Source organism: Prionailurus bengalensis, chromosome D2 (assembly GCF_016509475.1).
Source record: "Prionailurus bengalensis isolate Pbe53 chromosome D2, Fcat_Pben_1.1_paternal_pri, whole genome shotgun sequence".
NCBI classification, from domain to species: domain Eukaryota; kingdom Metazoa; phylum Chordata; class Mammalia; order Carnivora; family Felidae; genus Prionailurus; species Prionailurus bengalensis.
The window spans coordinates 17,485,605-17,596,094 of NC_057351.1; the positions used below are offsets into that span (position 1 = coordinate 17,485,605).

The window sequence follows — 110,490 nt, forward strand, 5'->3', positions numbered from 1 at the left end:
CTGGTCATGTGAACTTCACTGCTTGCAATTTCTTTTTTAGTGTATTTATTTTAAGAGAGAGAGAGAGAGAGAGCATTCAGGAGGGGCAGGGAGAGAGAGAATCCCAGGCAGGCTCCCCATCGTCAGCGTGGAGCCCTCTGCAGGGCTTGAACTCACAACTCACGAGATCATGACCTGGCCTGGTATCGGGAATCAGACGCTGAACCAACTGAGCCTCCCAGGCACCCCAACTGTTTGGGATTTTTATGGCATAGACAGAATAACACGTCTTCTAATCGTGTCCTCTCCTGAGCTCCATGGGCCAGGCAGGAAGGGTGCGTTCCTAGAGCATCATCTCTTCCAGCGTTGACCTGCCTTCTGCACCCAACACCCGCGGGGAGGATGGGCGATGAGCCGTGGTGATGGGTGATGGGCCGGGGTGGATGGGCGATGAGCCGATGAGCTGGAGACCACCCTGGAGGGCACAACGTCACTGCACTGATTTGAGGTTCATCGGTCAGACGGATCAGTTAGCAAGCCTGACTGGTCCAGAGCCTGTGGAGCGTGTAGGGTGTGCATTCTGAGGGCCAGAGGCAGGGGGTCCACAAGAAGAAGGGTGCCCGCAGTCACCCTCAGAAGGATACATGGGACAGAGATGGATGAGAGCAGATACATGGACCGACACATAGCTCAAGCCCAGGGTTTGGCAGTGGCTCTTGGTAGCTCAGAGCCCTGAAGTCCCATGTGTGATTTGAGAGTTCTCCAAAGAGGAGCATGTCAGTACCATTCTGGCAGCCCAATCTTACGGGGACCCTGCTCTTTAATGTCAGTGAAGGAAACTCGTGCCCGTCGGCAAGAGTGAGCTGATTAGCAGACTGCCCTCCGAGACCTGGGATGTTCCATAGGCAGGAGTCTGAGAGCTACTCAGACATCTGGTCACCTCCTGATGCAACGTGGGGGATGAGTAGAAGGGGGGGGTTGCATTAAAGGGGAGAGCCAGGACAGAGACCACACAGGCTGTGGTCCTGTCTCCCTACCAGTCCAGGCACCAGAGGACTTAAGAAGGTTAAAAGAAGGTGCTCTAGGGCATAGTTGGCAGAATCTAGGGGTGGTAGTCTTGGGAGGCCCCTTCCGGTTCTATGGTCCCGTGATTCAGCTCTTCATGCCTTAATTTACCCACTGTTTGGGGCCATTTTGAAATAATACAGTAAAACCTATTTTATACATATTTTGGGTTCAGGGACCCTTCCCCAGACTTCACTAGTTTAATAAAAATGTGTGCACTATGGTCTGTCTAGACAGCAGATGTCCTCCTGCCCCTGAATACTGTGAAATATTTGCTGTCCTTTGGAGAGCTGGGCTAAGACTCATGATCAGAAATTGAACTTCAGGGGCGCCTGGGTGGCTCAGTCGGTTAACTGCCCAACTCTTGATTTAGGTTCAGGTCATGATCTCAGGGTCATGAAATCAAGCATGGAGCCTGCTTGGGATTCTCTCTCTCTCTCTCTCTCTCTCGCTCTCACTCTCGCTCTCTGCCCCTCCCCCCCCCCAATAAAAAGAAAATAAATTGAACACAAGAATGACTGTGGTAGGGAAAGAGTAGGCATTGATGTCAGACAGACCTGGATTCACCACCTTCTTTCTGGGTGACATTTCGCAAATGGCTGAACCTCTTGGGGCCTCCGTGTTCTCTCCTTGGATGGTGGGCATGCTAACATTTGTATTGCAGACCTCTAAGAAGATTTATGCACCTGGCATGTAGCAGCATGTTAAAAAGAAAACCACGGGCCCCAAATGGTATCACTTAGGCTAACTCGGCAAACCAAGACTCAATAGCTAACCTAACTGCAGTTTCAGCCTCCCAAGGACATAACCTTTCGTTGGTCAACGTGGAGTTTTCTGGTCGACCCTAGGAAATTTACTCATAGACCCTTCCGCTCCCCTTCGGAGGGCAATGTTGTCTAAACAGTGAACTCCTTGCTAATAAATTCCTTTATTAGTTGTCTGTATGCCCTCTCTCTGCCTTCAAGATCTTTTGTTTGGCTCAGTGGGGCCCCCCTCTCTTTGCTGGATGGGATGCTGCCCGGCTCACGAATCATTGGGTCTTCACATTTGCTTGGTAGAATTTTGATTTTTAACCAGCTGCTCAATCTAACCTTGTCCTCGTCTTCGTTATTGGTTTCATCATTCTCTCCGGGGCCTGAGCTTGGAAATTTGACTGATACCTGGCACATGGATGCTTGTCGCAGTGAGAGGACATTTATAAAAGCGGAAGTCTGGGGGCACGTGGGTGATTCAATCGGTTGAGCATGAGACTTGGGCTCAGGTCATGGTCTTGTGGTTGGTGAGTTCAAGCCCCCCTCAGGCTTTCTGCTGTCAGCACAGAGCCTGCTTCAGATCTTCTGTCCCCCTCTCTGTGCCCCTCCCCTGCTTGTGCTCTCTCAAAAATAAACAAACATTAAAAAAAGAAGAAGGAAATGAAGTCCATGGGTGCCTGAGTGCCTCAGTCGGTTAAGCGTCCAACTTCAGCTCAGGTTATGACCTCGTAGTTCGTGAGTTCGAGCCCTGCATCGGGCTCTGTGCTGACAGCCCAGAGCCTGGAGCCTGTTTTGGATTCTGTGTCTCCCTCTCCCTCTGCCCCTTCCCCACGCGCACTCTGTATCTCTCTGTCTCTCAAAAATAAACAAGCACTCCTCTGCTTAGACATCTTCAGTCCCTCCCTCTTGTGGCATCGACTTTGACCTCTGAGCTGGTGTGCAGGCTCCAACCAGTGTCCCTTCTTTCCACATCACTCGGTCACACGCCCCAGACCTGGGGGTGCATGTGTGTTTCGTCTTGGGCGGTTGGCTCCGATCCTGGAGAGTTTGGCCTGAAGCCCTGCATCCGGGGACACCCACGAGAGACTCGGCACCCTCGTGGTCCCTGGGGACAAGCACAGGAAGCAGCGGCAATTTTCTGTCACCCCTGCCCTCCCCTGTAGCACCTTAGGGGTGCAGGCGTCCCCCAAACAGGCTCCACGCTTCCCCACCTCTGTTCCCATCGTATAAACCTCTAAAATCCCTTCCTCAGCTTCTGAGTCCAGCTTATTTACCCTTCAAGGCATGACTGAAATCACATTTCTGCTTGAAACTTTCCCCAGTTTTAACGGATTGTTCCCTCCCGTGATCTGAAAGCTCTTTGTTGGTGCCTTTCCATCTGGCTGTATCATTGCTGGTGTCTAACCATCTCCCCAGCTAAATCACGAGTCTCTAGAAGGTGCTTCTGCTTGCTCGTGTGTTCCTCCCCCTGCCCGTCAGAGGGCCTCTCATGGAGCAGGTGCTAAAGGCTGCCTGAGCTGCTCAAGGCCATGGGGTCAGATGTCACCCCCAGGCTGCCCCTCCTTCCCCTGCCCACGGGGCCTCCAAGAGCACTCTTGGGGCCTCTTTGAAGCACACCCCAAACAGGGCTCCGTCAGAAGGCTTGGGTTAGGGGCGCCTGGGTGGCTCAGTCGGTTGGGTGTCCGACTCTTGGTTTTGGCTCAGGTCACGAGCTCATGGTTTCGTGGGTTCGGTCCCCACTTGGGACTCTGTGGACAATGCGTAGCCTGCTTGGGATTCTTTGTCTCTCCCTCTCTCTCTGCCCTCTCCCACTCACGCCGTCTCTGTCTCCCTCAAAATAAATAAATAAACTTAAAAAAAAAAAAGAGAGAGAGAGAGAGAGAGAGAGAGAGAAGGCTTGGGTGGCTGGCCTGGGGTTGCCAAGCCTCAGGGCAGAGACACATCACACCCCTACGTGGGACGCTCCTGTGTTCCGGACCTGCGGCCCCAGTGCAGGAAAACTTCAGTAAATGTGTAACTCGACGGCATTCCAGCTCATCCTGTTCAGCAGTGAAAGTGTGTTATCGATCACCCTGACTTCCTGGAAGGAGCCCCTGCATGAGAGTCGCTCTGGCGCCTGTCCCCCAGCCCTGCCTGGCTGCCTGAGGCCCCCCACCCCCACCGCTGGGCCAAGTGATGTCACTCCCCCTCCTCCCCAGCCTGGGCACAGAACGCTCTGGGAACGGCGCCCTCCCCACCCCTCCCATATAAATAGGGCCTCCGCAGCCCTGCCCGGGGAAGAGGCTGCCTCTGTTTGGGGGAACTAAAGGCGGAAGGTAAGCTGGGAGGCCCTCTCCTTACACACCCCTCCCTGTCTCTCTCGGGGCAGCTGAGTCATATGCAGGGAGGAGAAGCCGGTGGGGGGCCTCTGTGGGGAGGTGAAAAGAGCTGCTGAGGGCCAGAAGCCAGGGGTCCCTGCAGCACGGGGACATCACCATGGAAGACTCACACACAGGCTGCCTTTCCCCTCCTGTCACAGCAGACATCCAGACGTGGGGGCTGTCCTCTCCCTCAGCACACCCCAGCTCCCATCAGAGGAGCCGTGCCTTCCCCGGCAGAAGGGAAGAGAGTGGCCGGGTCCTCCTGCCGCCCATGAGCGGGGCTGGGGCCTCAGGGGCTGGCACAGGAGCAGAGTCATGGTGGCCTAGAGTCCCCTGGGTCCCCTGCCAGCAGAAGGAAGAGCAAACTTGCGGTGCAGGTGGCGGAGCTGGGGGAGGTGACTCCCCCAGCTGGGGGAGGCTGACTCAGTTGGCCCCCGGGGCCGCGTCCCCACGGGGCTCGGATGAGGAGCGGCCGGCGTCTGACTCCCCGCCCCTCCCTCGAGGCAGCGCCGTCTCTGCGTTCAAGGCTGTGTTCTGTGCACTCATCACGCGGTACCCCCGAGCCTCGGGTGGCTCGGCCATAAAATGGGACAAATAGCAATGCCGGGCCTTCCTTGCTCCTGAACCAGGGCGCATGAAAATCATTAGAGCTCATCTAACGTGAGAGTGCTTTCTAAACTTTAGGATAAACTAGAAAGACAAGGTCTTATTGTTTTTTTCAAGAGGCACTACAGATCGGTGCTGAAGCGTGTGGACTATGGCGTCCGGGAGTTGGGGGGGGGGGGGGAGGGCCTGGGTTTGAATGCTAGTTCTGTCTCTCCGACAGAACTGCGTGACCTGTGTGGCCTAGAGCAAATCACCGGACCTCCTCTGCAAACCAGCGGTAAGTGTTCTCCATTTGCCAATGATGTACCGAGCACCTACGAGGTCCCAGGCGCATTTCTGGGACCGCGGTGTCTATGCATCAGCGAACAAAACCGAGCGAGGACCCCGCGCTCATGGGGTTTGCTTTCATGTGCAAAGGGACAGAACTGAAAACGGAAAAATAAACAGATACGTGCTGCAGAGGGTTACAGGGTGATCGGCGCTAAGGGAAAAGGAAGTAAAGCAGGGTCAGCGAGCCCAGAGTGTCAGGCGTGGCGGGGGGACAGTTGCGGTGTGAAACGCGGGGTCAAGGAAGCCTCAGCAGGATGAGACGGGTCTATGGAAAGCCCTAGAACACCGCCCGGCAATGATAAGCATTGTATTAGTGTCGGTTGCCGATCTCACCATTTCATCAGGCCACGGAACCACGAGGAGGAGTCGGGATACCTGGAGGAGGGGAGGGGAGAGGGAGGCTGAGGGGGAGGGTGGTGGCGGAGGGGAGAATCACAGGCTCCTGCTGCGGTGCTTAGGACCAGCCGGGGCAGCAGCAACTGATCCCAGCTGAGAGCAACGACAGTGATCCATGAAATTGCTCCCCCCCCCCCCCCCCGCCAGACGGTGCCCAGACGAGACGGTGCAGGAGGGGTGGAGCAGGGAGGGGGCTGTGCTTACCTGCCTGGCCCCAACCCTGGACGGGGTGCCTGTTACTCCAAGATTTCTCCAGCACTCTGCTTCCACGAGCTTTCCTGATAACTCAGTGTGGTCCAGCTTTTTTTTTTTTTTTTTTAATTTTTTTTTTTTTTTTTTGAAGGGGTGGGGAGGAGCAGAGAGAGAGAATCCCAAGCAGATTCCATGTTGTCAGCGTGGAGCCCGACTCGGGGCTCGATCCTACGAGCCGTGAGATGGTGACCTGAGCCGAGACCGAGAGTCGGACGCTTGACTGACTGAGCCGCTGGCAGGCTGACAGCAGAGAGCCCGACGCGGGGCTCGAACTCACAAACCTCGAGATCCTGCCCTGAGCCGATGTGGGACGCTCAACCAACTGAGCCACCCAGGTGCCCCTGAATCTCCCCTTCTTAGAAGGACACCAGTCAGATTGGAGTAGGTCCCACCCCGATGACCTCATTTCACCTAAATTACCTCTTTATGTCTCCAAGTATAGTACATTTTGAGGGACTGGGATTTCAACAAATAGCTTAAAACATTTTTTGCCTTAATATCATGATACGTTATTGCCAAAAGTGGTCCCTTAAACATCAGCTTGGGTGTTTCCGTATTACTCTCTATTAAACATATAATTATTGATGGAAGCAGAAGATCACTGATTAACATAACGTAAAATTAATATCAGCCACTCATATATCCTTGGAGAGAAGTGCTTCCAGTATTTTGTGAAAACGCCTGTGAACATTTTTCCTTGATTTCACGGACGATTTCCTATTTCTGTTTAAACTCTCCAGAGGTCTTAATCCCAAGACATCCCCACCGCTATAAAAATTAGACAAAACAACCGGGGCGCCTGGGTGGCTCAGTCCGTCGGGCGTCCGACTTCGGCTCGGGTCACGATCTCGCGGTCGTGAGTTCGAGCCCCGCGTCGGGCTCTGTGCTGACAGCTCGGAGCCTGGGGCCTGCTTCAGATTCTGTGTCTCCCTCTCTCTCTCTCTCTGCCCCTCCCCCGTTCATGCTCTGTCTCTCTCTGTCTCAAAAATAAATAGACGTTAAAAGAAAAATTTAAACATTAGACACAACAAAACACAAAGCCCACCCCAAAATAAGCCCCGTGAGAGCGCAGCCCAACCCACAGCGGCGTTTTGCACCTGCGCGGTGTCTTCCCCAGAGCTTTGAAATTTACCACTTCTCTGCGACGTGTGTAGACTTCGGTAGATTTCTCCTGGACTGAACGATCGCAGGGAATATTGGAACGGCTAAAAGTCTGGCTAGAGGGCACCTCCACACCGAGTAGAACTGTCACCCTTGACAAGAGGACATTTTTGCAGGGTCCGCGGAAGTGAGCGCCCCCGTCAGCGATGGCTCCTGCTGGTGCGAGCCTGAGGGCCGCCGTCCTCTGCCTCCTGGCCTGGGCCGGCCTCGCCGCTGCCGACCGGGTGTACATACACCCCTTTCACCTCCTCGTCTACAGCGAGAGCAGCTGTGAGCAGCTGGAGAAGTCCAACGCGGAGGCGCCCAAAGAGCCGACCTTCACACCGGTCCCCATTCAGGCCAAGACAACCCCTGTGGACGAGGAGGCCCTCCGAGAGCAGCTCGTGCTGGCCACCGAGGGGCTGGAGGAGGAAGACAGGCTGAGGGCGGCGAAGGTGGGGATGATGCTCAACTTCTTGGGCTTCCACATGTACAGGATGCTGAGTGAGTCGTGGAGCACGGCCAGCGGGGCGGCCATCCTGTCCCCAACGGCTCTCTTTGGCACCCTGGCCTCTTTCTATTTGGGTGCCCTGGACCCCACGGCCAGCAGACTACAGGCGTTCCTGGGCGTCCCCGGGGAGGATCAGGGCTGCACGTCCCGGCTGGATGGCCACAAGGTCCTCTCTGCCCTGCACACCATCCAGGGCCTTCTGGTCGCCCAGGGTGGGGCCAGCGGCCAGCCCAGACTGCTCCTCTCCACGGTGGTGGGCCTGTTCACAGCCCCCGGCCTGCGCCTGAAGGAGCCATTTGTGCGGGGCCTGGCTCCCTTTGCCCCCATCACCCTCGAGCGCTCTCTGGACTTGTCCACGGACCCAGATCTTGCTGCCGAGAAGATCAACGCGTTCATGCAGGCAGTGACGGGGTGGAAAATGAACAGCCCCCCGTCAGGAGTCGGCCCAGGCAGCACCCTACTTTTCAACACCTACGTCCGCTTCCAAGGTAAGGCAAACCCTGCGGGTGGGGTGGGCTCTACCCCCGGGCCGGTTCCAAAGGGTGACAGTTCCCTGTGTCTGTGGCTGTAATGCCCAACATTTCAGCTCAGCAAGGGCCAGGCCTTGGAGAAGGGCAGGGTGGCGCATGTGAGGGAGTACCCAGGAGTCACTCTCGAGGAGGCGGAACTATCAGCCCACCTACCTGCTGCCCTACTCTGTGCAGCTACTAAAGTACATCCACTTTTCTCATTCAATCCCCTGGCGGTGTGGTGGAGAGGTGTTACTGCCCCTAGAGGAAAACACAGCAACGCGGTGGCCTCCTCAAGAAGGCACAGGCACGAGCCGGTGTCCCAGGACCCAAGCCCCCACCTCCCGGCCCTGGGGCCCAGCTCTACGCTCAGGAGGGAGGGGTTCCTGTCTCTTGAGAAGGTCAATGTCCATGCAAACATAGCCCGTTTGTTTGCTTACATCCCCTTCATGTTGGGAGGGGCCATTACTCTCTCCTCCCCCACAAAAAAATCCCTACGAAGACAGTTCACTCATTCAATATATAATCACGAAAGAGGTTCACGTGCAAACTCCCCGAGTGGGGCGTCTCCGAGGGGCCAGGCAGGAAGAACGCACACGTCCCGACCCCAGGTTGCCTATTCGAGCCTCAACAGGGCAGCTAGGTCCCACGGGCGAATGCCCAGGCTACAGAGCTGCAGATAAAAGTGCCCGAGGAAGGTATCTGGGGCGCTGAGCACCCAGAGGAGGGAGGGTCACTGGGGAAGAGGACAGAGGCCTGGGGGCGGCTCGGGGAGCGGGGCTGCAGTGGAGAAGAACAAACATGTGAGCAAAGGCTAGCGAGTTCGGGGCCAGGAACCAGGGCAAGGGCGGCTCTGTTTGGCCAGAGCTGAGAATGAGCGAGTGTGGCTGGTGCAAGGCGGGGCCGGAAAGACGGGCCGGGTTCCGACTTGGAATCTGACGTTGGGAAGGCTGGCGGGTGTTGGAGCGGGCAAAGCGTTCTGTTCAGAGGTCGCCCAGGCGGCCTGTGCCATGTGCACTGAATGCAGGGGGGGGGGGGGGGGGAGTCCCGGGAAGGCTGCTCAACGGGGCAGGCAAACCCTCCCGGGAGCACATGCTAAGGTAGTGACTCCGCAAACTGAGGGGCCGGGGAGGGTGCGTTTGCGAGCCAAGCGAGCAAGCAGCCAAACCGGAGCCAGAGAGAGAGAGAGAGAGAGAGAGAGAGGTTTAACAGAGCATGGCTACTTTGTTACTCTGAAAACATTCTGGAAGCCTGTAAACCGCAAGGGGGAAGGACCTCCAGCCTGTTCTGGGTGCAGGAGGAAGACAGCAGACCCGGGAATGCTCAGGTCCCAGTGCTCACAGATCGTGGGAACAGAGTCCAGCTCTGGGGCCATCCAGCTGAGCGGGGGGCGGGGGGGGGGGCGCCACACCCCACGGAGGACAGAGGGGACTCGTGGGCTCAGCTCGCCATTCCTAAGAGGAGCCCCAGGAGGAGAGCTCACTGAGGAAGTCGTGCCCCCAAAAGGCGAAGCTAGGGAGCCACAGGTGCCAGGAACGGGGACTCATTCTGGAAAAGCCCCCGTGCACGCGTTCACATGATGGGGCTGGACAAGAGGGGAGCGAGGAAAGCCACGAAGAGAAAAGCAGAACCGCGCTCAGGACTCCGACGCCCTGGATGGTCACCCAGCCCCACCACATCCCCGCTTCTCATCTCCCTCCCTGACCTTTCTGTGCCTCAGTTTCCATCCAACAGAGACGCACCTGGCCGCCGCGGCGCGTCCACTTACGTCTTGGGAGCTCTGTGTTCCCCTTTGGCAATGACGTTCTATTACCGTGACCTGAGCGGAGGTCAGGTGCACGTTCCCAACTGGCGAGCACTTGGGGGCTGAGAGCCCGCGAGCTCCAGGGCACCCTTTGCCCAGGCCCTGCTGTCATCCCAAGCTGGGTGCTGGCCCTGACAGGTTCCACGACGCCAGCTGACTTAACCTTGAGGGATTTACTTAACCTCTGGACGAGGACGGTGTGCTGTGCTTTTCAGATGAGCAGACGGGACCGGGCAGCCGCCTCCGGTGCAGAGTCTCACGCCTTTCTGTCTTGGTGGGAAAAGAGTCAGTCCTTTCTTCCCCTGAACTAACGAGTCCCCTGCCAGGCCTGGGGGAGCCTGGGAGGAAGGACACCACGGCTTGTCGCTCCTGTCTCCCCAAGGCCCGACTACAAAGGGGGAGGGAGAGGCTGGGTCTGGCGGTCCCTTCTTGCCAGACCCAGGCCCTGGGAAGGCACCCTTGTCCTTCCAGCCCCCGCCCCTCCACTTCGGAGACCTCTGTTCCCAGAAGAGGGAGCCGTGGCTTTTGAAGCTGCCTTTACGCAGACCCCCAGCTGCTCTGTGACAGACTCACCCTTACCCTCCCCTCATTCCCCCAGAAACAACCCCGACGTGGGCCACCCACGGTGACCGAGGAGACTGCAGGGGGGAGGGGCTGTGCCAGGGGCTCCGGTCACAGGGAGGCCCCCAGGGACAGGGCCTTCGGCAGGCGTCCGTCCTGTCTCCCAGGACAGCTGAGCCGAGTGGCAGCTCGGTTCCACCACCACGTGCACAGCCCTGTGGGAGCGAGGGCACCAGAGAGGGTTCACCTCCCGCCGGCGAGTCCCGGTGCCAGCTTGCACGGAGCGCCTCTGCTCAGAGCCACTGGTCACGCCGGGTCGTAGGGGTGTCCCTGGCAGCACAGGGGCCCGAGACGTGGAGCCTTCGTGACAGGAGGTGTGTGCTCAACTCCGCGTCCTAGGACTTGAGAAAGGGAGTCTCTGTCACGGGCGGCCCTGCTCGCGGGCTGGAGAGCGAGCGTGCACCGGGGGCGTGTCGGGCCGTGACCCTATTCTGGACAACGCGGTGATGGTGGATACAGGTCACTGCACGTCTGTCCAGACCCGGAGAATGTACGGCCCTGCTGTCAACCACGGGTTCTGGGTCATGACGATGTGTCCGTGTCGCTTCATCAGCGTCAACGGACGTCCCGCCCTGGCGGGGGTGCCGGTGGGGCGGGAGGCTGTGCGTGTCGGGGGAGTGGGGGGGGGGACACACGGGAAATCTCTATACCTTTCTCTAGCTTTTGCTGTGAACCCAACAATTGAATTTGTCTAAAAAAAAAAAGAGAAAGAAAAAGAAAGTGAGCACGGCAGCCCACAGGCTTTGGGCCAGGGCAGATCTGGGGTGAGTTAGTCACTCAGTCGTGGTGGAAGGTACCTCCATTCTCCGCCTTCCTTTGTGGGCCTTAAGGCGACAGGTCTAAAGCCCCAGGGTGGCACCTGGCGGGTGCAACGTCTTCACCGCTGGCGGCTGGCGTCACCGTGGTGATCTTGCAGGAGGAGGACTTGAACGGGCCCCTGGGGCCGTGGGGCTGGTGATGCGCTGGGCGGGGAGAATGCCCCCCTGCCCGGGCTGCGCCTCGCCTCTGGGATCTGACCTCCAGGCCTCGCCACCCCCCCACCCCTGCTCAGCGGCACCCCGCCCCGAGCCCACCCGCCTGCCCCTGCCCCAGCTGACCCTTCCCCTCTTGTCTCCCATCCGGGTCCGCAGGCAAGCTGAAGGGGTTCTCCCTGCTGGAGGGGCTCCAGGAGTTCTGGGTGGACAACACCACAGCAGTGCCAGTCCCCATGCTCTCGGGCACGGGCACCTTCCAGCACTGGAGCGACGCCCAGAACAACATCTCCATGACCCGCGTGCCCCTGGGCAGGAGCGCCTGCCTGCTGTTGGTGCAGCCGCAATGCATGTCGGGCCTGCAGCAGGTGGAAACCCTCAGCTTCCAGCACAACTTCTTGACGTGGCTGAAGAATCTCTCTCCCCGGTACGGCTCCCGGGAAACCGCCGGCACCTCTGGGGCTGCTCCCCCTGGAAGCTGGGGTGGGGGGGAAGGCGAGGCAGGAGGGGGTGTGGGGTGAGCAGGGGCGGGCCGGGCGGTCCCTGCTGTTCTGAGCTGGAGGGCCTGGGCATCCCCCCATCACCCCTCCAGCCATCCACTGACGTGGCTCTCGGTTTACCGGCTTCTTCCGGGAGCACGAGTGGGGAGCACGCCTTCCTCGGGCTTGTGCTAACCCACTGGTTTTGGGCCCGCGTTTCAATCTGCCCCTTTTGACGCCACCCCCCCCCAGCCCCGTCCCCCCCGCAACACACACAATCTGCTGCAAACCAAGAGCTTTTGGGGGGCCGACTTCCCAGAAGGGTTCGTACACTTCCGAGAGACCCGGGGGAGGGGCTTTCTCGCGAAGCTGACCTTGACCCCACAGGCCCCCTGGTTTGTTCCACTCCTGCGGTGGGGAAGAAAGCAATTCTCCGCTGGGGGCACTACACTTGACCTACCACCCAGGCGCAGGGCAGTGGGGTCCGGAAATCTGCCCCGAGACAGGCACTTGGGGAGGGGGGGGCCCAGTGGCCTCCTGAGGTCAGCTCTCCTTTCTAGATCATTTTTGGTTGTGGTGGTTGGTAAACGCCTAACATTTACCACATGACCCATCTTTTAGGTACACGGCTCAGGGGCACGGAGCACATCCACACTGTTGCGTGGCCCTTACCGCCACCCATCCCCAGGATCTTTCCTTCTTCCCAGACTGGAACACTGATCCCATTAAATACTAACTCTCCATTCCCCCTCCCCCCGCCCCTGGCCGCCATCTTTCTACTTCCGGGCTCTGAATGTGTCTATTCTAGGACCTCAGAGGAGTGAAGGCATACGGTATTCGTCCTTTTGTGACTGGCTTATTTCCCTTAGCATCTTGTCCCCAGGGTTCACCCACGTTGCGGCCTGCGTCAGAATTTCCTTCCTCCTTGAGGCTAACATTCCATTATATGGATGGACCGTGCTTTGTGTATCTTTTCATCCATCAGTGGACACTTGGGCCGCTTCCACCTTTTGGCTATCGTGAATAATGCTACTAGGGACATGGGTCCACTGTCACCTCTTGTGAGGGTTTGGTACGTCACTGGAAACATCCATGGGCTCTCAGGGATGCCAAAGGAAGGTCAACTGAGCTGATGTAAGGAACGTGCCCACCACTGAGAGTGACAGGACATCCCTCCTATCTCTCTCTCCCCACCCCCCCACGGTGGGGGGTTTCTATGTCAAGAACACCACTGAAAGGTAGCTAGTAAGACAGGATACATTATTTCAGAGAATAGCATTTTAAAGTTCTCCAGGTGATACACCTTCAGTGCAGCCAACCTAAACCCAGAATGGAAGCATAGACTGTCCACAAACACCCAGAGAGCACCGCTGTTAAATGTATGCCCTTCTCACCGTATTCCCAAGGACACGGAAGTTTCTTGTTATGTTTGCTGCTGACAAACTTTCCCCAAGATGGCCTAGCCAGGTGAGGGGGGCCCAGGGCCTCACGGTGGGGGCCACCGGGACCTCCCTAAGTGTGTGTCACCCTCCCAGGGCCATCCGCCTGACCATGCCCCAGCTGACACTGCAAGCCTCCTATGATCTTCAGGACCTGCTGGCCCAGGCCAGGCTGCCCACCCTGCTGGGCGCGGAGGCAAACCTGGGCAAAATCAGTGACGACCAGCTCAGAGTCGGAAAGGTACTGTGCGGGAGGTGTCTGTCTGTGTCGGAGCGGATTCCATGGGTTCGCAGGGTGGGAGGCGTGGACAGGAGGGACACAGGGGGAGCTCCCGGGAGGCGGGTGGGGTAGGAGAGGAGAGCATGGCCAGGTAGGTGTGCACCCAGGTTGAGAGAGAAGTGACCAGAGCCTTCTAGGGCTTTCTGGGGACAGGTGGAGAGCCCATGTGTTCTATGGCTCTGCCCAGCCTGGCCTAGCCTCAGGGTCCCTCCCAGATCCTACAGCAGGGCCAGGACTTGGGCCACGACAGTGAGTGCCCCTAGGCCCAGTGCCAGCCCTGCCAGAGGGCCACCTGCTTCAGGGAAACGCTCAGTGGTAGGCAGACTGTGGCTCTGCTGCCTGGAATGACGCACCTCTGCAGCGGGGCCGCCTGGACGCTCTGCTGGGGAGAAGGGCTGCAGTTCTGGCCTTGGAGACCACTGTTTGGGGGGCACGAGCCCCTGTGCGACGTGACTGGGATGAACCGCGCACAGGGGCCCGCAGCCGAGGGTCCGGGGTTTTGCCCTGGATGGCAACAGCAAGGTGGGAAGTGGAGGGACTCTGGGGAGGAGCTGTCAGGTGGGTTGGGCCGAGTGGGGGTCATCTACACCGAGGGGCGGGGCGTGCACGGTCTGGAGAAACGCCCTCCAGCGACAGCACTACACAGCTGGGCCCCGAGGGCCTTTGGGAGCCGTCCCAACAGCTGCTGCCTTGCAGGTGCTGAACAGCGTTCTTTTCGAACTAAAAGCAGACGAGGGAGAAGAGCCCACGGAGTCCGCCCAGCAGCCTGACGGGCCCGAGGCCTTGGAGGTGACCCTCAACAGCCCGTTCCTGTTCGCCATTTATGAGCAAGACTCCACCGCCCTCCACTTCCTGGGCCGCGTGGCCAACCCGCTGAGCGCGGCGTGAGGCCTGGGCCGCCACCGAGCCGCGGCTGTCACCGTGAGCGACAGGCACACAGTAACGCCGATTTGTCACCCGTCTTCCACTTTTCCTTCCAGTGAGTCAGTGCGGAACGGGAAGGAAGCTGTTTCTCCCTGGTAAACGTGGCACTGTGTATCATGAGCAGCGGAACCTTTGGGAAGAAGGCCTCCCGGGTTCTTAGGTTTATCTTGGGCCACGTGAAGGGGGGGGCGGTGCCAAGAACCAGAGTTTATTAGCACAGGACGACTGTTCAGGAAAAAGTGTGAACAGACTTAAAACTGGTTCGTGAAACCAAAAACTGCTTTCCTTTTTATCAGAGAACAGAAATCGGGCTTTAAAATTATACAGTTTTCACGGCCCTGGGTTTATACTCGGTTACAGAATACGAACGCACGACCTGCATACGGTCTCCACAATGCCTTAGTTTTTTGTTGGTTTCTTGGTTGTCTTCCCCAGGATGCTGTGATCTTGGAAAAACACAAGCGTCTGAATTTGTGTTAGAATGTTAATACCACGACTGGTCATCCCTTGTGTTCTTAATAAACGTCTCACAACAATACGCAAAAGAGGAAAATTCTTTTCACTCTGCAGCAAAACAAATACATGTCATTTAGCTTAACAGGCCGTACAAATGCTAAGTGCGTTCAAGGGCTTTGAGCCATATTTTGGATGGAACTTCCCTGGAAGGTGCGGGCCGGTACTTGGCCGTCATTTGGAGAGGTTTTAGATGATGCTTTATTCTGGACGCTTCCATCCCTAAATGGCAGATGGGCATGGGGGTGGGGAGGGGGGAGGCACCATGCCCCGACATGCAGCTGCAAAGGAACGGGGCAGGTGGGCACCTCTTCCCTTCTGGGGACACAGGGTCGGATCGCTGCTCCCATCACCCAGGGACTGGAAGACAGAGAAACGAATCCTTCCATCTGCTGAGTGTCTCTGAGCGGGTTAGACGCCCGCGTTCCTAAGCTCGGGCGGGGACTGGGGAGGAGGTGGGCAGCCGGAGGCCCACGCTGTTGCTGGTAACAGTGAAGATGCTTCCTGATGTGCACAAAGCCTCGTCTCCTCCTCCCTCCCACAGCTGCTGAAGTAACCAGGCAGGCTCTATAATACGGTAACCACCGACGACGGCTGCTGGACAGTCACCGGGGGGTAAGAGTGGGGATGACGATTTCAAAGGCGACCCTGTTCTTGCCGGTATGCGCGTTCAGAGGCGTAAGCAGAAGCATCCCGTGTTCTGCTTGAGCGGTGACTGCGCTGCCCACTGGTGCCCAGGCCCTACCCACCCCCCTTCCTGGGCTTCGTAGCCACAGCCCAGGGCACCGTAGCCACAGTCCAGGGCGCTGGGGCCAACTGAGCACGTGCTGTGAGAGGCAGGCCTGCTCCTCTGATTGAGGCTCGGACCAAACAGGAACACAGAACAGGAACGACGCCCTCCACGCCCCAGTGTCCCCCTCACGTTCCCAAGCGCCCTGCCAGACTGGAACGCAGCTCCCTGCTCTGATGTCAAGGTCAAGGGGACAGCTGGTCCCCCCCCCCACCCCCCCGCCCTTCTGTGGTGGTGGCAGGCACATGAGAGGCAGCATTGGTGGGTGCTCGGGAACGTGGGTGCCAGAGATGGGCGGGCTGAGCAGGAAGCCCAGATCCAACACGTGCTGGGACCCGGAGCAGGGGACATCGCCCCTCTGGGCCGCGCTGCCCTTCTGTGCAAAGTGGGAAATACCCGAATGAATAAAAGAGTAACAGCAACCATGTCAACGGCAGTCAGTCCACAGTGAAGTCAGGACTCTACCCTGTCTGAAGTCCTGTTCCATAAACGTACAGCAGGCAAAGCATCCTCCCCTAGAGCCTCCGGAGGGAGCACTGCCTGGCCAACACCTTGATTTGGGCCAGTGACAACCATCGTTGACTTCTGGCCTTAGAGCGGTCAGGGAATTGTGACAATGTGCTATGGCGGCCAAAGGCAACACTCAGGCACGTCTCCTATCCGGCACCGCTGGGGGACCCTCAAGGCTCTCCCCCCACATTCCAACCTCTTCAAGAGCTGATGGTCCCCCCCATCCATTAAAGAGGATCACTGGCCATACAGGGACCAGCTGGCACCTGGGGGGCGGAGGAGGTGAAATGTCCCAGGGGAAGCTTCTGGCGGGGGGGGCCTCGAGTTCGCAAACCCCTCCCTGCCTTTGAAGCTGCGGGTGAAGATCTTAGTGCCTGGAGACCTGCCTCCCCTTCCCCAGATCAGCCTCTGCTCCCTGACCGCACAGGGGCCCCCGCCGCATGGCACACAGCTATGGACGGCTGCTTTGAGGCTCTAATGCGCAGCGAATGAGCCCGGGCAAGAGTTTCCCCGCAAACATCAGTACCTCACCCGGTGTCAGGCTGAGCGACAAGGGCCCCGGCGGGACAGACACAGCAACAGCACCCGTGCTTTGTTTGGTCGCTTTGAATAGGCAGCAGTCCAGGAGCCCTGTCGAACTGTGGGTGTCGATGGGGGTCCCCCTGTTCACTGCTGGCAGGGACTCTGTCCCCCCAGACCCCCGGCCCAGCCCTGCTTTCACCTGGGTTTACCTCCCATCACGCTCTGCCCTCCCTGGGTCTCTCTTCTCAGAGGCCCAGTGGGGGGACAACAGCTGGCATCCGATTCCTCGCTGGTTTGGGCTTTTGGAAACGGCCACTGGATGCCAGGTCTCTGGGGGGGAACTAGAAGTTGAGGAAGCAGGAGCGCGTTAGAGAGTCACGACCCAGGGTGCCGGGATGGCTCAGTGGGTTGAGCGTGCCACTCTTGATTTTGCCTTGGGCCATGATCCCAGGGTCGTAGGATCGAGCTCCACATTGAGCATGGAGCCTGCTTGGGATTCTCTCCCTCTGCTCCTCTTGCCCACACACTTTCTCTCTCTCTCTCTAAAGAAGTAATAAGCACAATCAGAGTCTCATGACTCCGTGTGGCCCTTGGTGCAGAATCTACAGCCCCACCCAGAGCCATCCTCAGCATCTGCATTGTCACCGGGAGCCCAGGAACGCACACTAGACTTTCGGGTCAGGGTTGAGGCTGGCCCGGAATCTGCGCTCCCAGCCACAGGCTTCGAGAAGAGCCGGGGCCACAACCGGCAGCGCCCCCTCTTGGATTCCCACTCTCAGGGGGATGCCACGTCTTCGATCGGAACCGGAGCCGTGGCAGTTCCCCCTGTAAGTCCTAACACGACCGCAAACGAGAAATGGTCCATCTGTGTGCGCGCCATGGGTTCAGAGCCGTTCCTCCGACCCCGTCCCAGCACCTCCCTCTCCGCGCGGACACACACTTGTGAGGTGCCCAGGGCCAGCACGGAGCCCCAGGCGCCACCACCGACGTCCTCATGATTCGTGCACCATGGTTTTGAAGTCGTCCCCAGTGACCTGAGACAGCACCCGTCCCGCTGCGGCTGGGGGAACAGAACACGGTGCGATCCTAACTTCGTTTCAGAAAGCGACTGGCGGGGGTGAGCACATTTCTCCCATTTCTCCCACCTAGCAGGCTGCTGGGGCTGGAGCAGTTGCTAGGGGTACCCAGTACCCGGTTGCCAACGACCCCCTGCTGTTCTCTGTCCTCGGCTCTTTTATAAACTGGGAAGTGGGTCAGGATGTTACCAGGATACAAAACGCCACCCACCGTTTGGCAGATTACTTAACACCACTGTGTTAATTCTGGGGGGCGGGGGGGGGGGGTCTGTTTCTCCGAAATCTTTCCTCACTAAGTTCCAAGTCGTCCTGGGCTTGCAAAGCGCTTCCCTGGAGGGCCAGGGAATGATTCGGCAGCTCCCGTCCCCTCCGGCCTCAGGTTTCTGCTCGGGACCTAGAGCTTCCCACGGCCCACCCACCCAGGACGCTCACCAGATCCCGAGCCTGTACGGAGTTCAGGACCTGAACACGGCTTTTGCCAGATCCGCGCGGCAACTCCCAACCCGAACAGACACGAGGCTGCCGAAGACAATCCCGCTTCAGAAGCTTCGAGTGTGAAGCGTCCTCTCCTTGCTGCAGAGACACCGACGTGGGTGACCCCCAGGTGCTGTTCCGGAGCCCGCTGGGTCGCCACATGGCACGCAGGATGCAAACCACTTTGCCTTTCTAAAATCTGAAAAATTCTAGGCACCGAAACACGTACTGAAGGTTTGGGACAGGTTTTGGACTTGAGGACCATCCCGTGTGGGTTGGTTTGTCTGTTTGGTTCCTGATAGAATTCGCTTTTTTTAGCGCAGTTTTAGGCTCCCGGCAAAACCGAGCACACAGTTCCCATATGCAAATGATAGGTTAGACGTCCGGTGTCCTAAAAATCCTGTGTGCCCCACCTGTTCACCCCCCACAACTCCTGCCACCACTCGTCTTTCTCGGTCTCCGTAACTTTGCCTCTTCCAGAAGGCCGTAGAGCTAGGATCTACGCGCAGCCTTTTCGGATTGGCCTCTCTCTCTCGCTTAGCAATATGCGTTTAAGATTCCCCCCGATGTTTTCATTTCTTTTCAGGACGGAACGACATCCCATTGTCCGGATGGACCGTTTATTTATCCGTCCATGAAAGACAACTTGGTTGTTTCCAATTTGGGGCGGGGGGGGGGGTGGCGGGGGGTGGGCAGTGATCCGTGTGCAGGTTTTTGTGTGGACACAGGCTCGCCATGTGGTTTTTAAAGCTGCAGGACGAGCAGACGTTCTGGGTGCCTCTGAGAGGCTCTCACAAACACCGCGGGTGGTGAATGTCAGTGACTCGCAACACTTGGCGGGGGGGGGGGGGTCCCACAGCCCACCTCCCTACATTCCATGTTACTCTATGCTTCCGTGGAGTTACCTGCAAAGTTACCCTCTGAGGCTCGCTGTGAAGCTTTGTTAAGCGGGTCCAGACCAGCCTTTGGTTTAGGCCAATCTGGTGCCGCTCCTGAGGCCGATCCTTCTGAGGGCGCCATTTGCGGCCACTGTCAGAGCCTTTCCATCCTGCCAGCGGGAAGACGCCGGGGTCCCCTGAGCCTGGAGGATGATTCTAGCCGCTCCTTTCTAGGACTGCTTTCCTCGCCTTGATGGCCTCCTGCCCCACCAGCGGCTAACCAGCACCCGGCTATACAAAGTGAGCCACCTTCCTCTCCATACTCTGCCCCCAAGGTCTAGACTCCTTGCCCCCCCTCCCCCCCCCTCCCCCCCCCCCCCCGCCGCTGCCTCCCCACTCCAGACTCTCTCACATCAGAGTCACCGGCTCCGGGTCCCCCTGTGCCCGGGCCTGGACACTGTCCACACACAGCCCACCTTGTTTCCCTTCTCTCTGGGATCCTACACTGCTCTTGTCCAGCCTCCGCACGGTGCCGTTTCAGACGCTTGCCTTGGTGTTCAGTTGTTTAAGGTGGGACAGAGATTCAGGTCCTCGTCACTGAGTTACTTCACAATCAAAACGCCACCCCAAAGATCAAGAACACATTTCAGTCCAACATTGACGAGAGCGAGGGAGAGAGGAGAGGAGAATCCGGATTGTTCTGGGACTCCGTGTGACAGGGGCGACGGGGCGAGTGGCGCGTGGAGGCATTTCTCAAAGTCACAGGAAGGTGTGACTTCCCTTGGTCCAGACCGGCCTTTGCCGCCATCCGACAGGACGCCCGGCGGCTCTTCAAGAGGGGTGGGCAGTGTCGGGGAAGGCTCGCCCGGGGCAAAGACAGCGTCTCCTTCACAGCTGCCTAACCTGAGGTGGTGGGAGGAGGACCAGGAGAGGCCGGCGTCCTCTCAGATGGTGGAGGCTCCATCTGGGATGTCTGGTGGCTGACGAGGAGAGGTCTCTCTCACGGGTGAGGATGCCACGCGCTGACAACGTGAACGGTGCCTTCAGGTAAGAACCCCCAACAGGCCTTGCTTCAGAATCCACCGTTAGCTCGGGGCGCCTGGGTGGCTCCGTCGGTTGAGCGTCCGACTTCCGCTCAGGGCACGATCTCACGGTTTGCGGGCTCGAGCCCCGCGTCGGGCTCTGTGCTGACAGCTCGGAGCCCGGGGCCCGCTTCGGATCCCGTGTCTCCCTCTCTCTCTGTGCCTCCCCTGTTCCTGCTCTGTCTCTCAAAATAAATAAAAACATTAAATTAAAAAAAAAAAAAAAAAAAAAAAGACTCTACCGTTAGCTCGACATCTGAAGTTCGGCACCATTCTCCGGTTCTGAAACATGAACTTGAGCGGGAAGGTCAACGGGAGGGTCACGTGGACGCCCATTATCGCACCACCAGGGCGGCTGCTGTCCTTAAAGCTCGACGCTGGCCTCCTCCATGCCGGAGGTCCGTGGCTGCCCTGCTTTAGCCCGTGAGGCATGCAGACCCAGGGGCCCCCTTTTCCACAGGCAGGTTCGTGGCTGAGTGGCTCTCACAGGGCAACTCCACAGAGTAGTTCCCAGGGAGCTGCAAAGAAATACTGGCAAAGACCCCCAACAGGACACCGGGGTGTGTAACTGAAGCAGCTCTAAAATCTGCTTTTTTTCTCTTCTTCCTGGACACACAGCTAGACCCATTTCCAGCCCCTGGAGCGTGCGGAGCTCTCCCCGGCGGGGCCGCGGCCCCCGCCCCCACCGCCCCCGGGTGGCCCTCATGTGCTTTTCCTTTCCTGGTTGGCTGCAGCAGAGGCCAAAATGGTGGGCCCCCAAAAAGGTCCGCACACATGCCGGCCCCTGGAATCTGTGCATGTGACCTTACTGGGCAAAAGGACCTTTGCAAATGCGATTAAGTTGGGGATCTCACGACGAGAGCCTCCCGGATTGCGCAGGTGGGTCCTAAATCCAACGGCAGTGCTCCTGTAGGAGACAGAGGAGGAGACACGGAGAAGAGCAGGAGGCCGCGCGAAGGCCGAGGCCGAGGCCGAGGCCGAGTTGTGCCATCATGAACCGAGGGACACCTCGAGCCACGAGAAGTGGGACGGGCAAGGGGGAGAGGAAGTGTGGCCCAGCCGACACCTGATTTGGACTCTGCCTCCAGAACCAGGAGGGAAGAGAATTCTGTCGTTTTCAGCCATCCCGTTTGCGGTAATTTGTTACAACAGCCACAGGGAACTAACAGGAAGTGACCCCGGGGGGGGGGGGGGCACGGAAGCCACAGGATGGAGGTGGCGCCTTGCAGGCAGCCTGGGAGCACCCCCACCCACTCATCCCCTGCCTCCCTGGCACCACATGACCAGTTGGCCAGAAAGACTCCTCTGCTTGAGACTTTTAGATTCTGTAGGCTATAAAGTAAAACACTATTACAGTTTTACTGTAAAAATGTATTATTCGTCTTCATAAACTTTGTTCCATTATGACTCTTCAAGGCAAAGCTCAGAAAACACACGTTAAATGAAGGAGACGTTCTGGGGAGCCAGGGATAAGTGTTCTGGAACGTTCTGCTTTTTACTAAAGGTTCTTGTTTCTTCAGCCTAGAAACAGGAGTGGAACACCACGGGCGTTGCCCAGAACAAGCCCAGAAACGTGGTATTACTGAACCCAGGCCGAGCGTGGGGCTTGACAGGTGTCTGGGAAATGGATGCCTTCGGCCCCAACCCTGCCCAATCAGCCCTTCTGTTCCGATGCTCATATCAAAGAGGGAGAATACCTGATGCTGAGCAACCTGGACTCTGGAACCATCTTCCCTGGATTTAAATTCCATTTAACTATTTTAACTCCTTAATTTCCGTTTCCTCGTCTCCATAATGGGGATAAGCCGGCTGGAGTTGGAGGAGCTAATACACTGTATCCTGGTCAACCATGTTTTGAAACAAACGAGAAAGAGCAGTCAAGGAGAAAGGAAACACTGGGGCTACTGTTGACCAGCGGCGGGCTGGAGGGAGGCGCTCAGCCATGTGGCTAACCCGGGGGACCACCGGCAGGTAGGCAGGTCTCGTCACCCTGGCAGGGCTGGGTCTCCGCTCCCAGAGCTCCCAGAGCTCCCCGCTGGGCAAGGAGGGAGGTCTGCCTTGCCCACAAGGGCATGTCTGCACTCAGAAGCTCCCGCAGGCCCAGCCACCGGGTGGCTCCCACGGCTCCCGGCACGACGCGCGGGCCCTGTTGGACCTCCCTCAAATCCTGGGCCAGGCGCGTGAGCTCAACTTCTGCAGGCCCATCGCTGAACTTGGGGGACGCGGGTGGGGGCGGCAAGAGACAAACGTGGGTGCCAATCTATCCCCACTGGCTCCAGGTCGGCCTTGCCCTCTCTCACTTCACGTCCGGCTTCCTTCCTGACTGCCCCCTGCCCCTTGCCGCCTACGAGCCCAGCACCGCGAGGTCCAAGCCTGAGGCCAAATCCCTTCTGCTCTCGCACCCACGGGCTCCCAGTACCGACCCGTCAGTCCCGCTCCAGCCGGGGCAGGGCTCAGTGCTGAGGCCGGGGCACCGGCTCTCCAGGGGAGCACAGGCAGGCCCAGCGTGCAAGCCCCGAACACTCGCGGGGCCGCACGGCCGCAGGGGCGGGGAGGACACGCGCCCGAAGCCGCTGCTCTCACCGCTTTTACGGGGGTTCCTCTCACGCTCCCTATTTCCCCGCGCTGCCTCATCACTGCGCTCACACACATACAGACAAAATCTCTGCTAGCGCCCGGATCTGCTTTCTTGATTGCCGATCGCTTACTCTTTTCCTTGCTCTCCCTGGAGCTGACCTCCGGGCCAGGAGACGGAGATGCAATGAAACGCAGGCTAGAGGGAGAAGCGCCCCTGCCTCGGCGGCCCGTGTCGGGCGCCTACCTCTTCCCAACATCCCCGCAGCCTCTCCCGACACGAGGGCCGCGGCCTTGTCGCCTCCCACACCTGCAGGAGGAGGACCCGCTGAGGAGAGCGAGAGGCAGGTGCCCTCGAGGAAATGTGCCCGACACGCCACCCCCCGGCCAGAGCACTCAACCCGCACCGGATTCACAAACACGAGCCCACGTGCTTCTGGCAGACACTTTTTTTATTCAGGAAATGCATCTTCCTATAGGTTCCAGCTCCTGCCGGGACAGCGTGACCAGGAGCACTCTCGCTGAGCACCCAGGGGGAGAACGGAGGGGGCGCCCCTTGCCGCCTCTCTCAGGGCGTCACGAGGCGTCACCGCGCACACCGGCTTTCCCGGCGGAGGAGGGGGAGCCATCCGACACCGTCGCCCCCCACCCCCGGCGGGCGGGCGCTTCCGACAGCAGGGTCGGGGCCCGGGCCCAGATTTCCAGGGTCCTACGTATATATTCACTTTAGTCGTATTTTAGAAATCAGCTCTTCCGCGCTAAGATTTACAATAAAAATAAAATAATTTGCTCTGTAAACTAGAGTAGAAAGTTTCAAGTGTCTTAAAAACTATCTTCCATACAACGGAAAAAGGCTTCTGTGTTCTGTCCTGGGCGAAAGGAGACCCCAGTGTGCGGAGAGAAGCTGCCCTGGCGTGTTGCTCGAGACGTCGGGCGCCGTGGAAGCACTTCTTGGCCGAGGAGACTGGGCCCGAGGACAGAGCCACTTTCTTCCCCTCGGGCTCCACGTCCAGCTTTCCCCACCCCGCGGGCTCTTCCAAGATGCTCACGGCTGCTCTGCCGTTGCCTGGTCCTTGGTGGCGGCAACCAGCTCGGCGAGGGCCGGGAAGCTCTTTATGTCCTTTGTCGCCAGGCCCATCTTTTGTATCTGCAAAGGCCACGAGAGCGGATAAAGGCACCGCGGTGTGAGCTGAGCGCGAACAAAAGAGCCTCATAAAGAACACACGGGATGTCGCCCCCATCCTCTCTGGAATCTGAAAAGGGCAGCTCCCCAAAGGCTGGCAGAGCCTTCTCCCTTCACAGGAAGGATCTGCTTATTGCAGAGCTTCGCTTTTGGGGGTTAAACCCTGCGCATTCAAAGACGCCAGTATGTTCATTTATCTCAGTCCATCAGATCAGGCTCTTGCCAGGGGCAGAGCCCCTTTTGTGGACTGCAAAGGAGGCGCACGAAAAGAAATCACCAAGCGAACTATTTTTTAAGTGGACAGTTTTCACAAAAGCGCTGGCCTGAGCACTTAATGTCTTCACGGGTCATCGACAGGTTTTCTTAGAATCTGATGGACTGTGGTTGCTGTGGCAGAGCAACTACCGTGGATTGCCGTGGTAACTGAGTCGTGACAAACCACGTGCCCGCTTTTGTTAACGGCAACACACACGCGCACACACGCACAGGAAAACCTGGAAAAACCCACACCAAGCATTTGGCATCTGTCGGCGTGCTGCCGTTCATTCTGGGGGCTGGCGGCCAAGGAGTGCCGTCTCTTTTCCTGCACCCCCACCCCCCCCTCTTTCTCTGGCTTCTTTGTTCTTCATATTTCTTTACCAGATTGTCTGGTTTGTAAAAGGACTGCAGGTTTCTCTTATGAGAGAGAGAAATAGGGCAACGGACTTCCGCCGGGACAGATCTCTAAAGTCACATCAAAGCAGCAGAATTTAGATCTCCAGGGAGGACCCTGACGTGCAAGAGTCCTCAGTCAGCTAGAAAAGCAAGCACTTCCGGATGGAAATTCTCCTCCAGCTGCAAGATCTTCCTGGAGGGTGTGTGCTATAAGGGGACCCTAAACAGTTTAGAAAGCCAGCTTCTCAAGAACGAGAGAAGTTTCCTGATCCTTGAATGAGTCACCTGTGTGAAGAGAGGCCTGGCACGCAACCCACGTCTGCCTCCTAAGTGACACCATGTCCAGCAATGCTCCTGCACCTGCTGGGACTCCAAAACCTGTGTTTTATGGGAACAGAGGAGACTCGGCCAGGGAAGCAAAGAGGTCAGGCTCAGACGACCTCTCAGGGGCCACACTGAGAGATCCACGGGCTAATGCTTCTCTACTTATTCTAACCGCCTGACTACGTGTCAGGCACTTCCCCGGCGGTGGACAGAAAGGACGCCGCCTCCGTCTGGGAGCTGCCCCTCCAGTGGGCTCCGTGAGCCAAGTGGATGCCAACTGCACCAAAGACCAGTTGGTCAATTTCCGGTATTCGTTACGCACATCCTTTCCCCTCAAGTATTCTGGGGCCCTGACCCCTCCCTTCAGCCCCGGGAGGACACGCCCGCCCTCGGCAGCACGCCCGGGCTCAGGTGAGGCACCTGACGACGGCTCGGCGGTTACCTGCTCTCCCAAGTACTCAACGTCCAAGGCCAGCTGCAGCCTGATTTTGTCGTCGTCACTCATGCCGCCACCGGGACCGATGGGGTTGGCGGGAGTGGTTTTCCTGGCTTGTTTCAGCCGCTTCAGGCTCTCCTCCATTTTCTTCACCGAGTTCAGAACGTCGGACACGGTTTCATAGTACCTTGGGCACAAGACACGCTTACTGGTGAGACCGAGGGGCTAGCGTGCATCCCCAGACCGACTGGCTTGGTGGGCCAACACAAGAGATCCGTGAGACCCACACTCATTTCCAATAAAAGAAATCGGCCATGGTGAACTTACCAATGTTTCTTAAGACTGAAAAAAAGGAGCCTTGACACCCTAGCATCACAATCCCTCAGAACTCATGAAATACACATGTGGACTCTGTTTACAATTTTCGTCCCGGACACCAACAAGAGAACATCGAAGGCCAAATGATCTTTCCTACTCGAAGGGGGCAACAGCTGGAGCTCATTCCCCAAGTGCAAGTAACAGATTCATTTACGGTCAGTTCTAGGAACAGTTCATCTTAAGAATAGAAAGCTTTCAAATTTTTAAATAACACTAATCACCTTCACTGTGCTCTCAATATAATTTGCAAATTATAAAGGAGTTGTATTTCAAAACTTTGTTTACAAGCTGGCTACTTGGCACTTGGTATATATTTGCCCACAAAAACAAGACTCTAATTCACTGTTATGTTCTAAATTAACCCACAAATGTTCCTGAACTCAGAAGTAATTGAAATAAATCAAGTACGATCAGAAAATAAACAAAATCCAATAGCAAAATTGAGTAAGATGCTTTTGACATAACTCAATCCCGGCATTTGGGGAAAAGTCTATTGAATGAGAAACGAAGAGACATTCGACCAAAGGGATTCCGAAGACCTCCTGAGATTTTCACGGGTGGCAGGGTTTTAGATACTGAGCGCTTATCAGTTACAATCAGGCTTCAGAACATGTATTTTCTCTTCCTTGGCCGCAGTGGTCTCGCCAGTCTGCGCTTTCGATTATCTGGCGTGAGCAGAGCCACTGTGGACACAGGAGAGAGCGGATCTTACGGGAAAACGTGTGCCTGGCCTTGCAGAAAAAGGGCCGCGTGAAACGCACCCTACGCACCAAAAGCTGGGCGTGCCGGGGGAGTGGGATGTGCTTGCACCCCCAAGAAGTCCTTGACCCAGGAAGTGCGGGGCCAGGGGAACCCCGGGCGGCTGGGGGGCAGGTGGCCCATCGCACTCTTGGGGGGGGGGGGGGCAGAGCAGCTCAGCCACCAACTCAGGTGTGAGCGCCTGCACCCGACCCGTCCAGCGACGCGGCCATCTGACGTCGTCAACAAGCCACGTGCCACCCTCCGATGGCCTCCGCGGTCTCTGACTCGGGGCTTCCCTAAGCAAGTCCGGGATGGCCTACTTCTAAGGTACTTACTTATGAGTGCTCTCAGAGAGGGCGCCTTCTAACCATTGTCGGATTACTGCCTGTCTCAGCTTATCCTTGTGCCCACTCTGAAGCTGGCGAAATGGCTTCAGGGCACTGTCCACGTAAGAGGAGGCTGTGGTTGGCACTTCCTGGAGTAATGATGGTAGGGGTTGAAAAAAAATGTATAGAAAAAAAAAAAAAGAGTTATTCCAACTTCGGAAGGATGTTACTAATGTGCCAGTTTGGAGACATGAACGAACCCCATCCCTCCCCAATAGTGACAGTAAGGTTGTCTCCCGGAAGATATCTGAGAACAGGAGGGGTCAGGAAGAGTACAGCAAGGGAAAATAATGTTTAGAGCCAGAGACAGAGAGGGAGAGAGAGAGAAAAGGACAGAGAGAACAAGTACTGCAGTGCGCAGTTACGGGGGCCGGGAGAGCTGTGTTTGAGGCCGTGCATTTCTAACGGGCTCCCACCAGGTCATGCTAATGCTGCTGGTCGACAGAGTGAGACGCAAGGATCTACGGCGAGTAATTTGTTCTGTTTTTGCTTCTTCGTCTGCACACAAGGACACTGGTGCCTACTCTGGAGAAGAGCAAACGACAGCATATGACCGCCAGCGCACCGGATCTGACCCGCAAGCACTTGGTCAATACCCCAGACGGGAAAGCCAGTAGCTTCCGCAAAGAAAATGAATGTATCTAGGAACACAGAGGAGGTCTCTCTCTCCCGCTCTGAAGTGGGAGCTTCAAGGCAGACCAGAAAGGGAAAATCAGGTGGCAAAGTCCTCTTGCTGGAAGCGGTAATCCTACTGCACGCCCCAGATTTTGGGAAAAGGAAAAGAAGAGCCACAAGGGAGACTCTGTCCACCTCTGATGAGCACTCACTGCCTCCAGAGCACCGAGTCACGCAGGCGGGGGTGGGGGGTGGGGGCAAGACGCCCATGCTCGGCACACAGAGACCGCCCCAAAACGACAGGTCCTGAAAATCACTTTGGTGCTAAACTGCCTGACACCCAATTCTACAACTGGAGAAAAAAGAAAATTCGATGGAAAATTAAGCGAGATGTAGCAAGAAGGAAAGGTGCGTATAAACGCACAGAAAGAAGGGCTCAGGAACGGAAACGACAGCTCTGGTCGAAACGAATTCCCCAAGTCGCCTTTCTGCCAAATGAGACAACGGGGGAATTCGATTTTAAACCCCAGTGTGCCCGCAGCCTTTTCATCTCAGAGATGCTTTTCATGTTCCTGATGCAGCTTTTGGAATCTTTTCGAGTTACAGAACAGCAGAAAGCAGGTACTTGCTAGGACGATATGAAGGGAGCAAGGTCGATTCAATTTTTTCCAAATACAAGAATCAACGTATAGGAGTTAAAAATATTTTGTTAAGGGGTGTCTGGGTGACTCAGTCGGTTGAGCGTCCGAGTTCAGCTCAGGTCGTGATCTCTTGGTTTGTGAGTTTGAGCCCCGCGTCGGGCTCTGTGCTGACAGCTCGGAGCCTGGGGCCTGCTTCGGATTCTGTGTCTCCCTCTCTCTCTCTGCCCCTCCCCTGCTCACGCTCTCTCTCTCTGTCTCAGAAATAAATAAAAAACATTAAAAATATATATCTGTTAAAACACGTTCTTTTCAAATTACTACCATCTTTCCTTAAGGCCAAGGGAATCCGGGAAGAGGCCGTGCTGTCTGAGTCCAATTACCAAAGCAGCTGACCATCCACCTGCAGAGTCCCCTTCTCACAAATAACGCTTCTCGGGAGGAGGCTGGGCAGGCCCGCCTTGGGCTACCCCTGTGGACTCATTTCTGGGTCTCGCTCAACAACCCCCTGCCTCTGTGGCTTTCCTGTCATGTATTTCCCCACCTCAAAAGGCTTTCCAGGGAACAGTGCTGACCTTATTGGTTCTTCGGTAGAGCCTGGGGACCTCTAGGGCACTCTTCAGGTAGCCGAAGCAAGACTCACTTAAGTCTTGGATGATCCTGTCACTCAAGGCAGGAGCACAGGCGGACAGAGACGTCTGGGAGTCCTCCAGGGCTGCTGTCCAGACACAGAGACTGAGTTTAGCCACTTACTGAAGCCCGGGTGCGAATTTTATTTTAGACACTGTCACAGTATTTACAGAGTGTACAACAATAAGCCAAATCAAATCAACTTATTAGAATTAAACAAAATATCTCATCTAGAGAAATTATCATCACAGAACAGAATATAGAAACAACCAAGGATTGACAACTAGAAAAGAAAATGGTAGTTTAAATATATGCTACAGGCTCTAAAGTTTTATTTTAAATTATTTCTTATTCAGAGATGTGCTGAGTCTAAAGATTCATTTTTACCTGAGATAGAAGAAAAATTCTTAAAGCCAATCATTTCAAGTTTTGGCTTGATTGTTTCCAAGAGTTCTGGAAGCTGAAATAAATATATGCACTTTATATATTCAGGTACTTTTTATAACTCAAAGGAAGAGGCAATTGAACTTGCACCTATAAACTCTAAAATACTATTAATGAAAAATGAAACTAAACTCAAGACTTCCTACAGTTTTCATCAGAAGAAAGCAAAATTCTTAACGCTTTCACTAAAACAGAATCCAGCAACACGGGAAACAGCAGTCCCCGGCTATTAACAGGCCCAGGGAAGAAGCAAAACCATTTTCTATTCTGTGGCTTTCCCCGATACCAAACAAAGACAAGCGGAAAACAGACTCACGTATCAGAGCACTCAAACACAAATTCGGCCCACAAAGCCCTGTTAATGATAAAGGCCCCAAACATGGACATCCCCAGAGAAAACAGGGGGAGACGTTTTCACAGTTTACTTTCTAAGTACACGCGAAGGTTAACTGTTGCCAGGAAATACGTGGTCAAGTGGGGGTACAACCCATTAAAATCCAACCTGCCAGCGATCGTGCCAAAACGCGGAGCTAGTGAACAGTGGGGCATGGCTCACTTGTCACTTGTGACGGGAACACTGAAAAGGCAGGAGAGACCCCCCTCCCCAGGTTCACAAAATAGGAGACTAGACTGACAAGCAAGGAGGCAGAGAGCCCCCCCGCGGGGGAAAGCTGGAGAGACTGCTCGGAGCGCGGGCGAACCTGTGCTCTCCGGGAGGCCCTGGGCCCCACGATTCCAAGCCCCATGCGGCCATATGGGGTCAGACCCTCGCACATGTCACTTTCTACGAAAACACAGAACCGAGCCCCTGGACTTCTCCTGGGACACAGGCCTACCTGCTCCTGAAGCTTGTCCAGGTCGGCGACCACATATATAAGCTGCGTACTGGAAATGGAAGCCACGGGCTTTGTTTCCGCGGGGCCACTTGCTTGGTCTTCACTGTTTCCGTGGGTAACTGAAGGGTCTTTGCCACCAGTTACCAAAGGCTTTTTCATATCCTTGGCACTTTCATTAGAGATGGGCCTGAGTAAAAGCTGAAAAACCGTTTCAACGATTCACTACTTTTCCACCTGCCACATACCTGAGCATTAAGTTTTGTGGCCCACCATCTGCAAAGTATTCAGTAAAAGTTTACCAACGAAAGAACAACAAGGAGAAACAAAGCCAAACTACAACCCCACGGACATTTGTCCTCCTTAAGCTCGTGTCTGCTTTCTGGTGATTAAAAGTAACAGGCAGAAAACAAAACAGGTCCCTAAACGAAACGAAAATTAATTTCTGGAATATCACAGTTACAAAAAAATTCATTAGCTCAACTAGGTAAATCATCTACCAGGTTTGCTCGGTAAATTTACCTAATGTTAATTATAATTAATTAATAAGGCTAAAAAAAGCGCGATCCAAACTTTACCATGTTTCAAATAGTATCAGCAAAAGTGTTACTTGCATAATGATTTGTTACAAGGGAAAAATCAAAGAGAAGTACCCCCGGCATAAGGAAAAAACGGAATAATGAACATGTGAGGCAACATAATTTATTAGAGACCTGAGAATTACTGGCTGGTAAGAATGTAGGACCCAGCCTACTCAGGCCTAACTGAAGAATCACATCAACCCCGCTGCCTCCCCGGAATCAACTGCACAGGGGTCTTCAGAAACCGCTTGGTGGACAGGGTGGTCTGTTAAGAACCCTTCTGCTCTCAAAGTAAATAAACTTAAAAAATTAAAAAAAAAGGGGGGGGGGCGCCTGGGTGGCTCAGTCGGTTGAGCGTCTGACTCTCAGTTTCAGCTCAGGTCATGACCTCACATTTCGTTGAGTTTCAGCCCCACATTGGGCTCTAAACTGACACCACGGAGCCCGCTTGGGTTTCTCTCTCGCTCTGTCTCTGCCCCGCCTCCTCCCCCACTTGTGCTGTCTCTGTCTCTCTCAAAATAAGTAAATAAACTTAAAAAAATTAAAAAAAAAAAAAAAAAAGAACCCTTCTGAGCAGAGGAAGGCAGAAGGGAAAAAGAGAACTAGCTTCCACCGAGCTCCCAGAATCCACCAGCACTTCCGTCAACAATCTGCTGGTCAACAGATCCCTTTTTACTGCTCACCTATGGAAACCGTTTTGCCATTTCAGAGGTGAAGCATCTGGGACCCCTAGAGCTAAGTCTCCCAAGGCCACAAAATTTCAAAGTGGCAGAACCTGGGGGCGCCTGGGTGGCTCAGGAGGTTAGGCGGCCACCTCGATTTCGGCTCAGGTCCTGATCTCACGGTTCATGAGTTCGAGCCCCGTGTCGGTGCAGAGCCTGCTTGGGATTCTCTCTCTCTCTCTGCCCCTCCCCTACTTGCGTTCTTTCTCAGAATAAACTTAAAAAAAAAAAAAAAAAGTGGCAGAACCTCAGTCTGTCTGCCGTGAAAGCCTGTGCTCCTTCCGTTAGAAGACCCTGCAAGACAAACCGGGCTCTCCTCTCCAACTCAAGATTGCATTCCTTCTGATAGCTGAGGCTTCGTCACACAGTCCTTCCTGACACCTTACGCACGCCTAGGCCCATTTTCATACTCATCACGCACAGCGAACAGGCTGCATGTCTGTCTGTCCCCTGCGACTGTCCAGGAGGGGGCAGGGCCTCTCCGAGCACGAGACGCTGGCGCGGGGCCTGCCTGGGTGCTCAGGGCTGACCCGTACGATCACCGCTACGGCTGTGTGCGCAACACCTAATCCATCTTCACAGGCATGCGGATACTTAAGAGAGTCAACTACTCGACAAGGAGAAAGGGAGGGCATTCTGAAATGAAGGGAAGGTTAATTAATTTTATTACCTTGTAGTCCAGACGATCATACGATTTTTTAAAACTTCCAAATACGATGAAAACGCGTATGTTTTTATTTCTACTCATTTTCATTAAAATGAGCATCTCTGTCTTAATTTCGATGCATCTCGAAGATTCTGGCTTTGAGACGGGAAAATGAGCTTGTCGGGACAGTGCTTTTCCACAAGAGGAAGCACGGACAGTGGGATAATAGACACCCACACAGGCAACGGCGGCAAGAAAAGGGGAACAAATACTGGATACAGACTTGAGAAATGAGTCGACTGTTGTCCTCCAAATGACCTCTCATGACAGCCTGGCCTTTAAGAGTCTTAGCGTATTTAGCTTAAGGTATCTTTAATTTTTTTTTTTTTTTAATATTTATTTTTGAGAGAAAGTGTGCACACGAGCGAGGGCGGGCAGAGAGAGAGAGGGAGAGAGAATCTCAAGCAGGCTCTGTGCCATCAGAGCAGAGCCTGACTGACGGGGCTTGAACCCACCAACTGTGAGATCATGACCTGAGCCGAAATCAAGGGTCAGATGCTTACCTAACTGTGCCACCCACGTGTCCCTCTTTAATTCTTTTTTAATATTTTTTAACAATGTTTACTTATTTTTAAAAGGGAGACAGAGTGCAAGGGGGGGAGGGGCAGAGAGAGAGGGAGACACAGAATCCGAAGCAGGTTCCAGGCTCTGAGTTGTCAGCACGGAGCCCGACGCGGGGCTCGGACCCACAAAGCGCGAGATGCTGACCTGAGCCGGAGTCGGACGCTCCACCAAATGAGTCACCGAGATGCGCCCCCCCCTTAATTCCCAACGGTCGTGATTCTGGACGAGCTACGCGGCCAGCCCTCACCTCGCTGACAAACACGGAGTACCGAGCCAAAATCTGCAGTGTGAGCCTCCACAGACGATGCGCCAGCACCGGCAAGAACATCTCGTCTGACCAGCACCTCTGAAGGCTGCTCCATGTTCTGTGAGAAGCCAAAAGGCAAAACGAACTGCCAGCTAGAGAAATAGACAGACACGTAAAGAATCTCAGGCAATTCCCAGCTAAATTCTAATAGTTCCGATGCGTAATTCAAGAGTGAAGAACGCGGCCACAATCCATGCTGTTTCATCTTTTGAGGCAGTGCGTTTTTATAATTTTACACGATTCCCCCTCCCGGATGTTTGAGATTGAACATCTATGGCATTCGGCAATCACTTGTCAACAGGTATTTTGTACCAAGTCCACAAACCCAAGCTGGAGTGGTCCCCTGCAAGCGTCTCAACTACAATTCCGAGTTTGTCCGGTTTCGTTTGTCTGCTCTTCCGTTCCTCTACCGGAACTCGCTACATACAGGAAGTCGATCACATAGGACCATGTTTTGCAAAGACAGACGGAAAACCACCTCGGAGCCTAAAACGGTGCAGTCAGGCTGACTTAGCTACACAGAAGGGAGCAGAAACTTAAGTGGGAGTGGCCTAGAGACCCGTGTGGCCATCGAAACAGCCGTGCGTTACGTGGGTGGCCACCGGGAGTGACTACATGACACAAGATCAATGAGGCTGTGAAGGAAACCAAACCTGTCTGCAACCCACGACCCACCGTCACCTGCCCAGTGTCCCAGGACTGGGGCCGAGGGCTCAGGAGGCCTGAGGCAGGAGCCCCAGTTGTAAATCATCCCCCAGGAGGGAAGGGCCATCCTGACGCTTTACCTTAGCCTGGGAGGGAAACGGACGGAATCCAGTTTTCTATAAAAAGCGCTGATCACCAGGGGCTAATCCCCCGTGACAGGTTATATTCAGAGACAAAACTGAGGTCTGCTTCTTACGTTCTTAAAGCATTTATTTTCAATCTTATTTTAATTCCAGTGGAGTCAACATACAGTGTTGTCCTAGTCTCAGGAGTACAACATAGTGATTCAACACTTCCATACATCGCTCGGTGCTCGAGATACGTGTGCTCTTTGCCTCCATCCCCTACTTCACCCCTGCTCCGCCCCACCCCCCTCCCCTCCGGTGACCACCAGTTTGTTCTATCTGAGAGTCTTGTGTTTTTTGGTTTGTTTCGTTTTTTTCTTTGTCCATCTGTCTCGTTTCTAAAATTCCACCCTATGAGTGAAATTACATTGTATTTCTCTTTGTCCAAGTGCCTTATTTCACTTAGGATTACGCTCTCTAGCTCCCTCCGTGTCGTTGCAAACGGCAAGATTTTGTTCTTTTTTTATGGCTGCGTAATAGTCCGTTCTTTTGATCCTCTCTATAAGGAAAGAAGCTCTATGGACCAAAAAATATACTTTTAGCCTTTTAGAAAAAAAAAAAAAAGAGGTTGAGCCGTGTTTTTAAGCTACGTTTTCACCTACTGTGCGACAGAAGAAGGTGAAAGTACCCTCAGAAAACGAAGGCTTAGGTAAGCGCTGAGCTTAACTAAGCCCTTGCGTGACATCCGCCATTGATCGCTTTATGGAAATTACCTGGAGCGTCCTCCAACCCAGCTGTAAGTGCTGCTTCTAAGGATCCTGCGATCTCTCTAAATCTGAGAGAAAAACAAGAGCACAGATTAGGGTTTATGCTGCTGCTGCATGCCTTTACCTCCCCGTTCTCCCTTCCTTCTGAGCCGCAGGAACTTCCTCCGCTGGCTTGTCCCGAAGAGCGTCCCAAAGACACCCTTACAGATGCCCGGCCGGCCCCAGGAGGCCCATTCTCCCACTGTTTTCAACTGAGCAAGGAATAAATTTCTCCCGATTAAGCCACCGTCACGTAGGGCTTCTCCGTTATCTGCGGCTGATTGGAATCACAACCAACCCCGTGTTTTTTGAACTAAACAAACCACCCGGTTAGACCGCCATCAAGGAGCCTGTGTCAGGCCAGTCCCACGTGGCTGTACTCGGTGTCGTCGCCTCACGGCCACAGGACCGCGGGATCTCCGATCCACCTCAACTCACGCTGCCGTAGGGAAAAAAGGAAACGTCCCTAAAGCAAGGAATGGGAAGGCTGGACTCCGGATCTGTTTGCAGTTTGAGAAAAGTCACCGCAAGCAGCCGGTGAACAGTACAAAAGCCCGCTGCGTGTGCTGTTCACACTGCTGCCCGGCCTCCCGTGCTGTCCGGCCCCCGCCTCCCGGGTCAGTCCTCCTGGGTTGTCAGCTGGCCCACCAGGCAGCGCCTTCTCCCGTCACAGAATTCCGTTTTAGTAACTGCGTGGGCACGTTTTCAGGGCTGTGTGACATGAAAACACTGTGTTTTGGAAACAAGCTGCGTACGTGGCATCGGGTCCCAACTACGGAACCTCCACCGTCGGACCTTCCCCAGCACACCCGTCACCTGCTAGTTCCCCTGCTGGCAATACATGCTGACACCCGCTCAAGATTAATTTCCCTGAGCCTTTTGGGTTTTTTAGAGTACACATTTTTTTCAAAGCAGTTCAGAGCCTGAGCTTAAGGAATCTGTCTGGAGGGTGAAAGGAACAGCACGTCAGACCAAGAGCAGCGGCCGTGCCCTCCATGAACGTGCAACACGGCCCAGAGCCCCAGACCCCGGGCCGCCCCGAACCTCGAGAGCTGGCTGCTTTCCCGTGGGAAAGGAAGCCCCCTCCTACTGCCCAGGGGAATCTGCCAGTGAGAGGCACAGGTGCTATGTCGCGGGCTCGACACAGCCATCTGACCGTGCAACCACGCCGAAAGACCCATGAAAGTAAAACTGCCCAGGTCACTTGGCAGAGCTGTGCCTCCCCAGCCGGGAGCCCAGCAGCAGCCCCTCGCGCAGCTCTGCTGGGCAGTTAACTTCCAGGACTGAGGTGAGGTGCTGTCGTTCTCGGAAAATGGCAAAAAGGGAGAGGCCACCTTGGGGACCCTTGAGAAGCCGCGCTGGAGTTCGTCCACGCGCGTGTGATGCCCACGGCGCTTGCTAGGGTATCTGTAACAGAGGCGACCCCAGACAGGATGTTTCTACGTTCTGAAATCTGGGTTTGGGGGAGGCCTCTAGACCTATCCCTCCACGCATGCCACAGGTACGCAATCACCGCAAAGCGCTTCCGTAAAAATAAAAGCGGTGAAGGTAACACTGCCGGGCGTTGCAATCTCTGCCCTGTAGTATCCGAAGCGTCGCGGGGCACACGTCTACTCCACACACACGCGTACTCGGGGCAAAGGGAAAGCACGTCGATGCTGCAGAAAGCCCACATCGCTAGGAGGAGATATATTATGTTCAGCATGTACTGAATGCAATACATCTACAGTGAATGTTCCGGGAGTATACAATATTCTAGAAAGACTTCAATTAAAGATGGCGGAGAACTTAGCCTACGGCATTTCAGGGACTGAGCCCAGTCTCTGCGGAGCCACCGGCTCACTGCACTGGAGACCCCTGGGTCATATTTGCATTTACTTTCTTCCTGTGAGAAACTGAATCGTAAACCTTTTTTCTTGTTTTTGGAGTTTGTTCATTCATTCTGAGAGCGAGCGTGAGCAGAGGAGGGGCAGAGAGAGAGGAAGAGAGAGAATCCCAAGCAGGCTCCATGCTGTCATCTCATGAACGGCGAGATCATGACTTGAGCTTAAATCAATAGTGGGACGCTTAACCGACGGAGCCCCCCACCAAGCGCCCCTAAACCTGCTTTCTACTACGCCTATGGGAACAAGTGACATGAAGGCCAGGCAGGGCATCGGGAACAGTGAGGGGTTCCAGTGCACCCCCGGATGGCGCTGGCTGGAAGGGCCACCTCGGTTCCTAGGATGGCGGGATGCAGGTTTACCGTCAGACCAGTGGCGTAAGCCTGTTCCCAAGAGAGCAATGTTCATGTTCCTCCCTACGAACATGTCAAAGTATGCCACCCCACGGGTTTTGGGCCTCCTTTAAATGGCCCTGAAGTGAATCCCCTCACAATGTAACTCTGACCCTAGTCATGTTTGTGGAACTTCTGGTCGTCACTCAGAGTAAACAATGTGACGCCTGGTAAAAATCAATAGGGCAGTCCCACAAAGTATTACTTGAACTTACTTTTTTTTTAACGGAAAAAACAAACATAAGTGAATACAAGTTCCACACTTCGCAACTCAGATGTGATGTTTTACAAATTTCACAAATTTTAAGTAAAATGGTTTACAGAGAAAGGCTCACCGATCCTTTTGATTGCTTACTGTTAAAATCTGGAGGACGTACAAAATCATGCAGGGAACTGGCTGACTTTAAACCCAGCTCGGCTGCCGGCCCCGTGAGAGGCGGCTGAGGGGAGGCTGTGCTGTCGCTGTGGCGTCCGGCCTGGCGAGCCCAGAGCACGCCCCGAAACAGCCACCAGAGCTCCAGGGAGGCAAGTCCGGGGGGGGAGGGGCAGGGAGGGGAGGGGGACGACAGTGCAGGATCCCCAAGGGTGGGGTCACGGGATCTGGGGAAATGACTAGGAAGAGGAGTTTGGAGGCAGCGGGCGGAACTACGTGATGTGACAGTATTGGACATCTAAAGCAATCTAACTCCAAACCCGGACCACAGAAGAAATGCTAGACATTTCTTCTCCACTGCGGCCATATATATACACACACGTACATACATACATATATACATACACGTTAGTCCCCAATTTTATTTTATTTTTATTTTTAGAGAGAGAGAAAGGGCACAAGCAGGAGAGAAGGGCAGAGAGGCAGAGAGCGAGAGAGCGAGAGAGAGCGAGAGAGAGCAAGAGAGAGAGAGCGAGCGAGCGAGAGAATCATAAGCAGGCTCCATGCTCACCGCTGAGCCTGATGCGGGGCTCTATCCCATGACCCTGGAATCACGACCTAAGCTGGTATTAAAAGTTAGGCCTGGGTGGCTCAGTCGGTTGGGCGTCCGACTTCGGCTCAGGTCATGATCTCACGGTCCATGAGTTCGAGCCCCGCGTCGGGCTCTGTGCTGACAGCTCAGAGCCTGGAGCCTGCTTCAGATTCTGTGTCTCCCTCTCTCTCTGACCCTCCCCCGTTCATGCTCTGTCTCTCTCTGTCTCAAAAATAAATAAACATTAAAAAAAAAAAAAAGTTGGGCCTAAACCGACTAAGCCACGCAGGCGCCCCTCTATTGCAGTCTTATACTATGAAAGAATACTTCACTGTTTTAAATTCCGCTCCTGCATCAAAAGGGCTTCCTGCCCTGGGTTGATCTTCATTACCCTGCAACAACCACTCCCAGTGCAGTCCATGAACACCTTAGAAGAACAAATCCTTCATTTCCTACTGAGAGACAAGCTCCGTGGTGATGTCACGCTGGCAAAATTAAGCATAACATACAGTGTGGTACCAGCAAGGGCGCCTCAATGACATTCTGGTGGCTGTGATTTCATTATCAGAAGATGATTACATACATTCTCAATCACGGCAAGCAATTACAATCAAGGGACCTGATCCTTAACGTATTTCCCCCTCTGTAATTTCCCCCCAGAACTCTAGGGAAAAGGACTGCATCGTAATGAATGAAAGCACTCAGCGATTTCAACAAAAAGCCTGCAACTCTTTCCAGACCTTCCTAACTAAAACGCTCTAGTTAATGTCATTCGATGAAGGAACTCACCACGACCTCGTTCAAGACACTCTGCAAAAATGGCTGTTTTCGTCTGTTTTTCTAACAGAACATATGTTGCTAAGAGTTTATCCTAAATGTCCCCAGTTTATGAAAGCACTTATTTACGTACGTGGTATCGTCACGACATCTGTTAGAAGTGTCACCATTTTCCAGAACAGAGAGAACAAATGTCACAGATGTCAAAGACATCCAAAAGATGTCAGAGACGGCCAAAATAAGAACTAGGATTCTCATAAACCGACTGACGGAACCAGCGGCGAAGAATACGCTTCTCCCCACCCTCAGGGAAAAACCAGCCCAGAGGAGCCAACAACAGACCCACGTAGGCCGGGCCTGCTGCCTGACGAAGGCAGGTGGGGAGAAGGGCAAAACGGACAGGCTGCCGCGGACGGAGCGCAGGAGGACGGAGCTGGGCGCGGGGCCCACCTCAGTCCGAGGCCGGGGTCCTCAGCCCTTTAATTACCAAATGGTTTTTCTGTCATGCCAACCGGAACGCCGGCAATGACGACACCTCTTGCACGTTCCCGCTTTCGATCCTGTTTCCCAAGGAACGGCACGATCATCTCCGAGGACTGTTTCCTGGAGGCAACACCCTGACCTGGTATTCTAGTCCCATTTCAGAAGGCTGGAGGGGTGGGGGGGGGGGGGGGATAAATCACTGACCTTATTTGAAAATAAACAGGCAAGTTCCACTTATTACTGAAGCTGTGATAGGCGGGATGTGCTCTTAATCTCCTCACGCTGGCCTGTGTTCCACACTGCTGTTCAAATGCTCTTACAAAATCCATGCTTACGGTGTATTTCTAAAATAAGAACAGGCGGAATTTTCACTGTGAGCAAACTAACCAGGAACGAGCACATACAGGGAAAACTGTAATCAAGATAAAGAAGGAGAACACTCTGAGTCGTAGCTTCCGGAACTGACAGTGACCTGAAAGGGGTCGCCCGTCCGAGGTCCTGACTTGAACATTCGGTACTGCCCAAAGCGGGTCGGTGACACGCTCGAGGTTTTACGCGGCAAGCCTCCCTGGAAACCCGGTGCTCTGCAAACGACAGCTCTCGTATTCTCGGCACCCCTAACCTCGTCCACTGGAACTGGAAGAGCCAGTAAATTAAGTGGTATAATTGTCACTGCCACTCCAGAGGAAGGAGTAGAACATTTTTAAAAGGCAGGTGAGCCATCACATGATCTCCATAGACCAGACAGCACAAAAACGGACGGGGAGCTACCGACACCATGAAGAGCCGTGGCTGAAACTTACTTAACATTCATCACCCGCGCGCTGTGCCTAAAACTGTATTCTTTAACGTGACCCACAAAAGTACCCTCCCAGGTTAACTACTGTTATTATCACTTGGAGGATGACGCTTCCTCTTCTATTCAGGCTCACAGAGAATTTACCCAAAGACAAAGCTGAGAAATAGAGCAAACAGCACCCTGGTTGGTGAGCAGAGCAGAACCGCAGCTGTCAGAAATGCGCATTCCTCCGTGGGTCCTCTGGTGTCCCCCCCCCCCCCCCCCCCCCCCCCCAGGGCCCAGGCTCTACAGGGAACATGTGTGGACACTCCATATCCTTCTGGGTCACCCAACCATTCACCGAAACTTCCTCACGTCTGCGCTTGGGCAGGAATTTTAGTTCACTCAACACTACAGGCTTTTCATTTCTTTCAACTGGTTGGGCGAGGTGTTGAGGAGTTGAGACCAAGGTATTACTCATCCTCTGGGGATAGAAGTAGACAGACCTCTGCACACGACGAGACGCTAAAGGAACACGAGATATTTCTCTCCTCACGAGAAGCACGTCACAGCCAGACTGAAAGCTGAAAGCATTTTGTGAAAGGAACTGACCGACGCTGTGCTCACTGGAAACAGACCCAGCCACGTTAAGGACTGGCTTAGAATTCTCAAGTCAAAGTTCTGCGAGAAAGTTTCCTTTCTGAGCTGAAACATCTCCTGAGCATAACGTGACCAGCACAACTCCAGAGGACAGCAAAACGTAAAGGGTCTTAAATGGTGAATGCTTAAGACCACTGTATCATTCTGCTTCTGGGGTCTATTTTTAAAAGCCCTACTGTTTGCAAATAATAAAAATCACTGTCACACGATTCACTGAAAACGATACCACGTGATCACATGATTCAGCATACTGTCACGTCGCACAATTAGTCGGAACAGGGAAGTGGTATTTCTGTGACACTATGGCTCCAAATGTGTCTTCTCGTCCGTGTTGAAGGCCGGCAGGCCCCAGGCTCACCACACCTTACCGTCTGCCTCTATACACTACAAATTAATGAGGATTTTAAAATCCAATCGATACCCTGTTTTCCTTTAAAATTATACCGTACACATTTGCAAACCTGATTTTCCATAGAAAACCACTGCAAAGGGACTGGCTTTTAATGGTCTCGAGGATCTTTTTGAAAAAGTGAGAAAATGACGTGCAAACACATCTTGTCACATTGGTACCTAGGCTGAATCTTACCCTGCATTTTAGAATTGTAGCATATAGTCCCAACAGGATCGGGGACTACTACTTGGATGAAACATTTTGTGTATTTTAAGGAAATGCTCGCTCACAAACTCAGATTTTTATTTTTAACAAAGCACAGAACGAAGTCTGTGCAGAAAGCATGATTTTTCTCAAGCCTCTGGTTAATATCTTCGAGAATCAGGATGATGGAAGAAAAGTACCTCGTGAAATGCATCGGGATTTCCAGGATTAAAAAGCGAAGGCAGTTTTTCTTCTAATCCTCGTACTATTTCCGGCCAGACAGAATTCACCAAAAAATCATATCCAGGAACACTGTTGCCTTTTTCACTGTAAGAAACAGCAACACTTCAGTCAGATACATGGCACCCTCCTATTTACAAAGGGCAAAATTCTACAGTGGTATTTTAACTCAAAGTTCCTCAGCCTAAAACTTACTTCCACCTTTTTAAAAAACTGTACGTCAGTTAGCTTGTTTATAGCCTTCAACTTCTATTTCACTCCTTGATCCCAGTCTCACCTTGAACCTGAACGCCCTCTGTATTCTGACTCCTGTATTTATCACATAGGAGAGCAAGCTAGTGTCAAGGATAAGGCAAAACTACTACATCGAATTGCCTTGGCAGGATTTCTCCCTGGAAGCGGGCTATCGTATTTACACTCTATCTTGGAAAAGAAGTAGTCTAATAACACAAGAAAAGCGATCTTCGCGTGCAGTCTTTTTTTAATGTTTCTTCATCTTTTTTTTTTTTTTGAGAGAAACAGAGACAGAACATGAGTGGGGGGGGGGGGGGGCGCAGAGAGAGAGAGAGAGAGGGAGACACGGAATCCAAAGCAGGCTCCAGGCTCTGAGCTGTCAGCACAGAGCCTGACATGGGCTTGGACCCTCAAAGTACGAGATCATGACCTGTGCTGAAGTCAGACACTTAACTGAGCCACCCAGGCGCCCCTCTTTGCATTGAATCTTAATACCACTAAGCTCTAAAGCCCTGTAAATCATGCTAATTTGCCAGTTACTAACAGCTTCGTGAAGATTAAGCTATCTCTAAGATTACCTTCAGTTCTCAAATTCTATGACTATTCCATGTAAAATCTTGATTCCAAATCCTGATGCAAAAAAACTTGTCACAGTCGTGTTTTTTTGTGTATCCATGCTTTATTTCGCCTTTTTTTTTTTTTTTAAGCAAAAGTCTAGACTCTGGATTTCTAATTCACAGACTCAGATGAGAGGCAACACTGAGATGAAAGCATTCACTCAGGAGCCAGAGTACCTGGGTTCAAATGGTGGGCCTTTTACCCTCTGTTTTGTTTTCTTCATCTTTAAATTGAGATGACAGGATGGAGATCAGAGCATCTTCAAATGGGTTAATATTTGTAAAGCATTTAGGCTTGTGCCTAGCATACAGGAAGTGCTGTGATAGTAGGGCTTAAATATAGAAGTAAATAAATAAGGCAGATTGCTCAAGTTTTCTCTTGCACTTAAAGACACAGAAATAACTTCTAGGTAAATACCATCTCACTGAATGCTCAGTTTTAAGATAACTTTCTTTAACAATGGCCAGCAATTCAATATATGGTCTTTTTTTAAGTCTTTATTTAGGTAATCTTCACAACCAATGAGGGGCTCAAACTCATGACCCCGAGACCAAGAGTCACACGCTCCTCCGAGTGAGCCAGCCAGGTGCCCCAATATACGATCTTATTTCGGCAAAACTGGGAGTTTTGTAGCTACATTGCGATATGAAATTGGGTATTGAAAATAAAGAAAAAAGGGGCGCCCGGGCGGCTCCATCGCTTAAGCGTCCGATTTCGGCTCAGGTCATGATCTTGCGGTTTGTGAGTTCGAGCCCTGCGTCGGGCGCTGTGCTGACAGCTCAGAGCCTGGAGCCTGCTTCGGATTCTGTGCCTCCCACTCTCTCAAAAATAAACAAACACTTAAAATATTAAAAAAAAAAAAATGAAAACAGAGATAAAAGCTTTCCTAATTTTCCTCCTTAGCAAAAATTGCCAGGAAAGATAGATTATCCAGGAAGCCAGTTTGGTACTGGCTACCAAACAATCTTACTATAGTTAAGTACTGGTAAGAAATCACTGGCCGGTTGGAGGAGGGCTGGGGAGGGCCGACAACATGTCTATTTCCCACATACCCAATTCCACACCTCGCAGTCTATACTTTCAGCCACGCTAAGAACGAGCTCTATTAAGGTACCTGGAGAAGAGAAGAATAAAACTGGGAATTTGAAAACTACAGATGCACAGAATATAAGCAATATCAAATGACAAGATCCCCTCGTCCCCAAAGCAAATATCTACTTAAAGCCCCAAAGAGAAAACTTACATCTACAAGATTAACAGCTGAAACAGATGGCTAATGAGAAGAGCGAATCCACATTCTCTGGAAGACAGATCCTGCATGCTGCTGGCAGCACTACAGATATAAAAGGCATATACAGAGGGCGACACGAGGGAAAAAGAACAGAACGTGCGAGGGAAGCACCGAGCGTGGGGAATCCTGGAGGCCGGAGCCGAGCGAGGGCAGGTCAGGGCCAGCAGGACAAAGGTGCCTGAAGCAAATGACGACCTACCAACGCACGGATTAGATTCCCCAACCCTCCGAGGCTTCGACGTGAATTCTGCCACGCTGAAAACTATGGAAAGGCCTTCGCAAAGCTTTGAAACTCGGCATTTTCAGGACCAAGACTGGCCTTGTCGAATCTGATGACTGTTTTGTTTCGGAATTGCGGCTTCCTTAGTTTTACATCACGACTTCTACTGAATTCTTACCCCAAATCCAAATTCAACTAAGTCTTCATGATGACTAAACACAAGCGGCAAAACCAGGCCGAAATCATGCGGTGGGAATAGAGAGGGTACTTCAAAGGTCAGGTGGCATATAGTTTTTCTTTTTCTTGTCTTTCCAAAGAACAAAAATTCCTTTTCTTTCCAAAGAACAAAAATTCAAGACCAAATGCACTGATTGCCTACTTCATAAAGATCTGAGACCTCCTCTGCCTTTCTGACGATGAAAATGGACCAAGTCTTTCATTCTGCAAACATGGGGAAGTCGCTATCTTCAAGACACAGTGACAGGTGAGGAAGGTGTGGGCAGCACGGAAGGAGAGCACACCCTCAGCCTCCGGGAATGACCCCTCCACAGAGGTTAAGAGCCAGCATGTACTGGAACCGAGGACACGGTGAATGCTGAACACCAGGGGAAAGCGGTCTCTTGAAGGAAGTGGTATCTGAGCGGGAGCTCAGAGGGAGTTGACAGGTTAACCAAAGGCCGCAGGCAACGGGAAGCGCAGGAGGCAACGAGGAAAACCACAGAAGCCCCCAGTACAGATCTTCCTTGACTTATGACGGAGTTACATCCCAATAAACCCCTCGTAAGTATATCAGGAGCTGAAAATGAAAATATACCCAACCTACTGAACATCAGAGCTCGGCACACCCTACCTAAAATGTGCTCAGAACTGCTCACAGCAGCCTGCAGGCGGGCAACATCACCTAACACAAAGCCTATTTTACAACACGGTGTTGGCCACCTCACGCAACTTGCTGAAGCCTATACTCAAAGTGAGAATCCGGAGGGTTTCAGTGTGTCGGTTGCGGACCCTCGTGATGGCGTGGGTGCCTGGGAGCTGCGCTCGCTGCCACTGCGCGGCATCACAAGAGGGGATCCTACTGCGTATTGCTAGCCCGGGAAAAGATCCAGATTCGAAGTCTGCGATATGGTTTCCGCTGAATGCGTATCGCTTTTGCACCATCGTAAAGCCAAAAAGTCCTAAGTCGAACCGCTGTGAAGTCAGAGATCTTCCGTACAAGTTGTGTTAGGGAAGGTCAAGTGCTACAGTTTGGCCAGGGACCATAGTGGTACGAGGTGGGGTTGCGGGGGCGGGGGTGGGGTGGAGTTCCACAGTAGAAAGGTCTACAGTGGAGAACCACCAGGACCAGAGCATCAAGGACCTCACGGGCTGTGCCAAGAAGACTGGATGTTCCTCTAGAAGCAACGAGAAGCCATTAAAGACTTACGAAGGTGGCAGAGCTCTGGGCAGATATGACAGCCAAGGGCTGCAATGAAGAGGGACAGGTGGAGCCAGGGAGGCCAGGAGGGGAGAGCCTGTTATTCCAGAGAAAACATGACAAAGGCCTGGACCAGGGCGATGGTGAAGTGGAATGGGATATTTATGAAGCAGAACTGGAAAGTCATGGAAATTAAGTAAAAGAAGGTGGGGAAACTGAAGATAACCTTAATCACTATTAGCATAAAACTTATTGAATCAAGCTGAGGGGCGCCTGGGTGGCTCAGTCAGTTAAGCGTCAGACTCTCGGTTTCAGCTCAGGTCATGATCTCGCAATTCCTGAGTTCAAGCCCCGCATGGGGCTTGCTCTGACAGAGCACAGAGCGGAGCCTGCTTGGGATTCTCTCTCTCTCTGCCTCTGCTCATGCTCGCTCGCTCGCTCGTTCTCCCCCTCTCTCCCTCCCTTAAAATAAACTTAAAAAAAAAAAAAAACCCAACTTGTTGATTTAAAGCTGAATTGATATTTATAGACATCAGAATAATGGAAGGAAACCAATTTTGATTTGTAGCTACATTGCGATATGAAATTGGGTATTGAAAATAAAGAGTAGATTAGCTCCTACCATTAGTTCCATTAGCTAGAAACCTGGGCTAACAACACCCGCCTCACGGCATTGGTAACAATTAAATAGGAAAGCACACTCGTTCCCAGTTCAGACAAGACAGCCAGTAAGCAGTACGCACTGGGAGCCACCAAGTGCAATCGCCGAGCTGAGCTGACCGGGAAGCTCAGCGGTTTCAGTTACCTGGAGATGGCCCCTCCTGTGACTTCTCGAAGAAGGCGGCAATGGTGAGGAACAAACTCCAGGAGCTTATCATACATGATCTGAAGGCCGTTCGGATCAGACTCAACAATCTGCTCTACAATCACCTATCAAAAGGAGCATCATTTGTTTTAAAGCACCTAAAAGAGAAGTATGAACTATATACTACAGAGGAAAGAACAGAGAAAACCTTAAAAACACAATTCCTCTCTGCCCACCCTCCTCCCCAGCTGACATGCCTTCGAAACAGAAGGTAAAGCACACCTTCACTCAACATCGGCTCCTAGGATAAGGGGACACAGCTCTGACCCGGGGGAGACACAGGCTGGGTGACAGAGACTGGCCTAGAGCCGAAACACCACACACACTCATCTGCTTCCCGTCTTGAGCTTGAAAGCAAAATATGTGTGTCCTGACAACAGCTCGTACTGCCTTGACCTTGGCCTAGCCGGCCACCACCAGATCAGGGAAAGGGTTGGGACAGAGAACGATGGAAGAAAACACATTTTATTTTACTTTATTATTTTATTTTTTGTGGGAAGGTTGAGAGTCAAGAGGTAAAGAAAGGACAAGCACACAAACTTAAAATACAAACGTGGCCATCGTCCCTTTAATATGCCACTGAAACTTAAAATATTTTCTTAATTTGGCACATTAGATGCGGCTCAATGAAAAAGGCATACATTAGGAACTACCCTACTTTCACTTACGGATAAAGCATAACGTAGTTAATCGGTCTTTTTCATCCCCACAGAAATAGCCATGAAGTAGAACAGGATACACACAGGGAACTGGCAGATCATTTATTTTTAGTGATCCTAATGAAGTTGAGAGGCTTACTGAAATTAAGCCTTAAATTTCACTTTTACCAACAGGATTCACTGTCCCATTTTAAAAATGGAAGGCTTTCACCCTGAAGTCACAGGGCTTGGAAGCTTTGTACTTACTGGGACAGGAAGAACATTCACACTGACAGGTGACTGCAAGAGGGTCTTCAAACACTGAGGACTGGCTTTATGGCTTCTATCGGTTTGAACCAGACGGAACTGCCATTTTCTAAGCCGGAAATTGTTGAGTGTTGGCAATCTTGTATGATACGACCTATATTCTGGCTCCTCAAAGGCAGGATATACTCCCCGCCTGTAACTTAACTGTACCCCGATAGGTGAAGGGTCCTGGACAACCACGTTCGGGTTTAAGGTACTAATCTGCCCAGAAAAGCCCTTCATCTTTGAACATTCCCTCCTTCCCACTTCCTGGCCTGGCAGACTCCCCCATGGTTTTCAACACTTAGGTCCAATCTATTCTGGGAAGACACCTCCCGCTCGGACTTTCCAAGCTCACGGGGCCGTCCACACACTCCGCCACCAGGCACGTGCTGCGGAGCGGTCATCGGCCTAACTGTTCTACTCCTCTACCCTGGCAGTGCAAAAATGCTTTTTCACAACCTCACTGACGTAGAATTGACACAACTTAAAACTGACCTGCAAATGTTCGGATCCGGACCTTCTCCCTAGGCAAGACCCTCACCCCTATGGTATTAGGATGATCCCTGGGTTATGACATCACTAGAGAATACTGGAGAGCATGCTCGGTTCCTGGCACTCTGACTGTAACCAACGGGGGGACCGAGCTTTACCTACAACTGAGAGTGTGGTAACTATGAGACTGTACAGAAAGATCTCTGATCTATCCCCCCACAGCCAGTGAAGAATCCAAGTCCGAGTAGATGCTCTAGGAGCATCTGAACGAAGACACGAGTGCACACACCTCATCCACGTAGGGTTTCACTAGAACTTGACCGACTAAGGCCTCGGCATCCCGTGTCTTGTCAATTGTGGCGTAGGTCCGTAGGCAGTGCCGTATTATATCAACGTTGGAAGTCTGGAGACCTTCTAAGAGCAGGCCTTCCAGTGACTGCTGTAACATGGCTGTAATGCCGGCTATCCGCTGCAAGCAAAAACAGCTGTAAGGAAAGTTCCAGGTAGACCAATTGCTAAAAATTCAAATATGTATATAACAGACCTCCTATTCTACTAGAATATACGTTAAGATTAAAAGATTAACATTTTCTGGAGAGTTAACAGTGAAATCTCTTCTCCCCACGATTTCTTTACAAGTAAATCTTTGCTTCATCTAAGAAATGACAAAGAAAGTTATTTTCTTCTTAAGCTACAGAGTAAATCCGACAAATGTGTTTAAACCCAGCCAAGGGCTTTGGGTAAATTAATTCTGACTACTCGTACAATGTGTCGAGTGACATGAAATTCAGAATTCATTTTACTCGCGTAATTTGGAGAATATGCTTGTGACTTTACGCAAAATCTCTCTAACATGACATGAGAGAAGCAGGGTCCCCAGAAACAAAAACTGAAAGAAAAAACTCAACGTTGGTTTCAAAGTCCTCTACGGCAACAATTATCAGGGGCAATACGAGATTTAACTAAAATCATTCAGCAAATTCCCAAACAGCAAACTGTGAAAATCTAAACCAACACTCACCGGTCTTACTTTGTCCAAAAGAGGCATGCCTTTGCTTTGAACAGCGTGAAACTGTAACTGGTTAAATTCTGTGGCAATTCTCTCCAAAATCTGTCCAGTCAAAAGTGGGCTAGTAGAGACAGTTACAGAAATTTAGTTCCCAGAGTTATTTAACTTCCAAGAGACGATATCACCCAATTAGCAACAGGGAGGCTTTAGCACCCACGGTGTCGTAACTTTTCTTCAGGGTGTTTTCTCCCACAGACCCCTTGTCACAAGGTGAAAGCTAACGTACCTTCCGTGCCGTGGATTTTCACTACAAGCCGTAAGCATAGCATGTTCTAGGTGTGGTGGGGAGGTCGTCACGTATAAGCAAGCCATTGACACTGCCTGGCCCCAGCCACAGGGCCCACACGAGCAGCAGGAGCTGGACCGGGGGAGTGTGGGTGCAGGCTCTCCCATTCATGAGGTCTTCATCTCTAACCCCCTTCTCTCTCTTGCCCTTTCCCATCATTCATAGCTGAATCCTCCTCTTCTCTACCTGCCTCATTCTCCCTCCTTCCAAAAGACCTCTAATACGTCTCAGGCACCAAATACTGTTGTCCATTCAATAAAATAAAACTGGCCCTCCAGCAGCAATAAATGAAACACCTCAAAGTAGCTTACTTTAAATTTGCGTGTACCAAAGAGCAGAAAGAGCAATCTACATGCTCCGGGTCCTACCGAGAAAACATGCATTTGTATCGGCTACCACGTGTAATAAATGTACTCCCCCTCCCTCCAAACACATTATAAAGCATCAACATCACTTAAGAGGAAGCTGAATAGTGAAAGATGAAAACCATAAAGGCACTGAAAGTACCTGCTGGGCTTTTCTAAGGCATCCCACATCCGATGAGGCACAAGCAGGCAGTGAGGGGAAAACCCACACCATCAGGAAATACAAAACGCTATATGCAGACCAGCAGTGATCCACCCGGCCCTGTTTCCGCAGCATCCGAACGAGCGTGGAGGGAAAGTGCCCAGCGTGACCAACCCCGAAGCTTAACCTCTGACTTGAATAACCTAGCGTGGACGTGTTGTTTACCAATTATCTCAACGTCTCCTGGCCTAGGAAGCACGATCTATTTACTATTCGCCAACATGGCTCTGGCTTTCCTTTGTCTACAGCTCAAAGCTGCTGTTCAAAAGGAAAGAAAAAAGCCTCAAAGGTGATTCTGAGCAAGAAAGAGCATAATATCTATTACATTAAAGGCAGAGTTGCCAAAGGAACAGTATTACAGAAACAGAAACCACTGAGGGACTTCTATCAAAGGAACACAGCAGGAACGGGCAAAAACAAAGAAAACTGGAAGGCGAGCATCGGAGCAACAGAGAGGCCGAATGAGGATGCGGCCAGAGGGGCCGTCAGCAGAGCAGAGCAGCTGAAGACGAGCCGGTTCCACTAGACGGATGGGAACGGACGTTCCCGGGGTCTCTGATAAGTGACGAAGGGGTCAGGGGCACAAGGGCAGTGGGCCGAAGAAACACACCCGGCAGGCGGCGAGTCCCCATTTCCACGTCTGGATCACGAAAGGAGGCAGAGACGGAGGACCCGAGAACCCCCTTCCTTTGGGATGTCTCCTTTCTTTACTCCATAACGAGAGATGTGGAGCGTGGGGTCTCTGGGGACCCTTCCGAATCTAAAACATTAGTTCCTAAAGCTAAGAAATCCCCCATGCCTTTTTGGTGGGACCAAGCCTTTGAACTCTAGGTATATTCAGTTTGGCTGTGGGTGGTGCTGCCTCAATGATCCAGTATTCCTCATGGAAAAATGCTATAGCTATCAGGGTGATTTCAAAAAGACAGCTCACGTTAAACCCAGATTGCCTAAGGGGGAGGGCCTGTGTATGCCAGGTATGGCTGACAGTCCCTCACTGGCTGAGACAACCTTGCACGTGGGGTTGCTGTCAGCCTTACACTCCAGGGGACACAGGGCACCGAAGGACCTGGACTCGGGCTCCCCAAGCCTGCCTTCTTCCCACTGTTCCACAGCGCGTCCCGCTGGTGCCGCCGTGCTCTGACAACTCATTTTCCGAGTCCCTCATCTACCCGGCTGATTGAAAATTCACACTAAGCAGGCGGTAAGTCGCAGCGTAACACAGAGAGCGGTCATCTTTTTCTGATTTCAGAAGCTTTTTCTTCCTCGTTTGTGCATTTCACCTAGACGTGCCCTATACTGTTTCCGTTAACGATATAATGCTGGTGCAAAACACATCAATGGTTAATACTCTGGGCAGGTCTAGAGAAAATCTGAGAAAGATGAAGGCTATACCTTGAAGATCAACAAGGATTTTGCTAGCTCTTTAGGGAAGGGGATTCCAAATGTAAAAACTTTCCACGGGAGGCACACTGCCTCTGACCCCCAGTGTTGGAACTAGATGGCCTAGGGCCACAAAGGGTTTAAAATGACGTATAATAAACTTTACCATTTCATGCACTCTACTCTCCCGGAGCTTTGTTCGAAAACGCTAAGCTACAGACGTGGATTTTCTCCTTATTCAGAAATGAATTCTAACTAAAACGAAACAAAACAATATTTAAACTGGAGGTGAAGTATTAATTTACGTGCTATTTAGTAAAAAAAAAATACTTACCTGCTTGCTTCTAGTACAGATGTTTCTTTAGAGCTTTGAGAATTTAAGATTTTTTCAATTTTTTCAACTGATCGAATAACTTGTATAAGCCTCAACACGCACATCTATAAAGATAAAAATTAAGCAAACAAAAAAGTTATTATAATGTTTAACCTTAATCATCTTGTTTTCCATGCTAAGTGCCAGAGAATATAAAACCGAAAGTCAAGTTTGAATATATAGAGCATCCTACATTTTGAATATTTCTATAAAACACTGAATTGCCAAGAATGGAAATCTTAATTTTGGCTTTCTGGAACAAGCATATTTCAATATTCTACTGCAAATTAGTAGTAAAAAAAAAAAAAAACACACACACACAAACGAAAAACCCCTAGACTTTTGCTTTCTCACGCTCTGTACTCTTTATTTCTTCTTTTTCCCATCCTGAATCTCTCTATGGGCAGTCCATTTATTTTCTTATGGCCCTTTCTTCACCTTTTCAGTTTCTGATCGTACTTATCCTCTCGGTTTACATGTGCACGATACACCTATATGTCCTAGTGTCAATTCATTGAAGGCATTTTATGCTACAAATATTGCCAAGAGGTTGAGGGACGTTATAAGGACTCTTATCCTTAAAAGAATGAAAAATACAAAGTCACCCGTTAAACAAAGAGTACCTGAGAACCCTTCCTGGGAGCTAGACATTCTTCCAGACAGTGGGGACAGCAGTGAATAAAACTAGAAAAATGCCTGCTTTCATGAAGCTTACAGTCTTCTCTAGAAACACACCACATGAATTCTTCGGACAAAAGCTGGGAGAAGATGTAAAGGAGAAATAGACAGTCTCTAAAATAAGCTTCTTTCTCCCCCGTGAGATTTAAGAAAATATGCTAATAAGGGGGCACCTGGGTGGCTCAGTCAGTTAAGCATCTCACGGTTCGTGAGTTTGAGCCCCACATCGGGTGAGCACGAGCCCTACTTTGGGTAAGCTCGAGACCCACTTCGGGTAAGCCCCACTTCTCTCTCTCTCCCTCACTTGCTCCCTCTCTCTCAAAAAATACTAAAAATAATAATAATAAAATATGCTAATAAATACATGTACAAAACACTGGATAGAGTCAGAAGTCTGGAATCCCAATTCCAACTCTGCCCTGACATCCTTACGATCACGAATAAAACCAGGGCTGTGTGGAACAGGTGTCGAGGATGAAGGTGTGCCCTTGCTGTGATGAGCACCGGCTGACGTACGGAGGTGCTGAATGACTACATTGTACACTTGAAACTAATATAACCCTGTATGTTGACTAACTGGGATTCAAAAACCAATAATAAGAGCGAAAACCAGAGCATAAAGAAAAAATTCAGAAAATAAAATTAAAATCCAGGGCCACTAAACAGTAAAGGCAGTGCACGCAGACGTGATTTAAAGAAGGGAAACGAAAAAAGAAACAAACATGGCCGAGCATGAGACAGCAACACTCCGCCTTTTCTAGAACAACTAACCTGCAGTAGAATACAGGGGTGGAGAACACTTACGTGGCTGTTAAACCACCAAGTGCTCCACTGACATCAGTTATTATTTCTTGTTCTGGAAAAAGTGAGGGACCTTGAGACCATGTGGGTACCTCTAAAATTCCGTCTTACTATTTCAAGTAGATAACGTGACATTATAATGTGAAATATGCACATGCAAAAGAGCTTTGAAAACAAAGCTGCAGAGTACTGACAAGCATGAAGGGACACGAGGAGGGGACATGTAACCGGCACGTAACGTGGGAAATCTACTGAGGGATACCTTTTTCTTCCTGATGTCCTCTTGCTTACACATCCGTTCATCCACTGCCCGAATGCCTTCACTGACAGATGACCTGAGGCTCTTTAAAAGCATAAACAAAGTATACTGCAGAAACTGTTCTGTAACATGATCAGGTTTATACATTTAATTCAACCTCACAGAACTTAATACCTGCAGACCAGTATTATGCAGACACTGACAATAACACGAAATATCAGACACAAATGTTGTTGAGGGTACTCATGATTAAGGGGCAAAATGACATAAAGCCAGGGTCGCACTGTATTAACGGCCAGAAGAATAATAATACATATACAGTGAATGTCATGGGTGGTCAGAGTGGAGAACAGGTAGTCTGAAGCAAAGTCCAGAAGAGTCTGGAAAAGGGGTGGGACTCAAACCCGGCTCTGAAGCCGTGCATGGGCGGAGAGAGGATCTTCAGAAGACAAGAGGTAAGAAGGTGTAGACGCGTCCACACTCAGGGTCGCAGCCATGCACCCGGGTGCGCTGTTGGCTTCGTTCTGGAGAGAAGTAGAAATAAGGGAGGGGTCAACTCAGGAGGACTTCACTCAGATGAGGGCTTTAGACGGGATTCCACACACTCTGGAGAACTAGAGACTGCTGAAGCACTGACCTATCGTAGGAAATGTTTTGGAAATATTAGGAATCAAGGAGTAAGAACAGAATGGCCAGGAAAAGGGAGAGCTCACAGGTGGAGAAAGAGGGCCGGAAGCTGAGGATGAAACCAAGTAGAAGACAGGAATTAGAGCCAAAACAAAGGCTCATGGAAACAGCTGGGATAAACTGGACACATCACAAAAATTCTACAGAAAGGTGAATTATTTCACTCAGAAAACATCACGAAATACCTACTAGATGTCAGCTGTCGTGACAGCACATGAGGAGACAACAACGAAGACAGAAACAGTCTTATCCGTTAAAGATCTTAGAATCTCTTAGAATCTTAGATCTGGTCTCTGAGTCGGGACCAGAAAGGAAGGTCAGGTCTGTGGCTCATTAGGACAAAAGCAGCTATAAAGACGGCTGTGGAAAAGGAAGGGGACACGGTGCTCGCGGCGACAAGGCAGGACGGGAACCTGTGTGCGAGGCGAGAGCAGTAGTCGGCAGAGCAAATCTACCTTTGGGGAGAGGGGTTTCAGAGAGGAGCGGAAGGCCAAACGAAGGCTGGGCTCGGGGGACACCACGGCTATGGGGCTGGGGAAGAAGGGGCACACCAAGGAGGAGGCAGGAGAGACACACGGCAGCAGGCGTGGAATCCAATAGTGGACCACAAAAATCGCTCTTCCCTTCCGGGGGAAAGCATCTCAATAAGATTTTGTAACATTCAAACGAGACATAAACAAGGAAGAGTATTAGCTAGCTCGAGGCACGGCTCCAAATTTCCCTCTTCTATGAATTCTTTCCTGCCTACCCCTCCTCTGGGCTTCTCGGCACTGACATTGGCTGGGACTCCACGTTTTTTCCAGATCATCTTCCACTTCCAGTATCTCCTCAGGTTCCAGGTGCTGTCTTATGGGTTGATGCACGAGGCCACTCAAGCTAGGGGTGACATACCCAGGACAGGACGGTGCAGAGCACCAAGTTCACAACAGTGCATCCAAACAGAGGGGTCGGGGGGGTGGGGGGCGAGTCAGGGCATCGACACAGACTGGGGGGTGGGGGAGGACAGGACGGCACAGTTTTCTGTTGGAAGTGATGCCCTAAGTTCCCCTCCGCTGTTCACCAGGCGGAGTTCCCATTCCCAACGTCTGGGAGTGGGGAGTTCTATTCCCACAGCAGGGATTTTCTCAGAGAAACATTATTAGATATTACATCTATATCATCCTTCGGTTACATGAAGGATTTCATAGCTTTTGTGGACCAGTCTGGGAGCCTGAGCACATGTACATTACTGTCTGGGCGGGGAGGGGATACTTACAAATTAGGAACTGTTCAAATGAGCCATTCAGAAGCTGGAAACCACTTACATGGGAGTAAGGTGGCATTAATAAGTTGAATTTGGAAATATTCTTCCTCTCCCCTGATGTTTTAAGGCTGTCTACTCTGAGAATCTGTCTTCTTCAGATCGAACATGTTTTTTAGGTCATAATACCACATGCAAAAATAGAAAATCATTTACAACTTTTCTGAAGGCAAATACAATAATCATGAAACCATGAGAAAACAACCACCGCACCACGAGCTGACAGATGAAAGGAATTCTTCTTGGAGAAGGCAAACGAGGACCACATGCTTTCCAGCAGCTTGTTTTATACTATGTAGGGACTTACCAGAACTTCTTCTCGTAACTGTCCCAAAGGCACAGAAAGCTGATTGAGGGCCTTGTCCATGCCAACCTAAAGGCAAAATCACGTTGGCACACACACATCACAATCAGGAATAACAGTGAAGTATCTTTTAATGATCAAAGCAGTACTACACTTAAGTTATTTTTTTGGTATGACTGTATTTTGCTGAGTAACTAGTTAAATAACGGAAATGTTACTGTGCCATCAATGTTGTTCATAGAATACGAAAAAAATTTGTTGGTATACATGAAACTATACAAACAAGGGAAGTCCTAATAAATGAAACCTTCAAACAATTTGCCTTTAGATGCCATTTTATTTTTTTATTTATTTTTATTTTATTTTTTTAATTTTTTTTCAATGTTTTTATTTATTTTTGGGACAGAGAGAGATAGAGCATGAACGGGGGAGGAGCAGAGAGAGAGGGAGACACAGAATCGGAAACAGGCTCCAGGCTCCGAGCCATCAGCCCAGAGCCTGATGCGGGGCTTGAACTCACGGACCGCGAGATCGTGACCTGGCTGAAGTCGGACGCTTAACCGACTGCGCCACCCAGGCGCCCCTAGATGCCATTTTAAATGAATGTGAAAAATTGTAACGGAAGGGGCACAGCTATCTGTCCGTAATTTATGATACCCAGCCAGTTGATGTGAAAGGCCAATGGGCTATGTCTCTCCTAAACATCATTATAACCCTTGAGAAAAATCCAAATTAAACAGAACAGAAATCAAATTTTCTGGGTTTCTAATCCCACTGGAACATTTATGTTAGGGGTATATTTCCCAAAAGCAAATATGCCTCATTATTTTAATGCTTCTTGAAATCCCCACGGAGCCGCCGACTTTCAGCAGATTTTAAACAAAATGAAGTAAGAACAAGGAGACTTTTCTGAAAATATTATAACCCAAGCATTTCTAAACAGCTTTCACAAACACTTGACATGCTCACTACAAATCATTCTTATGTTTTTATAAAACCATGCCTTCTAAATATCAATACTGGCCCACGTCCCCTCAACCTAGCTCTGGCTAACGCATCCACCTGAAAGTAAATTCAACACTTCCTTCAGAATAGTTGGTATCTGCTCTTGCAAATGAGCCTCAACCAAGTAAGACTTCAGGGTAATCACTTAGCAACTACCAAAAACAACGACTCCGATATTCTTATCCTCTGCTGTTGACTTCTTTACTAACGATTTCAAAAAAAATAATCAAGCTAGAGCGGCCTGAAATGAATTTAAACACTAAAACCAAACAAATGCACACCAAACAGTTTAGTTATTTTACTCGTGAGCTTAGTAATCTCTTTAGGTTTTTTTTTTTTGGTGGGGGGGTGGTGGCGCAGGGGGAATCGACTTTCTGAAAGCTTTCTTTTATTTTTAAAAAAAATTTTTTTTTCAACATTTATTTATTTTTCGGACAGAGAGATGAAAGCTTTCTTTTAGAAATTTACACTCCACTCTGAAGAATAAATATGGATGAGAGGGCCTGGCGGATTTCAGGCTTACCAAGTTTGTGGACAGGTTGACAAAATCCGCGTAATCTTTGTTGATGAGCTCCACCATGGCTGTTTTGAGGAGTCGGTAATAGAGTTCCAGGTCACCTCTCAGTTCCTCCAGCTGCACGCGCTTCCGGCAGTCGGACACAAAGTGATCCACATCGAAATCTTCCTGAAAAATCAAACCACAAAGAAAAAATGATCGCCAATGATATCACATTTTACGTATAAAAATCAAATCGGAGACAGAGAGAGAAACGCCATTCTACTCATTTAGAAGGGGCTCTGCGGCTGCGCGGGGCGGGGGGCGGGGGGGTAGTGTCTAGGGACACACGGTGACACCAGGGCGCCTGCTCATGTCACAGAGGTGCGGGAAAGGGGGCCCCACCAAGAGCATTCTCTCCTGCTGCCTAAGTTCCACAAGGGATTTTTTTTTTTTATTATACATTTCAGAGGTTCGTCTCAAAACAGAAACAGCCTTTGCTTCTTTATTTTAAATGTAACAAATGCTCAATGGCAAACTTTCAACCAATAAGGAAATAATAAATAAAGAGTGTAAAAAATCATCTGCTCTCTGAAGCTCTACGGATAAGCACTGTTCACGGCACACACCCCCCCCCCCCCCCCGCCCACCTACTATTTAACATTGTGATTCACATCCTCCCAGACTTGTTGTATTTTGGTCTTTTCTCTTTAAAATGTTAAGTTACTTTTTCAAAAGTTGAGATACAACGGACACATAATCTTTCAGGTGTACAAGATAATGATTTCATGGTTTCGTCTATTGTGAAATGATCACCCCAAGACTAGTTAACATCCATCACCACACACACATTTTTTCTTGTGATAAGAACATTTCGGAGTTACTCTTAGCAACCTTCAAATGTACCATATGGTATTTCCTAGAAGTACATGCTGTATATCACATCCCCCAAACTTATCTTACTAACTGGAAGTTTGTACCATTTGACCCCTTCATCCATTCCCTCCCCACACGCCTCCCCACCACGTCTGGCAACCACCAATCGGTTCTCTAGGACTTCATTTTTTGTTTTTGTTTATAGATTCCACACATAAGGGAGATGATACGACATGTGTCTTTCCCTGACTTATTTCACTTAGCATAATATCCTCAAGGTCCATCCATGTTGTTGCAAATGGCAAGACTTCCTTCTTTTTATGGCTGAATACTATTCCACTGTATATACACACATTTTCTTCATCCATTCACTCGCTGATGGACACTTAAGTTGTTTCCAAGTCTTGGCTGTTGTAAATACTGCAATAAACATGAGGGGCCTGTGAGCGTAAGCCTTGCTGGTCACTGGAGCCACATGACCTAGAGGAATCCCTTAGTGGCGACTCCAAACATGGACACCAGATGAGCATCCAAGCCCCTTTTCCGGAGATACCAGTGGGCAGGGGTGAGGCAGAGAGACGGCACAAAGGTAACACCTGCCAGTTCCGTCTTTGCAGACTACAGAGTGGGCCCCAGATGAGTGTTAAATTAGATGCCGGCCCCTCAGTGCTCTATGATAAGCAAATGGGCCTCTTTTACAGAAAATCTGAACCTTTTTCAATCGGCTACTTCTGTGCTGAGTCCTGGAGTTGGGGGACTCCACTCACGTGACTGCTTTAAGAACTGTTTCTCTGTTCCCCACAGCCTTGTGGGTCTCACGGATGCAAGCCTTGTTGGCTTTCAAAGCTAGATGTTCTGGGGGCTTGTGTCTGAAGTGCAGGTCTTAAAAGTTGGGGTGCCGGATGTGGGGTTCAAACCATTGCTCCTAGGGGCGAAGTCTGGATTGTGAGCTCCCTCCCAATTGTGGGTCACTGTGCCAGGGGTGGGATTTATGGCAAGACTGCATCTCACTTCAGTGTAGGTTGTTTCTTTATTCACCTAATGTGTAGGAGTCACTCAGCTAGTTTTGGGTACTTTTCGGAGGAAACTGTTCCATATGTAGCTGTAGGCTCAGGGTATCCGTGGGAGGAGAGGAGTTCAAGATCCTCCTACACCGCCATCTTGAACTGAAACCCAGACCTTCTTTATGCGTCTGTGCGCGCGCGCGCGCACACACACACACACACACACACACACACACACACACGGCAGCTTAATATTCATGTTCTTCTCAACTGTTATTTCCCATTTAAAAATGTAACTTCAATGTCTTTTCATAAAACGTATACATTTGTATTAATATTTTACATGGATGTTAAGTGTTCCATTGAACAGATGTTCAGAATCTTTCATAATCAGTTTCCAAGTACTGGTCTCACAGATTAGTTACACTCTTGTTTCCCCTTTATTACATTTCGGTGCCCCTGGCATAAATGTTAACATAAATGCTAAGAACCATATGCACCATTCCTTAAGAGTTACTTGTTTCAACTGACTTTCTTAATCAGCCAAACACCTACCCTGATAGTGTCAGAGAAGAGGAATTCATACCAAACCATAATTTCACAGCCATCTACTGAAAAACCACCTGCTTCTTAAACTGGGGCCAGAATCAGCCTGGACTTTTGCCTCTTGAGACCTCAGACAACACCTTACGTTCATGGCTATGAAGCACATCAGTGAAGGAATGCAGAGGCAGAACTCAGCTCAGAATCCTGGCCGTGCTACTAACCAGCTGTATGCCTTTAGGTAGATCATTTTTCCTGCCTCATTACGTATTCTCTGAAGTTCTGAACTTGACGATGGCATTCTAAATCATGTAACTCAGACCCTTGAACAAATGCTACTAGGTAGCATCCGTTCTCAACCTGCCATTTATGTATTTGTTCTCAGATAAACAAATGTTGCTCAACACAAGACTAAATCACTTCCCAGTAATCTGTGAATACTGAATTAGGCAGCTTTTGCTGTGACAACAAGCCCAAACTCACAGCGGCATCGAGCAACAGACACATTTCACTTACCAGGAATGGTTTTACTCTATAGTGTAAATCTGCTAAACATTTAAAAGGAAGACTTTGCAACCCATAGACTTATGGTCAGTTGATTTTTCAAAGGATGCCAAGACCAATGGCTGGGGGAAGAAACAGTCTTTTCAAGTGCCCACTGCAGGGACAATATCTACACACAAAAGAATGAATTTGGAACACCAACCTCACACATGCACAAAAAAGTAACTCAAAGTGGATCAAAAGCTTAAATAAAAGAGCAAAGACTGTAACACTCTTAGAGAAAACAGAGGTGAAAATCTGTGCGACTCTGAATTACATAATGCTTTCTTAGACATGACACAAAAAGCATAAAAAATAATCGGTAAACTGAACTTGATCAAAATAAAAACTTTTGTGTGTCAAAGGATACTACTGAGAGAGTGAAAAAGACAATCCACAGAATGGGAGAAAATATCTGCAAATCGTATATCTGACAAGGATCTAATGACCTGAATATGCAAAAGCCCTTATAGCTCAACAATAAAAAGAGAAATAACCTAATTTAAAAACAAGCAACAGACTTCAAACTGATATTTTCCCAAAGAAGACGCACAGATGGCCAATAGCACATGTAAAGATGTTCAACATCATTAGTCTTTAGGGAAAATGCAAATCAAAACCACACTGACCTACCACTTCCCACCCACCAGGATCCAATAAAATAAGAAAAACAAAAAAAACCCAAAAAAACCCAGAAGACAAGTGTTGGCAAGAAGGCAAAGGAACTGGAACCTCCTGTATTGAGGGCGAGAATGTAAAATGGTGCAGCTAATGTGGAAAACAGCTCAGCAATTCCTCAAAAAGTGAAACATACAACTACCCAGTGATTCTACATCTAGGCATATACCTGATAGAACTGACAGATGCTCACACACAAAAAACACTCACAGCATCATTCATAACAGCCAAAAAGTATCAACAACCCAATGTCCATCCATTGATGAGGATACTTTAAAGGTGGCGAAGCCTATCATGCAGCCAAAAAAAAAAGGGGGGGGGGTGAATAAAGTACTGTTACGTGCTGCAACATCGATGAACCCTGAAAACGTTCTACTCTAAGGTTAAAGGAAGCCAGATACAAACGGTTGCATATCATATGATTCCATTTATAGGAGATGTTCTAGAACAGGCAAATCCATAAAAACAGAAAGTAGATTAGTGGTTGCCAAGGAACGGGGGGAGGGGAGAATCAGAGCTGATAGGTTTCTTTTTTGGGGGAAGGACATGTTCTAGGATTAGACAGTGGTGACGGATGCACCGTGGAGTAATGTACTAAAAACCAGTGAAGAATACAGTTTAAAACGGTAAATTTTATATCACGTGAATTACATCTCAAGGAAAAATGAAACAACTTAAGCATCAACAAGTCAAATGTGCAGATACTTTAAAAAATCTAAAGTAACACTAATTTAGGGGTGCCTGGGTGGCTCAGTCGGTTGAGCGTCTGACTTGGACTCAGGTCATGATCTCATGATTCATGAGTTCTAGCCCCACGTCGGGCTCTGTGCTGACAGCTCAGAGCCTGGAGCCTGCTTCCGATTCTGTGTCTCGCTCTCTTTGTCCCTCCCCAGCTTATGCTCGCGCTCGCCACTCTCTCTCTCTCAAAAGTAAATAAACATTAAAACCTCCCATGTCTGAAAAGCTGGAAGGAGTCAAGACTTGTGGTCTGTAAGCCCTGAAATAAGAAGAAAAATAATTTCTCTTTATACTCAGCGGTATTTCCTACTTGAACCCAGGTAAAGTACAAATGCCCCAAAAGGCCGGAAGTTGTGAAATCACAAGAGGTGCTAGAACACAGGATATTAAGTCAGCAAAACAGACCAATTGCAGACAATTTAAAAACCATTAGCCACTAGAGTAGCGGTGACATCACTCAAATTTAAAACCAAACAGAGTTTAAAAGTTGAGCTACTTTAATGCCTTTGCATTCCGGGACGGCAAACAAAGACGAATACAAAATAACCAGGGAATTAAGCATTTAAAACTTACCAAAGACCCAAATATCAGTATCCTTAACGCGGTGATAACTGTGCAAGACTGTGGAAAGATCAAAATGCTCTAAGCTGCCAAGCAGTAGAACATTCCCCCAAATACATGGAAATGTAAAGTCACTACCTACCACATCCACAACAGAACCAGAGACCCCGCCCCCGCCCCCCACCCCGCCCCAGGCACTACCATTCCGCATCTACAAATCATGGGAGGTACGAAGAAGGCACACAAAATGTACGATCTCTGCCCTGAAACAGATTCCATTTCATCGAGACACAAATACAAAATAAATGCTAACCCACACATTACATAAAATACAGCTCAAAAGACCTAAGAAATTAGTGTGAGCCCAAGTGTGTGTTTCCAACCTTCTCGAAGCCCAGAGGACAACAGAGACGAATACAAGTCCTTGTATATCCCCCAAACATTACTTAAATATTGACCACGCAACTCGAGCTCTGCTCTAAAACCTGGGGACACAGCCATGAGAAGGTCTCCGCTCTTAAGGAACATATATTCTAATGCAGAAATGAGAAAACAAACATGTAAACAAATAAATGTGATACTAATGAATAGTGATCAAAGTTACAAAGAAAATGGGACACTGTGAAGGTGAGTGATGAGACAGGGAGGTACCTGAACTTGCATGACCAGGAAAGACACAGAACAAAAACATCTGAGTTGAGATCCAAATGACACGACGGAGCTGGCCTGGGGAAAGTGTGGGAACAGTGTTCTTGCCCGAGGGAACAGCATGTATGCAAGAAGGTCCCTGGAGCTCTTCCCTCGCATCCCTGTCCTCTAATCTCTCACTGTGGCAGGGTGACGGGCACATGACATAGCCTAGGACTTGTGTCTCCAAAACACAACTTTATTTGGTTACTAAGCTATTCAAGCTTGAGAAGTTTAAAAACATACGCTAATGAGTTCTTTCCACCATCTATAGACAGATCATCTTAAAAGTATCATGAAATAGTAACACTTAAATTCTAAGCAACATCTGTTCTAACATTTTGTTGCTGCTGTTCCAACATTATTTTAATCAATTTTATATCTAACTCCTTCGTTCCATATATATATATATGTGTGTGTATATATATATATATATACACATATATATATACACACACATATATATATACACACTCGTTTGACATACTTATGAGAAAGCAAAGGAAATCTATATTCTGTAAATTTATTCACCCATCTAACAAGTATTTGAGCACCTAATTATGCTCTGTTCCAGCTGATTTCCTCTCTTTCTCTCTCCTTTTCCCCTCAATTTAACACTAATCATAATCTATGTTGGGTTTTAGTTTACTTTTTCAACTTAATTTCTTGAGCTACTGAGTGGAATTACCTAGTTCCAACGTTCTCAACATCGGTCGTATGTTAGAATCGCTTGAGGAACTTAAAAAAAAAAAAAAAAAAAGCCCAAGCCCAAGGAGCACCTGGCTGGCTCAGTCGGTGCAGCGTATGACTCTTGGTCTCAGGGGCGTGAGTTCGAGTCCCACGTTGGGTGTAGAGACTACTTAAAAACAAAATCTTAAAAAAAAAAAAAAAGAAAAAAAAAGAGCCCACATCCCAGTTTGTGATTAATCTGTTTAAATGTTTTAAGAAATTTGATGCTAAATGCTATCAAACTAGTTAAATAACAAAAAGATCTTCTTGCTCTCAAATTTTGAATAGTACTAATAATCAATAACTCGGTAGGCTAGAAGTGCAACATTTTATTCAAATGAGAAACTTTATAACAGGATTACAAAGAGTGGATTCGAAAATCAAAAGCAAGGAAAATAAGACTGCAGCGTGAACACGGGGAAGCAAAAGCAAGAAAGTACGTGACCATGAAGCGAATGCTCAGTCTCTGAGATCAGAGGCTTGAAGAGAAGGATTAAAACCTAAAAAGAAAGAAAAGAAAGATCTCAGTGCACTCAAGGAGAAGTCCCCCAACACCCTTCCTGCTTATTCTTGTGATGCAACCACATCCTGGCTGATGCCAACTGTACCAACTCTTCCACGAAAGCCAAACTTGGCTTAGTACAATCAGTGATGGACTGCGTGTATGCCAAGTGTATCCCCTGAAGAACGCACTGTGTAATGGCTGAAACTGAGGAATTCGGGCAGAACGAGCGGCTCTAAGGACTGCCAAGGATCCAAGATGTGAACGACGACCACGCACACACAAAGGGACCCATGCAGAGGACTGCTTCGTCCAGGGAGTAATTAATTCAGTGCAAGTTTGACACTGTGGCCTCAGTGGACCCAGACCTTAGAGGAAGGATCTGGAAGATCCCTGGAGTTCCCATCACGTACATTTCTAACCACAGGCACCGTGTTGAGCGGATGCCCGATGATTACGGAGCCCCTCAGTTCTATTTCTTAAAAGAGAGGGTTCCTGAGCCTTCCTTTACCAACTTTTTGTTTCCATTTTGTACAGCAATATGCCACAGCATGAACTCTCCTACTTACCCACTTGCTCTGTTACGAGCGGCGTACGGTTAAATACTCGCTTTCTGATGTTGTTTTGAAACTGACGTTTTGTATCATTTTAAATTTTGTTGGATCTTTTTATAAATCAGAGGACTGCTCACATAAAAAAAAAAAAAAAGATGACAATCAAAAGCAAGGACAACCAAAAAACCACTTCTTTTTGCAAGAACCTCGTCTTGCAAAAGTGCCAATCAAATAAACTTTGTCCAATGTCACTTACCTATCGTCCAAAGTAGTTCACATCAGTAAACTTTTCTATGAAAATGAAATGTAACCTAAGTTCTAGATGTGGCTAATCCCAATTTTTTTGTGGCAGTCAGTCTCAAAAATATTATGATGTCTCAAACTGATGCGGAAGAGAAAGGAATCTTTTCATCGAGACGTGGCATCAAACCAAGAACCTACAAGGTAGAGCGCTCAGCTCCTGTGAGATGAAGGCCCTCCCCGGGGTGGAGGTCACTGGGCATCGGCCGCGGACCCGCTTTCAGACTGTCTGCGTTTCGCCACTTTCCTCTTTTCCTTCTCTGTCAGTCGCTCTGTCAGTTTCTAGGTGCCGTCACGAAGTCCACCTCGAACAGGCCACCTTTTTCCCTCTCGTCTCATCTACTGTACCTAAGCTACAGGCCAAGAGTCCAGATCACCAGCCTTGTCAGAATTTCTTCTAAAATAGGAGGCAGCCCTCGATCTCTTCCGTACTGGTGGAATGCAGGCATTCAGACTCTGTGCCATCTTCTGGGCTGTTCTCAATATTCCGATTATCCCACTTCCCAAAGTTCCCACCTGTGGCCTCTGGAAAGGAACATGTTATACAGTATTATTTCCCAAGACTGAAGCATGGGGGTCAGGAGATAAGGCCCGTGATGTGCCCCCAAATAACTGTGTGACTTTAGGGGAAGTCATGACACCCCAGGCCTCAGTTTCCTTGTCTTCGAACCAGAAGAAGTGATTACCGTCCTTCTTTCACAGAAGCATAAATGTCAAGGGCTGGAAGAGGCTGCAGAGATTATGCAGATACTGCGGAAACCGAAGCCCAGAGGCAAGTGATCGGTCCCAAGTCACAGGCCAATGGACAGCAGGGCTGAAAGTGGGACCCACGTCTCCAGGTCACAGCCACTCAACCAGCAAAATACAAGATCTGAGCAGCTGGTCATTCTTCCCTTTTCTATTTCCCCATTAGAATACACGCTCCTTGAGAACAGGACCGCCCTTGACACACTTCCTGCTTCAATATCCCCAATTCACCCAATTACAATCAGGGAGGAGCCTCAGTGACTCACCCCCTAGATCCGTATTCTCTTGTAGATGCTTACAGTCACCATAAAGAGGGTTCCTGATGGCGCTTCTCATTAAAAAGGTACTGTGTGCCTACCCAGGGTGCCAACAAAGCCACGATGCGCTGGGGGTGCAGGAAAGGAACTGATACAGTTCAGAAGAAGCAGACTGGCTCAGCATAGAAACGCACTACACTGCCTGCCAATCAAAACTATCCCGCGGGGGAATGAGCCTCTTTGAAATAGGTTCAAATGTTTCGGAAATGTTTCCTCATGAGCCTGTGGACTAACCAGCCACCTGTTACACGAGACCAGATACGTGTTTCGAAAAGAGCGCTCTGCCTGTAGTGTAGACGAGGGACTAGAAACAGGCGAGGACGGGTGCAAGGAGACCAGGTAAGAGGCCTTGATGGTGTGATGGCCAGACAGCACCGTGAAGGTACGCGAAAAGATGGAGAGTAGACAGATTCAAGAGGTATTCAGGAAGCGAAATCCACGGGACTTGGTAACAGACTGGATTTTGGAAAGGCGACAGAGGGAGGAGGGGACTTCCGGTTTGCTGACTTACAACTCGATGCATGGTGGAGCATGTTCTAAGACGGGCAATAGGACAAGAAAGCTGGCTTTCAGGGGAGGAGGTGCTCACCAATTCAGTTTCGAACATGGTAAGTTTGAGGGACCACAGAGACATCCAAGAAGAGACAACAAATGCAGTACATAGGTTTGGAGCTCAGGGGACATCTGGGCCAGAAAGAGGCATCTGCCTCCCCTGCCTACAGCTGGTCACTAAAGCTGCATGAAGGGCCACCTGGGGCAAGGAGAGGACACGTGACTGAGCCCATAACCAGCCATTCATCAGCTACAGGAGACAGGAGACGGACCAGAGAGAGAGGAAGAAAGCCAGAAAGCAATGCAGAGCATTTGGTCTGCCGGGAGGGCAAGTAAGCAGACAGGAAAAAGGCCAGCGGGATTGACTTACATCCGGTTAACTTCGTAAGAACTCTTCAGTGGGATGAGGGTGCCTGAAGAGCGACAAGTGAGAAAGTAAAGATGACCCCTGAGCGCCGGCTGTGATGTGCTCCAGTGTCAGGGCGACCCCTCGAGGCGGGAGGGCCAAGTGGAAGAGGCTAAAAGAGGGGCAGGGGTGCAAACCAACAGGAAGGAGTGCAGGAGAGGATGCGAACAGGGTGCTGAGGAAGCAAGAGGGCACGGGCTCCAGGCGTGGGTGAAAAGCTACCTGGAGGAGGGAGGAGAGCCCCTCCACAGACCAGGGAAGGAGGGGAAGGGAACAAACACAAGGATGGGCTTGTTATCAGCAAGACGGAGGAGTTCCCATTTGATGGCCGCTACTTTTTCTGTCCAACTGGAGATGAAGTCATACATCGGGATGGAAGGGGAGGGCCATGACGTCAACAGCACACCCACGCAAACGGGTCTAACTTACCTTGGTCGGCATTGCCACTTTCTCTCCCTACTGCCAACACCTTACGTCCTATTCGTCTATGAGTTGGCTGTCAGGCCTAAGGATCTTGGTATTTTTAAGGTCACAAAGAATGATGTTGCCACCCCGTCGGCCCCAAGTGGCCCTTCCGGATCTGCCGCTCCTGTGTGTTGATCACCTACGTCTTTCACAAACCTTTCCCCTCCTCTGTGCTTCTCGTTAGGTCTCATAAAAACCACTGAAATAACTTTGTAAGTAGTCTCCTGCCGCCACTCAGCTCCAACGCAACAGACGGGACCACGTAACTTCCCGCTTTAAACCTGACGATGAGTACTGTCTCCACTTAGACCCCTGGCTGCAGCCTTCAAGGTACAACTTGCAGCCCCACCCCATGCACCTGGCCTCCTTGCTGGTCTCATTCCTGGCCACTCTTCCAGGCCCCGGCCTCTCTGGACTAAGGGTGGATTCTGGGCACACACGTTCGTCCTACCACCACGCTCAAGAGCCAATGCCAATGTGTGTTCCCTGGCTTTGTACCACCACGTCCAAATTGCTGGCTGGCACCCAGCAGGTGATCAGTGAGTGTCTGCTGACCGGTGAGCAACTGCTACCACTGCCCAAGGAGGTCCACCTCGCGTGTGACCGACTGAGGGCCCATTTCTAGTCAACCGACCGGATTGCAAGTTACCTCCGCTCTCCCAGTGAAAATACGATTTTCTCTCCCTCTCCCTCGGGCACAAAACCTCTCCAGTTACAAAACGTGTAGAAACAGAACCCCGACGGCACGCTCTCCACCCATCCTTTCTGCCACGGAACTGTAACTTCTAAAACGTCCCTCTGAAGGAAATCCACGCTGCAGGTAACCTTTATCTCCAGGTCCCACCCAGAAAATCAATAGCAAAACACACAGAACAGCTGTTCCGTGTATTTTCCTTCTACCAACGAAGTGGTCACGTTAATTAGCCCTACAGATTGTGTGGCATGTTCGGAAATTTTAGAGCCGTGAGAGAACACGGAGCCGCTGGGATTCCAGCCACTTGGCCAGTGTGCTCTCTCCCTACCTCGAAGCGCTACTTTAGGACTTCTATTCTGAGAGTTCTATTTTCTGAACCTGCTTTGACCAAAAGCATTTTGTCAGCTCACAGTGAGAAACATGGCGGGGCTAGGGAAGTCTCAGAAAATGCTCCTGTGATGTCTCATCATCATGTATCCTTAGTTAGCAAAGGGCTTCCGGATCAGTGAGTTCACTTTGTACTCTCTTTTAGACGTTCCATACGAGGGGCACCTGGGTGGCTCAGTCGGTTAAGCGTCCGACTTTGGCTCAGGTCATGATCTCACGGTTCGTGGGTTCAAGCCCCGCATCAGGCTCTGTGCTGACAGTTCAGGGTCTGGAGCCTGCTTCAGATTCTGTGTCTCCCTCGCTCTCTGTCCCTCCTCTGTTCGTGCTCTATCTCCTTCTCTCTCTCTTAAAAATAAATAAACATTAAAGTTTAGACATTTCATTCGAGTTACACCTTTTATTACAGTGGTTTAGAAACACCACTGTACAAGAACAAGAGTAGCTTCTTCCTCAGTCTAGACACCCCTACATATTAAAAACAACAATGGCCACAATACAGAGGATTCAGATAGAAACGCTTTTTAAGGCAGAGTTTGGGAGATATGATCTGAATGCAAATATCAAAAGCTGGTTTTTTTTCCCTTGAGAAGGAAAAAAAAAAAAACATATTGGGACTTGAAGCCACCAAAAAATAAGACACTTAAACTCACTCTTTCAAAATTTTAGGTGCCTACAGAACCAAAACTTTTAACTTTTTCACACCGAAGCCAGCTACTGAGTGGTGTCAAAAATCCCAATCCTTAAAAAGTACACATATTTTTTTTTTGATAGTTTAAGTACAGACCCCGAGGGATACACAAGCTGGGTATGCAAAGCTCCTCCTGGCTCTGATTCAAATCTTGGACATTTTCAAGGCTGTGCTTTGATGAACCTTTATCGTCAGTAAAACGTTCTCAGTTTAGATCTCTAATCAGTACGTTTAGGTCCTACAATTATCCGCAGACAAGTTTCAAGTTCACCTTAGGAAGAGAAATGGGGCAACTTTAGAAAAGGACAATGGTCCGCTCTGTAGCCCTGAAACAGAAGTAAGGACAGTACAGTCTTTATATCTCTCATTCCAGGAGCTGTAGACGAATGTCAGGCAAAAACTTTAGATTAAGGGCCTTTTTTACCCGACCCGATCCCTGGGTGAGCACGTACGTTTAGAGACGTTTTCAAGACACGCTCACCGAGCTTCTAGGGGCAAGGCACTGGCAACAAGCTGCTGTCAGGCAAGGGGGCCGGCAATCTGACCGCACCCCGCGCGGTAACAGAGTCGGGTCCTAACAGGGGCGTTTACATTTAGCTCAAAACTTTCAGGCCTTTTCACTCCGTAAGCGCGATTTCACAGAAGTGCTGTCTCCAGGCTGCACCTACCAAACCCGAGGCCAAGAGACTCACTGCGAAGCGCAGCGAGGTCCCCGCCGAGGGCCGTCCGCTGCGGGCGCGGCCCGGGAAGCGCGCAGGAGAGGCCCGAGGAGAGGCCCCGGAGGGCAAAGGAGGGCAGACCACCCACGGCCCGGCTCCAGGGAGCGGAGCCCCCGGCGCGCACCTTCATGAACTCGTCCTTGTCGAAGCAGAGCGTGTCCGGCCCCTTGGGCAGGTTCATCCTACTTTTCTCCATCCCGCCGGCCGCCGCCTCTCGGCGCCGAGACTCGAGCGAGGAGAAGTAGGAGCCTGCGCGCTCGGACGCTGCGGCCGCAGCCACGGCCAGTTTCCACGGCACAGAGGCACCGCTTCCGCCAACATGGCAGCGCCCGCGCCGTGGCCAATGAGCGAGGACGCCGCGGGTCCGCCTCCGCCTGCGGCCGCCAAGAGCGGCGCGCGGACCGCCGCCGCTGCTTCGGCGGGTCGTGCTGCCCCCTTGCGTCGGAGGGCGGCACTGCGGCCCCGCGCACGCTTCCTCCCGGTAGCCCAGCTCCGGGCCAGGCGGGGTGAGCCCGGGAGGGGACGGGCGGGAAGGGTCAGGGGCGCTCCCTCCCCACCCCACCCTTTCCACTGGAAAATCGGCTCGCAGCCCGTGTCTTCTCCCTGAGATTGTTCCGCGGAGAGCATAGCCGTGGCCGGATGCTGGCCCCTTGGTTCTGAGGCCGGTCTCCCAGAGTTGGACACATCGCCATGTCACTCCTCCGGTCCCCGTGCGCCGCCGCCGCTGCCGCCTGGGCGCTGAGGCCTCGGTGGGAGACTGGGCCACCGCCCTTAGCCCCGGCACCCGCAGGCGAGCGTAGCTTCTCCTCCCGTGGGCTCCGATCCTGGGAACTGCCGGGAGGAAGGTGGGCAGCTGGGCACACAGCCTTAGGTCCTCTGGGCAGCAACCTGCTCCACTTCGGGCTCAGGTCCAGGGTGGGCAGCTTCGGAGAACAACTTTGGGTCCTCAGGGTTCTTAAAACCTCGAGATTTTGTCGCTACCTGCTGACAAAACACAGCCGACAAGTAGTGCATGCGTATTTTTTTCTAATCTAAGCCAGGAATTGGCAAATGTGTGTGTTTGTGGCCAGTATTGGTGCAATCGCCGCACCTCCCCGCAGTTTCTGAGACTTTCTTTCTCCTCCTCCCCGCCACCCATCCCCAACATTTATTTGAGGTTTTCTTTCTTCTTCCTTTGTTCTTTGTCCCACTGCTGCCCCCGCCCTTTCGTGTGAATGCCATGGTCAAATGATGATTCATTTTTCTTTTTTTTCCTCCTTGAATCTGTGACAACTCAAACCACAAATCAGGCTTCACACTCTTCACCCTGCAAGTCTTTGCTTCCTGCAGCCTTGCTTTAAGAAACCAGGCCTCGGCTGCTGTTGGAGATGCCATTAACCCTTAATAGTCCTAAAAAGGGGGTGGAACAGCGGAAGACAATGCCTTACAAAGACAGTCTTGTGTTCAAGTCACTCCAGACAGGAAACCGGCCGCGTTTTAAACATGTGGGTATAGAATCTGCAACAACCTATTCCCTACCATCGGGCCTGGCAAGGCTTCCTTCGCGAAGGAAATATTTCCTGCCAATACTCAGAGAATGTGACAGTGGATGAGAGCTGGAGTCAGTCCAGAAAATCAGAATAAAGTGCCACAGGAGCAATTATGAGGAGCGCGCTCTGTGGCCCTATTATGTTTCTGTGGCTATAGGGAATGAAAACCTCATCATCTGGTTTTCGTTTGTTTACTCTTATTATGAAATTTTGCAAACATGCAAAAAAAAAGGGTGGAGAGCACAAGCCTTCCCGAGCCTGTCCACGAGCAAGGGGAGGGAGGGGGGAGTGTCTAAAATACATATCTTAAGTTTATTTACTTATTTTGAGAGAGAGAGCGAGCAGGGGAGGGGCAGAGAGAGAGGGAGACAGAATCTCAAGTAGATTCGGCACTGTCAGTGCAAAGCCCCATGTGGGGCTTGAACTCACGAACCGCGAGATCGTGAGGTGAGCTGAGATCAAGAGTCAGACGCTTAACCGACTGAGCCACCCAGGCGCTCCTGGAATATATTTTAAAGCAAATCCCAGGCACCACATCATTCCTGGCTCCCAAATACCTTGGTTTATAGTTCAGAGAAAGCTGAGGAACTCTAGCTGAGCCAGGAGTTGAACCGCTCCTTATCTCCATTATAATTCCCTTCCGCAAGTATTGCCAGGCCTTTGGTAAAGAAATGAACCTGAACATGTGCCGCCTGGGGTGCTAATGTCGAGGATGCTGAAGGGGTTAGGTGGCAAAGAAGGATAAAGACCCCGCTACCTGCTCTCCGCCCAAGAGTCAATGGGGAACAGCCAAGACCCCACAGAGTGGGCTTGGAATCATAGGCTGTGGTAATGATACATCCTGTCAAAGCCAGGAGCTGCAGGAATGACCCCAGATGCTGATGGAGAGCGTCTCACTTCGGCTCAGGTCATGATCTCACAGCTCGTGAGTTCGAGCCCTGTATTGGGCTCTGTGCTGACAGCTCAGAGCCCGGGGCCTGCTTCCGATTCTGTGTCTCCCTCTCTCTCTGCCCCTTCCCCCACTTACAATCTGTCTCTCTCTCTCAAAAATAAATAAACATTTTTTAAAAAGTAGGTACGTAGCCTAATCGGTAAAGACATGATCGGCAGTCAGTCTATCCTAGTTTCTCCTCTTCTCCGATCTGTACTTTCCTCACGAGAGAGGCTTGAAATTGACATTTTTTTTTTTTATCTATTCCCTAATTTGTCTTCCTTGCCTTAATCTCATTCTAAAGCTTGTGCCTGCGAGTTCATTTCTAAGTAAATGTTAACCCCCTGTGACTTTGCATCTCTGGAAAATTCTCAGTTCCCTATTTTCTCTGCCAATGTGACAGGTCCCCATTTCTCCTTCCCACTCTTCTCTATTTATACTTTTCATATTTTTGGCAGCTTTGCTGCGGAACACTCAAAAATCGCAAAGAGAAATATTGTGCTCCGGGAACTCACACGAGCGTTTTCTCCAATATCATCCATCTGCCCCTTCTGATCCTTTCCTGAACTGTTGGACTGAAGCAGCCAAATCCTCCAACGGCAACCAGAGTTGTCTTTGTTCACTACTGCAGGAGAGGAGGGTTTCCATTTTTTTTTAAAAATGTTAATGTTTTTTTTTTTTTTATTTTTGACAGAGAGAGAGAGAGAGAAAAAGGGTTGGAGCAGAGAGAGGGAGACACAGAATCCGAAGCAGGCTCCGGGCTCCGAGCCGTCAGCCCAGAGCCTGACGCCGGACTCGAACTCACCAACCGTGAGATTGTGACCTGAGCTGAAGTCGGATGCTTAACCGGCTGAGCCACCCAGGCGCCCCGAGGAGGGTTTCCATTTCGAACTGGAACTGATTGTATAGTCTGGCAGCCCCAAATTCCCAGGAAAGCAAGTGTGAGGCAGGGTGTGGAGGACAGACATCGTGGCAGAGGGCTCCATTCAACTTGAAAATCTCACAATGAGCCAAGAAGACCATTTCAACATCTTCTGTATTTGAATTGTACCCTCTTTAGTTCCAGAGTGGATTTGAGGTCATTTGGTTTGATTCTTAAATATTTCCCATTCCAACTAGAAAACAGATTAATCCTAAGGGATCCCAAATTCTGCCTCTTCCCCCCAATCAGTGAGTACCCAAATGGGGTATGACAGTACCGGAATATTCTCCCATGTGTATTTTATAACAGACTAACATTTTATCGGTCTTATTCAAAGAATAGAAATGATAGCGATAACTTTTTAAAAAGCATTATGGGGAAAATCATGAAAGACTATGAAATGAACCTGAAAGATTGTAGTGTTTTCAGAGGGACGTTAGGTGTTGTCTCACGTATCCTTCTGGGCTATCTGATTCTGTGGGATATTCTGTGCCTTTCTTGTGTTTGAGCTATTTTGCAACTCTGTAAATCGTACGTAATTGTGGTGGTAACATCTTAGTGGTTCCCTTGTTAATTAATGAATTAAGTAAAATCCTTACAAGGGTTCATCTTATGTTTGCATAAAGGTCATTATTTTATCTTTTTGAGAAAATTATTGGGGCGTCTGGGTGGCTCAGTCGGTTAAGTGTCTGACTTTGGCTCACGTCATGATCTCACGGTTCATGGGTTCAAGCCCTACGTCGGGCTCTGTGTTGACAGCTGGAGCGTGGAGCCTGCTTCGGATTCTGTGTCTCCCTCTCTCTCTGCCCCTCCCCTGCTCGTGTTCTGTCTCTCAAAAATAAGTAAACATTAAAAAAATTTAAAAAAAAAGAAATATGTATTTAAAAAAAGGAAATTATATACAAGCAGCATTTCAATTAATAAACTATGGTAGGATTCTAGTAAATGAGAGTGCAGAGAAATCAAATCAGAGTGAATTTTAGAATCACCTTCTGTGCCCCAGTCCTATGCCTGAGGGAAAGAATGGATGAAGTTCAAGACCAGGCAGTGGCCCTGAGGCGTTCGAAGAATCTGTGTAGACACTGGCATGCATGACAAATGTACAGGACTCTTTCCCATCAGTGTTCCTCAGGGTTCGGTTAACCTTTCTCTTCCCAGCTCCCCTCTCCTGTAGTGAGATCAACTGTGCCCTTGGTTTCAGCTCCCGTTCACGAGCTAATACCTCTCTAATTGCTTAACCACCATCGGCTTCTTTCCTCCCATGAAACTGATCACCTCCTTATACTGTTTCACTTTCATATCCCACCGGTGCCTCAAAACTCGGCATGTTGCAAAGATCGTCCAAACGATGATACATCATCTTTTCGGAAAGGCTTGCTTCTCCTTCATTTTGTTTCTTTACAAATGGCCTCCGCCAATGCCAACTGCATGTACCAGAAAGCCAGGAATCAATCATACAACCGAGCCAACCTGTTGTACTTTGAAACACTTGACCACAAACCTGCGATGGGTATTCAACACTGACTACAAACTCCCTTGTCTCTCCAGTGGGTTTGCTACCCCTCTAATGGACGACCATCTTCAAGACTTGCCTCAACAACCCCCCCCCTCCACCTCTTCTGAACAATGTCTCCTCCCTCTAAGCTCATGCCTACTGTCACACTTCAAGGAAATAAAAACGAATTATGGAGGAATTCCTCTTGTCACCATCAAATCAAACCTATACCTGCATTTGTATCCATTTTGTTCATTTCTAAGCATTTATTCCACAAATATTTAGTAAGTACCTGCTATGCGCTCCACACTGCCCTGAGTGTTTGCACATCTGTAGGGAACACTACAGAAAAGTCCCTGTCACTATGGAATTTACATTGCAATTGGAGAAATGTACAAGAAACAAAGACAATGTTAGCTGAAGATAGCTCAGGTTTATCGAGAAGAGCAGTGAGAGACTATTAAAGGGGAGGACGTGCCCCCAGCTCTAACCTACCCAGCTGGGTGCCCTTTCTTGTGCTTGGGATTCTTCCCTCCGGCATTGCCAGGGACATAAGGTCTCCTTTCCAATGGATTGTTGCCATCAGCATAGAATTGACCTTCTGTCTTCAAAACAAAACAAAACAAAACAAAACAAAACAAAACAAAATGGACTTCCTTTGACCATACTTCTTCCTACAGCAACCTCTTTATTTCTTTCCCCACTTCATTCACAGTATAACTTGTAAAATATTTGTCTATACCTGTGGGTGCCTAATTAGGGTACCGTGTCCCCAAAGATACTTGAAAACTCTCTAAAGAATCCTTGAAAAGGGGCACCTGGGTGGCTCAGTCAGTTAAGCGCCCAACTCTTGGTTTCAGCTCAGGTTGTGATCTCATGGTTAATGAATTCAAGCCCCGTGTCGGAGCTAATAGCGTGGAACCTGCTTGGGACTCTCTCTCTCTCTCTCTCTCTCTCTCTCTCTCTGCCCCTCCCCTGCGCACGCGTGCGTGCGCTCTCTCTTTCAAAATAAATAAACTTAAAAAAAATGCCTTGTGCCCAGATCATTTTAAGGGAGTCCATTTCCAGATCCATACTCCATATGGCCTCTGTAATATAATTCTATGTCCAAGAATGGGTCTGATATCATGATACTCCCCTCACACCCTGGGACAGCAACATACACCTCCCAAATCTTATTAGAGTATATGACTTGGGCTGATACCAAAGTTGAAACACCGCCTTTGTTTTAAGAAATGCCCTTCAGTGAGTAATCTTGGGGCTCCGCATTAAGTGCTTCCTCTCCTTATTAAGGTTGAAGGTTAGCATTGGAGAGAAGGTATTTGGGCTGATGTTGACATGCTGCAAAATCAGAAGGACAATCAGTTCGGGTTCGTGACACGGATGCCTTTATATTTAAATTAAACTATATATATATCCTTTAGGGACACGATAGGAAAAAAAAAACACAAGTAAGCATTGTAATGATTTCTTTCCATTCCAGTGTGGTTCGGTAAATAAAATAATAGAAAACTAGCTTGTTCTTCTTTTCAAAAAATGACATGGTATCAGGAACATGTTATTCCAGTGAAGTCAATCCTTTCCTATGTTATTTTTTTAAATATTGTCGATGTCTAGTTAATAAAACTATACACGAGCTTGTGATGCAAAGTCTCTAATTACAAATTTCAGACACCAGCTTAAAAATGTTCGAGGCGTGGGGCGCCTGGGTGTTTCAGCTGGTTAAGCATCTGACTCTGGCTCAGGTCATGATCTCACGACTCGTGAGTTCGAGCCCCGTTGCATCAGGCTCTGGGCTGACAGCTCAGAGCCTGGAGCCTGCTTCAGATTCTGTGCCTCCCTTGCTTTCTGCCCCTTCCCGCACCTGTGCTCTCTCTCTCTCTCTCTCTCTCTCTCTCTCTCTCATAAATAAATAGATAGATAAATAAATAAATAAATAAATAAATAAATAAATAAATAAAACATTAAAAACAATGTTCAAAACACCAAAAGTGTCCCCAGCTATTGTTCAATCTGCCCTGGGAGCAAAACTCCCGGCCTCCCAACCCCCGTTTGAGAATCACTGCTCTAGATAATTCCATCTGGCATTATTGATTTCAGTACTTCGTACAGACTGAGGCTCTGAAGTTAGTGTCTCCAATCCTGACCTGCCCTTGGAGCCCAGACTCACATGTCCAACTGCCTACAGCATTTTTCTCCATATGAATATGTAACAGAAGTCATATTGTTTTAAGTTTATTTATTTATTTTGAGAGACAGAAGGAAAGAGAGCAAGCACGTACGGGGGAGGGGCAGAGGGACAGAGGGAGAGAGAGAATCCCAAGCAGGCTCCATGCTAACAGCACAAAGCCTGACTCAGTGTTCGATCCGCAATCCACAGGATCATGACCTGAGCCAAATTGAGGAGTCAGATACTCAACCTACTGAGCCACCTAGGTGCCCCACGAGAGTCATATTTTCAACACGATTTCTTTTTTTTTTTAATTTTTTAACACTTTTATTTATTTTTGAGAGACAGAGACAGAGAGAGCGTGAGCGGGGATGGGTCAGAGAGAGGGAGGGAGACACAGAATCCGAAGCAGGCTCCAGGCTCCGAGCTGTCAGCACAGAGCCCAATGCGGGGCTCAAATTCACGGACCTCGAGATCATGACCTGAGCCAAAGTCGGAAGCTTAACCGACTGAGCCACCCAGGCGTCCCTCAACATGATTTCTAACCTGCTTTCTCCTCAACCAGCTCATTTCCCAGTCTCCTCATATTAGTAAATGGCATCCGCATCTACCTAGTGGCTAAAGCCTCAGCCCCCGAGATGACTCCTTCCTTTCCCTTATCTCGTATCTAATCCATCAACAAAACCTGCTGATTTTACCCCCAAAAGCAAAGTCAGACTTGATCACTGCTCTTCATATCCCCAGCTCCCATTTGAATCCAAAACCTGACATTTTTTTTTGCACTTCAGATACTGCAGACAGGCTCTGGTCCCGCGACTACACCTGTACAGGTGCATCACGGGACCGTTAGGAACTACCACCTTGCCGAATCCGATGATTAATTCCCAGATCTCAAATGACTCAACCCGTCCGTCCTAAATGACACAGAAGGCCTTTCACTTTGCTTGGAATGTTACACTTTATTCATCTAGGTTCTGACTCTTCCTTCGTTTCCCACCCTTGTCACTGATGGCTGCTTTCGGTCGGCTTGGCTGGGTTCTCCTGAACTTCCTGACCTTTAAACGTCGGTGGGCTCCAGGACCCAGACCTTCGGTCTGAGTTTCCTGTTGCGTTAAAAACCAAAATTCAGGGGCGCCTGGGTGGTGCAGTCGGTTAAGCGTCCGACTTCAGCCAGGTCACAATCTCGCGGTCCAGGAGTTCGAGCCCCGCGTCAGGCTCTGGGCTGATGGCTCAGAGCCTGGAGCCTGTTTCCGATTCTGTGTCTCCCTCTCTCTCTGCCCCTCCCCCGTTCATGCTCTGTCTCTCTCTGTCCCCAAAATAAATTAAAAAGTTGAAAAAAAATTAAAAAAACAAACCCAAAATTCAACTGAGTAAGTTTTAAAAAACTGACTGCCTTTCTTTAATGATTCATGAAATGGGAAGCATCCCATCTAACAGATCGAAGGGAGCTCTGAGGAGCTGTATAAAATGAAAGGCTTGTTCGGCACAGGGGAGGAGGAGCATAGAAGCAACACCAGGCAAAAACAAAAACAAAAACAAAAAAAAACCAAAAACAGGTTGGTTACGGCCAGGTGACTTTCCTTCAGGGGATGGCAGGGGTCTATCATGCAGATGATCCGGTGGCTCCTGATTGACTCGTTTGAGAGGGGGGAGCCCATGCTGTAATTAAGTCTCAGTTTGGTGACATGCGCTTAGCATAAGCGACGCCATCTTGGGCCTGTTGCCTTGTTTTTAATGGTTGCTTCATAGCAAATAACAGCAAGTTGAGTAGCTTTAAACAACCCAGTTTATTATCTCATCATTTGTCACCAGGAGTCCAGGCACAGCCTTATGGGGTCCTCCGCTCAAGCTCTCACTCAAAGCAGAAGTGAGGGTGTCAACCAGGCTGTTCTCACCGACGGGCTCACCTGGGGAAGAATCCGCTTCCAAACTCACTCAGGCTGTTGGCAGAACTCACTTCCTCGCATCTGTATGGTTTGGTGGGAGGTGGGGAGGAGATTCCGGCTGTGAACCAGACACTATCCTCAGCTCCCAGGGGCCACCTGCAGTTCCCTGCCATAGGTGGCTTGAAACATGGCTCTTTGCTCCTTCAAGGCCAGCAGGAGATCCTCCTACTATCGTGCGAAACCAGAGTCTGATTTAATGTGATGTAATCATAAGAGTGATAACCTCTTACCTTGCCAAGTTCTACTAGGTTAAGAGCAAGTCCTAGGTCCCGTCCGCACTCAAAGGACATTAACACAAGGGGACAGACACCACGGGGCTGTCGAACAGCCTCTGTCCGTACTCACTGGGTAGATAAGCCCACTCCTTCTCACGTCCTGAAATGTCACCTCTATCCTAATGACGCTCGTATTTGTGTCTCCAGCCTGGACCTCATCCCTGGACTCCGAACGCACGTACTCAGCTGCCTGCTTGGCATTCCTGTCTGGGTTCAACCGCCATCTCAAAAGTAATACTTCCAAAGCCAACCACCCCTGTTTCCCATCAAACCTGCCTCTCCTGTAGTCTTTCCCATCTTAGCAAATGGCACCTTCGCTGTTCCAGTGCCTCGGGCCAAAGAATCGTAGAATCATCCCAATTCTTACCTTCTCCATACACTCCGCACTTAATTTATCTACAAATCCTGCGAGTTTGCCCTTCAAAATACACCCAGAATCTCACCACTTCTCCCCATTCTCACATCTACCACTCCGGTCCTTCCACCACTCTACTCACCCTAGATCGGTGGTCCTCGACCAGGAGGGTTTTGTCCACCGAGGGGACTTTGACAATCTTGGAGACCGTATTAGTTGTCACAACTGGGGGAAAGGGTGCTGCTGGCATCTAGTGGTCAGAGGCCAGGAGTCCTGCTAAATAAACATCCTGCGGTGCACAGAATAGCCCCCACGACAACAAAAATCTATGTGGCCCAAAATGTCAACAGTACAGAGGTCATGAAACCCTCCATCTACGTTCATGCGAATAACCTCCTGACTGGTTTCCCTGCCTTCACCCTTGCTCCCCACCCCACTAGTCTGTTGTGCACACAGTAGCCTGCATAATTCTTTTCTAATCTAAGTCAGCCAAGCCTCTTCAAAGCCATCCAACAGCTTCTCGTCTGGCACAAAGTTAAAGACAAATCCTTCTCAGGGCCTTTGAGACTCAACACGACCCCACTGCCTCCCTTACGTGCCTCTTACCACTTGCCTTCTTGCTCTTTTTCTTTGTCCAGCATTATTGGTCTCTGTTCCATTCTTTAAACGCACCAGATGTGCTCCTACCTTGGGCCTACTGTTTGCTTTGTCTGGAACGTTCTTGTCCAGACAGCACAATTGCTCGCTCCTCAATTTCCTCCAGGTCTTTGCTCAAACCAGAGTCTTCTCTGACACACTCCTCTATGAAATACCAATAAAAAATAAATACGAATCTGCTCCCTTAAGCCCCCAGCCTCCGTGTCCCCTCACCCAGCTTTACTTTTCTTCCTAGTCCTTGTCAACATCTCACATGTGTGTGTGTTTATTTGCTTATCTTCCGACTCAGCCGCTAAAGTGGAAGCTCCATGGGGGCAGCAAATTTATTTTTTCTATTGTTAACTATTCTACAGAGCAGCGAAAGTGAACTTTTAAAAATGCAAAAGGAGGACACCTGGGTGACTCAGTCAGTTGAGCATGTGACTCTTGACTTCGGCTCAGGTCATGACCTCACGGTTCCTGGGATCGAGCCCTGTGTCTCTCCTTTTCTCACTCTCTCTCTTTCTTTCTCTCTCTCAAAATAAATAAATACACTTAAAAAAAAATTCAAAAATAATCCCATCACCACCTTCCACTCGCCAGGGTAAAACCCTTCAGTCACTTTCCATTTCACTCAAGCCCCAGTTGACAGTCTACAGACCAGGGCAGATCAAGATTTCAGAGTTTTTTTTTGTTTTTTTTTTAATGTTTTGTTGTTTATTTTTGACAGAGAGAGAGGCAGAACACAAACAGGGAGGGGCAGAGAGATACAGACACGCACACACACACACACACACACACACACACACGCACACACACAGAATCGGAAGCAGCTCCAGGCTCCGAGCTGTCAGCACAGAGCCCGACGCGGGGCTCGAACTCACGAACCGTGAGATCGTGACCTGAGCCGAAGTCAGACACTCAACCGACTGAGCCACCCAGGCACCCCAAGATTTCAGAGTTCTTAATCACGGAAAAGATTATGATGTCATCGCCACCAGAGATAATTTTAAAAAATTTAAATATTAGATCCCGAAGTAAGTGTGTTAAGAGCCTAACAATTTTGGATTTCACGAAATCGCATTAATCTTAAACCTGTGTGTGTTTAATCTTTCCACTGCCCCTTCTTCCCTCCTGCTTCCGGCACTCCCCGCACCCTGCCAGAACTACCGTTAACTAGCCTTCCAAGCTGTCTTCCCATCTCCAGCCATACACCTTTCTTCCTTCCCTCCCCACACCAATCTATGCTCTACACTTCTTCCAAAATGATCACTCTAAAACACCCATCTCATTATGTCCATCTCCTATTGAAAATAGCACCTCCTAAGGATGTCCAAGTTTCCCTAGTGTAGGACTTTTGCAGGACTCTTTGATGGCAAGTGACAGCAATCCAAAGCGAAGTGGATGGAACGAAAGGGAAAAACAAACAAACCAACCAAACAAAACAAAGGGATTTCCAGGTTCGCATAGGGAAGGATACTGTGGTTCATCAAATCAAAAGAGCTGAAGAGTTGGAATTTCAGAGTCAAGAACTAGGGACTGGAAATCAGCAGAACACATGTTCTTTCTGTCCATGTCTCATGTTTACTTGTCTTCATGTGGCTGCTTTCTTCTTTGGTCAGAGTCTCTTCGAGTGTTAGGGAGGGAGGCCGTTGCCAAGTCCTGAATCCCCACCAGCAAGGCCGGTAACGTCACTAAAAAGATAACCTCTCCTTCCTGCCATTTACATATCAATCCCCAGGAGATTCTGATTGGTCCGTCTTTGAGTCAGGTGGACCCACCACTGTGTGTGTTTATGTGTGTGGTCCCCAGACCCCGTAAAGCATGGAAGAAATTACCCAGAGTCAATGCAACGCTGTCCCCAGACAAAGGAAGATGAGAAAGCACAGTGGTCAGATGCAACATAATGGCCACTAGCTTCCACTGCTTACCGAACATGGCACATAACGACCTTACAGATCTGGTGCCTAACGATCTCTCCCACTCCACTTTTATCCACTCCTCCCTCATGTTCCATGTTCTTTTTTTTTTAATGTTTATTTTTGAGAGACAGAACGTGAGCGGGGAAGGAGCAGAGAGAGAGGGAGACACAGAATCCAAAGCAGGCTCCATCCAGGCTCTGAGCTGTCAGCACAGAGCCCGACGCGGGGCTCGAACTCACGATCCGTGAGATCATGACCTGAGCCGAAGTCGGACGCTTAACCGGCTGAGCCACCCAGGTGCCCCTTGGGTTCCGTATTCTAACCACAGTGAACTGCTGTGAATTCTTGGATGCCTTTGGCTATCTCTTACCTCCAGGAGGTCACACTTACTGCTCCCTGTACCTAAAACACTTTTTGCTGGCTTGTTTTACAAATATAATCCTTCCATGGCATGCCTGGGTGACTCAGTCAGTTGAGCATTCTGACTTCAGTTCAGGTTGTGATCTCGTGGGTCGTGGGTTTGAGCCCCACGTAGGGCTCTACGCTGACAGCTCAGAGCCTAGAGCCTGTTTCAGATTCTGTGTCTCCTCCTCTCTGTCCCCCGCCTGCTCCCTCTCCTCTCTCTCTCTCTCTCTTTCTCTCAAAAATAGACATTAAAATCTTAAAAAAAAAAAAATACTCCCTGACGTTCTTCAGTACTCTCCTCATACATCACCTCCTCCAGGAAGTCGGTTTTGGTTTATGGATTGTTTATTATTTAGGGATAGTAAGGCCAACAGATCAGGAGATACCTTTCATTGAAAAGACCCTTGGTTACTAACAGACCCCATAAGGAGGGAGCATGCCAAGTCACCGGGGAGGGATGGGACAAGACACAGGACAGCAGCAGGCGTCTGTCAGGATGGGGCTGGGGATAGAGCCTTTATTGTGGTTTCTGCAGGTAGAATGGGGAAACAGGGGCAGCAGGTTAGGACCGGCTGGTTTGAATACTTTCGGCAGGTGCTGGGGCACAGGGGCTGTCCCTGCCGCTACTTGGCTCTGGTATGATCTGGTCCCTGAATGTGCGAGCTCCATAGGAGAGGCGGTTAGGGATCCGACTCTGGATTCATTGCTTTGCGTTTAAAAAGCACCCCCCCCCCCCCGCCCCAGGTGAGTTGTTTACTCCGTCTAGGAATTGACCAACCCTGGGAGGGGCAGTCCTTCCGGGGTCAGCAAGGCCCCAGATTGTCAAAGCATCAGAAAACAGAAAATAAAAGACTTGGTCACTAGTCTTCCCCGACATTTTTTTCAGCCTCTTCCCCTAAATCAGATTTATGCAGCTCTTCTCTGCGATCCTGTAATCACTTGTACAAAACTCTGTCACAGCAAGGTGGAGGTGCCAGCAACAGCTCCAGCGAACTTTGACCTTCGAATTCCTTCTAGGGAAGCGGCTGAGAAGTTTAAGCTGCCTGAGTTTAGATTTAATGGGTATGTGACCTCACTTTATGCTGATAGCCTATACGACTGCACATTGAGTCGTCGCTCACGCGTCTTTAAAATATTTTTTCATCATGTATTTTATTAAAGTGATGAAGACAACACTCTCGATGTGCTATATCCTGAATTTCGACACAGTACCGGCCGCCCCCACATTGACTCATGCGGCCACCGTTCATTCATCTTCGTACAGAAGCTATCTCTTTTCTCTGCATCGTGGTGCATATATTTGACCTTCACAACACGCAGTTCATTAGCAATATTTAAACTCTGAGATGCCCTTTCAAACCGTTCAGGCCTGTGGATATCTGCATATAAAACCTGTAAAATCTTACGCCAAGATGCTACTTGTGCACTTGGTTTGTGCCAGTGGGCATAGCTCGATTCGTGTTCGTCCCTGAGGTCTTCATGCTTTCAATGGGACGCGATAGCCAGCTATACGATAGCAAGTGAGGGACTAACACATCACGGTGTACATTTCAGCTACTCTCCGTTTAGGGACGTGAACATGCATTTGGTATGCTGAGGGATTCAGCTTTGAAGCAAAGATTTTTATCATTCTTTTCTTCGAGCTTTTGGGTCACTTGAATTAAGGAGTGCCCTGAGATTGTCATGAGTCAGCATTTATCTGCAGTTACTTATCTGTATGATCAAAATTTTCTGAAGAAACACAAGTAAACACAAAAGAAAGCACAGCTATAGTTTGGATTCTGACTCAAACTGTCGACCACAACTCCCGATTCCACATTTTATCACCTCAGGGTTCTCGTTCGTTGACTATTTTAAGTAAATATATTTTATACATTTGCAGTTATAAAATGAATTTATAGTAATAAAATGCACTTTTATTGCTTTTCTATTAATGGATTTTGGTTAATTCCCCCCCCCCCACTTTTAAAAATAGAATTTATTTAAGTTCTGCTATGGACTGAATGTTTGCATCCTCCCTTCAAAATTCATATGCTGGAACCCTAATCTCCAGTGCAATGATATTTAAAGATAGAGTCCTTGGGAGGTAATTAGGTCACAAGGGTGTGGCCTTAATAATGGGACTAGTGCCCTTGTGAGAAGAGACAAGAGAGAGCCAAATTCCTCTTTCTCTGATCTCTACTATTAGTGTTGAATTATATTCCATTGTATGGATGCGCCATAGTTTATCTATCCATTTCCCTACTGAAGGACATCTTGGGTAGTTCCAAGTTTTGGCAATTATGAATAAAGCTGCTAGAAATATTTCTGTGTAGGTTTTTGCGTGGACATATGTTTTCAGCTCATTTGGGCAAATACTGAGAAGCACGATTGCTGAATCTGATGATAAGAATATGTTTAGTTTTGTAAGAAACTGCAAAATCATCTTTCGAAGTGGTGGTACCATTTTGTATTCCCACCGGCAATGAATGAAGGTCCCTATTACACATTCTTGCCAGAATTTGACGTTGTCAGTGTTTTGATTTTTTGCCACTCTGACAGGTGTGCAATGGTGCTGTAGTTTCAATTTGCACTTCTTAATGACACGTGATGTTGGGCATCTTTTCATTTGCTATTTGCCATCTGTAGACCTTCTGTGGTGACGTGTCTGTTCAGGTCTTTTGCCCATTTTCTAATAAGGTTGCTGTTTTCTTATCATTGAGTTTTAAGAGTTCTTTGTATATGTTGGATATCAACTCTTTTATCAGATATGTGTTTTGGAAACATATTCTCCCATTCTGTGGCTTATCTTCTTATTCTCTCGATCAATTGGTATTTTTGCTCAAAAAAAAAAGGGGGGGGGATGCCATTGATTTCAAAAGTCAAAAAGTGCTGTTTTGGTAGTTTTCCAGACTATAGGTGAATCTCCTTGTTTCATTGATAAAGTTTCATTAGAAGTTAAGTGTTCACATGGGGTGCCTGGGTGGCATCTGACTCTTGATCTCAGCTCAGGTCTTGATCTCAGGGTAGTGAGTTCAAGCCCTGCATTGGGCTACATTCTGAGAGTAAAAAAAAAGAAAAGAAAAAAGTTAAGTGTTCACAAAAGACATACAGCAAATAGTCGCAAAACCGTGACTAGAACATATGTCCCTAACTACCATGTGATGATTCTTTCTTCTATTTTCTTCTATGAAACACTTTCTTGGTTCTTTTTTCTTACAAGATGATGAGACACAATCATGAGTGCCAGGATTCGCCCCTAAATTAATCTATGGCCTTCCTTTTGCATAATCCTCTAGCTGTTGGGATTTCTGCTCAATAGATTTTCAAGGTGACAGAGAGACTCAAGCAGACTTAGGGCTTCTGTCCCTTTTTTTTTTTTTTTTACATTTATTTATTTTTGAGAGACAGAGCACAAGTGGAGGAGGGGCAGAGAGAGAGGGAGACACAGAATCCGAAGCAGGCTCCAGGTTCTGAACTGTCTACACAGAGCCTGACACGGGGCTTGAACTCACAAACCGTGAGATCATGACCTGAGCCGAAGTCGGACGCTTTACCGACTGAGCATCCCAGGTGCCCCTTCTGTCACTTTAATAAAAACTTTTTAGGGGCGCCTGGTCTGGCTCAGTCGGTTGAGCGTCCAACTTCAGCTCAGGTCACAATCTCGCGGTCCGTGAGTTCGAGCCCCGCGTCGGGCTCTGGGCTGACAGCTCGGAGCCCGGAGCCTGCTTCGGATTCTGTGTCTCCTTCTCTCTCTGCCCCTCCCCCGTTCATGCTCTGTCTCTCTCTGTCTCAAAAATAAATAAACGTTAAAAAAAAAAATGTAAAAAAAAAAAAACTTTTTAGAAAGTATTTCCTTGAGTTAAAATTGGCATTGTCAGACAGATGTGTGAGTCTGAAGCTATTGTTTCTGAACCCTCACTTATTTCACTGATATTTATTGGAGTCTGCTTCAATAAATATTTAATACTCAATATGAGTATCAGTTATTATATAACAAAATATTACTATATGTATTAATATGTAATAACATAATGCAGAATTATAAAAAAATATATGATATTAATATAAGTATGACACACTAAATATAATATGTGGAATATAATCATCATATTATATTATCATATCAATAACTAAATGCAACAAATAAATAGGTAGGCAGGTCCTATACAAGACACAAGAGACAAACAGTAGCAAAGAGGAAGTTCTCCCGGCCCTTCTGACGTTATACATTTTTTCCTATGATATTAAAGACAGTTATTTTGTGAACTGGTGGGCCAAAATAACTGATTTGTGTGTAAGCCCCTCCTAAAAGGGTTCCCAATCTGTCATTTACTTTGAATACTGTACATTTGACTCAAAATCATGGAAAATCAAAAGAACAGCTCTAGTCTGGCGTGAGCTAGACACAAAATAAAGTGAAATGGCGTGACTTACAGAAAACGCTTACAGAAATTTATTGGGAGGCTCGGTCCTTGAGAGAACGCAGGGGCAAACCGAAGGCACTGAGGGTATTTGTGGGTGTTTCGGAAGGAGTGTCCATTCAAGGACTTTGGTTCGCGTATTACTGTGCCTTCCAGACTTTCAAAAAGCAGAGACCGGGAGTGAACTGGACCGTGTGAAAGGATTGCGGACTTCATCAGCGATTCAGGATGCGGGGCCAGGACGTGAGGGTGATCTGGCTGCGACGTCTGTCACCCCATTGATCGCCAGGGTTGATTTGGCTGATCTGGCTGGCTAGGCAGGTGTCCCCTTCCTCCCTCACCATTCCGTGTGTGTCCCTCCAGAAGCTGCACGCTGGGTCGAACAGGACGACCTTCCCTGATAGAGGAGGACAGTTCTTCGGTCAAGGGTATACGAGTTAGAACCTCCAAACAAGCTCTCACGGATGCAGGGCCAGAGGTGCGGACGTTGTCAGTGAGGCAAGGAGCTGGGGAAGGTGGCGTAAGTGTTACGTATCCCGGATAAGCCATTTGGGGGTTGCTGGCAAGTTTCGGTTTCTGAAGATGGAAACATCAACTTACATTTTAAGTCCTTAAAAAGACGCTAAAAAGCTAAGCGAGTATCCATCCATCATTTGACAGTGAGAGTATAGGCAGGTGTTTTCACCTAAGTAGAGCTCCCCCTACCCCACATCCGCCCTTCCCTATGGTCACTGAGGTTTGCTGGGATTGCGCGTGGAGGTACGCAGAAACAGAGCAGAGTGTCCCAAAGGGAAGGGGACAGCAACTCTCCGTGTTCTTTTTTTATTTTTATTTTTGAATCTTCATTTATGTATTTATTTACTTTGAGGGGGAGGGGAGGGGAGAGAGAGGGAGAGAGAGAATCCCAAGCAGGGATCGACACGGGGCTCGATCTCACAACAGTGAGCTCATGACCTGAGCTGAAATCAAGAGTGAGACTCCACTGGCGGAACCACCCAAGTGCCCCAGCTCTGCTTGTTCTAAGACTGACATCAAGTAATGGAGACCATCTTTTTCAAAAAGGAAGTCAACGTAATCCCACTTGGGCCTGAGGTGACATTCCCACGGGGACTTCCGTCCCTATAGCCGGGCCGTAAGCCTCAGGGAAGACCACAGGTACCACCGAAATCGAAGAAGTGGTTCACCATCTGAGTCGCGATGTCAAGATTTTTTTTTTTTTTTTTTGAATCCACAGTTAGAAAAAGTCTCTTCCTTTTAATCTTCTAGAAGCCAGGCCTAGGAGGAGCCAGTCCCTAGGAGGGACTCCAGAGGGGTGCTTCTTCCCTAGTGTGGGGGGAACGTTCTTCTTGTCATGAAAGTTGGGTCAAGACGCTTAGTGTCTGGGTGGAGGAAGGTACGGTGGTGGGGGTGCGGAGTTGGCTGGACAGAAGAGGCCGAGGCAGGCTCCTGGCTCCATACGGCCTGTGTGTGGCATACAGATGGCCCAGCGTTCCTCCAGCTTCTCACGAGGAGCGGGACAAAACCAAAAACCAAGGGTTGAGGGGCAACAGGATGCAGGGACTTGATGATAGGAGCCAGTCTCCAGCAGGGGGAGCCCACGAGACCCACCCCAGGGCCATCCGCAAGCCAGCGCTGTGAGGAAAGACCTCCAGCGCCACAGGATACAGCGGGAAACCAAAGTCTTTGCGCCCCACTGCCTCCAGTCCCAACCCACCGACACCCAGACCCATGATGGGGAGGAGGATGAGGTGTTTAACCCCACCTAGGGAGGGAGCTGCACTTGGAATGGTCTGCAACATTCTATGTAAACGAGAAGGTGCTGAGATGCGGGAAGTTTCCCAACTCACTCTCCCTACAAGGCAGGGCTCCACCAGGAAGAATGGACAAGACAATGGAGAAGCCATGTTATCTTTCTCCCACTGATGGCAGCATGCACCCTCTCCCTCCACCGAGTGGGGGCAAACACAGACATGTGCCAGAGTCACTCTGATAATCAAGCCCCCGAACCTGCGTGGGGCAATGAGGCTGTGAGAGAAAAATCGCTGTGGGAAGGCAAGGAAGCCGACTTCGTTCTGGGTCGTGTGGCAGCTGACACAGAATCGCTCTGTCCGCCATCCCTGCAGGCTGTGGTAAAACGAATTGAGAGACCCATGTCAGAAAGAGCAGCCTAAGTGTCCGTCTCCAGGTGAACGGATACGCAAAATGTGGTAAATCCATACAATGCAATATTATTCAGCCGGACAGAGGAAGGAGCATGGCTAACGTGTCTCACGGTTCATGCTGGTTCTCGGCTGGGACCTCAGCCAGGGCGAGCCTGAAACCCTGCATGGGCCCACCAATGTGGTGTTTCCTACTGTCTGCCCTCCCAAAGGACAAGTGTCCAATGTCAGAGCACGGGGGACAGGAGTGGTCTGAGTTAGCTCTTATACTAAGAGTAGCTTCGGAAACTTCTGAAGACCCATCTCGTCATCCCGGTAAGACTCCCTGCCATGTGGCCATAAAGAAACACCTATGGGGGCGCTTGGGTGGCTCAGTCGGTTAAGCGTCCGACTTCAGCTCAGGTCATGATCTCGCGGTCTGCGAGTTCGAGCCCCGCGTCGGGCTCTGGGCTGATGGCCCAGAGCCTGGAGCCTGCTTCCGATTCTGTGTCTCCCTCTCTCTCTGCCCCTCCCCCGTTCATGCTGTGTCTCTCTCTGTCTCAAAAATAAATAAAACGTTAAAAAAAAAATTAAAAAAAAAAAAAAGAAACACCTATGACATTTATCCCGTGACCCACGTATTACTTTCTAGAATGCTGAACGTTAAGCAAAGCTAGTGAGTGGTCGACTTATTTGCGAGCTTGGGTTGATGCTTCTTGCCTTTAAAAGCCAACTACTGTAATGGCTCCCGTAGATGGGTACAGCCTTTTACAAGTTTCAAAGCCCTTTGAGTTCTTCCCCTATCATTTTATTATTTTAGCTTCTGAAAATAATGCGTATCCGTCACCATTCTTTTTTTTTTAATTTTTTTTAATGTTTATTTTTGAGACAGAGAGAGACAGAGCATGAACGGGGGAGGGGCAGAGAGAGAGGGAGACACAGGATCGGAAGCAGGCTCCGGGCTCTGAGCCGTCAGCCCAGAGCCCGACGCGGGGCTCGAACTCACAGACCGCGCGATCGTGACCTGAGCCGAAGTCGGACGCTCAACCGACTGAGCCACCCAGGCGCCCCATCGTTCTAACTAGTTTGGGCAGCAAAGGACTTTATTAAAACATTATCAGGGGCCTCGAAGAGCCTGCAGGGGGCCAAGGCCAAGTTTTGGGGCTGTACCACCCCAGGACTGCCCAGGGGAGATACCGCAGTGACACCCCAACAGTGCACCCTGGATGGAGCCACGACGACAGCGGCTCAGAAAACTCCGGTCCTTTGCCTCCACCCTTAGAAGCAGATCCCATTGGTGCTTCTTGCTCTCCCACCAAAGCCTCATGTGGGTAAGTCTGATCGGCGGAGCTCAGGTCGCTAAGCTTGCATCGGGGACAAGGTAGAGTGAGAAAGTGCTTTTCTGGCTTCTCTTCTGGGGACAAAAGGTACCGTGGGAAAATTCCTCAGATGTAGGAAGAGTGTCCAAGGGATGCTGGCGGTCACAGATGATGACAAACACGATGAAGTGTCGCCAGACCAGCAGAGGCGGGGTTTTAAGGCCTTGAAATGGTCATTGTTGCGTTCTTGATGATTACAGACAATCATTTACTGTGGATTCACAAGAGAGCTGACAAAAGAGCACCAGTTTAGATTTCTCTAGCCAATAACGTCCGTGTACTGACCCTGTGAGAGTTCTTTGAAAGACCTGGCCCGCTTTGGTTGCCACAGTCTCCCGGTTGATTCTTTCAAACCCCGTTTGAAGCAGAGCTCAAAGCTCTGTACTCACTGGGTGGCTGCATAATTGTTTTAATTCATTTATTAAACACAATTCTCTCTCCTCGCTTCTGCCTTGCTCCTTTGATACATGCTCTGCAGCCGGGTCCCTAATGGATATGATTAGTGCTTCCCACCGTGCGCGGCGTGGGTGGGATGGGGTGTTACATCACTAAGCTGGGGACACGTCTCCATTTTATGTGGCAGGGACTCAGGCTGTTTCTTCTGACACGCGGGCGAAGTCCGCGAGAGAATTCTTTAATAGTTTCATGCGAGCTCATTCTGCTCGTCACACGCCAAAGGGGAGCTGGAGACCAGGGAGGAAGATAGAGGGCACAGAACAGGTGAGGCACCTTGTGTCAAACGACTGTCCCCTCACCGCCCCCACCACCAGGTAGTACCAACGGGACCAGGGAAGGTACCAACGAATCATCCTTCTGGGTTCTAACCCAGACAATAGATACAGCTGAATGCAATCAAATGTGATAGGCGTTTAGGGCGAGATGGGTCAACACAGCTCAGGCTTAAGACTGAAACAGGACTCCTCGCTTCCTGCACCCTGGATTGAGAAGTGACTCCCAGGGAGTAGTCTACCCAGCCCAATGCACCTTTGCTTGCCCCAATGATATGAAGATTTTTGTCCTGCATTTTCTTTTGGAGGTCTTCTGGTTTCAGCCTTTATGTTTAAGTCCATGATTCGTTTCTAGTTAATTTTTGGATATGGTGTGAGGTTAATGGCGATGATTTGTCTTCCCATGCATCCAGTCAATGAGAGAAATGCTTTCCAGCCAGTCCCCGAGAAGAGCAAGTCTGGATCTTTCCCAGTGCATTCCTGGCAGTGGTCCAACATAGCTTCTCTTCTGAGCAGGCCAGTGGTAACCGATCGAGTAACTGGAAGAAAATCCTCAAATTTAATAATATCCCCTACTGGGTTTCTAATCAGTTTCAATGGTGGTTCATGCGTTTTATCCATTTCCCCTTTTCAAACTGATTCCCGTAGACCACATCAATTCACCTGTTTAAATCAAGCCTGAGAAAATTATAAGGCAACAAGTTAAAGTACACACAAGAGTCATATTGGGGCGCCTGGGTGGCTCAGTGGGTTAAGCGTCTGACTTCGGCTCAGGTCATGATCTCACGGTTCATGGGTTCGAGCCCCACATCTGGCTCTGTGTTGACAGCTCAGAGCCTGGAGCCTGCTTCAGATTCCGTGTCTCCTTCTCTCTCTGCCCCTCCCCTACTCGCACTCTGTCTCTGTCTCTCAAAAATAAATAAACATTCAAAAAAATCAAAAAGAGGGGCACCTGGGTGGCTCAGTCGGTTGAGCGTCCGACTTCGGCTCAGGTCATGATCTCACAGCTCGTGAGTTCGAGCCCCGCATCGGGCTCTGTGCTGACCGCTCAGCGCCTGGAGCCTGTTTCAGATTCTGTGTCTCCCTCTCTCTCTGTCCCAACCCACTTGCATTCTGTCTCTGTCTCTCTCTCTCAAAAAAAAATAAATAAATAAATAAACACTAAAAAAATTTTTTTTAAAAATCAAAAAGTTTCATTAAGTACTGAACTTTTATTCTTAACCCCATGGCTGGACAAAAGCTCTATTTTTTTTTTTTTTTTTTTTTTTAGCAGAAATAGAGCAGGCACTGGTGACTTGGTTGGTTGAGCCTCTGACTCTTGATTCTGGCTCAGGTCATGATCCCAGGGTCGTGGGATCGAGCCCCATATTGGGCTCCCCACTGAGCGTGGAGCCTGCTTAAGATCCCCTCTCTCTTTCTCCCTCTGCCCCTCTCTCCATTCATGGTCTCTCTCTCTCTCTCTCTCTCCAAAACAATAAATGAAAAAAAGAAAAAGAAATAGAGCAGGCACCCTTTTCCCATCCTATGCAATGGTGTGCGTAGAAGCCATGTCCAAATAAATCCTAGAACCTAGATGTCATAGAGAAGAGAACAGCCATCAGTTTGATGAACCGCTGGAAATGGCGATCTTCGCAGCTTTGACTTATAACACTTGACTGGTACATTCTTGGATAGCAGTTCATTATTGGTGTGTATAAGATTACTTAGAGGGTTTCCCCTGAGGAGCAGAAGTGTGTTGTAGCTGTTTTAGGAAGAGTCTAGAAATTCCGCTCTTAAAAACACCAGGCCTCTAGCCTTCCTTTCGGCCGGGACTGCCATCTTCCAGTAATTCGCCAAAATGACCCACACAAAGGGAAAGAGGAGAGGTACTCGCTGTATGTCCTCTCGGCCTTTCAGAAAACACGGAGTTGTTCCTTTGGCAACGTACATGCGAATCTACAAGAAAGGTGATATTGCGGACATCCAGGGAATGGGCACTGCTCACAAAGGAACGCCCCACAAATGTTCCCATGGCAAAACTGGAAGAGTCTCCGACGTTACCCAGCATGCTGTTGGCATTGCCGTAAAGAAACAAGTTGAGGGCAAGAGTCTTGCCAAGAGAATTAATGCGCGTGCTGAGCCCGTCAAGCACGCAAAGAGCCGAGACAGCTTCCTGAAGCGCGTGAAGGAAAGCGATCAGAGAAAGAAGGAAGCCAAGGAGAAAGATACTCGGGTGCAACTGAAGCGCCAGCCGGCCCCACCCAGCAAAGCACACTTCGTGAGAACCGACGGAGAGGAGCCTGAGCTGCTGGAACCCATGCCCTATGACTTCACGGCATGAGAAATGTAAAATAAATAAATAAAAGACCTCAAGACCATAAGAAACAAACAAGAAAACCGACCCGGCATAGGAGTATCGAGGAGAGGCTGTGATGCTTTTGAGTGCTCAGGGAGAGCTCCCGGAGGATTCGGTGCCTGATGCGATCATTGAGCCCCGAAGAGGGCATGACAGAAGGGATGGCTCGGGGATCAAGGGCACAGAAGGAGAGCGGCGTGCCTGCGGCGGGTGGCGATTAGACTGGCGGGTGGGGCACGGAGAGACTGTGGTCCCGGCAAGCAGCCCGGAGACAGGCAGCGCCCCTAAATCCTGAAGGTACACACACCCTATTTCCCTGGCTAGGATATCACGATGATGAGATGCGTATTTTGTACGGTACCGAATGGGAATTTTGCCTGTCAAACCGTGACATAGCTTTCATGGTAAGACGTGTCCCAATTTCAAAGACGTTAAAAGGTGTGGTAAAAGCGTGGTCGGTCAGTGTGGTAGCCAGCCTCTGGGGTGACCGCAAAGATTTCCACGTCCTGGTATCAGCACCCTGGGCTGTACCCTCCCCCATTCGGCGGGGCGGACCAGACTTTCTTATGCCGAAGGCAGCTGCAACGATTTGGGGGCATGAGAGCTAGGTGATAATAACAAGGTTTGGGAAGACGGAAACCGATCAGGGCTTGCGATAGGAATTTGAGCTGGAGAGGTTATGAACGCCGTGGCTTATTTCCAGCAGGAGGACGTCAGTTTCGACTTAGCAGAATCCTCATTTTCTTGTCCTTCAGGCCACCTGCCGGGCTCAGCATGGAGGCGAGCCCGGCTTCTCCATTCCCAGTGCCTTGCTATCACCTCACTCCAGTTAGAAGTTTCTCTTCCCGTTGCCACGCCCTCCCTCATAACAGTCCTTCCATGGGACCATTCCAGCAGCTGAAGTCCGTCTGGGGCAAGTATGCTGAGAGCCCAGGGCCAAAGCGGGACCAGGCTCTGGGAGAGGATACGGTGCGTGCTAAGTCCCTGCAGAGGGAGGACAGGGCAGGAGGAGGTCCTGAAGGAGGAGTCAAACAGCTGACTCTAGATGAAAGTCTACAAGAACAAAAGCTCCCTACAAATAAATTGCACATAATCTGATTCGGCTCATACTTTCGCTAATAAGGCACGGAGCCTCGGCTTAAACACGCGATCCGTGGAAGGGTCTCGACTTCTGGTCCCCAGTCCCCCAGGCCAGCCTAGTAGCACCTGCAGACCACCTCTGCCTCCATAAGAAGAAAACTCAGTGTCCACCCGCACTGAAGTCCAACATCCATGGAGGGGGGAGACAGCACCTGGTTCCTTAGAAAGCAGACTCCCACTGGGGTGTTTTGCTCACTTTTTTGTTGAGTTAAAATAGGAGAACTCAGCATGAGAACTTGGAGGAGAACTCCCGCATTCACCTGGACAAAAATCGTTTTTATACGTGGGCGAAGGAGAAAAGGATTCAAGTCTGGTTTACTTTCTGTGACTATACTCAGGGGGAAGTTAGCAGGTGAACTCTACGTATTTTTATAAGTCCGATTTAAGAGAGTCAGAAGATGAATGTTATCGGTTCGAGACTATTTGTGTAATTAGCGAGCGCTGGTACAGATTCCTTCACCTTGCCTTAGGAACTGTCACAATCCTAAACAAGGGGAAGAAATCCACTCGCTTGCATTTTGTAATCAATTTCCTTCTATGCACGCCTTTTCTCCCTTCCTTAGGAAGTCACACGGGTGACTGTGGTACGTCCCACCACCTAGGAAGAAAGCAAAACTCACTTTGTGTGTTAGTCACACAACCTGATTGAAAGACCTGTTTACAAAATTAATAGCAGAGTTTTATTTAGCAACCTGCACATTTTATTAAGCGTCATTTTCTTCGCTGTACGTTTCACACAGACCAGCTCTGCGGGGTTCCCTCTCTGGCAATATGGCAATCTAATTGCCCAAATCACCCTTCTGGCTAAAAATAACTATAAAAGGGTTGAAAATCAAAGTCTTCCTCAAAGTGCTGATGAGCTGGCAAGACATCAAGACTTGGACAGTGTTGCATCCACACGACTCCTGCCACAGAATGCTACGGCACCAGTGACAGTCACAACAAAGTTTATTACAATGAGAGGCAAGGCCGACCGATCGGGACCAACACTCTTGATAAGAGTGCGGCCTCGAACAGCCGGGGTGCAGAGTTTTTATGGCCGATCACATCCTTTTATCATCACTTGGGAACAGAACAGAGAAACAGTTCCCAGACAAGTTAGAAACAGTTGCCGGATGAGGTGATTATTGTAGACTTTCTGCCGCTAAGTTGCAACCAGTGGATCTCCTTGACCCTGCCTCTGATGCTCTTTTCTTTGAGCTTTTGTTTCCTTCATTGGTGAAGCCCGATTTACAAGAGTAAGACGCATAATTTACAAGAGGAAAGCAAGGAAGACCCCTTCCCACAAAGCTGGGACCCCAGAGAACCACACCTTCCGTGTAAGCTTGACCTGGAAATATACCCAGCTCTCCCTGCCACCACACCGCAGCTCCACAGGGAAAATCACCCAGTTCCTTGGTGCGCAGCAGCAGACAGGGAGACCACACCCGCAGGAAGTTGTATCGACAGACCAGACCTTGCACACATTTGCAGCAGCGTCACACGGCCCAGGGGGAAACAACCCTGGAGGTAAAATGCACGCTAAGAGTCTCCTGGGCATCTGACAAAGCATGTGAAAATCTGCTTGAATTCCAGAAGAATTAGGAGCTCTTAACTCTCAAAGAACTTCCTATTTCCAAGGAAAACAAGCAGCTCACAGAAAAATATCATAGATGTTCAAGGAAACACGGTAGCATGAGCGAGAGCCATCAGAAGCAAACAGTAGAAACGGACCTGCAAAGATCTCAGATCCTGGAATTACCAGCCGCAGAATTAAAATGACCATGTTTCCGATGTTAAAAAATAAACAGGGGCGCCTGGGTGGCTCAGTCGGTTAAGCGTCCGACTTCGGCTCAGGTCGCGATCTCGAGGTCCGTGAGTTCAAGCCCCGCGTCAGGCTCTGTGCTGCCAGCTCAGAGCCCGGAGCCTGCTTCGGATTCTGTGTCTCCCTCTCTCTCTCTGCCCCTCCCCCACTCATGCTCTGTCTCTCAAAATAAATAAAAAATCATTAAACAATTTTTAGAAAATAAAATAAACTTTAACAGTTTGAAAAAGAACGAAGTTGCATGTCTAGAAAGAAACGTAGTAATCGCAGTAAAGAGTTGAACGCACAAATTTAACCCCACATTAGACATGACTGAAGAGAGAATTGGTGAAGAGGAAAGCAGATCTTAAGGAGTTACTAAATGTCCCACAGAAAGAGGAAGAAATGGGGCATTTGAAAGCAAAGTTATGAAGCCGTAACGTGACGGGGGTGTAACAAAAACATGAGAAGGGAAGGAAAGAGATAAGACAGAAGAGATGAAGCAAAGGCAATATTTAGTGGGATAATGACTAAAATTTTTCGAGAACTTTCAAGAGACACAAATCCACAGACAGAGGTCCGACAAATGCCTAACATAATGGAACTACAGAAAAACAATGACGGGAAGGAGGTCTTAAAAGGGATCGGAGGGTACCTTCAAAGGAGCAACCATCAGATCAGCTGAATCTCGAAGGCAACCGTAGAAGCCGGACAAAACGAAATGTTTTCAATGTGCTGACAGAAAATCACTACATGTGCACAGCCACAGAGACACACCTCCCGCCAAAATGTATTTCGAAGATGAAGGCTAAGTAAAGACATTTTTAGGCTAATAAAAAATGAGCTTGCCACCAGCAGACCCTGGAGAATTTAGGGAAATTTTAAAGCGTGTTCTCTAAGTAGGAGGAAGGTGATACTAGATGCAGGGAATAAAGGGCAAAGAGACTGATAATTATAGGGACACCTGGGTGGCTCAGTTGGTTGAGCATCTGACTCTTGATTTCAGCTCAGGTCACGATCTCATAGCTCTTGAGATCAAGCCCTGAATATGGCTCGGTGCTAACAGCAGGGAGCCTGCTTGGGATTCTCTCTCTCTCCCTCTCTGCCCCTCCCCCACTCGTGCTCCCATGTTCTCTCTCTCAAAAATAAACAAATAAACAAAAAAGAGAAAATGATAATTATATGGGTAAATTTTTTTTTTAATTTTTTATGTTTATTTATTTGAAAGAGAGAGAGAACAGGGAAGGGGCAGAGCGAGAGGGAGACACAGAATCCGAAGTAGGCTCCAGGCTCTGAGCTGTCAGCACGGAGCCCGATGTGGGGCTCGAACTCACGAAGTGCGAGATCATGACCTGAGCCGAAGTCAGACACTTAACCGACTGAGCCACCTGGGCACCCCTATGGATAAATATTTGTAAGGGGTGCTTAACAGTGATGTTTTGCGGGTCTAAATATGATGTAAAATTAAAATACATAAAAACAATAGCATGAAATTCAGTGTGTGACAAATGGAGTTTAAGTATTCTGAAATCCTTGAAATGACTGGAAGGAGATAAAAATATTTATTAACTCTAGGCTTTGATATATTAAATAAGCATTAAGGAAACAGCAGAAGAATAAAACGAATGTATTATTTCTTTTTTTTTTTTAATTTTTTTTTTCAACGTTTATTTATTTTTGGGACAGAGAGAGACAGAGCATGAACGGGGGAGGGGCAGAGAGAGAGGGAGACACAGAATCGGAAACAGGCTCCAGGCTCTGAGCCATCAGCCCAGAGCCTGACGCGGGGCTCGAACTCACGGACTGCGAGATCGTGACCTGGCTGAAGTCGGACGCTTAACCGACTGCGCCACCCAGGTGCCCCTGAATGTATTATTTATACAGTCAAAGGAAAACTTAGAGGAAAAATCATATTAGAAAAAAAAAGGGAGGGTTCCCGGCTGGCTCAGTCAGTAAAGCATATAGCTCTTGATCTCTGTAAAACATTTTGAAAGTGATATAGAAAAATATCTTTATGACTTGAGGAAAGACAAGAATTTGGATGTAAATTAAAAAAATTAAATTAAAAAAAGAATCTATTAAAGAAAAAGCAGAAACCGTAACTTAAACAAACTCAACAATTTGAAAATTAAATTTTTTTTCAAATCAAAGACTCAGACTAAAGAGACAGACAACCTTTGAGAATATATTTGCTACACATCTAGTCAGTGAATGATTAGTGTATGGAAAAAAATATATGTATTATTGAACATTTTCATATCTTTGGGAAAATGTCTATTCAAGTCCTTTGCCCATTTTTAAATTGGGGTGTTTGTGTTACTGTTCTTATTGAACTGAAGAAGTTCCTTACATATTCTGGATATTAATCCCTTATCAGACATACGACTTACCAATACTTGACAGGTTTTTTGTTTTTGTTTTTTTCCAGGAAACAAAACCCAAAATGCTCTGAAAATGTATTACCATTCAACTAAACTCCTATACTCAAACTGAAAGAAATGATGTATGAAAGAAGGGAAGAGAGACCAGATACAAAAAAACTGGATTTCCCTGCTTCCATTTACCTCTTTTCTTAGAGCAGCTTTTCTAGATTTTCCTCCCTCATTTTATCAGAAATGATTCACACATGAGCAAAAGTCTCTGTTCCATAACCTAACTGATCTTCCTGACCTACGATGCTGGAAGCAGAGAAACTGATGATAAGAAAAATAATATGGCAGTAGGACTATTTATGGAACCAGTTTACGGAACACATATGATTTGTCCGTGTACCAGGTTAGGCACCACGCCTATAAGGCACAGGTATTATTATCCCCATTTCACAGGCAAGGAGAATGGGACTCAGAAATGATAAGCCTTTTGCCCAAGGTCACGGGGCTGTAGGCAGAGAAGTCAGAATTCCATCTTGATTCCAAAGCCTGCGTTCTCAAGTACTGAGCGGTACTATCATCTTGGTGCCCAAAGAGAGGAAAATCCTACTGAACATTGGCTGTCCACCCATTAAGAAGGTCTCTCTGTTGGTCTACCTACTGGGGAAGGCATGCACTTTGACCTTGCCCTGCTGTTCCACGGCCAGTAACAATGACCAACACTAATGAGATAGAGTGCTATACGCTTTACGTCTATTATCTCATTCAATCTTCCAAATGACCTTATGAGGGAGTTGCTAATACTATTTCCTTTCATTGAAGAGGAAGCTAAGGTTTCGTTACGTTAGATCATTGGCTGACAAGTGCAAGGGAGATGTATACCCAAGCTGCCTGATGTCCAAGTCCACGCTGAGAGCCAGGGGACGGAGCCGGTGAAGACGGGTGGGGGCTGGGTCTTGCCAGTGGCCCCCTTCAGCAGAGCAAGAGGTAACAAATCCATCCACCCAGCCCTTCTGTAGTTTTGTCTGCAGCTGCGAAGCAGGAAGGAGGGCACATATCCAGTCATTAGGATCTAACACTGATGTAGCCAGGGCCCCATGTTACATCAATCAGCATCATTTCCCCCAGGCTTTGGGTTCTGTGCCAATCCTGGGACAGGCCTCTCCGGGAACAGACGGTGGGATTCTTAGATGCTTCCACTTGAGCTGTGATAGGCACATCAACATGGAGGCCAGATGCAGACCCTGAGTTGGGCTAATTTATTGCCAAGACACGGAGCTAATTGGCACAGATGGTCAGCTCTTGTTTCAAGAGGGGAAGGTCATCCCTTCTCAGAATGCCTGGCGGTAGCATAAGGTTAGGGTCAGCCTGGGGGAGCTTGGAGGGACAACATGGCTGCCTTTCATCCCGTTTCTCTTACGACTTCCTGCAAATCCCTGGGATGCGTGTTGGAAAGCACTAGAAAACTAAAGCCCACCAGGAGAGACTCAAGGATGAAAGAATAAGATCGTGGTGATCGTGGTGGAGAATGCTTAGTCACTCTCTTGAATTCTTGACCTCTACATGTTACCTTTAAAACTCTTTGTTTCAGGGGCGCCTGGGTGGCGCAGTCGGTTAAGCGTCCGACTTCAGCCAGGTCACGATCTCGCGGCCCGTGAGTTCGAGCCCCGCGGCAGGCTCTGGGCTGATGGCTCGGAGCCTGGAGCCTGTTTCCGATTCTGTGTCTCCCTCTCTCTCTGCCCCTCCCCCGTTCATGCTCTGTCTCTCTCTGTCCCAAAAATAAATAAACGTTGAAAAAAAAAAATTTAAAAAAAAAAAATAAAAAAAAAACTCTTTGTTTCAATATCTTTAATATTAGCTTTTAGTAGCCACGCTGTTCATTTGGACATTTATTTCCCATTGTCTGCCCTCTACATTCTAAGGTAAGAGAGTCCAGATGGAATTGTCATTTTTCAAACCCTGGGAGCTATTGACCAGAGCTATTGACGGAGAGCGCTGGGCAGGTCACTTCTGATCTGTTCACTCCAGTCCATCACCCCCCCACCCACATTCTCCCCCCAAACTATAACATGCAATAACTAATGCCTTCAAAACACAGATGCTTTGAAGATTATGATGCTGCATTGGAGAAAAATACGAAACCCATGATCTCCCTATGACTGAAAGTTGTTAATGTCTTAGAGAGGTTTAGGAGTCTAAAGTAAAAGTTGAGGGATGCACCCAAATCACTCTTAGCTCTCTCTCTAACCCACAAATCCTCGGTTCACGGAAAAAGTCCTCCCACAAAATCACTGGAAATGCCATTCTGGCGTTGCTGCCGAAGCTCCCCGTGTCACACGGATCAGAAGCGGGTTAAGCGGTATTTAAAGAATCAGATGTGTGATGTTGAGAATCAGCTTATGACAGTTCATGTTAAGAGGTGAAGTATTCTCACCTTCTTTCATTTGCAGACTTAATGATCTCAGGGTCAAATTTGAAGCATCTGTAATTCTGTGCAAGTGCAGTTTATAAAACTCTTTGCACATTCTTAGGTAAAGGCAGGCCATAAATAACATTCTAGAAAACCTAGGTAAAGAATGCCTTACAAAGGCAAACTTGTATAGTTTGCACATGATTGAAATGGTGCAGGTGGGTGGCTTTGTAAGGAAAAGGCGCCATGATACATCAGGGTGCTTGGGGAAAGTTCTAACACAGCAACATTGTGGGGGTCCGAACAAGCTCTGTCTGCCAGCATCCTTCTCAATCCTGGTACCCCTGGTGCCTTGATGTGGACACCCAGACTGTCCCTTTCTCTCTCTCAATGTTACCTTCGGGAATTCTGACAACATTCTCCCTATATTTAAACAGACGTTTTGAAGCCAAGCGATCCTAGTTTCTAATTTCATCAGTAATTAAAATCCTTGAGGGGCGCCTGGGTGGCGCAGTCGGTTAAGCGTCCGACTTCAGCCAGGTCACGATCTCACGATCCGGGAGTTCGAGCCCCGCGTCGGGCTCTGGGCTGACGGCTCAGAGCCTGGAGCCTGTTTCTGATTCTGTGTCTCCCTCTCTCTCTGCCCCTCCCCCGTTCATGCTCTGTCTCTCTCTGTCCCAAAAATAAATAAACGTTGAAAAAAAATTTTTTTTAAAAAATAAAATCCTTGAGAGTACTTAAGAAGCTCTTTTATAAAAAAAAAAAAACATGGTGTGATATAAACATATGATATCCATTTTAACAGCTGTTGTATTATTATTTGCCGAAAGGCTGGTTAATCAGACCAAGAGCCTTTTAATCCGAATGTGAGTGAATCTAAGAAACAAAAGAGATGAATGTAGGGGAGGGGGAGAAAAGGAAGAGAGAGAGAGAGGCAGACAAGTCATAAAAGAGTCCTAACTATAGAGAACAAACTGAGGGTTGCTCGAGGGAGTTGGGAGGGCACGTGTTGGGATGAGCGCCAGATGTTGTATGTAAGCGATGAATCACTAAATTCTCCTGAAACCAATGTTACTCTATGTGTTAACTAGAATCTAAACAAAAACTTGAAACCAACAAACAAAAAGGCCGAACAACAACAACAACAACAACCCCGAATACGAGTTAGAAAGGGGAAACACCTACCTGGATAGAACTGTTATGGAAAAAAGGCAGTTATAGCAAGGAAATGGGTACCTGGTGATTCACATGAGAAGACACTAAGGAAGAGAGCTGGATGTAAGACTTAACGACCGCGGATGTTTATTACATAGAATTTGCGGAGTAAATAAAGTGCACTGAGTTGTAACAGTGAGTCGTAAATCTGATGATCCTGGAAGATTGGGACGATACTGTTTACAATGGAACCCAGGACGCAGGGGCTTGTTCTTGGCAGAAGAAGCTGTTGAACAACAGCATGGATTTCTACTGTGTGTCTAGAAATCTGGATCTGGAAATAGGGTCTCGGCGGGGCATAGAGGTAAGGATCCGAGAAAAGAAATGACAAAAGCAATACCCCAGGGGCATATTCTGCAGGCCACCTGATCAGGCAGAGGAAATGGGTAGTAAAGTTCTAACGCAGGGGCGCCGGGCTGGCTGGTTCAGTTGACAGAACGTGCAACTCTTGATCTTGGGGGCATGAGTTCGAGCCCCACATGTGGGGAGCCTACTTTAAAAAAAAAAAAAGTTCTAATGCAGTATGTGACGGCCAGTGATCCTTTAGCCGAAACTGCAAAATCCACAAAGCTCTGAAAAGCTCAGTTGGTAGCAAAACCTGACTCGACGTGAAGCTTTTTACATTCTTTTGGTGGTGGTGGTGGTGGTGGTGCTCATTTTAGTAACTTTTAGTTACGCAAAATACACACACACTCATTTTAATTTTAATATCTTTGATTCCTAGCTGTGATGGTTAATTTTTTGTGTTAACCTTACCGACCACAGGGTGCACAGATTAAACATTATTTCTGTGTGTCTGTGGGGGTATTTCTGGATGAGATAGCATTTGATCTGGTGGATTCGGTAAAGCAGTTTGCCCTCCCCAGTGTGGGTGGGCATCGTTCAGTCTGTTGAAAGCCTGAACAGAACAAAAGGTGGAGGAAGAAGGAAATTCACTCATTTTATTTTCTGCCTCACTGCTTGTGCTGGGACTTCTCAACTCACCTTCTCCAGCTCCTGGCCTGGGACTCACCATCGGCTCTGCTGGTTCTCAGGCCAAATCTCTGTGATAATTAGACTGGCTCCCTGGGTCTCCAGCTTGCAGATGGCAGATGGTGGGACTATTCAACCTCTCGTGAGCCAGTGTGTGTGTGTGTATGTGTGTGTGTGTGTATACAAATACATATTATACATATTTGTATACGTACTTTGTATATGTACCTAATGCACTTTCCCATGGATTAATCTGCCGATTGTATACGTAAGTAAACTTCTTTTGTTGAGGCAGAAACACATGTAAAAAGTGTACAAGTCATCAGCACAGCTCAAGTGAATTATCTCAAAGTGGACACAGGCGTGTAAACCAGAACAGAGGTCAAGAAATAGAATTACCAACGCCCCAAACACTTCCTTTGTGTCACTTTCTGGTCCTTGTCCTCACCTGCCTCCCCAAAGGAGAGGGTCCAATTTCTGAACCAGTTAGTTATCGTCACAAGAATGCAAAGAACAAACCATTCCAAAAGACAAGGCCTCTTTGAAGACAGCAGTCACTCTTGCCATGGATGTGCGGTTTAGCTAATTTCACTTGGGTTCATTTATGTGTCTGGAGATCAGTTGATTTGGACTGGGCTTAGCGGGGCCACTGCCCTAACAGCTAACATAATAGTTAAGATTTATTTCTCTTAGTGCTTTCTGTAGATGAACTCATACAACAAGTATTCTTTTATGTCTACCTCATTTCGTCCAATATTATTTTTTTGAGGTTTGTCCAGCAGTGTGTCTCGTAATAACTTGGAAGAGCTGGTTGTTAAGTTTTGAAAGCCAGTTGTCAAACAGAACTTACTGAAAGTTAAACTATGGGGTGCCTGGGCGGCTCAGTCAGTTAAATGTCCGACTTCAGCTCAGTTCATGATCTCACAGTTCATGAGTTTGAGCCCCACGTCGGGCTCTGTGTTGACAGCTCAGAGCCTGGAGCCTGCTTCGAATTCCGTGTCTCCCTGTCTCTCTAGCCCTGCCCCGCTCACACTCTGTGTCTGTCTCTCGCGGTCCGTGAGTTCGAGCCCTGCTTCAGGCTCTGGGCTGACGGCTCAGAGCCTGGAGCCTGCTTCCGATTCTGTGTCTCCCTCTCTCGCTCTGCCCCTCCCCCGTTCATGCTCTGTCTCTCTCTGTCCCAAAAATAAACAAACGTTAAAAAAAAATAAAAAATAAAAAATAAATAAACATTAAAAGTGAAATTATAAAAACTCATTATGAAACAAATTGCATTAAAAACAGAGGTACAGAGGTAATAAATACTCAAAACTCCCTGCTTCCTAATGATTCAACCACACTTTACCATTACCTCTGCTGTTGGGGTTATTCATATCAATTGTAACTGCGTGTAATAAGCATTGTAGAAAGGAGCAGTATTGTGTATTTCTTCCCAATCTTGTGTTCAACAGTGTCACATTAGTGGCTTGAAATTGACCACAGTGGGAGTATTCACATCACAGAAATTAGCAAATGCTATAAATTAGGGCTTCATTGTAGTGTTCGGTTGATTGTTTGGACTTAAGAGAGGGATGGAGAAAACGCCGATTAAGAGAGCAGGTTAAACATAGAGGCGCCGGGGTGGCTCATTCGGTTAAGCATCTGACTCTTGATTTCAGCTCAGGTCATGATCTCACAGTTGTGAGATCGCGCCCCACCTCGGACTCCTGCTTGAGATTCTCTCTCTCCTCCTTTTTCCCCTCTTACGACACTTGCTCATGCTCACGTTCTGTCTCTCTCTCAAAAAAAGAGAGAGAGAGAGCAGTTTAAACATAAAAGTCTGTTGTGTCTACAGCCATTACATTGTGAAAAACACACACAAAAAACTGAGGAAATACTCTTCCGGTATTCAAAACTATTATCCAGTTCAGTATAGAGGATGGTCAGTCATTGACAAGTGAGGGAAGTCCTGACAAAAATTTTTATTTCCTTTTGTCTCGTTTTTTAATGTCAGTAAAACGATCAACTAACATTCATGATGAACTGATTTGTTCATCAGTTGCATCCACAGGCCGGCCACGGACACAAGGGGTCAGCCGAAAATCAACAAAATTGACCGAGAATCGATCGGAAATACAGAATTTCCAATAAGTATTATAGATTTTATTATTTGTGGATTGTGTCCTATATATCCTTTGTAATAGTAAAATTTATAATAAGTATAGATATATGTAGATTTTTTTTCCCCAGAAAGATAGTTGTTAGACATTTACCAGTGTGCCTCTGAATTCATCTACATGACATATTTTGCAAGGAGCAGTAATTCATTTATTTCCACTTGCTGCATGGTATTATACTGCCTGATTATTCTGCCATGTTTTTATCCATCCTACTGTTGATTAATGTTTGGATGATTTCTGGTTTTAGATTTAACAAATAATGCTCTTGAAACATTCTTGTTTCAAGTAGACATCTGTACTCATTTCTGTTATGTATGATATTAGCTGCTTATTGCTTGTACTATAAATTAGCACAAATTTAGTGCCTTAAAACAACAAAAGTTGGGGCGCCTGGGTGGCTCCGTCGGTTAAGCGTCCGACTTCAGCTCAGGTCACGATCTCACGGTCCGTGAGTTTGAGCCCCGCGTCCGGCTCTGGGCTGATGGCACAGAGCCTGGAGCCTGCTTCCGATTCTGTGTCTCCCTCTCTCTCTGCCCCTCCCCCGTTCATGCTCTGTCTCTCTCTGTCTCAAAAATAAATAAACGTTAAAAAAAAAAAATTAAAAAAAAAACAACAAAAGTTTATTATGTTACAATTCTGGAGATCAGAAGCCCAAAATGGGTTTCATTGGGCTAAAATCAAGGTTTGGGCAGGAATGCATTGCTTCTGGGGAGTCCAGGGGACAATCTGTCAGCCTCTTGCAGCTTCTAGATACCTCCCATGTTTCCTTGACCTATGGCCCCTTTCAGCCAGCAATCCAATCCCTGCTTCAATAGTCACAGCTCTTCCTCCAAATCTGACCCCCTGCTCCCTCCTGTAAGGACCCATGTATTAGACTGAGCCCATGTGGATAATCCAGGATAATCCCCCCATCTCACGATCCTCAATTTACTCACAGCTGCAAAGTCCCTGTTGCCATGTAAGGTAACCTAATCACCGGTATCGGAGATTAGGACTTGCACATCTTTGGAGGGGTGGGGAGGGGGGGCGGTTCGTTATTCTGCTTGACGCAGACATATTCTAAAAGTGAAATTGCTATGTTAACTAACTAACATTTAAATTAGAAGAAAGTAAATAAAAGTGAAATTTCTGCCCCGTAAAATATGCCTATATTCAGCTTTAGATAATACTGCCCCGTCGTGGTCCCAATTTACCTTCTGGAAAAATATCAGAGTATTTCGGTTACACTGCATTTTTGCTTGATAGGGTCAGTCTTCTTCATTTGGGTCGTTTCAGTGGATTAGTATCAGAACCTTACTGTAGTTTTAGCATTTTCCTTATGACTAGAGCAGATTTTCATAGGCTTATCGACTCTTCGAATGTCCTCTACTGTGAAGTTCTTGGTTGAGTCCACTCTGCCCATTTTGATATTGGTTTGATATTGGGTTGTTTGATCTTTTATTTTCTTTTGCCGTCATCTCAAATACTTTTTATATGAAAATAGAACTCATTTAGTTAATCACTCTGTTCTCATTTCTTTTTTTGAATGCGAGTATAATTAACATATAGTGTTGGGGCGCCTGGGTGGCTCAGTCGGTTGAGCGTCTGACTTCGGCTCAGGTCATGATCTTGCGGTTCTTGAGTTTGAGCCCCGCATCGGGCTGTCTGCTGTTAGCACAGAGCCCCCTTCGGATCCTCTGTCTCCCTCTCTCTCTGCCCCTCCCCTGCTCTCTCCCTCTCTTTCAAAAATAAACAAACATGAAAAGAAAAAAGATAAAAACATTCTTTCCCTTCATCTTTGCATTATTGTGTGTGTGTTTATTTTTAACTGAGTACTGGACTCTGAGCATAAAAATTCTGAGGGATAATTTGAGGCTTTGAATGATTTAATCTTTTTCCAGGAAGGATTAGTTTTTATGCTGCAGACAGATCAGGGCAGATTATCCCAATCCAATCAAGGGTGGAGCTGATTGGAAGCGAGACCTTCACTCTTGGGAAAGCAGGTATATTTCCAGGTTTCCCTTCCTTCCGTGGTATAGCCCTCTGGGGTCCCAAATGCACCCCCTGGTGGTTTACCAGGGACTCTCCTTTTTGGTGGGTCATAATATTTGCCTCTCCGGCCCCATGGAAGCACTGGAAACTTTGCTCAGTTTCTCAGCCTTTTCGCTGCTTTTTCTTTTAGCCTCCCAGCCTCCTAGCTGTGAGTTTAGAACTAACAAAGGACTCCAGAAGAAAAGTATGGGTCAAGGTCAACTCGCTCCAAAGGACACGGTAGCCTCCAGCCAAAACAGAGGTTTATGGTGGTCAGGTGATGATTGGAGTCTAACAGTGAGCCCATTCTGTGCCTACTTCTCCAGTTCCTGAATACTTGGCAACAAAGGACATTGTAGTAGGAAATGCTAAGCAGAAATCCCTGGAATTTCCCCTCCTTACCACAATGGTAAGCCAGAAGCAATACTGTACTCCTGGTGGATTACAGAGATTACTACCACCGTCGAAGGCTTGAAAGGGGAGGGATCGCTATCACACCCCCACTTAACTCACCAATCTGGCCTGTGTAGAAGCCACGTGGACCCTCGAGAAGGACTGGGGATCATCCTAAACTAAATCAAGTGGTAAGACTCCACATGGAGCTGCCGAACCCAGGGTAACATCATTACTGGAGCAAATCAGCATAACTCCGGGCACTTGGTCTGCCATTATTGGGCCAATGGTGTGACGTCACAGTGTTGTCTCGGGGCCACATCGGTTGCCCTGCTTTCTGCCATAATGTAGTCTGCAGGGATCCTCATCATCTTGACATTCCACAAAACATCACACAGGCCCACCACACTGATGACCGTATGCTGATCGGCTGAAGTGATCGATCCCAATTAGCTGGGTAAATTGGGCTGCTGCTGTACAACAGAGGCACACAGGACTCTGTCTGGGAGCCAGGGGCTTCACTGAATCTTCTCTTAGTACTATGTGGCCAACAGTAAAGATTAATGGAAAAGTACATAGCAACAACAACAACAACAACAACAACAAAAAGGCAAGACAACCGGGCCCCTTTGAGAATGAAGATCTGGGTCACTATACCAGGTAAAGGGTCCTGAGAAGCTGAGGTGTTAGCAGGGAGGGCAAGAAAAATATGAAGTGGGCAGTGGAAGAAGATAGCCGAAGATAGCACAACCATGTGACCACTTATAGAAATGAATTCTGTGGAAGCTTTGCGTATTTTTTCTGCACTTGTTATGTGCCTATGTTTTTTGGCATCTACCAGCCCTCTTCTTCTCTTGTATCCTTCTCACTTTAATTTTTTATACAAGTTGTTGGAAGTCAGCTTTATCATTTAGTCTTTAGGTAACAGAACGTTCCATGGGATGATGACTAAATTTGAAGATTTAGCCAGCGGTGGATACAAGAACTCTTGGGAGTCTGTGTCTTCTCTTGAGGGAAAGGTGAGAACTTCCCTTACAAGGAGGAATACCATATCTTCCTACCGAGAAACACTGAGTTGTTTTGGTTTTGTATGAAAGTCACACATGGGCAAAAGGGTGCATGAGGAAGCCAAGTAGTCCCAAGGCTGAGGCGGCCGGGTACCCACTTCTAGCCTCTCAGCTCCACATTCACCCTTCAGTACCTGCTCAGCAGTAATGGACACAGCTCTTGAAGCTTTCCTCTTTTTACGGTGACTGTGATGTTAAGCTTTGTCAGTAGAGGGCACTGGAAGAAAGCCTTTCTCCTTAGTTCCAGTTGCTGAGTGTTGCTTTTGTGTGTTCCTCCCACACTGCCCACCAAGGTGTTCGTGTGGAAACATCAGTGGTGCTCTGCCCCAGCCACATGCCCCGAGCATGAGCCCCTTGGAGACTTTGCTATTCTGGTTGGATCCCAGGGATCATCTTTGTGTCCTTCCTGACACAGACACTGCACGACAGGCCTGGAGACTGCTGTGGGGCCTCAATTCCCTCTGTGTGCTCACCTCCAGCCTCGGCTCACTTGTGCCCAGAGACCTGTTTTCTGCTTACCTGGGGACTGTGGGCTGGCTCTGGTCCAGGAGCCCAGCCGACTTCTCTGCCATCCGGGGACTGCAACCACGCCTTCTCCAATGAGGAGGCCCCCTTCCATGTTTGCCTCTCCAAGGGGACTCTCCCTCAGCCCCTGGGGGACCCTCTTCCATTTTCTTTACATCAGGGGACTCTCTCTCAGCCCCTGGAGGACCCTCTTCCATTTTCTTCACATCGTTGTAGTTACTTTCCTGAAATAGTTTAATAATCCTTTATACTAAACGCCCTGATTTTACATTTTATTTATTTTTGAGAGACAGAGAGAGGCAGAGCACAAGTGGGGGAGGGGCAGAGAGAGAAGGAGACACAGAATCCGAAGCAGGCTCCAGGCTCCGAGCTGTCAGCACAGAGCCCGACGCGGGGCTCAAATTCACAAACCGCGAGATCATGACCTGAGCCGAAGTCAGACGCTTAACTGACTGAGCCACCCAGACGCCCTTAAACGTCCTGATTTTAAATTACTAGGTGGTTTCTGTCTTGGTGATTGGACCCAAACTGATGTGCCGGGTGATAATGAAGGGAAGCCCCAAAATATTAGCAGGCAGGTGACCGACCAATCAATTAGTTCAGACTGGAACAGGAAGCCAGAGGCCTGTGGAAGGGATGTGGCTAGAACAGATAGATTTTCTCATCACACGGATAACGTAATTGAAAGGCTGTGGAGGGCATGGGAAAAATTGTCTACCCATACATAGAATCATAAGAATATTAAAATTTATTTGATGAGGTGGAAAATTTTTCTGTGAGGCTGTGGGAAAAGTGAGAACCTGAGCTACAGGTACCTCACAGCCTAAGCGAAAATGAAAATCATGCAACTGTTTAACCCAGAATTAACAATTAATTATACAGGAGAGGAGGGGCCCCCGGGGGGCTCAGCTGGTCCAGTGTCCAACTCGATCTCCGCTTGGGTCGTGATCTCATGGTTCATGAGACCGAGCCCTGTGTTGGGCTCTGCGACGACACTGTGGAGCCTGCTTGGGATTCTCTCTCTCTCTCCCCTCTCTCTCTCTCCCTCTCTGCCCCTCCCCCGCTTCCTCTCTGTCTCAAAATAAATAAACCTAAAAACATTATAGAGGAGAGGAAATACAGTCATAATATGCTACCTGGATGTGGAGTTAATAATATTTATGAAGTAGGGGGCGCCTGGGTGGCTCAGTCGGTTAAGCGTCCAACTTCGGCTCAGGTCACGATCTCGCGGTCTGTGAGTTCGAGCCCCGTGTCGGGCTCTGTGCCGACAGCTCGGAGCCTGGAGCCTGCTTCAGATTCTGTGTCTTCCTCTCTCTCTGCCCCACTCCTGCTCATGCTCTGTCGCTCTGTCTCTCAAAAATAAATACACATTAAAAAAATTTTTTTTTAAAAACCCAATATTTATGAAGTAATAATTACAATGATTCGATCCATGTGGTCGAAAGGGAGGGGGAAGGAAGCACAGGTGTCGATAAAGCGATCTAAGAAGCTAAGTCTTCGGTCTAATATAAAAAACAGATTATACTTATAATTGATAAACAAAATTTCGGTCTAAGCATAAAAAAACAGAAACA

The 110,490-nt window shown here is 49.1% G+C and overlaps 3 protein-coding genes and 1 pseudogene across 6 annotated transcripts; 3 read left to right on the forward strand and 1 right to left on the reverse strand.

Annotated features, from left to right (window-relative positions):
• Positions 1–3,981: 3,981 nt before the first annotated feature.
• Positions 3,982–14,956, forward strand: AGT (angiotensinogen). The gene is made up of 6 exons (XM_043596335.1): positions 3,982–4,111; positions 4,983–5,039; positions 7,018–7,879; positions 11,456–11,723; positions 13,311–13,455; positions 14,191–14,956. Exons 3-6 carry the CDS (start codon positions 7,048–7,050, stop codon positions 14,380–14,382), a joined length of 1,437 nt encoding a protein of 478 aa, XP_043452270.1. The 5' UTR covers positions 3,982–4,111; positions 4,983–5,039; positions 7,018–7,047; the 3' UTR covers positions 14,383–14,956.
• Positions 14,957–23,271: 8,315 nt separating this feature from the next.
• Positions 23,272–70,328, reverse strand: COG2 (component of oligomeric golgi complex 2). 4 transcript variants are annotated; one of them, XM_043596339.1, is made up of 18 exons: positions 69,432–70,328; positions 56,645–56,806; positions 55,120–55,185; positions 52,829–52,909; positions 51,049–51,152; positions 48,434–48,542; positions 47,702–47,881; positions 45,914–46,038; positions 41,289–41,415; positions 39,260–39,399; positions 34,523–34,584; positions 32,920–33,071; positions 30,103–30,300; positions 29,210–29,282; positions 28,768–28,910; positions 26,889–27,028; positions 25,441–25,621; positions 23,272–23,984 (listed from the first exon to the last, which is right to left on the reverse strand). In XM_043596339.1, exons 1-18 carry the CDS (start codon positions 69,501–69,503, stop codon positions 23,883–23,885), a joined length of 2,217 nt encoding a protein of 738 aa, XP_043452274.1. In that variant the 5' UTR covers positions 69,504–70,328; the 3' UTR covers positions 23,272–23,882. The 4 variants fall into 4 exon arrangements, with proteins under 4 accessions (XP_043452274.1, XP_043452271.1, XP_043452273.1 ...); XM_043596336.1 differs by having other exon boundaries at positions 28,768–28,907; positions 69,432–69,644; XM_043596338.1 differs by lacking the exon at positions 52,829–52,909 and having other exon boundaries at positions 28,768–28,907; positions 69,432–69,633.
• LOC122493486 lies at positions 63,408–67,238 on the forward strand (annotated as a pseudogene).
• A 22,030-nt stretch (positions 70,329–92,358) lies between the features above and the next one.
• On the forward strand, positions 92,359–92,861 carry LOC122493509 (60S ribosomal protein L21-like). The gene has a single exon (XM_043598164.1). The coding sequence runs from the start codon at positions 92,379–92,381 to the stop codon at positions 92,859–92,861; it is 483 nt and encodes a 160-aa protein (XP_043454099.1). The 5' UTR covers positions 92,359–92,378.
• Positions 92,862–110,490: the final 17,629 nt, after the last annotated feature.

Coding starts and splice junctions, on each gene's coding strand:
- AGT (XM_043596335.1), top strand. CDS start 7,048: ATGGCTCCTGCTGGTGCGAGCCTGAGGGCCGCCGTCCTCTGCCTCCTG. Junction 11,724..13,310: donor CTGAAGAATCTCTCTCCCCG/GTACGGCTCCCG, acceptor TCACCCTCCCAG/GGCCATCCGCCTGACCATGC. Junction 13,456..14,190: donor ACCAGCTCAGAGTCGGAAAG/GTACTGTGCGGG, acceptor GCTGCCTTGCAG/GTGCTGAACAGCGTTCTTTT.
- COG2 (XM_043596339.1), bottom strand. CDS start 69,503: ATGGAGAAAAGTAGGATGAACCTGCCCAAGGGGCCGGACACGCTCTGC. Junction 47,882..48,433: donor TTTTGGACAAAGTAAGACCG/GTGAGTGTTGGT, acceptor TTTTGCTTGCAG/CGGATAGCCGGCATTACAGC. Junction 33,072..34,522: donor TGGGTTGGAGGACGCTCCAG/GTAATTTCCATA, acceptor CTATTTCTCTAG/CTGGCAGTTCGTTTTGCCTT.
- LOC122493509 (XM_043598164.1), top strand. CDS start 92,379: ATGACCCACACAAAGGGAAAGAGGAGAGGTACTCGCTGTATGTCCTCT.